Source organism: Leuciscus leuciscus (assembly GCF_965113295.1).
Source record: "Leuciscus leuciscus genome assembly, chromosome: 10".
NCBI classification, from domain to species: domain Eukaryota; kingdom Metazoa; phylum Chordata; class Actinopteri; order Cypriniformes; family Leuciscidae; genus Leuciscus; species Leuciscus leuciscus.
The window spans coordinates 40790394-40934572 of NC_138734.1; the positions used below are offsets into that span (position 1 = coordinate 40790394).

Below are 144179 nucleotides of genomic sequence, written 5' to 3' on the forward strand. Positions count from 1 at the left end.
TCATTAGAGGGGCCAGAGATACCGGCGTGAAGGTTTTGTTACAAAAGAAAAGAGCTGTTAAGATGACTCTGCTCCCCCTCCGACTCCCACCCATTTCAATCCCAGAACTCCTTCCCGGCTTTGTCTTTCTCTCTCCAGATGTACAATCACACTTTCTTAGACGAGTAATCAACCTGACCTGATCTAATGTTTTCCATCAAACCCTGTTCCTTGAAGGCCAACCTGAATGACCCAGTGGTTTAGTCAGATATGACTGTACTACTAGCGGACTATGACTCGACAACGATAGCCGTTAGAGGAGAGCGGCTCATCTGTGCAAATACTGCTGTATTTGTGATGTGATCTGAGACATGTAGCGACAGGTTTGACTTGCCGTCACACTTTCTGGTTCTCACATACTCAAACACACACACACACCCTCTGACTTTACCTCAGTCTTTTAATTATCGTACAAATAGCCATAGAAATACAAAATAGACAAAGTGGTGTAGCCACACAGGGATTTCTGGGAGAAATCACATATAAGACATGACATTTCAATGAACAGAAATTATTCAGAGGACAAAAAGAGCTTTGTTTTCGCTGCTCCCTGAAGAAACGGACACAACTGGATGTCCAACTATTTTCACATTTGCTTATCAATACAAAAAAATTGCTTTTTTAAATTCCATTTAATGACATATTCCACCATATTTGTTACCACGCAAACATAAAGTGTAACATAACAGATCCCTGACATTGATATTCATAAAATAAAATAAAAAAACGTAACAAAGCAGACATTCCCTGTATAGATTTATCATATATCTGGTCTCTAACTCTTTTCTCACATATACACAAACAAACACAAGTGCTCTCTCAGTGGGTTCACCATTCAACAGCGCTGTTCCCTATCCAGTATCATCAGAAACCAAGGCTTTTCATTCCACAAAACACAATTGACAAAAATAAAAATGAACAAAACTTTTCATAGTATTTCTATGTGCTCGGGCAGTAAAACAAATGTCTGCTAACAGACTAAACAGGCTCACAAAATACAACGAAACTTAATTTGTTGTGCAGTAGAAAAAAAAAAAAAAATGTTATACATTTTTGTGGAATAAGTTGCAAAATATACATTTACACAATTCTGACATTCTAAATGAACTAAATGGCAAACAAATGCTCTTTAACAGTGATATGTGACAGTGAACATGTATTGCCACAGACCCAATCAGTCCTGTTGAATATACAGTATCAAAGTAAGGAAACAACCCTGTCAGATAGGTGGGAAAACACAAGCTCAAATTCATCTGTGCAAGTCTTACGCTTACTACACTGATGTAAGACCAGGGGTGTCCAATCCTGCTCCTGGACGGACGATTCCTGAAGAGATCCTGAAGTTTTAAGCAAAGGTCCTGAAGACTTTGATGAGCTGTTTCAGGTGTGTTTAATTAAGCTTGGAGCCGAACTGTGCAGGACAAACGCCCTCCTGAAGCAGGATTGGACATCCATTCTCTTTTTTTTTGTTATCACGCACAGATTTGTATGAACCATGAACCTTTAAGGCTCTGTGATAGAGTGCTACAACAGTGTCCAGGATTGCATTGCAGAATTGAAAATCACATTGACAGATCACCTGCAGGCCTTCCTGTCTGATTGTCTTTTGGGCTCAACAAAAGGCTCAAATGGTTTGTAACCATCTCCGTATACGTTCAAGCGTTCATGTTCTGGGTTCGAAGTGCCTTGTACGACGGTGGCTGGGACTAAGCAGTCTATTGAAAGTCAGGATTTAACAGTAGGCACTTGTACTGATATGAGAAGTCTCGGTCAGTACCAGCTTCCCACCCTAGAGTGACTTGAGGTGAAGGTGGGTAAGGTCTTCTTGGTTTTTTGATAAGATGGACATACTGAGTTGTGGGCAAAAGATGGTGGTTTTGGTCATTATCAGAGTGTCATGTTGCTGTTTTTATACTGCGGTTTCACCCAGAGCCGCAGTACAACCTGTTTCTTCAGAAGAAGGGGGCACATCAACACTCACCCTCATTTCAGCATCCTCCTCTTTCAGCTGCTCTGATAGGTCCACATTAGATTCTGTGAGCACTGTGATTGGAGCTCCTGATTTATCATCCTCCATTTTGATGTTGAGGCCGTTGTAATCGGCAAGCGAGCCCTGGCTGTAGGCTCCTGCACTGGCGTGAGTGAGTCCGTGGACCTTCTTGAGGTGTTTCTCCAGCGTGGCATAGACGGTGAACGGGACAGAGCAAAGCTGACACTGAAAGGGGGCGCGTGTCCCGCGGGCACCGTGTGTTTTCATGTGGCGTGTGAGTTTGCTGCTCTGAGCGCAGGCGTAGCTACAGAGTCCGCAGCGGTACGGCCTTTCCCCCGTGTGGCTGCGCCGGTGAACCGTGAGGTTGCTGCTGTTACGGAAACACTTTCCGCAGAATTCGCACGCCTCTTCTTTTTTCTTCTTGCCCCCTCCGCTGGTGACCTGCCTCCTTTCGTTCTCCCGCTGCCAGTCCGTGACTATCTCCACGGCCTCCACCTCTTGCTCCCATTCGCCTTGAGGACGATCCTCCCGTTCCGGGCGCTTCGGTGTGCAGTTCCCGCTGGCGATCCCGCTCTCTCCGCTTCCACCTGTATCTCCGCTCTCCAGAGAGCCCTCCGAGGGGCTGCCATAGGGAGAAGCCTGTTGAGGTTCACCTTGACCCTCTTCTTCAGCTTCTCTCAGAGGCTGGTAGTACCGCAGCAGATTGCGATCCGCACCCCTGGACTGAGAAGATATCAAGATCAGGCTGGTTCCTCCTGGATGCTTCCCAGCCTCCAAGCTGGCGTTATGACCACCGGAAATATCATTATCTCCCAGTCCAGAAAGCTTTCTGTCCTCGTCCGCACTGGGAGGGCTGGGATCAGATGTTTCCGGTCCAGCTGCAGAACGACGGTGGCTTCTCATGTGTCGGGCAAGTTCGCCGCTCTGAGAGAACGTGAGCTGACACACACCGCAGTGATATGGTCTATCGCAGGCGTGAGTGCGCCGGTGCGCGGACAGGCTGCGCAGAGACTGAAAGCCCTGGCCGCACAGCTGGCAGGAGAAGCCTGTGTGAAGTGGAGGAGAGGACAGGGGAAAAGGTGAAGCGGCTGGAGGAGACGGGGATGGAGACGGCACCACTCCGCCGCTGTTACAGCTCACCTCCGCCAGGCGCTGTAAACACATGGAGAAGTTCATGCTCTGGAGATCGCGCGGTGCAGGGGTGGAGATGTGAGGTTTGTGAGAGCGAGCGGATCTCACGGAGGACGGCTGGAACGCAGAGGCCAGAGCGGCGCCCAGGTGTCGCGGATCCATCGTGGCCGGCGGTTTAGACGTGTGCGCGATCGTGTCGTCCTCCACCTGGTAGATGCTGAGAGAATGTGCGTTCTGAGCGTGCTGGAGGAGAGACCATGCGCTGGAGAACACACACTGACACACCTGGCAGGTGAAAATGGAGGGCTCTTCTGTTTTGGAAAGGAAGAGAGAGAGAGAGAGAGAGAGAGAGAGAGAGAGAGAGAGAGAGAGAGAGAGAATTAATTTATCAGTCAAACAAACACCTAAAATCACTCAAAAACACCCAAACAAATGGCATTTTTTTTAAATAGCAGTACATTCAGGAGAGAAAACCAAACTTGTTTGACTAATAAATGTTCCATATTTATTTATTTATTTATTTATTTATTTATGATTTAACTATGATTTAACAATTTAAAAATAATTGATTACAATCAATTCAATACATTGTTTACTATATATATATATATATATATATATTTTAAAAAAGTATAAAACAATCAATATACAAAATCAGACAGATATACCAATAGTAACAACAGTAATAATAACATATACATAGAATCTTTACATTTAATATGTCAAAAATTCTACAATTATTCCAGGAGAAACATAGATAAAAAAAGTCCATTCATATATTTTCTGAATAAAATTGTCTAAAATCATTTTAAAAAGGGACATTCTATTGAAATGTTTTACACTCATAATTCTTTTTTTTTTTTTTTTTGATAGTGTAGACCTGCTTTGTACTATGTACAGCACTTTGGATCAATCTATATTGTGTTTAAATAAATGTTGTTGATGTTGTTGTTACACAAATCACAAACAAGTTTCTCTTCCTCTTTCAATAAATATGAATAAGTGAGTCTTCAACGTCCAATTCGGCATCTCGTATATATACAACCTGGTCATGTCTATTTTCAAAATAATAACAATTAACTCCTTGATTTAGTGCTGGAATCAATAAATGGTCCATAACATGCATATATATCTCTAGCTATAGCCATGTGACGGCCAACTGATGAGGTCCATTAACTGAATCTTCATTTCTAGGTTGTGCAAATGTCTATACTAAATGTGAAAACAAACAGAGCCTTTCTCGTGCTGTACATATCTGACTAATTATGCTGAGTGAACTGGAAAGATGTCTATCGTGACGCATTGAAAATGAAACGGCAGGAAGGAAAGGCTGCAGGCGAACTTGGTCATTTACAGAAAACAGAACAAAACAGGTAAAACCACACATACTTGTGAAAACGGGGCAGGTACAGTCCATGGCTATGATTTAAAGAATGCTAACATACTGTTCTTATGTCATATCACACATTATTAAAAAAATTATATTACATTAAATGTAACAGTATGCTGAATGCAACAATAAATGTTTCAATCAGCAACAATGCTATCACATGACCTAAATACACTGCATGCCTTGATCTAAGAGATTATGTGGTTTAGTTTATATCAGATTTTGTGTAAAAACATCCTCAATTTTCACCAGTCCTTTAAAAATAACAAAAGCAAGAGAAATCTTGTTGTATACCCGCTGTATACTGTACATTTTGGCAAAAATAGTAACTTATCCAGGTATTCCTGTGCAGGGCAAGAACACCATCATCATATTGAACCCCAAAATCCAAATGCAGAAATTCTGCTTGACGAAAATGAAGCCTATTTTTTGGGATCATTACGTTTTTTGCATTGTGATATTTTCATGCAATTCCTTCCAAGTTGTCATTACAGTAATATAATGGTAAAGTGGAATAATATATCATATCAATTGTATTTATACATCATGGATGCATTTGTTTCTGTAAAAAAAAAAAAAAAAAAAATCTATGGGGTCGTAACAGTAATGAACACTTTGGAGGAAAACATTCCTTTCATTCAAATATCGTCACAATGTATACAAATATATTTGGTAACACTTTATTTTACAGTGTCCTTGTTACATATGTTACATGTACTAACCACAGTAATAACAGCAAGTTGTGCATAATTACATCATGCAACTAACCCTTAACCAAACCCTAACCCTATAGTAAGATCATGTAGTTGCTTAATATGACTCAGTACTTAAATATATAATTACACTGTAACATTGACACCTTCAAATAAAGTGTAACCAAATATTTCCTTCTGATCTTGGAGTGAAATGTGATCGGTTCATGTTTTCGTGCTAATCACCCATCATATCCGCGCACCTTGCTAAAATATTGAACACCGTATTACTGTATCACCTCAAGAGAACACGTTTTCTTCATGTTTTCAGGCAAATTTTCTTTCGGTTAGAAAAACTGTATGTCACAAACCCCTGCAGGTGTCAGAGCAATAATGAGCTGGTAATGTCAGAAAGGCTCTCCTGATTAAATGTGTGTTCACAGGAGAGAACGTCCACGGATGGGCTCCTTCGGCGGCTCTGCTGGTATTTTTAAACGTGGGTTAGCTTTGTCTCTATTTCAGAGAGCCGCTCGCCAATTAAGCTGCAAATTGCTAATTAGCGGAACGGAGCAAACGAAGGTTTTATGCAAATGAGTCCTGACTCAGCCTCCTTGATAAATGGGGCCCGTCTGCAAAGAGGATCCCAAAACTGAGAGGAAAATTCATTTCATTTTTTCCCCCATTCTCTTACAAAGGGTTCAAAGCAGAGCGCTATAAGCCTCTTTTACATCTCCTCAAGTCAAAATCCTTCTGCATTTTATTGGGAGGGGGGGCAAAAGAAGAAGATTATAAAGAGCCTCTCCTATTCTCTTCTCTCGTATACTCTGTGCCTGGAGAAGAACGAGAGTCAGAAAGCAAGAGGCAGATCTCTGAGGTTAAAACTGACGGAGGAAACGCGTTTCATTTAAGAACAAAAAAGAAATAGCTGCACAGGTCATGAAAAACAAGAGAAAAATCATCGGCCCTGTGACTGCACCTTCACACACACACACACACACACACACACACACACACACACACACCCCTTCTGCCTCCAAATCTCTCCCTCGGGTGGAGGGTGCGAGGACGGGTGGAGGGGCTTTTGTCTCAGGGTCTTGGAGTGAAACACAATACCCAGCCTGTCTCTCTCTCTCTCTTCCCTCTCCCTTTCTTTCATTCTTTCCCCTCACTCTTTTTGTAAGGATTCCCATTTGGCCCAGGGTAGCAATTGCATATTAAGCAGAAGCAATAACCGCTAATTAAAAATGCAGATTGGCTGAGAGCGCTAACGAGCAGCAGGCAGAATCTTCTCTCTCTAGGGAACAGAGAGAGAAAGAGAGAGAGAGAGAGAGAGAGAGAATAAAAGGACAGTTGAAATGAAGAGCAAAGAGAGGGCTGGAGGAAATAAAAATAAGACTATTGATACATTGTCTAAACTAATTCAATAATCCATTCCTCTCCCAAAATCTCTCTATGTCACTCTTTTACACCCACATACAAGCACACACACACACACACACACACACACACACACACACACACACACACACACACACACACTCCAGTCTGAATGGTTTGTGGGTTAACTGATTTTTCATTGGATGAGTCAAAATGAAAGCGCAAATACGACGTGCATACAAAACGCCCTCATCCAAGCAGAACAAAAAATGAATCCTTCTGGGGTTCAAGAGTTGAGCTACTTTTAAACTCCGTCACCGATAGTTTTGTAGTTGCATTTAAATGGAACAAATTAAATTCATTTAGTACATTTTTTTAAATAATATATTTATAACGGATACAAATATTTTGTTTCTATGGGCATGTTTACACGACAGCGATGTACTAAAAATGGAAACGTTTAGCGAAAAAACGATTAAAAACGCTGCATTCTGCTGCCAGGCCAGTAGATGGCGATGTCACTTTTTACATAATTGAACATTTGAAAATGTTCTGACCAATGACCGATAAGCTGATATTAAAATTCTATATTATTTTGTTTGAATAAATTAATATTAAAACACTAAAAACTTAAACCAATTGTTTTAAATGCTGAATATATAGCGAATATAGGAATCACAGCATTATAATACAGTATGAAAAATCGATATTATTTAGAGATTTGCTAAAGATTACTTTTGATAGTGTTATTAAATAATTTGTGGTTTTAAAGATTAACTATATGTGTGTGTTATGGAAAAAAAATATTTACAATCAAATATATTATATAGACATTTTTATTTAAAAGTCTAATATCAACAGATAACCAATATGGTACTGATATATTCTGAATCTTTAAAGATCTAACTACATGTAGCACAAGTAAAATGCATATAAATATGACATTGTCAGGCTTCACCTTTCTTCTATGGTTACAAACGTGTCATTTTGTTATTTTTAATGAGATGACCTACATTATATGTTATGCCTATACCTACAAATAAATGGAAAATAGTTCAAATTGTTTGGTTATGGAGTGGCATTTACCACCGCTCAAACATTTGGGCTCAGCAATTTGCAGTAATCTTCAGCAAGGATTCATTAAGTTGATCAAAAGTGACAGTAAAGACTTTTACATCATTTAAAAAAAAAAAAAAAAAAAAAAAAAAAATGCTGTTCAACAACAATTTTGAACATTGATAATAATAATGATAAAAATCTCACCTACCACTAACTTTTGAATGGCAGTGTATATTCCTCCAGTGGACTGTTTGTGTCACGCAGACCTGGCAACCCTGACATGTCAGTTTAAACAAATGATCACTCACTCTCATATATCACATACTAATTTTGAACTGTCTTTCAAGCAAAAGTTTTAGTCTTTATCAGACCCCATCTCTCATCTCATTCTACAATCTCCGATAGTCTCAATAATACACCAGAGGAAGTAACACATTAGCATATTTTGCACCTCTCACCCTGACACCTTTATCAGCAACATACACCTTCACACACATAAAAAAAAAAACGTGAGAGGGAATGAACCCCAGAGAATCTAGAAACTTGGACGGACAGATGCAGAGCACGAAAGGGAAGGAAGCGCAAACATGTGTAAGAGGGAGTGACCCGAAAGCATGTGTTTTGTTGATCACAATCAATCGTGATCATTTGCTTGTCTCTATAAACGGTCTGGAATGATAAACTAATAATGTTTGCTTTGCTCATGTTGTAAGGGGAAAGAATCCTGCCCATATGAGGAAGCGGTTCAGGTCACGGTTCAATAGCATCAAACTGAGAAACAGCAACACCTGCACAGGCCGACGAGTCCCTCTACGGCCCACTACTGCACTGAAAAACACTCAACACACACTATGACACACACACCAACATCCTGTTTAACAGTCGAAAGAGTTCAATGTTTCACCCCAATTCTTTTTTTTTTTTACAATCTTAAAGGTTTACTGGCATCTTTGCTTCCATGAAGAACCTTCAACATCCATGGAAACTTTTCATTGCACAAAAGGTGTTCAGAGAAGAGGCGCACGATTGGGGTAATAAAAGAAAATCTATAAAAATAAAAAAAAATCGAAATTTCTGTGCTTCTTTTGGTCAAAAAAAAATTGTGGCTATAAAATGATTATTATTATTGCAAAAAAAAAATTACATCACTAAATAAGAAATATTACTACAGTAATACTTAAATTTTAAAAAATGATATAATAATACAATTTTACACTACAACTACAAAATTACAATACTAATATTTACAGCTCGACTGTCTTAAATTCTTCAAAACTTTTTAATTTGATGGAAAACTGCATTTGCATCATTTCCGTGATGTTCAGATGCTCATGGGGGAATGAATCACTCTGAAACACGCAGAGCATATGTTTATTTAATTACCTTGCAGCCTTGCGCGGTCATATCGCGATTTTGGTTTTATTTTGATAAACCATGCCGTTCTTTTTCAGATTATTAAAATGTTCTTCACACTAAGAAGAAAGAAAAAAAAGGGAAACCCGAAATGTTTTTTTTTTTCTATGGAATCGCTGCAACAACAAAAAAACCTTTTGGGACGTTTATATTTAAGAGTGTACTTTATTTTGAAGCGTGCAGTGAGCGGATGGGACTGTGGGAATAACAGCCCAGGTCAGCAGCAGCTGGATGACTGACAGTGCAGGAATAATGAGGGCTTTGCGCTCTGGGAGTTGTGCAGTTTGCTGGCCTGACTGTGTGGTGTTTACCTGGCCACTTCACCTGAGAGACAGAGCTAAGGAGATGCTCAGGTGTGCTCAGGTGTCTTCCAGCGTCCCCTAGGGTGTGTGTATAAGTGTACGTTTGCTCGCGTGTGTCGCAGGACTACCTATCCCTTCCACACAATTAGACCCGGCGTCTCTAACTCTCCAACTCACCAAGGCCTCAGCGCCACAGCAACGGCGGCCTAATGAGCCGGACTGGGGACGAGGCTGTTAAATGAGGGGACAGTTTTACACAAAAAAAGACACTAATTAGCAGCTAGAACTCACCGGCTCGGTTGGCCTCCACCCTCACACCTGGCTCTTCCTTCCATCTCCTGCCCGTCACGCGCCGCAGCTCCACAAACCCCGCCTCCACCTGCGTGCGATTGGCCGGAGAGGGAGGGGTGTGGCCCTGAGGCTGGGCTCTGGCTGTGCTACACCCGCCCTGTTTGTGCTGGATGAAGGTGAGGATGTGTGCCAGCGGGAACGCCTGACCACACTGGCCACATGTCAGCAGGTCACGACCTCCATCCTCAGGCGGAGGCATCCGCTCGGGTGACGGCGAGGAGACGACAGGGACGACTGTGGGATCCGGAGCGTCTGTGAGCAGAACAACACAACATTGCTGTAAAAACAGGGCTTGACATTAACACCCGCTAACTTGACAAATGCGGGTGGATTTTGGCAGCGGCGTGTAATTTATATATAATATATACATTTTTCAATTGGAGTTTTTTTTCTTCAAAAAGCATCTGAAATTATAAACTACGTGCAATGTAGCGTTGTCAAAAATAGCGATTTTTTAATACATATCGATACTTAAACATCTTAAACGCTTCCGATACTCATTTTCCGCACAATACACGATTCCAGCTGTGCTTTCTCACTCTCTCATCTCTCCAACAGCAAGTGACACACAAACCCGCCTCCTCTCACTCACTCATTTCAGTCTCTCCGGATGATTATTGCTGGTGTTGCAGGGCTTGAATTTCAGTGTGGGATTGCACATATTGAGCAATCATTTTAGTGCATGCACATAAAGCCGCCTCAGTACTAAACAACAAATAACAGTATAATGGATCCGTGCATCGGGTCTTAAAGTGACAGCAGCCTAATAAACCTGCTGACAAATTATGAGATAATATTAAAGAAATCTATATGGCAGTTTTTCCCCATGGTAACAATGTCAAAATTGTGGCCTGTGAAAATGCTGAGTGGCTAGTTCAATTTAATTCCATAATTTGTACTTTTCACAATACATATTGTTTCAAAGCAGCTTTACAAAAAAAATCATGTTTTAGAGTGATCTGTTATCAGAGGTGAATGTATGCTCATTAAATATGCCCTTGTATCCGAGCTGCACCAATCACATCGGGTTATCTGATATAGGCGGGCCAGAGGCGAGATGACGAATCGCGCTGCGACGTCGAAGTCATTAGTAAACATTGCAAGATGGCTATGGATGAACACCAGTTGTTTGAAACGGCTTTGGCCGATACAATGAACGAGTTAGACTTGGCTTTTTATCTAAAAGAGGAACCGAAGACGCCGCTCGAATCGTTCCTTTGCAAGAAGGATGTTTTTGCTGTTTTGCCGACCGGATACGGCAAGAGTCTTATCTCCCAGTTAGCTCCGCTGGTAGCTAAGCGCATGAGGTTTATTGTTGTGATTGGTCGTAGTGTTATCCAATTGCGTGCAGTGAGATTTTCAAATGCATGCTTGGTGCCGCCCCTCGAGCTGGCCGATTTTCATTAGTCGATGCCAGACCATTAATCTTTCAGATTTAGGTCTGCATTTCCAGGCTAGTGCTTTCGGTCACCATTTGACCTTTTTCCCCTTCAAATGCTGAAACTACTGTATATACACAATATTTTCTAACAGTTTCTGTTACTGTCCAAAGCATGTGAATGTGAGGTACATGATTGGGAGTCTGTTGCTGTAACATTCTCACACTGCTTCGTTTCACGCACGCACCACAATACAGGGTCAACACCACAAAAGTTGTGCAGTTTCATAACCACAGGGTAAAAAAGGTGCTGCCAATCCCACTTCTAAATCACAAGCGGGGTTTAAAACGACGATAACCAGGGGTTAAGCACAGTGCGAGGGGCCCTTGGAAGTCTCGAAATGACCCAACTGAGCGGCTTTGCAACAGCTTCGTTTCTCTTCTAATGTGCTACTTTCAGTTCTCTGCATTTGTCGGTGTACTGCTAAACTGTCAGCATCAGCACGGCTCTGTCTGGTCAGCAGATACTGACCACTTCCTGTGTCTCTGCCACTGAGGGCTGCTGTGACAGGAAGTAGAGCGATGCAGCTCCGACCTGCTTGAGCAATTCGCCCATTAGTGCATGCTGATATATCAGGCTCTTTGCACTGTAGTCGTCCTGCCATGCTCACAAGTCTGCTGACATACACAAGGTGTCTTTCACACCACTCATAACCGCCGGGGCGAACGAGCGATGCAGTCTGTAAATCAAGCCATGTCAAAGATGAGCCAAACAGGAGTTTGCTACCAAAACAAGCTAGTTTACAAACTTTTCAAAGTGTCTAAAGAGAAAGTCACTCTCATATTTTGTCCCTTAGTGCATCTAATGTCATTTTTACACCGCGGTGGCACAGAAGCTGCATGTTGCATGTAGATTGTATTAAAAAAAAAAGTTGCTGACTTAAATTAAGTACAATCAACTTGAATGTTTAAGTCTTTTCAAATTAAATTACATTAAACTGGTTTTAAAAAATGAGTTGAATCTTGTATAACTTATAAAAAAAGTTGAAAATTGCTGTTTTTTCCATTTCTTCGAGTTAAAGAAATGTAAAAACCTTTGTCATAACTTATTGATCATATAATATTTTTTACAGTATACTGTATATAGTGTATAGTGCATATAAATATAGTGCATTTAAACACTGATTATTGCTGTAAAGAGGTTAAATAAATACATTTACACAAGAATTAAAAAATTTTCAAATCAAATTAGCCCCAGTTTCACAGACAAGTCTTAAACTAGTCTCAGACTAAAATCCACGTTTGAGCTGTTTTAACTGAAAGCACTAAGACATCTTAAAATACGTCAGTGCCATTGTTTTGCCTCAAGATATACATCACTAATGTTTTTTTTTTCCTAAGGCATGATTAGAAAAGCTACTTAAATGTCCTAATTGTTTTGAATGTTATGAATTTATGAATATCTGTGCCTAAACTGAAAGCTTCATGTATTGCCTCCTTCATACACTGTGAAAGTGACACAGAAGCTGCATAAACATAGGATAAAATAAACTAATTTACTCAAAAAAATAAAAATTGATGAAATTTACATTTGAAATATGAATTATGAATATAGAAACATTACACTACAAATACTACTCTGCAATGATAAAGGCAACGTTTAAGGCTGCAGTGCTGCTTAATTTCATTATACGGAAGCAAGTCAGCATCAGGGCCGCCTGGGGTGAATCAAATCTCCATATTTTAGTAGGCTACATCTTTTATGGAGGATTTCATTTTTATACACACTGAATTTGCTGCAGACACAGATCCTGCTCAGAGCACATTTCATTTGACTGTAAAGACGGCGAGTTAAGAGGAACTTGCCCTTTGACCTGGGTGCCGCTGCTGTGGTCATGGACTCCAGAGCGCACACCCACACACACACACACACACACACACACACACACACACACACACACACACACACACACACACACACACACACACACACACACACACACACACACACACACACACACACACACACACACACACACACACACACACACACACACACACAGAGAAAGAGAGAGAGCCTGGACTGGATCCAACTGCCCGGGCTAGGCTGTCCATGCCGATGCAGGTACAGACAGTCCTGGGAAGGGGAGGATTTCACCTGTGGTTACTCAAAAATGTCACCTTTCCTGTTTCAACAGCTCTGGTTGTTTGTGCCGACACGCAAAAGGCGCGGCTGCTCTCTCTCACAAATAAGTGACTGGAAGTCCGATTTCTTAAAGTGAATCGGTTCTTTCGAACAGTTCGTTTCACGCGTTTAGCGGTTGTTTTCACGTGGCCCTCGACATCTCGTTGGGGAATATTTTAATTAATCAGTAAAGCCAAATGTAATGCGGTTTATCACGGTTTTTTTCCCTTCTTTTCCCCCCTCATTATTAGGGATGTTTATTACAATTTCATATGTCTTAGTTCAGATCACAAAGAAAAACTATTTAAATCCTAAATATAATGATCACTTTCATTGTAATACTAAAATAAACTTATACCTCAAATTAAATTGATAAATAAATTGTTAGTAAAATCCAATAGAGTAAAACCAAAATTACCCGTGTTGATAAAATGTCATAGCAACATTACAAAAACATATTTTACGTTTACTAAAATATGTCTGACATTCGGCTTTTAAAGTAACTTTGCCTTTTACCCCGTCAGTCAATCAATTGGTTCAACCGATTCATTGAACAGATTCGACTCACAAATCAGACTCCGCTAACACACACACACACACACACACACATCAAACTAGACTCAAGTCTTGTGGTCAGGTGAGGCACGCACAGCTGCCCACAGTTAGAAGATAAAACAAAACAAAACGATGATCCTGTCATGATCAAAACAATATTTCATATCCACTCATAAGTCTTAGTACGCCTACTGTTTATCAATCAATTATTAATATCAATAAACAACAACAACAACAACAGCAGAAATATTGGAAGTGAAGCAAGCGCACTTGTCAGCAGGTACAATTAAGAATACCATCCGAGAATGAGGGTGTGTAAAAATATAAAAACTAATTGTAAATATTAAAAAGTAGCCACTAAGGTATGAGTGACGACACCAAAACATAAAGATATCGTGAAGATGCAATAAGGAAGTGCAATGTTATTGCACCAACTCGGAACTTTAACCTAAATAAAACTATAGCTTATAGACATTTAAGACGGATTGTCCACTGATTCGACACATTTAAATAATGATAAATAAATAAAAACATGAGGGTATGTTATCATTTCAACTCCAATGTCAAGTTCTGGACGCGCACTGAGTGAGACACAAACCACGTGAAAAGTTATTAGGCTAACGTTACATTGATTTCTCGTTATTGGTTATGCTCTCTCCTCCCACATTACCCATATTCGGTTCTCCATGCATATGTTGGGTTTTTTGTCGTTTAAATGTGGATGAAGTTGTCTTGAATCCAGCTTACCTTGCATTGCGCTCAGGTGTTGCGGTCTGCTGCCGAGTTTGCGTCTGGACATCGTGAGAGAAGCTCCTCTAGAACTACACCAAAACTAAACGAACACTTTAAATCTCATAAAACAGCAATGATGTGTGACTGGTGCTGCTGAGCCCCGTCAGTATTCAAGTTCACACACTGTCTCTGTGTGCTGGCCCTACAGGAGGAGGAGGAGGAGGAGGGCATGAGCAACGCCTTCAGCCCGCCCATCATCATCATCATCATCCTCCTCGGTCTTATCATCACTGACCTCATTAAGCAACTCTGCTGTGCTTAGGCAACAACATTAGAGCCACTCAAAATGATTCAAACTCATCCTATTCCTTATCTACCTGTCGTATTGGAGGACTTATGTAAATAGTCGTTTTGATGGCGCGCAGCTGCTGCTCTGACACCAATAAAAATGTGCTGGTTAAGGATGTGGGTGAAGAGGAAGTGGCTTTATCGAGGTCGACTGAGACAGGTGTTTGTTTGGCTGTCCGGCTCGTTTCGAAATCCGAAGTAACTGTCGCTTTACTTTCAGAGGTGTGCTTTTATTTTGTGAATGACGGGGGTAAATACAGGGAGATTGACACTGTTTACATGTGTCTTTGTGTATAAACTGATCAAATTCACATTAAAAACAGCGATTTGCATAGAACCACGAGTAGTTTTAATAGAGACGTGCGCCATCTGGCGGATACAGCACGTAACAGCAAAGAAGAGAACGCGGGGAAACAAACACACACACACAAACCAAAGGTTTTTTAATCATGATTAGCTTTTTATTTCAATGTCAAAAATCTGTGAGCATCGATGATTGTTTCCAATTCAAGAAATAACCACTAGACATTTACATTGCTGAGTGAAAAAGATTATGAGCATTTAGAATCTGCATTTTCTGTAAAAGATTTTTTCCTCACTCTTTAATGAAGGGATTATGTACAAATGATGAGGTAAAATGAGCAGATTCACCGTTTACCCCCCCACAAAACAAGTCTGTCATTTATTCACCCTCACTGACTTTTTTCCACAGAAGACGTTAGGCAGAATGACGTGTTTCACAAAAAGTCAGTCATGCGAGTTTAGAACAATATGAGAGTGAGTAAATGATAGTATTTGCATTTCTGGGGGAACTCCATCCTAAAATAGGGTATGAGACACAGGGAGAGATTAGGTCCATCCCAAACTTATGTCACAAAACTCAACTCAATCAGCAAAGCTTGATTAGAATCATAGCAGCTCAAAGCATTCCTGGGAAACCCTGCTGTGAAATATCAAGACATTGAGGCAAAATGTGTTTCTAGAGCATGGTGGTGTTCATTTTCACATTTTAGAAATTATTTGTATTTGTTTCCATTGCAACCTTCAGAAGATGTACGAAGCTGAAGTGAGTGAAATGAATTTTATTGGTAATTTTCCCCCCAACTTGCATGTAAACTCTTGCCATTTCTGTTCAGGATTCACCCCTAAAATGTCTGGTGTTTTATCAGCCGATTCTTCAGTACCGGTAATGCGGACTCCGCGATCTTGAGCGTGATCTCCTGTGGAGGAAGACAGTAGAAATGGTTGAAATGAGCCTGAACGGCAGTACGTTTAGATCAAATGGACAAGTGTGGCTGGTCCAAACTGGTTTCTGCATACCTTCTAGATGAGCCGTAGTCTCGACCTGTGGGTTGTTCAAGATTTATGATTAGAATCTTCTTCATGAGTTTGTTTGCTCGTATGTTTTATTACCCTACAGAATCCTTTACCATAGGGCACAATTAATTCCACTAAAGTGTCTCGATTCAGTTCTTTCATTAAGTGGATGATAACATCAAGCATCACTGTATGAAGATGGGATGTAAACTCACCGTGTTTAGCGTTGGGAGAGGGCGAGTGACTCTGACGTCCATACTGCCTCTCCCATTCATCCCTTTCTTTTTCCCGCCGCTCCCGCTCCCTACAAGACCAAACAATGACCAAACTGTATCTTCTCCGTTGCAAACCGAGAGGACAGTTCCCACAACATGAACACGTTGCACATGTATATACATGTTGGGACTCACTTCATGCGTATTTTCCGTGCCATTGCGCGAAGAACTCCTTCTCGTTCCTGTGATGGGAGGGGGGGGGGGGGAAAGCATGAGTGTTTAAGTTCAGAACTACCTGGAACTCCCCACCCACACATACCAAATGTACACCCATGCTTTTACCTGCCGCTTGTTCTCTTGTTGCTGGATCTTGGCTTGCGCTGCCTTCTTATCCGCCTTGGCTGATGAAGGTGAAAGCAGAAAGTGAGGCAGGGTCAACAGGCTTTTATTTCAGATGTCTTTCCCATAGCTTAGAAACATGTGGTATACACTAGGGGTTTCACAACTACTGATTTTTGCTAGTCGACTAGTTTTGCATAACAGTCGACGACTAGTCGACTAGTCGTTAAATTATTTATTCATTAAATTGACGCATTAACGCATTGAGCATTGTTAAGGAAGACAGAGGAAGGAGTTCTGGTGAATTATTGGAAATGTATGTTTGAAAATCAGAAATAACATAATAAATAAATTCATCAGTTATTCTTGTGTTAATACAAAAACAGCAGCATTCATTTAAAACATTCTTGTAATTAAAACATTCTTGTTATGAACTGCCACACCACGCGCTTCAGCGAACGTTGCAGATAAACATTGCCACATGGCAGCCTCAGACAATAACATTGTCAACATCACGACATATTTTTTGCATATAGTTTTAACTGTGCATTTTTCATTGCATCTTTAAGCAAATATAATTTAAGCATATAGGCCGATACAAGTTTGATGTAGGTTATACTGAACCACTATATTTTTGTATCACCTGCGACACACACTGGCTGCGTGGCGTGAGCGTCTCAGCTTAACAGGTTGGAGTTTGCACACTGCCTGCGTGAGACACGCGATTCAGGTGCGGCTCGAACCGCTAGAGTGCAGAACAGCGGAGTTTGTATGGACCGAAGTGCATGCCTGAGCTTGTGTTTTCGGTTAAGCTGCGTTGCTTTGACATTGTGGAAAATAGAATAATAGAAACAAATGTATTAGTCTTTTTACCCGTTATTATCAATCTAAATTAATCTCGTTTTTAATTTAAATTAATCTCGTTTTTAATTGAACTTAATTTCGTTTTTCTTTATTTAAATTTCGTTTTTTCTTTATTTAAATTTCGTTTTTCTTTTTTAAATTTCTTTTTTTCTTTATTTAAATTTTGTTTTTTCTTTATTTAAATTTCGTTTTTCTTTTTTTAAATCTACCCTTTAGCCTACTGTGTCAGAAAAATATTAGACAACCTTAAAAGTATCGCTTAAGTTAACAGACCTGTGTGTGTGCGTTTTATATCACCAGTGCAGTGTCCGTTCTCGTAGCCCTGCCCGTGTGAGGTGCGCCATTTCCCACTCCCGCTGTTCTGTAGTTTACTAAATGTTTATTAATTCTGAATGTGTCCCGTTTTGCGTGTCCATCTATATTGCACCAAATGCGACACTGCACTCCATGACCTTGACCGTTTTGGACGCATAGGTACCTCAGCGGCTGACGCCATTTTGTTTTCCGACTAGTCGATTAGGGCCGACAGCGCCGACTAGTGGTTGTGACAGTCGACTAGTCGGCTAGTCGACTAGTTGATGAAACCCCTAGTATACACTACTATTCAAAACATTTGGGTCAGTATTAAGATTTTGAAAACTTTTACTCAGCATGGATGCGTGACAGTGAAGTAACAAAACATTTCCATTTTAAATAAATTCTGCTCTTTTGAACTTTCTTTTCATCAAAGAATCCAGGAAAAATGCATCACGATTTCACAAAAATAAGCAGCACAACTGTTTTTAAGTGTGATAAGAAATGTTTCACGAGCAGCAAATCAGCATGTTAGAATAATTTCTGAAGGATCATGTGACACTGAATGAAGTAATGATGCTGAAAATTCAGCTTTGCATCACATGAATAAATTATACATTTAATCGTCGTAGTAAAATTTCCTAATATCACTGTTTTTTTTGCAGTATTTTTGATCAAATAAATGCAGACTTAAAAACAGAGAGGGTCCAAAGATAAGATCAAACAAAAAAGCTATTACATTAATGCCTCATGTCTAGTCAAATTAATGAACCTTAATTAACACACAGCACATGTGTGTTTCACTATATTAGTAAGGACATTGCATAGACTTGCATTGATTTTATATCAGGTTAATGATATTTTCTAATGTCCTATCCCTAAACCAACCAATCACAGAAACGAGCAAATCACTAGATTTAAATAAAGACGTTTAGGCCGATTTATACGCTTTTCTTTACTAGTGAAAATGTCCTCACTAGTTGGTTGTCATAATATTTCCCTATATACGTGAGGACATTAGGCCCTCAACAGGTATAGCCAAACCTACACACACACACACACACTTCAAATTCTGTATTATTCAGTATAAGATCAGTAAATAGATAAAATGAGAAAGAACGATATTAATCCAGTCACACAGAGCCAAAGCACAACTAAAACAACATTCCTCTTATGCAATACATATACATGCAAAATATATGCAGTTTTGTTGTTGAACTGCTAGAGGGCCAAAAGTTACATAATGTACATTTAAATACCCAATTCCGACTGATAAATAAATGCTATCCGATATCTTACGGATGTATTATTCTTGGCATAAATATAGTATGAGATGTAGGTTCCTGGATGCCTGAATGAGTAACTCACATTGTTTGTTTAGGGCCTTCTGCATTCGGATTTTGAGCTTCTCTTGAGGGGTCATCTTGGGCTGCAATGGACACAAAGACTTTAGAACAAGCAGGATGGGAAAGCTCTTGTTCAGGCAAAGAACAGCGACTGACAACAAGACATCTATTTTACTAGGTTAAGCTTGTGTCACGTCATGCAGAAATACGAGAGAGCTTTAAACTACATACAGATCATTTATAATTCTGCATGTTGAATAGCACCAGGTGGTCCCGTTATGCAGAATCACCTGTGATGTTTGTGTTCTGGATGTATTTTTAGGTATATGGAAAGGTGTGAACAGACAAATGAAGGCAGCCATTTTGAACAGTACAGAAGTGTTGACTCGTCTCCTCTCCAGGTCAGATGAACCAACTTGATGGAACAGTTACAAAATGGCAGCAACTTTAGCCATTGCAGAAGGAGCTTAAAGCTGTTCAACCTTTACATATACAAGGAAAATGTGTATTGACTTATGCAGGTGTGTTTAGGTGTGCGAGCGAGTGAAGTTGCTCTGCCTGTCTTGACAAGCCCAGGGCAGAAGCAACACCTGAGCTGGGAAACTCAGGGCAAACCGGCTAGGAAGCATTATTCCTTTGTAGTTTTCCATTCATTGGTGTCTATCAACAGCCCATCATTCAGGTAATTATACTTGGTTAAATAAATGAGAAGTACATATATCATTTCCTTAAATAGAAGAGAAATCTAGAGCGGTTCCAAAGAAGAGCACACAGAAATATCGTGTTCTTTAGAGATAACGCTGGTCACTCCCGGCCTCTTTCTTACACGCATACCAAAAAAAGTGTCAGGTAAGGTCAGATATGGCTGCCATTCTGCAAACAGAGGGCAGTTGATCACCAAGTGGACAGCCAATCACACACATTTCAAATGAGAACGGCTCTCAGAAGAGCCGAGAGATGGGCAGGAGCCCCAGCCGGATTGTTAACTGCATCAGCCTGTCAGGGGTGAGGGAGGCGGAGTCTTTAGCAACAAATCGAGATATATCAAATTCTTACTGACTTTGGCAGCTCCAGTCTCTTTACCACCCGGAGTTTCAGGCCTACGAGAGAGAGAAGTAAGAACATTTTGTCAGTTGTCACTTTTCAGGCATGTGGATCTGCTTAGGACAATAATAAAGTCTACTGTATCATATTTGAGCTGCAAATTTCTAAAGCCTCTAAATTATTAATATGATCAAAACTGCCGAAAAACCAGTTATACACAATCTACTACATGCCTTCAGGTCTTTTTGCTGTGAAATGGCAACATATTTTTTATAAGGTAATTGTAGGAATAACTTTTATATTGCAAGTAGTATTTCTAAATGAACACTTACTAGACTGAAGCAACTTGGGTTTCAATTCATGTTAAAATATACCAAATATGATACATTAGGCTTTAAAAGAAGTAAATCTCTGAATAATTATTGTAGTTCATTGAATTATATACTTTGCTTAGTTTTATGCAACAGCTTTGATCATAAAACTAAGCAGTTAAATATCATACTTAGACATATTATTGGGCGATATAGAGTGACAACTGATAATTACATGCATTTTGTGTTAGTCTGCTATACTGTTAAAAAGATTGACATGATTTATATTGCAAGCTATCAGAATATTTTTTTCTGGCCAAATATATAACAACTGCTCAGTTTAATTAATGTTTTTTTTAGGGCTGGGGGAATTAACGCGTTAATCTTTGCGATTAATTTGAAATGTTTAACGTGTTAAAAAAAAATAACGCAATTGACGCAGCACTTTTTTTTTTGCCTCGTTTGAATGATTTCCTGTTGCGTCTGCTATTAAAAAGGCCGAAATATGCCGTCCCGCCCCTCCATGTTCGGCGGTCAGGTTTCATTCTCGGGCAGCTTTCATGAGCGGGTCTTTTCCGCTCGGTATGTGCGTCGCGCTCTGTGCTCCGCGCGCGCGCGTGAGTGAGTGTGTGTGTGTCGGTCGGTCGGCGCGCTCTGTGCTCCGCGCGCGCGCGCGTGTGTGCGTGTGTGTGTGTGTCGGCTCGCTCTGTCGTTAATGGCCCAGCAGCGGCGAGCTCTCCGTTCCGTGTGTGTGTGTGTGTGTGTGTGTGTGTGTGTGTGTCGCCGGCTCTGTCGTTAACGGCCCAAAGGCTTCAATCATGTACTAAGCACTGGAAAAGTAAAGTCCACTCAAGTAACGTGAAATTTCTCTGTAGACTTCTGTTTGCTGAGCTGGTATAGTCATGCTGGGCAACAATGGTAAAATGACCTGCTCTGATCACATGCTCTGGTAATAATAGCTTTGTAGGACTATATTTTGTTTTAATAATTAATAAAATAATAATAATAATAATAATAATCTGTTAAATTGATTATGTTGATTGATTATTGAAAAAGAATAATATATTGATATATTGATGTTTAATATTTTAATATAGGGCTATTTTCTGTTCCCTTTTTTTCCTGTGTTGTTTAATTAGGTGATTCTAAGTTTAAATATTGATGATTACAAGCTTGGGGGAAGCGCAATTAATTGCAATTAATTACAGAAATTGTGCAATTAATTAGTTAATTTTTTTTAATCGATTCCCAGCCCTAGTTTTTTTTTTTTTTGACGAGACAGACATGTAGCAATTTGCACAATTCATATGGTTCATATTTCTCAGGGTAGAACATATGGAAATCACATCTCTGAGGTTCAAGTCGGTAAAGCGTATCTACGGTTCTTTTGCAACTTACTTTCTCAGCTTGTCTGCAGAAGCAGGCGTAGCAGAATGTGAGGAGGGGGAGGGGCTGTGGCTGATCGCAGGCGAGTGTGAGGGGCTTTGACTGACGCTTCCACCCCTCCTGTACGCAGAGCTGCGACTCCGACGCTGGTAACGGTCACCCGAACGTGAACGCGAGCGAGACCTGAGGGAGGGAGTGTTTCATCCGATCAAATTCACCAAAGACAAATTATACATTTTTACAATCAAAGAATCTACAAAGTCTTGAATTCAAGGAAGTTCCTTGCCTGGTTCGTCTACGGCCCGTGTAGCGCCTCCCCCTATCCCGGTCTCGGTCTCTTTCTCGGTTTCTGTCTCTACCTCGATCCGTGGATCGAGACCTCGTCCTGTCATATCGTCTCCTCGAGCCAACTCCTCCGCTGCGCTGCCGTGAACGAGAGTCGGACCGCCGTCGAGAGCGAGATCGAGACCTGGAGTAACGGCTGTCCCGGTCCCTGCCCCCGCGAGAACGACGACTCCGACGGGAACGTGAGGATGAGCGCGAGGACCGGTGCGAAGAGGAGCGGGAGGAAGAGGATGAGTGACTGGAGGAAGAGCGTCTTCGGCTGAAAGATATACACAAAGCGCTATGTTATTATGAGAAACCTATAAAACCGATTAAATCACAAGACAAGACAAAGAGCTTCTAGTTCTCAGGATTAAATGATTCCAAGCTGTTTTTAACCCTGAATATGCCACAAAATATCATCAACAGACTAAAAAGCCAACTCCGATATATCAGTTGGCTCTCTCTCTCTCAACCATATCACCAATCATTTTAAAGCTCAACCTGTGGCAATTGTCTTCGCACAGTGGACTACATGCTATCACAGCTGAACAGACTTATAAATAAATGGAGAAAAAGCCACTAAGGAGCCAGAGAGTAGAAAGGGGAAGTTACCGACCGGGAGCCCCTGCTATGACCTGCAGTGTTGGAGGAGGTTTGGCTTGACGCCGCTGCAGGCGGAGGTTGTGCAGCTGTGGCTCCCTCATCCTCACTGCCCCCGAAGCTGGTGATGAAGGTGATCTTATCATTGCCTGGGGTTCGGGAACGAGAGCGTGACTCGGAACTTGAGTCTGACTCTGGCCTGGGACATGAAGGAGAGAAAAGAGAGAGTAGCAAGACACATTAATATATGATGTACATTACTGTTCAAAGGTTTGGGCTCATTACATTCTAATATGATTTGGTGCAATCGGGCTGTTTAATATTTTTGTGGAAACAGGGATAAAACATTTTCAGGATGAATAGAAAGTTTAAAAGAACGACATTTATTTTTACGTAGAAATCTTTTGTGATTTTATAAACTTCATCATTGTCACTTCTGGTCAAATTGTGAATAAAAGAAGGAATTTCTTTGAAAGGTAGTATATCAGTAATGCACAATATATCTGTCCCATAGCAATTATTGACAGAGTTTTTTTTTAAATGTATCATTATTGGTCATATTGTATTGTGCACTGTCATTTACCCTATTTTGACCTTGATTAACTTTGCCAACCTTTAACCCTCAAAATTAATCTTTAAAAACACTAATAACACTGTTACATGTAATCAAAATATCAATTTATCATAATGTACATTATAACACCTATATTCACTTGCATTTAAAATTGATTTTAAGTTTTTTTTACACAAAACACTACATACTTTATAATAATGGCCATTTATTGGTTATCAGCTACACCATGAAAATGAGTTTATCAGTATAGATATTTTAATATAGATGCAACCTGAATTGTAATGGTTTTTGTGCTAATTTTTGACATAATTTGAACATCATTCAAAACTAATGTGCAAAATATCAATCCATCAAAAAACACTTACCGTTTGTAGGGGTCGTATGTAGGACTGTCTCTTCTGGCATAGCTGTTTATGAAATTCACATAAATTTTAGTTAATACATTTTCAATCAAAACATCAGCAATGTGTAGGTGGTGCAACATAACTTTTTTTTGTCTTTTTAGGAACAATTTCAGAGTCAAATAAGTGTGTATATATATATATATATATATATATTAGGGCTGGGGGAATTAACGCGTTAATCTTTGCGATTCATTTGAGATGTTCAACGCGTTAAAAAAAAAAATTACGCAATTAACGCAGCACTTTTTATTTTTTGCCTCGTTTTAATGATTTCCTGTTGTGGTTGCTATTGAAAAGCCAGAAAATATGCCGTCCCGCCCCTCCGTGTTCGGCAATCAGGCTTCATTCTCGCGCAGCTTTCATGAGCGTGTCTTTTCCGCTCCATGTGTGCGCCGCCGCACTCTCTGTTCTCTGTGTGTGTGTGTGTGTGTGTGTGTGTGTCGGCGCGCTGCGCTCTCTGCTCAATGTTCTGCTCTGTCGTTAACGGCCCAAACGCTCCAATCATCTACCGATCACGCACTGGAAAAGCAAAGTCCGCTCAGATAACGTGAAATTTCTCTGTAGACTTCTGTTTGCTGAGCTGGTATAGTCATGATGGACAACAATGGTAAAATGACCTGCTCTGATCACATGCTCTGGTAATAATAGCTTTGTAGGACTATATTTTATTTTGATAATTAGTAAAAAAAAAAAAATTAAAAAAATCTGTTAAATTGATTATGTTGATTGATTGATTATTGAAAAAGAATTATACATTGATATATTGATGTTTAATATTATTTTAATATAGGGCTATTTTCTGTTCCTTTTTTTCCCTGTGTTGTTTCATTTAATTAGGTGATTCTAAGTTTAAATATTGATGATTACACGCTTGGGGGAAATGCAATTAATTGCAATTAATTAGTTAATTTGTTTTAATCGATTCCCAGCCCTAATATTAATATATTAATATATATATATATATATATATATATATATATATATATATATATATAAATGTTTAAAAGGTTAGTTAATTGGGTGGTGGTTGTGGAACCAGAAAAAGAGACTGAATACAAGTAACAATACAAGACACTACTAAGAAGTCTGGGATTATTATTTATGAGTAAAAACATTAAAACTTTGTCACCTATCTAAAAACTTGTAGGTCATATTTGTGGTGCTGTTACCTTGGTGGGCTGATCTGCCGGCCTTTCATATACTTCTCTCTAAACTCTCTTCGCTGTCTGCGAGACCGCCGGCCCTGATGGATGCAAAGCAACAATACAGTTTTACCAATACGAATCTCAAACGCAAACAACTTAATGGGAGAGAAGAACAGTTGAAAAGCTTCTGCCCATACAGAGTACATGGCCTTCTCTGCCTCCAGTGCTTTAGCATGCTTAATGGCCTCCACTTCCTCCTTGTCCTTCCTCAACATCCTGCCACAAAGACACATCAAATTTTAACTACAGTTCACGTTTTTTTTTTTATAGAAGACTTACAAGAAAAATACAGTGTGTTCATTACGGGTGCTTTCACGATTGTTTCGATTGCCTGGTCCGACCTCGAGTTCGATTGCTCCCCCTCCCCCCACTGGACAGTGTTCACATTATATTATTTGGGTCCGAACTGCGGTACACCTGCATCATTTGGTCCAGACCAAAAAACCCCCAAAACATTCAGTCCTGGTCAGCTTAGTGTTCACATTGGCATTTTAACATCGGACCAAAAGGCATAGGGATAAGTACACAACCTGATAGTTTTTTTGGCTTTAATTACGCATATTTCGTGACGGAACTTGCCAAACATCCAAAATGATGCTGTGTTCTGGGCTAAATGCACTCGTTGTATGTGTGTAGTTACGTATGATGGTATTTTGACCAGCTGAGAACTCGTGAAGAGCTTATAAAATGTGTTAAGGAGTAAAAACAGCGTCAGGAATCCCTCCGTCACACACACAAACGAAGATCTGCTGCGAGGAGACGTGGTTCTGATGCCTGTACTGAACTGTGATGGGCAACATCGCCACTGTCACGAGGAAAAACAGGTATGCTTGAGCATTGTCCTTCTTAGGGTCGCATCTTGTGACATCATGTCCCGTTTTTGATTAGCATACATGTCTTTGGTCCGTGTTGCGTTCATATTTCTTTAAAACAGCACTAGAGTTCGTTTGGAAGAGGACCAAGACTCTTCGTTTGGAAGAGGACCAGCATTCACACTTCAAATGTAGTCAAATGCAGTTAAAAAAAAATTCAAATGAGGCGCACTAACAGAGCAATCGCACCAGGGTTCGTTTTAATCAAACCAAACATGCAGAGTGTGACCACACCCTAAAGAAGCAGCGGTTTACCCCACGTCATCAACAGTGGTTCACCTCCGCGATTTAGTATAATTGAGTTCATAACAGCAGCGAACCGTACCCCAGACCACCCTGCTTATGCGGACTTGGGTACAGTTTGTGGGTACCCGTTCATCACCCAGATAAACTGAACTCTTCAGCCTCAATCGGCCCCAGGTGCGCACCACAAATGCAAGCGTGAAAGCACCCTAAGAGTCAATCAATATAACAATCAATTTGCTTTATAATGGTTTAGCTGAAGAATGCGTGAACGAACCACACAAAGTCCCCCTCTGCCATGCCGTAAGTGGTGCCCATCTTGTTAATCTCCGTCACCTGCTCTGGGGTCAGTTCATCTACATCCACCTCAACATCTACAACATGAGAAAGCATTCACACACATTGGTTACCTTCTATATCCTATTTAGGTAAATCACATATCTAGAGTGTTAGTATATTATAAAGTAAAGCATTGTCCCAACAGGAAGTGTTTATTGTATATGAAGGACACACCAATGTCAGGGATGACTTCGTCTTCCTCAGAATCGCTGTTTTCTGAGTCCTCCTCGTTCCCCTTCTCTGCCTCTTCATCTGGTTCAGTCACTGTGCTGTCCTCGTATGTATAGCCGATCTGAGCTTTCTTCTCAGAAAGTCTAACAGAGAAAAACATAAGATGTGATCCTTCTAACTGAATGTATTTTCAGGCATACATTTGGTAACTACTGATTCATAAGATCATACTTTTTCTTTTCATCCTCATTTGGTTTCTGTAGGCCACCGTAGAGTTCGTCCACATAGATCTGGTACAAACACTGCTCCTCAGAGACTACAAAATGACAAGAACATTTTTGTGGGTTCTTCCAAGTTTATCAATGGCATCTAGTCACATTACAAGGGTCAAAATGTGATTGAAGCATGCTGAAATTAAAGGGGACTCACTGGTCGCGAAGTCATTCTGCACCAGACCTCTATAGCGTTCATAATTGCACTTCCTCTCTTCTGATTCCTGCTCTGGGGTGCTGTGAAAGAAACAATGAGCTCCATCAACAATGACACAAAGTAGCAACCAGTTCTGCATAATTTTATCAAAACATTGTTAACTATCTGGTGGTCTACAGTCATTTTAGACCAGAAATGTTACATTTTCAACAAAAAAAATTATTAAAAAAAGTGAACTCTTGTGGTCTTAAAGTCACACTGTGATCTTCATGGTCCAAAATGACAACAATAGGAAAATGAATGGGAAATATAAAAATTAAGGGCAATTTTTTGTGTGTCTAAAAAACAAAAAGGAGTACTTGACAATGTCTAAATATTATGTCCAAATGCAAAAAAAAAAAAATAGTTATGTCTGTAAATAATCTTATAAGCAACAATAATGACTTATGATTAAAATAATGAATAGTCATATAATTATTTTAAATAGAAATAAATAGTGCATAATTTAGAGGTGAATACTGTCTAGTACCATGAAATCCCCTGAAAATCCTAAATATTAAGGAATAAATAATACTGAAACATCATCTTTGGTCTGTTTTGACTGCTGAGGATCACAAGTGTGACCCCTAAACGAGAAGTACTAGAGTTAAATTGAAAAATCATTAATAATACACTGTGCCCATGTATTTGTCTACTCTATTTTGTATGCTATATATTGTATAGTTCTTTGAATACTCAAGGTAATTTATTTTATTTTCCAACATGAGATGCATTAAGATCAGACTACTCAGATCAGGTTGAGGAGATTCCCCCTTCTATGTAAAGCGCTTTGAGTGCCGAGAAAAGCGCTATATAAATGTAATGAATTATTATTATTATTATTATTACTACTCACGTAGTGTTCAGGAGAGGTGGCGTATAGGTGGGGATGTAGTCCAGGTGTGCCCTGACATCAAATCTATCAATCATGTTGTTGGTATCTCCTTGCCAAGGCATCCTGTTAGAACATAAGATGAAGTTGTGACAGTTATCCAAGAAAACCCCTTAAAATGGGCTGATTTTATGTTGGTGTGAGAACTATGAACATTTATGCAGATTGATCTGTATGCTGGTGACATACATGTTGATGGGACTCTCAGCTGCCAGGGCCACCGCTGAATCCAGGTGGATTTTGTACGCTCGACCATGAACCTGCAGGAACTGGGCTGGATCCTTTTTCTACACAGAACAAGAGAAATGCGTTTCTTCATTCAAAAGCCTCTGTCCAGTACCAGGATTAAGCTGTGCTCAGAAAACAAAGCATGAAAGTCATGTCAAGGTCACAGAATTTTGACTTACGATTTTCTCATAGTACTCTCTGCGTCTCTCCCCACGCCGCTTGTAGTCCACCATCATCCCCCGCAGTTTCCGCTCATGTTTGCGGGCCTCCTGCCACATGACGGCTCCGCTTGGGGTTGGGCCGCGTCGGGGCAGGGCTGCTATTAGGGGACACAGACAATTCAAGTCAACCAACCAACCCAATAGTTGCCACATACAGTGCCATTCTGAATCCTTACACTTCGAGAGAAGAGTATATTTCACCATGGGAAAACATGGTGAATTTACACCGCCAAGGTGGCACAGAAGCTTTTCTGAAGTGGCAATTAGGTGTCTTTACACAGACTGTTTAATGCTGCTCAGAGGTGGCATAAATGCATTTACACATCAATTTTAACTGCATATTGTTTAACAAGGGGCTTAGGTGGGTCAGAGCAGGCATAATTCAGTCTGGCTTTTATGCTGCATTGCATCTTCACACAGAATTTTGAGTAGGCGCAGAGCAGCCTTAACTCAGCTGTGTAAAGATGCATCACGCTTAAATTATTAAGGCATCTTTACACAGCCGAGTTAAGGCTGCTCAGTTCTGTGTAAAGACACACTGCAGGATAAAAGCCAGACTAAATATATCCCTGCTCTAAACCATCTCAGCACCAAACAATATGCAGATAAAAATTGTGTGTAAATGCATTAATGCCACCTCTGAGCAACATTAAACAATCTGTGTGAAGACACCTAATTGCCACTTCAGAAGCGCGTCTTTGCCACCTTGTCAATTTGGTATTATATTGTATGGATTTCACCAATGCACGTTATGAACTGCAGTAACTGTATAAGGAAAATACGCCACTTGTGTGTCATCAGTGTCAATCAACAATACAACTGTCACAAAAATATTAAGGAAACTAGTCATTAACCGTCATTGCTGAACACCGAAAAAGTGCCTAACCACTTAAAGGCAAGGGTGTTAGGTTACAGATTAACAAACCTGATCAATAAAGTTTGACACGGCCATCTTTTGAGTAAAAATTGTAGCGTTCGCTACCCTAATAACATCAGAACTATATAACAATGTTTGAAACACTTGGTCTTCACATTAAAATTGCATAATAACACATTTTTAACTAACGTTACTCGGTAACCAAATGAAGTGTTGATAGCCAAGTGGCTGAAGCCTCACAGGCTAACAACACATACATGCCAATTCTGTAAGTGATTCATACTGTATTTATGAACACACAGCAAGGACTGTCGATTGTTTAGCTCGCGTAAGTTAACTCCCGTGCAAAGTTAAGATTCAATTCACGTGCGATTATGTATAATGTTGCAAAAAGCTGGAGGACGCAAGATACCCGCTAACGCTAACGTGCTAGCTGCTATATTTCACATCTAGCATTAGCTAACAGCCGACGATGAAGCTGTGTGATAGTCACCAAATGTCACCTTTTGCGCTTCATATGATAAAATGAATTACCTGTTTATGTTTACAAGTATGTATAATCTGAATTTTCGTCACAGAAAAACACATACGTCGGTCGCCACCAACTGAAACAGGCCGCTAGTTTACATACATGCGCGTGCACACACGCCTCCCAGCGCATGCGCAGCTCAGATCAATGAGCTGAGAAAACAACTAGAGGCGCTAGTACACTTCGTTGTATTTGAGAATCTAGATTCTCTAAAAGGCGGTACACTCTGGCTCATACAGAACATGTTTGAATATCCCTCAATTGGGCCTTGGGGTCTATATGACCCCAAGCGACTTTTCTTTAATAAAAAAAAATGGTTCCCTTCATCTCAGTGGAATTAAATTTTGTCACTTTTTCTACATTACCTATCTATACACACAGAAAAAAACTGGGCTTGATTCGGTCGTTCTAAAGGTATGTAAATTTTTTTTTTACAAATCTGTCCCTTGGGGTCAATATGACCCCACATTGAAATGAATGGGAAAATCGAAGAAAAAATGTTTTTTATTTTTCATTTGTCAAAAAAAATCTATAAATCCAGAATAAATCTGAAAATTTCAATACCACAATGAAGTCCTGGTACTAGAGCACAAATGAAATGTGGAACAAACATGACCACTTGCACACACACATGTTCGCGCACACAAACACACACACAGGTCTGACTCCAAAAGAAAGCATTTTTATAGAAATTGACAAATAAAATCAATAATTCCAGCATAAATCTGAAAATTCTCACACATAAATGAAGGCCTGGTACTAGAGCACTAATGTAATGTGGAATGAACATTATCACAGACACATATGCGCCCACACAGACACAGACAAAAATACACACATAGACAGAGAAAGGGTGTGACTGCAATAGAGAGCATTTTTACTGAAATTGTGAAATAAAATCAATAATTTCTGCATAAATCTAAAAAATTTCACACATAATTGAAGGTATGGTATGACAGCACAAATGCAACGTGGAAAGAACATGACTACACACAGATCAAATACACACAGAGAGACAAACACAAACAAACAATAAAGATATTATTGCAAATTTATATAGCATTATTGCAATAACAAGACACTTCAAAAGACCTCAAACAACAACAAAAAACATTTCTAAACTTTGACAAAATACTGATTTAATGTATTTTAAAATGTTTAAATATGTAATTCATAAAAAAGCTATTATAAGAACATTAAGTCACATCCAGAAAAATGAATGGATCTCTATGGGGCCTCTGCTGGAAGTATATGGTAATTACACTTTGTGGCTAAAACTATATTAGCTACAAAAAAACATCTAACCAGCAGATGGCAGAATTATGCATCTAACACCTAGATCAATATCCAGAAACAACTCATTGTTAAATTTGATCATCATTAATGTGTTTTTTTCATAAAAAAATTATATTTCATATGTATGCTAAGGGTGTAGTTGAGGAATTTTGCAGTAAATAGGTAAAAAAGTACTTCATATCCCCCAAAACACAGCATTAATGAATAGATGAGAAGTAAACAAAAAAAAACATATATTATTTGTATAATTAAAAATGTATATTTTTTGTACAATTTCTCTATCAATTGTTGGGGTCATATAGACCCCAAAGACCAGATTTGTAAAAGGAAACGAAGACCTTATGAGGGATATCAGTGTAATTTTATATACTCTAAAGACGTTTTAGGCTGTTTAGAGATATTTGAAAAGTCAAATAACATATAAGGATGTCATAATTTGTTCTAGGATGCATGCATTTACTAGAAATCATTTATAGGCCCATTTATTGAGTTTAGTAAGCAAATTGGACAGTGATCTGTCTACTGTTGGTTATCATAGACTTTTGGTTGTATTAATTTTGTTTTTGTTAGTGTTTAGAGTTCAGCCTATTAGAGTCGTCAGAAGAAGATATTTGGACTATAGCTAAGCTACGTCATAAAATATGGCACAATGGCTGGAAAGTTACAGCAAAATGTATTAAAGATGCACTCAAGAACTATATATGTTGTGCTGCCTGATATGAGATTTGTCTTGGACTTCACATAAACACTAAAAGTTTCACTTGCCACTGCTTTCCATTACTGAACAGTTAATTATGCAAGGGATAGACTCCAATAACAGATATACAGCTGGTTGTGTGATCTCAACATGTCGGTTACCTGCTCCATGTAAAATAAAACAGTTTTATTAGGCTACTGATATGACAGAGGCCATTTATCTCATGTGAGATGAAAACCTTTTTAATAACTTGTAAGGTTAATGACTGAATGCAACTTTAACCTTAAACTAATATTGTTGTCCTCTGCTCTGCTGCTAATTCTATAGGAATTTATGAATACAAATACTTGCATTGATTTTTTATAATGTATACAATAGCTTATTATATATATTTTATATACTCAACACTAACAGTCATCACCTGGCGTCGTCGACCATCTACATTCTAAATCGTACTTTGAACATGTTTCCACCAAAAAATTTCCAAATACTTTGTTGAACAGTACAGCTAAAATAAATACAACATTATACAAATAATGCAAACATTATTATTGGGTAGAAGTTCATTTTATTGTTCATATAAATGTCTTTCTAAATGAACATTATTGTGAATGAGAGTTTGCAGTCTAAACTGAATGTAGTTAGATTGTGAGAATGTATTGAATGAGTCTTCACATTCAAAGGGCCCTAACAGGAGAGCCAAGGAGCCACCATTGTCCAAGAGCTTTGTTAAGGCCTTGTATATAGACTATGGAGGAAGCATATTCAAGAATAAATAAACATTTGTTCGGGACATTCATTAATCTGAACAATGAGAATAAATGCTGTGAAGTTTTGAGGTTTACAGGTACATATATTAATATTCGATCAATCAGAGAGACTCGTTACGGAGGAGGAGAAAGTGCTATTGGTAACTTTGCAACTACATGTCAACTTATTCTACTAACCCAAATCCTAACCCTAACCTGTCTACAACAGTCTACTAATACTCTAGAGTTAGTAGATATGTAGTTGCAAAATAGTTACATAATAAGCTTATAGTAGAATGTCTAAAGTGGACCATTAAATTAAAGTGTGACCTCTTTCTCTGTTTTGCATCTCAGTGAAAGGCAAATTATACTTTCTGATTAGTGCTGGATAACAATCCACTTTACATTGATTTATTTTATTAATCAATATATATAAAAATATCATAACATGAATTCTCCACTGAATAAACTTTAACTGTTAGAGGACAAAAATAAACCTCAAACAATTTATGAAACATAAACATTAGACACAGTGGTACTTAATATTATACCACACAAAAAGTGTGACCTTTCAAAAAAGGACACATCCAAAGTGCAAACTGACTGAATTGGGTGGAAGTTGTGTAAAATGACTCTCCAGTCAAGTTCAAATTACAGACACTTCCAGCTTATGTCACTCAAAAAGATTTGTAGAAGTGCATCCAAATCAATCAATCTCTCTCTCTCACACTCTCTCTCACACTCTCTCTCTCACACACTCTCTCTCTCACACACTCTCTCTCTCACACACTCTCTCTCTCTCACACACACTCTCTCTCTCTCACACACACTCTCTCTCTCTCACACACTCTCTCTCTCTCACACTCTCTCTCTCTCTCTCTCATACATTTTACTCATTTATACATTTGTATATCACTGCTACATGATATGAAGAGACATTTTTAAAACATGATGGTTCAGTATACTGCTCTCTCTCTCTCTCTCTCGTATACTGCTGGTCACGGTGTTGTAATGGCCAGGATGAATGGCGGTGCAGGTAAGAGTCCATTAGAGCTGTAGATGGGGCAGCCTTTAAATGGACAGGGCCAGTCTGTCCAGAGATAACGCACCGCAGTGATTGAAGCAGCTGTACACGGTGGTTTAGATACAAAGACATAATTTAAGACATGTTTTATAATGGGAACATGCAACCAATTGTTGTCTGATTCACACTTTTTATCCTCAGAGCAGCAGATCTACGGTAGAAAAGAAAACATACACAGTCAAGGTAAGTTCAACAGTAGCATTCTCATCTTAAAGGAAGGGTAGGCAAATTTGGAGAGGCTAGCAATAGCAATAGCGCGAGCAGGTGCAAGGAGGTATGCAAATACTTAGCTTGACTGGCAGGTAGGACAGCCTATAATTGCATTCGGACCGAATACAGTGATTGGATGCAATCTTTTTCCACAGAAGACTTTTAATATTATAATTGTTTTAATATTTAGACCTCTTCTATTATTGATTGCTATCAGGATGTGAAGAGAGTTTCCACCAGTATAACAAATAGTGTTTATAAAAAACATTGCCTACCCTACCTTTAAAACCAGCCCTTGTTTGAATCTTTTTTTTTTTAAATCACAGTTTTCTAATTGAACATGTACTTGAATGTTTTTGAAGGTTATCTTACCTCAAAAAAATCCTTATCAAGACTGGCTTTAACATCCTGATTAAACACGATGCTAATGAAAGACTGGTTGAGCATGGCCTGAGTAGGGAAAGGTCCTTGGAAAGACACGTTCTTCTCCCCATAGGCCACAGCTCTTGCTCCTAGCACAAGTCTGTACGCCACGTCCTGTTTATCCTCTGGGTGGATACTATTGAACCCAAAAAAAACAGGCAAATCAGCATGTTAGAGTCCAGCACTTCCATTAAACTATTGGAATAACACTTTAACTACCAGTTTCTGCTCCTCCTCACCTTCCCCAGGGGGACTTTATATCAGGTACATCGATAGCAACAGCCATAAAGGTGTTCTTCATGCGCTCATTAGGGGCAAAGCCATAGTCTGCTGTCTGATGCCAGCGTATTTCTCTGAACCCATCAAGCGTATCGTTTTTGCGAAATGTGCTTAGCTAGAAAGGAAATGGAAGTTCAATTTAATTTCATGTTATTAGTATTGATGACATATAGCTCTTAAGATATTTTCCTTCCATTACTGACTATTTAAGAAAGTGGTGCTCACTGCAGAGCCCAATGCCACCCAGATCCCACTCTCTTGATGTAATGGCTGGAGTTAAGTATGTTGGTTCTCAACTCCAGTCCTCAGGACCCGCTGCTCTGCACATTTTGTATGTCTCTCTTATCTGACACACTCAAATCAGTTCATGGAGTCTCTCCTGACGAGCTGATGATCTGGTTCAGGTGTGTTAAATAAGGGAGACATACAAAATGTGCAGAGCAGTGGGTCCCGAGGACTGGAGTTGAGAACCAGTGTGTTGTTGGACTTTCTAGCTCCACCCATTACATCCAGCGAGGGGGAGCTGGATGTCAAGCTCCTCCAATTGGCTCTGCAGTGGGCAGCCTCTCTATTTAAGAGTACCTGTACGAATCCAAATGGGAAGTCTAGTGCAGTTTGGCCATCTGAGCCTTCATGGAAAGCCATCCTCCAGTCGTCGATCATGGCAGGGAAAGAGCAGTTGTATTCATCCCTGTTGTAGTCTGCATTAGCCTCACCTGAGACAAAGAGCAAAGGTAAAAATAGCAAGTCTTTGCACATGTTTTAAAGGGCTATAATTCTTCACCTGAGAAGTACTACCTTGGTACCATATGGCTCCTGTTATGGTCATGTTGAGTAATGGATGGATCATGGCATTCCACAGCACTGAACTCCTCCATTTAGCAGAGATGTTCCCCGAGAAGTACCTTTGCACAGGCGGAGGGCTATAAGGAACACTGTAGTGAATTCAGGTACAGAAGTTGAGAATGTTAAATGAGAAGCAATTCAAGTCTGTATTTTACAAACTATTCATTCAACCACATTTGCTTATGTAGGTCAATAACGTATTATACAAGAGTGTTCATGATAAAGAAAAGAACAATCTTTTAAAAATGCAAGTTTTGTTAAAATATTTTTTTCTATGAAAGGAAGTCTTTGAAGAATCGAAAGTTCTATTTAAAATAGAAATCTTTTGTAACATTATAAACATTATTATCAACATTATAAATCTTCACTCTCACTTTTGATCAATTTAGTGCATCTTTGTGGAAAAAAAGTCCTACTTATACCAAACATTTGAAACCTTTCCTTTCAGAATTTCATCCTCACCCCTCCAACTTAAAAACTGGGTGTTTTAGTATTATACCTGGTCATTGAGCTCTTCAATCCACACTTGTGAAGCGACCTTGGTGTTGACCAGGCTTCCACAGGTGTGCCTCCCCAACACGTCTCTACTAGTCCGATGGGATATTTCAGTGTCTCATAGAGATAGCGACCAAAGAGCCAGCAAACTGCAGAGAAATGGCTGAATTCCTTTCCACCAAGTAATTCTTGAATGAGGAACACAAAAAGACAAACATACATTTCTCTTCAGGGAAACGTACAGTGTTATGCATACCTTTTGCTAACAATTTATCATCTAGAAAACAAAAAACAGGTTGGACATCATTCTTAAGATAAAACAGGAATGCAACAAATATCCCATTTTAGCTGATTTGTAAGAGCGTATTCGATATATTCCGTACCTGCTGTTGGTCGGGACCAAGGAACTTCCACTCCTGCGAGATCAATTAGTTCCTTCTCGCTCTGCTCCAACGCAGCCTGGAAGATCCTCACGTCAGGGAACTTAGACGCCATGGCCAGCTCCTCTGTTGCGTTGATCAACTTTTGAAGAACAAGAGACATTTTGGGGGTTAACTGAAAGATCTGAAAGATGTTAACTTTAAGAGTTAAGAGACATTTACTCACTTGACCAACAGTGAATGCCATGTTACTTTGTCCACTACATAACCAGATGTCTCCAAAGAGCACATCTGTAAGAGTGACTGAGCTGTTAGTTGTACTCAGAGATGCAGTCAATATGTAGGGACCACCGGCCTCCACAGGATTGAGAGTTGTGCGCCAAATACCTGTGAGACATTGAAGCCAGAATGCACTGTCATTGTTCTGAATTCTTCCAGCCAAATTATTCATTAAATGATCTCCTTTTGTGTTTCGCAGAAGAAAGTCAGTCATACAGGTTTGAAATGACAAGACTCATATGACACTTACCATTGATAACAGGAACAGAGTGTGCAGACACTTTGTGTGATCCAGACAATGACACCGCAACCTTGGCTCCTGTCTGTCCAAATCCCCACACAACTGCTTTGGCTGGGGCTTTCTGCAGAACCATGTGATTCCCATAATAAGAAGAGAATCGTAACACTTCCGCTGGGAATACAAAAATAAATGAACATAAGCTTTTAAATAATGGTAAGATAAGATTGCATTGCAGTGATGGGGAAGACCAACTATGAATCGGTTCTTCGAACAGTTACAGTAATTTAAAAGATTTTAGGTGTTTCTGGCTGCATCCTATAGTAAGGCTGCCATGTCATGAAACACTATCGAAGGCCGTATCAGTTTGAAGGATCCTTGGAAGGTGGTCTTTATTTTGCATCCTTATTTCGGCATATTTTGGAAAATGCATCAAGTGTATTATTCACATCTCCCAATTACCCACAATCCTTTACATATATAAAAAATAATGAAAAAGAATTGGCAGAAAATGAGTCTGCACTGAGCTTGTCCAATTTCATTATGAAATGCAAGGAAAAAAATTCAAAGATGAAGGCATGTTGTAAATAAGTCACATAATTCTAAACTGCCCATGACGTGATTGGTTGTCATTTGCTGTATTGCATTAATTGCATTTATTTTTTTAGATAAAATTGTTCCAGAATGAAGTTTTTAATAGTATTCTTATGCCATGACCGCGAGGCAGAAACCTTTATAACGTAGCCATGCAGGCTTATGTGCCCTTCAAGTGGAGTTGGAAATATCGTAATTATGAGTTCTGAGCACATGAATGACAGAGCGAACTTGTATTTACAAATGGGAAACTCGAAATTCTAGATGATACACGGGTTTCTGAGTTGGAAAGGGCATGTCAACTTGAGACATTGCTGAAACACTGATCTATAGTGTAAAGCATAGGCTATATATATTTAATCTATATCTAGAGATCAGTGAGCAGAAAACAAATCTGTAGTGAATTATAATTAGTCAATGATGATGCAAGTTATTTAAATTTACAAGCTGCATTTCAATCATTTTTAGATGTAGTTATTTGGGTTTATTTATTTTTTTACAAAATAGGCTAATTCTTGTGTTTTGTATACCTCCGTGTTATGAGTATTAACTAGACTTTATCATTCTATCTAGCATTTAATGCTGAGGAAGACTAAACTAAGCCATGCAGGGCAAAAAATAAATAAAAATAAAAACGTCATGACGCTAATACGTCATGACGTGAGCCTCCACCACCCCCGCCCGCGTGACATATCACATGCATGCTGTAAACAAACACGTCCTAAAAAAAAACCCGTCTAAGCCAAGCACACACTGATGTTTATTACGCGCTTTTGCTAAAACTTACACAATCAGGAAATTTTATTTTTAGTAGGCTATTTCTGCTCTCTGGTTTTTAAAGTAAGTTACGTTGCAAAGTCCCTCAGTCAAATTATTGGAACACTCCGTTTATACGCATTTACACTAAATGTTTAAAATGAGCTCAAGCTTAGTTTTAGGGGAACAGCTCGTTCCGACCGATTCCTGAACAAAACGTCCGGGTTAGTGGTCATTCATTCATTCATTCATGCATTCATTCACTGAAAAGATCCAGACTCTTTCACAGACAACACCGATACTGCATTGCCACATACTTGCACTTTCAGCTGGTCTGGATTTCACATAATGTAAAATTGCACAGGTTTACGCTTAACTAATTTCTGTTTGCGTTCGAGTTAAAAAAAACCATTTGTACAGCGTCTGACAGAATATGCACATATGCATGTCAAAACCTACTTGAAAAGGGCATTGCAAGACACTCTGAAAAATTCAATCAATCATATGTAATTAGCTGTATATTGTGACTTACCTGCCGAGAAAACACTGGAAAATGCGCTCAAAACTAATGAGAAGATCAGCGGAATCAACATCTTCACAAGTGATCCAAAACAAGGAAGTGCATGTGAACACCGCAGTGCAGTCTACGCAGATCTGAGCGTTCAAACCATGGTGCCAAACCAGTATCTTAACGTTCCTCAACGGGTTTGCCGGATATTGTCACAAATGTGCACACCCAAATAGGCTATTTGGATTTTCTAAGTGACCATTGTCCCCTTTATATAGCCTAACTTAAATGACATGCAGTTTTTATTGTTAAAGAAAAACAAAATAATTGCTATTGATTTGTTGTGATGTGAATATTTACAAATCGTATGCATGTATTGCATGTCTGATATCTCATGTTATTGCAATCATGTCTGATATCTCATGTTATTGCAATGATATCTCATATCTGATTGCACTGTAAACAATTACACTGTGTCTGTGGTGTACCTTTGGTGTGGTGTTCACATTCACAAGCTGAATTATAGTAATATAGAAGGTCATTCACAAACACCATCACGGTAACACACATGACACTTGAATAAAGCAATAAACATTCATTAAACAACAGAAGATGTAACATAAAATCCAAATGTGCATAACTGATTACAAAAACTAATAAACATGATTATTAAAAAAATACCTTCAAATGTGAAGTGTTACGTATGGAATTCTGTCAGTGTTTTTGACTAAATAGCTAATACATTGATTTGTTTTTTGTTTTTTTTACCTCTAAAAACTGTACAATTAACAGTATTTTAAATGTCAAGTTAGATTTGTTACAATTTAAATTTAAACAAAACTATATAAAAAAAAATCTTTTTACAATATTTTACAGTTAAAATTCCACAAATTTTCCTTTTCAGCATTGCAATGTGCATGTCGACACTAAATAGCACCAATCACGCTGTCAATAGATGCAGACACCAATGACCCACTTCATCATCTTTGCTTACATTTCAGTAAACATGGCATCCCATCAGTCTAATTGCATCCTGGCAGAGGCTAATTGACCGCCTAACTTTGCAACATCATTACAGCTGATGGGATGGTATTCAAGATAAAAGCTTTACATACGACTAATCGAGAGAGAGAGTGTGTGTGTGTGTGTTAGAGAGAGAGACAGACAGAGAGAGAGAGAGAGAGAGAGAGAGTGAGTGTGTGTGTGTGTGTGTGTGTGTGTGTGTGTGTGTGTGTAACAGAGAGAGAGAGAGAGATTTGGATGCACTTCTACAAATCTTTTTGAGTGACATAAGCTGGAAATGTCTGTAATTTGAACTTGACTGGAGAGTCATTTTACACAACTTCCACACAATTCAGTCAGTTTGCACTTTGGATGAAGTGCAAGAAATATGTTGATCAATCAGCTAGTTAAAACCCAGCGGGAAGGGATGAAGAAACAGGGCTTTTAAATGGTCAGTGAATCATTACTGGTTAATTAGGTCATTAGGGGAAGTTGAAGCACATAGCAAAGGCAGTTGTTTTTATAATAAACGAAAATGCTGTGCTTAGGACTTCAGTTAATGGAGATGTTTTACACACTAGCTTTAGCTTGGGAGAGGAACAAAAGCACCATCAGTCCTCCTTTTTTTTTAAAAAACAACATGTTTTTAATATATTCTCTACTATTTGTTTTATAATTACATCTCACATTTCAAATATTTATCTTAAAAATTGGGTTAGAAAATTGTAACCCTAACCCTAACTCTTTTACTGTGTAAGTTTCTCTCTAATGGAAAGTGAACAAGTTGATTGTGGGAGAAAGAATGATTTGAGAAGAAAATTTAAATGCAAAGTGAGCAATCGTAATGGCCATTAGCGTTTAATTGAGTCCTCCGGCATTATAAATCAAGACACGACAGAGAGGGAGCATGAGGCCTGAATTTTAACACCAGCATGCTGATCTATTAGATGGCTTTAATTAGATGCACTTGAACGGTGCGCTTGGGAAAGGGCCAGTTTCTTGAACATCAGCTCCATCTATCTTGAGACTGAAGACATATACATTAGTTTGACAAATAGTCATAACTGACCAGCATCATATATTTTCAGACCAATTTCAAGCATAAATCTGCTTTTGTCATCATGATAGTATAGTTAATAAAACTGCTGGTCCAGAGACAGTCAGTATTTGTCTGATGCAAAAAATGAATGCATTTAAAAAATAAATGCATATTCTTTTCTGCTTCAAGTCTTTTAAATATTAGAAAATAAATGATTTATTTGGTGTAATACCTTACTATAACACCCAGCTGTGCTCTGCATATTTTAATGTTTGATATCAAGAACATTCTTCAGAAAACTGGAAGTGGATCAAGGATGAAAGTGCAAATCATTTGACTTAATATAGACATAATGCTCTACAGTGCCTATACAAATGGAGTTAATTTCATGTTTGCTAACCTTTTATCTTCTTCTGCTTACAATGAATGCAAAGGAGGAATTATAAAACTGCAGATTAAAAATTGATTCTATAAAAACAGAATCTGCGAACAAAAGATATTCTGTAATAAAAACGTTATCAAACTCTTTAGACTCCAGCACGAAATTGGACTGACAATGACACCGTGTTCGTTCACAGCAAAAATCTCATTAATTGGGTGGAATTTAATTATATGCATCGCTTAGTCACTGTTATCTCCACTGCAGATGTTAACCTGAGATTCACTGCATGTCTTCTATGAGGACAAGCATTGCTAATTAAAGACATTTTGAGCGCAGCCTTTGCATCTGCTGTGATGCATTTCATATTTAGCTAGTAGGAAGAAAACAGCCCAGAGATGTGCTCCTAAAAGTAACATCAAATTTTGCTTCATGACCGAATGTGACTTTTAGCCTGAAACAAATCACAGGTTTTTGTTTTCATGTTAAAGTTGTCATGAGAAATCAAATATGCCTTGATCTTTTGACATATAAGAGGTCTTTGTACCATTAAAACATCCTGCAATTTTCATAGCTTAAAACATCCTCCTCATTACAAACAAATAATTTCTTTAATATTTATTTATTTATACAGGTAAGTACTGAGAACGAGTTCAGCAACGACCTGTGTAGGTCACACAGAAAAAAGAGAAATACAGCCAGGAATGCAATATACAGTAAAACAAGCTAAATAAATTAAAAGCAATTAAAAGGAAAGAAATCACAGGAAACAAACACAATCAGTAATAAAATGATCCTTAAGCATGACGTCTAAAATGCCGTAAAGGCACCAGATCATCCAGTTTAAAGGGTTAGTTCACCCAAAAATGAAAATTCTGTCAGTAATTACTCTCCCTCATGTTGTTCCAACCCCGTAAGACCTTCGTTCATCTTCGGAACACAAATTAAGATATTTTTGATTAAATCTGAGAGCTGGATCACTCCTCCATAGGCTTCTAAGACATTATAACTTGCTGGCCCAGAAAATGCATTAAAGACATCGTTAATATAGTCCAAGTGACTACAATCACTATAATCACTGACGCTGTCTACACTGATACAGTAGACAGATGTGTGTTCAGTTTCTGACTTACTCCTGTTGACAACAGGACAAATGATAGAGTGAAAGAATGTCATGTCATTCATGGACCCTTTAAATCTTGTCAACATGACCTATCAGGTCACTCAGTAATAATAATAATACAATATTTTACAGCCTCGGCTGCCTTTTATTATTAATCTAAATCCCCAATGTCTGCCTGTCACAATTTAGATGGACAGATTCTCTTGGATGGCAATGTTCCCAGCTTCTGTTAAATGATTCAGTGCTTTCAAACATAAAATATAGGGCTGGCATTAATAAAATAAAGCATTGTTTAAACAGCAAAGATAGACTACTTTAAAACTGCCGGAGCACATGTTTGTGAGTTATGGAGTGATGAAAATCAGGCTGGATGTGGTACAAAGACGGACGTATGTTGATGGCTGATCTACTAGCTGCAGTTACACTCCTGGTCAGCAGGGGGAGCTCAAATGACACTGAAACGTGTGTATGTATGAGAGACACATTGTCCTACACAGTAGCTACCAGTGCCTTCAAACAGAGATGTAGTAGCCACTCTACAGCAATACATTCAATTATCCACTTCCCTTTACTTCTCTACTCACCTGATACTCTTTCATTCTGGACAGAAGAGAGAAGGTTAGATTTTGTTGCTGTAATTTTGCCGGTACCCAACAAGACTTAATTGAGTGCAAGCCTTAATGAGGAGAGGAGAGACTGCTGGCTTAAATGAGGCCAAATGTGTGCCTGTACTTGAAGGAGAACTCGTTTAACTCGCCCTTCTTGGTTTAAAGGAGTATGAGTCTAAATTTGCTTTAAAAATTTGAGAGAATTGCTAAGCTGTTTCATCATGCCGACAGGTATTTGGAGAGCTGAAGGCTTTGTAGGTATAATTAACATGATTTAGGAGAGAAGAACATTTTAAAAACACGTTGGGGAGAGCACTGAGAGAACAATTGAATTGCCTAGCGGTTGCTCCGTCATAGGTGAAGAGATTTAACAGAGTTCTTATGTTTTATGTCATTTTATTGTCACATAAAATGTCATAAAATTATTATTATTATTTTTAAATGTACCAATTTTTGTAGCCATTTTCTAGAGATCAGCTTGAATTTGATATTGTTGATATGTATAACTTGGCTCTCTGGAATACTTGATTTCAGTGTACTGAGCAGTCATCAATAGACCTTATTCAGAGTAGCGCCATGACAGAAAGCTAGGCTGTGAGGGCTACACTTACCGTGTTTTTAACGGTGTTCGCTGTAAAATAAAGCTCCTATATCATGTTGTTTGGAGTTTTTGTGCCAACTGAAATGTCCTGGAAAGGTATTTTTGCAGTGTTTCGTCAGCAGATCAATCTGTCTATGTCTATCCTTCACAGCCTCGCTTTCATTCCTGTTAAAAGTTAAAGAAGGCGCTGCTGTGAATAAGGTCTATAGACCTTATAGCTCCGCCCCTTTTCAGCGCGTTCGTCTTCCGGTTTGTATTTCCACAGCATGAAGGTAAGATCTTACGAATTTATGAATGAACCGGCTCGTTTTAAAATCATTTGTTATGATATCCGCTTCAAACATTACAATGCTCATGATGACTTTTGTTGTCTACAATTAATATATCCACTTCACCAGCTAATTACTCTTCGACAGCGATGCCATAGAAATAAAAAAATGGAATTCCCCAAAAATGGAAGTTCAAACACAAAATTCTAAAGATGGCTCCTTGTTTCTGGTGTGCTTGGTTCTCTGGCGCATAAAATCTGCATAGCAACACTGTATCTGACTGATCGTGTAAATGAAACTGATGTCATGAAAAATCAAAGGGTCCACAAATGGGTCGAGGCCTTATTCAAAATCGCACCCTATACCATCATTCACTATTTATATATTTAGTCCACTGAATAAGAGGATGAAAATGAGTGAGCGAATTCGGACACCGAGTGCAGACCTGCCAACCTTGAAGAAATGTTATTTTTTTTATTTGAAAAACATCAATTATCTGCAAAAACTTCAAAAAATACCATAAAATGTGAGTAATTGGGGAGTGTATTTCACCCAGTGTTTAGAGAAATGTCACTTAAATTTGAGTATTTAGGTACTTTGAGTTCATGAAACTGCAGCTTAATAGTTTAAACATCTACAAATATTTGCTAAAGTGCAAAACCGTCAAAAACACCATAAAATGCAAGTAACTGGAGAGGGTTACTTAAAATGTTCAGTGTAACTTCACTTGAATTTCTGAATTTGCACAAGAGGTACTTTGAGCTCATGAAACATTAAACATCTAAAACATTTACAAATATTTGAAAGACTGCAAAAGTCACACACACACATGGGAAAACGGGAAGTACTTCAGGGTTACTTCACTCAGTGTTTAGTGTAATTTCATCTGAATTTTAGTATTCTCACAGGAGGTTCTTTGAGCTCATGATGTTCTCTTAAATGGTAAAGAAATGTTGATTGAGAGCAGATGTCCTTAAAATCACAGTTGTCTCAAGAAAATGTGGCATTCTCCTTAATGCCAGTCTTTGGATGTGTTTTTAAAGCCCCAATTCTATTAAAAATACAAACACATTCTGGTTGTAAACAGAGAAAGGAAGTTGCATTAACTGACCAATGGCAAGTTCTGTAAAAGGATGTCTTGGTGATGTGGTGAAAACACTGCATGAACTTCTTATGCGGAAAACCTGCAAAATAAATAAATGACAAAGCCTCCTTGCATCAAATAGCTGATGACGAGTGACAGAACAGAAGTTATTTTGCATAACACTGCCAAATTTGATTCATTTATGTCTTTAAATCACATGCATCAAGATTCATGAGTTTTAAATTCATGAGGATGTCTAGTGGCGGATCCTGGCCGTAACACTCAGGGGTGCGTTTCCCCAAAAGCATCGTTAGCCAACTTTGGTCCGCAAGTTCCGTCGTCATCAACATAGTTCAACGAGTCGGTGTTTCCCGAAAACATAGTTCTAACGAACATTCGCAAACAGCATCACAAAGTTGTGTGGTTTGAACGACAGCTCTAGACCTGTGGTTAAGAGCATAGTTTCTTGTTTGCCTGACTTGTGGACTTAGTAAATCCTTGTCTTGAGCAAAATAAGCAAGCTGACATTCAGTGCAATCTGTATCTTTTATTTAGAATAAATACAAATGTCATTTACGTCTTTTAGTTTGTCAAGAGATTTAAAGCACCGTTTTTGAAGAGTGCGCATGTGCGAACGTGCTCTACTATGCAAGAACGATCCTATGATTGAACCTGGAAATAGCTTACTTCTGCATTGATAATAAGGTGGATACATTAGTGCATTACAGCAAAAAAATTTGGTCCTCGTTCCTGATGTACATGCACTGACATACCGTTGCAAGTTTGATTTAGGCCTGTTAAAATAAAAGGTATTAAAGGGACAACTACTTAAAATCAAAACTTGCCTCTAGATCTGGTTACACGTCATCAGTTAATTATGTATTTATCCACTGACCTACAGAATATTACAATATGGTTGGCAAAGATGGACGATAAGGTTATGAAATGAAATATTTCACAAGTTCAGGTGAGCAATTGAATGAGTTTGTAAGATTTATTGCTGCCCTTTTTACAACAAAGTGACACCCATGAAATTCATCCACTGACATAAAGTTGCTAACAATAAAGGCCTGTGTCAGTATTTGGAAACTGTTGGCCTGATGTTCAAAAAGAGTGTGTCTTTGCCCGAGATTTAATCTCACAGGCAGGCAATAAACCAGTGAGCAATTTCTGAGAGAGACGAGCTCTGTAACATGACAGTGGAAAATCCCAGCAGAAATGTCCGACCCACTGCGTGCTCTTCATCATACCAGGGCCTGACAGCTCTATCATGTAGGCAAATAAAATGACACAAACAGCAATAAGGCCATCATAAATCCCAGCAGCACGAATATGCTGAATGATCCCAATCTAATGGCCAGTATTCAGCTCAAATTGCAGTGTTTCAGTGTGTAGTGTCATGCAAACAGTCAGGGCGCTTCTAATGATGCATTGCAAATGCAAAACAGTGAGTGGTAAAATTGATTGCATGCTCCATGGGACGGCATGGGGATAATAGCCATGTGAAAGGTATTCATTTGAACCACTTTTTGGTAGCACATACTGTATGCCAAATGCATTCTCGGTTTCCCTTTTAAGAGGAAAATCTCTAGTAATATTTATGATTCATGTGGAGGGAAAGCATTGTTAAAGGTATACTCCACCCAAAAATGAAAAAATTCTCATCGTTTCATGACTTTCACTCTTTAGATGAACACAAACCAAGATTTTTTGAAAAATAATCCATCTCTGGAAGTCCATACAAAGCAAGTGTACAGGACCTCCGAAGTTGGCACTTTAAAGTGAATACGATAGTAATCCACACCACCCCAAGTTGATGGATCAATGTGTTCGGAAGCAAAACTTCTAACAATTGAAACTGTAAACCATTGCTTCTGGCCAACCGTGAAATGCGGGTTTATGATGGGATTGATTACATGTTTGCGACGGTAGGAAACCGTGTTTTTGAGACTGTCTTTGGTTCACTGCAGTTTTAAGGAGAAAATACTCAGCAATGGTGTTGACTGATGAATTTGCACATGGTTTGTCCTAAAGCATATTAAAAACACCACATAGACACATAAACAACATTAAAAACTTGATTTTCACCACAGGGGGTCTTTAAAATATTCATTTATTTTTTACACACACCTATCGTTTGCTTCAGATGACATTGATTCATCAACTGGGGTCGTATGAATTACCGGTTGTGATTTTTGAAGTGTCAACTTTAAGGTTCTGTAAACTTGCATTATGTGCGTTGTTTGAAACATGGGTTTGTTTTCTTCTGAAGAAATAAAGCCATATACATCTGGGACAGCATGAGGGTGAGCAAATTAATTTTTTAAAAAATATATTTATATTTATATTCATCCCTTTAAGGCAAATCATGGCCTTGGCTACAGTGAAAAATGCTGCAGATTGCCTTGCCAATATACACTTCAACTGTGAAATCCGTTCCCAAGTCAGATGTCTTGGAATTATCTGAGGGCAAGAAGTGGAACAGGGCTGTCTCAGTCCTCGCCTGTGGACCGTCATGGTCCAGCCATCTGCACAAACCCTCCAGCTCCTATCAGCCATGCCCACTGGCCTCCTGAAAGCTTTTCCTTCTTTAGTTAGAGGGGGATATCAGGGGTGGGGATGAATATGGCCGATGACAACTATGTCAGGGAAGTAGAATATGAAACCCTGCAGAGAAAAGATTAATATTCATGAGTGAGCATATGGCTGTCCTTGGAAATAGCACAAAAAGTTCAAAGTTCTGCCACCATTCAACACAGAGTTTGCTCAAGCATGATACTCGGTGAAACAAACGGACCAGTCCTCTGTATTTGCATTTCATTATTACACGATTCATATTGAAATTCACAGAATGTCGGCTTTGAGAAGGCCGTTTAGGATCTTTCAGCAACTGCACCAATTCAGAATAAACAAGCTGATTATACATTCACAGCCAATCTGCATTTGCATTTCAAAACTGACAGTATCTGAAATTCGCATATGGTAAAGTTTCGCTTTCATAAAGATATATATATATATATATATCTTGATGTTTTAATCTTGTACCAAACATCTTTAAAATTCTCAATGTGCTTCAGTTGCAGAGTGCACTTCCGAACAGATTAATGTCTAATTAATTTGACTGTACTTGCCCTCTTTAATTAGAAAGCAGAAATGGTGCTCATACACAAGCATGATGTTTCGTAAGGATATCTGTGCATGGTTCTTCTAGGCAGTTTATAGTGTTTCTAATTTGGCAGGGAGGAAAGTATAAAGCAATTGTCGAAACAAAAGCTGTCTCAACTGTAATATGACACTTCTCGGATTTCTTTCAGGCCGTTGTGGAGCTGCCGCCCTATCAGCATCCAAACCAATTTCATAGCTGACATACACAATAGTCACACATATTTTCAACATGGTTCTGCTGAGAAATGTGCCTGGAGAAAGAAAGGATGAGGAGAGAAAAAAAATAAAAAAATAAAACTCTGACAAGCTCATCTACTCTGGGTAGGAGATCTGGGGTTTATTTTTCCAGTCACATACAATGGCTCAAATCCAGCAGGCCTGTTATCTATTCAAGTCTATTTGTGAATAAGGAATAATGCCATTTGAAATTTGCATCCTTACTCAACCTGATTTGACATCACTGGACAGTAAGATTGTAGAAATAGGGGGTTAGAATTGATTTGTATGTGCTTGTAAAGGCAAGCATTGCTATTACCATTTTAAAACCCTTTAAGTATTAAACTTCATTGTGAATAGAGGGGCTTACATCAATAGATGGACTCCAGCAATATCTAGACCAGAATATGGTCATGGAGTCTTAGAGATGGGCTTTTTTGACATGAGACCTAAGCAACCGCCCACAACCCTGGCAACTGCATAGCAACAGGTTACAACCACTCAGAACACCTTTGCAACCGCATAGTAATACCCTGACAACCACCTAGAATACCTTTGCCTCATAGAGGCGAGTTCTGCATGGGCAAACACCACATTTTCTTTAGAGAACGTCAAATTGTAATTGATATGAAAAATGTCCTTGTAAGTGAATTATGCTATTTATATTAAGCTTTTGGCTTTCATTAGATTAAAGCACTTCTAAAGCTTCATTTTCACTGCCAGAAACATGCAGCGATAAAGCGACATGATCCCATTTATTTCAATGGAGGGCTGGTGATTTCCGGCGACACGAGTGACAGTGACGGGATGTAGGCGTGTCCAGTGAGATATGCTTAACTTTATGCAAATGCAGAGCGACTGTTTGGGAGCGACAACCAATAGGAGCGCACTTGATCCGTCTATACATCCTATAGTGGAGACTGTTGACGGCAAGATGAAATTATTTCAGTGGTCAGCAACTTTCCTATAATTTATAATGTATCTCTGTGTACAATCCTGGGCAAAACCCCCAAATATTTTGTGGTCTATTAATGGTCTTAACCATTTTAATCACAAATCACTGGTCAGGAAATTATCAAGAATTGCACAAATAAAGTAACTTTATTTGGAAGAGCCTTACCTAACTTACAGACAGATTTTTACAGGAAGAAGAGCCAGTGTTGTTCCACTCAGTGTTAATGGCTTCAAACTGTTCATGAGTAGTTGAAAAATGTCTCCCAGTTTGTTTGAGTTTATTGTGAGACCAAATATTCTATATATAGACTTTGACCAGGCCAAAACATGAGCCTGATGGACTTGTTCAAGCCACTTCTTGGTTGTTTTTGCAGTGTGGGCAGGAGGATTGTCCTGTTGAAAAATAATTTGTGGATAAGAAAATTAAAAGCTTAGTGTTTAGCCATTTTGAGCTTGGCCCATTTTTTTTGTTCTGACACTGGGGAAGATTCGTGGGTGCTAATTTGCATTATTTTACAGTTTTTTATAGACGTATAGACAATGACATACAAATGACTTACAATGATCACCCTTAAAAGCAGGGTTAGTAGACAAATGCCCTAAATATGATTTTCATTTACAATAACTAGTACTAAAATTCAGCATTACTAACTTTTGCATGCCATTAGTCGTGCAGACATTCAAGCTGCAAGGATCTCCTATTTCTTAGCTAAATTTGAGTCAGACATGAAGACCACTTTGATGGACCACTTCCATCAAAGATACCTGACAATTAGCATACAGTTTGGATTGGCGGTATGGTTCTGTTCTGGACAAAAACTACATGAACATCCATGCAACCTAGCATGGATAAGAGCAGGGAGTGCTGTGATATAACCCCTGTAAACCCCTGCCTTGAGTTTTCCCCATAAACAGCTTTGTGGGGTTCACATCAAATCCAAGAGCATTTCAGCATCACCAACCTGGACCGCTGTGAATCCATTAGCATGTGAGATGCAGTTGCTCTGCTAGAATCTAAAATCAAACTACTGCACAATGCTCTCACTCTTTCTCTCTTATTTAATGTATGGAAAATCACGCACAGCTGACCAGCACTTCAATAAATTACTGACACTCCCAGAATGCATGTGGTGGTGGTGTTACCAGGTCATTTCAATACAATGAGCTGTTGTACACAGCAGAGGCTTGTTGTCCAAACACTTTTGGTGCTCATTATAGTTAATCACTTTTATTGTTCGGGGGCCAGAGAGTGTCTCAGACCTCGGTAGATAACATTCCTCTGTTGTTAACTCACGGGGAAGATCTGAAGCTGGAAATATTTGTGATGAAAACACATAATCCCTAGTGGGCAATCTTCATATCTAAACACTATGCAGTATGCCCTGCATGAAAATAACATTAGCTGGAAAGCATCATTATGCTCTGACAGCTCGAACCGTTAGAAAGAGTAAATATTATGAGGATTTATAGATAAATTGATTCTTATGTTTGCATTTACATGTGGCAAATATTTTTATAAGCATTTAAAGAGACAGTTCCCTTAAAGTCCTGTCATCATTTATTCACCTTCCTGTTGTTGCAAACTTATATCACTTTCTTTATTCCGTAGAACACAAAAGACGATATTTTAAAGAATGTTGCAATTGCTTTCTTCAATAAAGTGAAGTTAACAAACTCTGTTAACAGAGTTAACAAAATCTTATTTTGTGTTCCACAGAACAAAGAAAGTCCTACAGGTTTGGAACGACCTTAGAGTGAGTAAATGATGAGGAAAAAATTATATTTATATCCCTTTAAAGCAGGGATTCCCAAAGGGTTTGGTCAGCCAAAACTATTATAAAATATTTACATGTACTTTTAAAATGTATAAATTTGATAATGTTTCAATAATTTAACAACACATTCGTAGGCGGTAAGGCTCCAGGGTAAGGCTAAGGAGATGCTCTTCCTCTTTAAAAACATAGATTTCCTCTAAATAGTTCACAAACCACTGTTAATTTCAACAGAAAAGCAACTATATTTGGGATGTGGCAGAAAGCGTGCAAAGATCACTCCCTTTATAATCACTAAAAAGCTGTCACTCATCTTATTTCAGTTCCGATATAATCACTGAACCTGACAGCACGATGAATCTCTTATTTGCATATTGTTTGTTATAATGAGAGGATTTGCAAGCGTGCAGAACTCAAAAACTCAGTTTTTGTTCAGTGCTAACTTAAACACCTCTGATTGGCCACTGCGTTCAAGAAATCAACAGATATGTTTGTGATTGGCTACATTGCTCAACGCTGCAAAAACATGTTGTAAATAGAAACCTTTGACGTTCTCCAGAGCGCAAACACAGATATGCACTGGATTGCTTAACAAATATGTTTTGTTTTTGTCAATAACCTCCACCAAAAGTTTCACATAATTGCAGAATAGACCTGCACAACAATCAGGAAGAGTTTTGCACTAATTTCAGCAATATTCTAGGGATATTTGGTGTGAATTGCTCTCTTGAGCTAAAGGCAAAGCATCAGGAGTGTCACTGGGTCTCTCCAGATGATCCTGTTTCGCTCCTGTGCTTTGGGTTTGTGTCCTGTTGCATCACCCAACTTCTGCTGAGCTTCAGTTGGCCGACAGATGGTCTTACATTCGCTCTGGAACATCGTCTCTCTGGGTCGGCATGAAAGCCAATTGGATTTGTCAGTTTGATGGTGATGTCAAACTGTTCTCAAAGCACGAATGTGTGACATTGCGCTGCTGGGGAAAAATTATTAATCATCACAAATATGTTCCAGTACATTTCAAGTGGTTGAGCAGACTGTGTTTGTGAATTGTATAACCAATTTATGTAGAAATCCAGGTAAATCAGCAATGATGAGTTTCCCTGCAAATATATCCATATATCCACCAGATGTGAAGTCGTTTGTAAGGTAAATACATCTGTTTCTTAAAATCACTGTAAATGTGCTTGTCAGTATCCTCACTTTATATTTGCTGTGAACAGTATCTACACTGACCTTTTCAAAGTCCATAAAATCATGCAAACAATTTCTCAACACACACATGTGGATGTGAATAACAATTTGCTTCCCACAGACGCTCTCCTCCGCAGCTGTCTGGACCCTACAAATTAAAAGCTCGAGACGGTTTAAGGTCTTCATTAATGAGCAATGATTGCACACTCGGCTGCTCTGAAATATTTCCTCAATTTTCTAATTTCATATATTTTTTCCAAAAGGTTACCGTTGACATGTTGACAGTTTAACTGATGTGGCTGTCGTTCGCTTCTGAATTAATATGACCTTTTACTGCATACACAGCAAAACACTGCATTTCTCTTATGAATCAAATGAAAATGTTGTCTGAGGTAATCTACTCGATGTGTCCTTACTGAGCAAAAATGGTCATAAATGCACTATATAGCACTAAACACAGCTTTGCTGAATTTTTTAACCAGAAATACATGCTTCTTACTAAAATCACAAAAGACAAACTAAAGGAAATGTATTATGGATCAGTGGTTCTTAACCTTTTGCCAGGTGATACATGGGATATCAAATGCGATAATATTCAAAATACAGAAATTTAGTTAGGGTTATGATACAAAAGTAAAAAATAATAATAATATTAAACACAATGGTGTTTCACTCCTGGGTGATTTTGTTGTTGAATAGATTGGTTCAATTAATTCAGTGACTAATTCATAAAGACAGTCACTTGTTTCGTTCCTGAATGATTCAGCGTTTTGAATTAATTCATTAAATTAGTGATTCAATGACTCACCCGTACAGACTCTATGGGCCCTATCTTGCACCCAGCGCAATTGACTTTGTACACCGACACATGTATCATTCCTATTTTGCACCCGCGCACAGTGGACTTTTCCCTCCACAGACGCACGTCGGTAAACTTGTGAATGAACTAGCGCTCCCGGGGGCGGTTCAGCGAAAAGAGGAGGCGTGTTCTGGCGCAAACGTTCCCTGATGCTATTTTGCAGTTTCAGAAAACAATTCCGCCACTGACCAGGAAAAACCTAGTCTAAAGTCAGTGGCGCGTTCAGATGCTATTTTAAGGGCGCATGCTTGGCCATAATGTAGCGTGTGCACAACGCACATACAGTTTGCTTCTCTCATCCACACAGAAGCAGCAGTTTTCATTTTTGCAAACCATACATAATTACAAGGAAAAATATTAACACATGAGGGAAATCATTGTGGTGTCCATGAAGATGTGAAAAAATAGGCATAAATCTAGCTTACACATTTACCCAAATTATTATACGCCTGTTTAACCGAAGCTAATTTGGGTGGGTTTCTCCCGTCTCCATACAATGTCACTTCTGTGTGTTTTACGGCCCTGACGAGAACGTCGGTCTCCTCGGCTGTGAACCGCTCCTGGCAAATCCGTCGTTATAATAGCAATCCGCCATGGAACAAGCGCGCCTGCTCTTAAAGGGAATGTGAGATGACGCTCTGATTGGTTTATTTCACGTTACGCCCAAACCACACTTATGAATAATGAAGCTACTTCAGACCAACCCATTTTAGATTTGCGTCGGGCGCAAGAGTAATTTATCCTGCCGGTATAATAGCAACAGCGCCCAAGACCCGCCCACAAAGTTACTTGCATTTCGCGTTTGATACTTGCCTTTCAGATCGTTAAAATAGGGCCCTATAGGTTTGAGTTTGAGTTGATTTTTTTTCACAATACCACTTCAAGCATTACAATAATACAGACAGGTGTGTTTGTCTTGAACCGATCGCTCGGTGTATGACATCAAAGTACAGCGAGTTAAAGATCATACGGCTCCGTATGCTTTCGAATCGTTCTCACGGGTCTTTGATGTCATACACCGATCGGTCTGAGCAGCGCCGCTTCAAGACGAACACACCTAAACTGTTCCTGAATGAATCAGCGTTTTGAACGAATCAGTTGAATTAATTATTTAATACCTAAGTCACTCATCTAGTCACCTATTGGCTTAACCAATATATATGTAACCTGTCCAATCAGATTTGAGGACTGGAACTAGCCTAACTCTATAATAATAAACAATATTATACCGGCTATAGATTGTTTTCCTTCAGGAACCAGATTTTATATTTGACATCAAGTGTAACAATATACAAAATTAGTTATGATACCAAAGTTTAAAAAAAAAACATTGAAAAGTATTATTAATATTAAAAACTATTGTTATTAGTTGTATTTTCAATATATTGCATATAAATAATTGCAATGAAACAAATCCACTGATCTTTTCTTATAGTTGTGTGAAGCATTGAAATGTTTTTTTTTATTCCTGTCATAGCAAAAACTCATCACTAGCGTATAGTAATTAGTGCAAGCAATATTAATTGTAGTGTTTGCATTAAGGATGTTATTTGATTTTTTTGGGAAAACCAAAACACATCTTTAGAATCTACTGTTAACTTTCTTATTCTTGTGGCAAAACTTGTTTTATTTTCTTATTTTTTATATATAAAACTTATTTTCACAAACAATGGTTTCTTTAAAAAATACCTACTTTTATAGAGTCTGTATGCAAAGTAGTTTGCACTATTATAATCTTTCTTTCATTAAAAGAAAAAAAAGTAATTAGTGCAAGCAGCACAATGAAGCATTGAGTGCATGGGCGTTTAATTGGTAATCTGCTTGCAAATAAACAATAATCAACCATCTTGAATATTACTCCATAACAGAATCCACTAAAATCCAATTCAATCAATATTTAATAACTTTCAAAAGCACTTGGCATGTAGAGAGGAGCTCTCTTCGCTCATGCACGGTCGGCCTGCGGGGCAGTGGGGCAGATGTGCGATGACAGAGAGAGTGATGTGTGCCATCTGCATTGTCCCGCTATAACATCTGCATCTCCTTTTTCTGTTTATGAGTGTCTCACAGATGGACATCCATTATGCAAGCGGATGAAAGGAAGGGGACAGCGAGGCACGCACAGTGGCAGACGGTACATCTGCATGCTGCAGTGCAGGGGAACTGTGGATGTCAAAACTATTTTAAGTTCCCATCAACAAAACAATGAAGACGACACAGTTGTCCAATATCGCTCATTTCATTCAAAATAAAGTCAGTCATAGTCATATTTAGAAAGTATGGAAGCGTGTTTCCACCACGGAATAAAACAATTTAAAAGATAATTGCGACTTTTTCTTCACAATTGCAAGTTATAAAGTCAGAATTGCGTAATATAAACTCGAAACCATAATGGAAGTTGGCGAGTGCGCATATTCAATCCCACAATACACCGCAATATCGAATGTATAGCCAATGTATGCTCAACGGCTAGAGAATACCCATAATGCACTGCGAGAGTCGCATGATGAATGAATTCCTGCGTCTCGCCAAAACAAGGCGCCCGCAGATTAATCATCCATCCATCCATTTTCCAAACCGCTGGTCCAACGTGGATACAGCATAATATCATACAGGTATAAATTCCTGTTTAATTGATTATTAAATTGTTTTATTAGGGTTTATAAAAGCTAGTTTCCGACAGAGTTCAAGATAAATCTTTTCATCTTACTACCGGAGCTGCCAGTCTGCAAAAGTTTCAAATGATTATTAAACAGCAAACTATGCAAAAGCGGTAGCCTGGGAAAACCCAGACAAACTTTCGGCAAATTTAGATTTGCTCTGCAAGTAGTCTGGCAAAGAGCTCATTCAAGCCGATTTCTAATCCGTCCAAATTGAGGCACCAATCAGAAACGTTGAGGCGGGCTTTACACGATGACGATCGCTCTGGGGTGCGTTTCCCGAAAGCATCGCTGGCCAACTATGGTCGCAAGTTCATCGCAATGTCCATTGAACTCTATTGGCAACGAGGGAACTTGCGACCATATTTGGCTAACGATGCTTTCGGGAAACGCACCCCTGATTGGTTTTAGGCCTATCCAATTGCGCCCAGAGGCATTAGAGCGACGTCCGTTGGTGAAGCGCACCAACTTTTAAATGCATTATTATATTCAAATTGCAAACACATGAGGACAGTCTCCATGAAAGACCCACTGGCAGATGAACGTGCTACTACATTTCTCTCCGAAACGGTAGGAAATTAAATTAGATTTAATCGAGGATTTTAACTGTGACAAGATGATTGACAGGACAGTTTAAGTGACAGATCCGTCCGATAAAGATGACGAAGTAGTATGTCCCAAAGCTTGCCTACTTTTTTGCTACACATTCAAAAGTAAATACCTTTTCTTCACAAAAAGAGTACATACTTTTATGGCGTAGTGTAACTTAGGCGAATTGGGACGCAGCATATGGCTTTACACGATGACGATCGCTCTGATTGGTTTTAGGTCTATCCAATTGTGCTCCGTGGTCCGTTGGTGACGCCCCTTTGGAAATGAGTTATTAATGAAGCTTTGCCAGACCATAACTCAGTTACTACTGAGAATGGTCTGGTTTTAACAAGGCAACAAAAGCGACTCATTCGATGTCTGAATTCACTCACTAGTTTTCATTCACTCCTTTAAGAGGACTATATTTTTGGACTAATGTAGGGAATAGTGAATGAGGGTATAGGGGGCGATTTCAAACACAGCCCATGTTTACGCAGATCTCCTTCTTCGCTTGCCCCTTACCATACAAAACAGGGACTTATAATTAAATACCTGTTCGGCTTTTTATTTCCACTTTTGAATTTTTTTTAAAACATTTTTCTTTAAAATAAATGCTTGTCTGAGCTGATATGCGATTGGAAAAAGGAGAAGAATTAGTCGGATTCACACTTGGGTTGATCGTGTCAAAAGCATACACAAGTGCTCCTGCCAACAAGACGAGAGCTATTTGTTTATCTCATGGATGTATCACTCGCTGGCAATTATGGTAAAATTGTAACATATTGTCATAATGTGCTTTACGAACCCACAAAATGTTTCAGATGAAAGACACACACAACAGGTACAGTCAGTTGACATATAAATCTCTCTCTACACAGGCCAAAAATGAGTCAGGGATGCACATTTGTTGACTTTGATCTGAGATACGTCAGGAAGACATCAAACAGGTTTCTGAGCTCGTGCTGTGGCGGTGTGGAGATGTGAACAGCATGACTAAACCCCTCAGAAACTTCTCTCATCTTCACAGGGATATGATCACAGTCAGACTGAGCGATGCTGTTTATCAAAAGCTCAATTACAATCAATACCTTAGAGTTTATAGAAATTAGTCTTTTAACTGGATTTCCTGAAAAAGGATCTGAAGATGGGTTTTCAAATCAGCGGCAAGGGTTTAATAGAGAGTTTTATATATATATAAAAAAACATCTGCATTTACTTTCAGTAAATGGATGAATGAATAAATAAAATGCCTGGTATGTTGACTTAATGCTTAAAGTCCCCCTGTGGTGAAAATCAAGCTTTTAATGTTGTTTATATGTCTATGTGGTGTTTTTAATATGCTTTAAGACAAACCATGTGTAAATTCATAAGTCGACACCATTGCTGAGTATTTTCCCCTTAAAACTGCAGTGAATCAAAGACAGTCTCAAAAACACGCTTTGAAATCGCTGGGGTTTCTGACGTCTCAAACTACCTTGTAACCAATCAGATCAACGTGCCGGCGGACTAGCAGAAGAGTCTCGAAAGATGCCATGTTATCCCAGTATATTTTGTTGATATGAAAAATCGGGTAGATTTAGCATTATAGTATGATACATATTACGATGAACTAGCCTTTCTCCACTGACCTTCTGAGTAGTTCAAAGCGTTTCTGATGATTGTTAGAAGGCAGACTGAGATGGAGAACGAGAACATAGTTTGTGTAACATTAGCAACACGCTATTAGATGTTTTAGAACAAAAGGCTAATCATATTAATTATTGTTATGTGTCCGACATTGTAAAGAGCGATACCATTGTGCAGCGTTTACCTCAGTAAGTTGGCTGAGTGAATCTCTGAGCTGGTGTGAGTGAGTGGAGGCGGGGCTAATTTGCATATTCATGGCTTCGTGTATACTAAATGAAGCAAGGGTGTAGAGTTACATTCAAGCTATTTTAAGGCATAAATAAATAAATTCACAAGAAAAAACGTACTCGGTTACTAACGTAACCTCTGTTCTCTCTAGAGAGGGAACGAGTATTGCGTAAGCTAGCTTACGCTGCGGGAAAGTCTCCTTTCTCGAGATACTGAAGCCAAAAATTATCCTTAATTTTTTAAACCTTGTCAACGCAGTGCGGCAGCCTGCAGACCTAGGGCAGGCGAATCGCGTGCCCATTGGCTGCTCTGCGGCAACTGCAGCAGCCTATGGCTGAGCCTTGCGCGTGACGTCACGTCCAATGAGCGCGCTTGGCGCGCTTAATGCGTCACAGCCCGTCATTAGGGGTGTGGCTTAGCGTATATAAGCAAGGAACAGAGGCTGCTTCGCTGGTTTCTGTCGCATGAAGCGAAATGAGCTCGTGGCGAGAGCACGGCGGGTTACGCAATACTCGTTCCCTCTCTAGAGAGAACAGAGGTTACGTTAGTAACCGAGTACGTTCTCTTACGAGAGGTTCTCTCGTATTGCGTAAGCTAGCTTACGCTGCGGGAACACCCTTGTCAACGCCGTGCGCGCGCCCAGCATCCTGAATGAATCCCATGGGGGGTCCAGGGAACGCGAAGCGGAGCTGGGCGGCCAAGATACCACAGTACACAAGCACATAATATGGGGCAGGGAGCGGCACAGCCGGTCCAACTAACACTTCCCACATAGTGTAGCTCAACCAGTAGAGCTAAATCCGCAACATAGCCCGCGCACAGACAGTGGGCTGGCTTACGCGAGACTTAGACTGATAACACTTTGGCCTGCAAAGCGGGAACTTCCAGGTTGTAAAACCTAACAAATGTGGAGGGGGAGGCCCAGCCTGCCGCCGCACAAATGTCATGAATGGGAATCCCACTGGACCACGCCCACGATGAGGCCATGCCTCTGGTGGAGTGTGCCCGAATGCCCAAAGGGCACTGCAGGGTTTTAGATGCGTAAGCAGCTGCGATAGCATCAACTATCCATCTGGACAGGGTGTGTTTCGAGGCGGCGAGACCCTTGGTGCGCCCACCAAACGAAACAAAGAGCTGCTCTGAACGCCTGAAGGCGGCGGAGTGTGAAATATAGCTTTTCAGCGCTCTAACTGGGCAGAGGAGATTACTATCTGCCTCGCAGCCAGCATTCGGCAGGGCTGAAAGGGAAATGACCTGCGCTCTGAAGGGAGTGCCCAAAATTTTGGGGACGTACCCATGCCTCGGTCTGAGAATAACTTTAGAGTTATTGGGTCCGAACTCGAGGCACGCAGCGTTAGTGGATAACGCGTGAAGGTCTCCCACACGTTTTACTGAAGACAGAGCTATCAGAAAAACGGTTTTGAGCGTGAGGTATTTCATATCCACAGTTTCTAAGGGTTCAAAGGGATGTGCTTTCAGTGCGTCTAAGACCAGTGAAAGATCCCACATAGGAACCGAAGGGGGTCGCGGGGGGTTCATCCTCCTCGCTCCTCTAAGGAAGCGGATGACAAACTCGTTCCTTCCTAATGCGCGGCCCGGCTCTGAGACAGAGAGCGCTGAAATGGCCGCGACATAGACTTTGAGCGTGGAGGGGGACCTGCCCGCGTCCAGTAGCTCTTGAAGGAAGCACAATACGTGCGAGACCCCACATGTCTGTGGAATGAGCCCTCTGGTAGTGCACCATTTGTTAAACACCGACCATTTAGACGTGTAGAGCCGCCTCGTGGAGGGGGCTCTAGATTGTATGATCGTGTTCATCACCCCTTCTGGTAGATCAGCATGTAATTGTTGAGGCTCCACGCATGCAGAGACCAGTGCTCTGGGTGGGGATGCCAAATCGAGCCGCGGGCTTGAGAGAGAAGGTCTCTCCGCACCGGAATCGGCCAGGGGGCTGAGTCTGCCAATTGTATGAGTTCCGGGAACCAAGCTTGGTTCTCCCAGAACGGGGCTATGAGGAGCACTGTGTGGCGCGCTTTCCTGACTCTCTCGATGACCTGAGGCAGCAGAGAGACCGGTGGAAACGCATATAGCGGGCCGCTGGGCCATGTCTGGGCCAGCGCGTCCTCGCTCTTTGAAAAGAACACTGGGCAGTGTGCGTTGTCTTTTGACGCAAAGAGGTCGACTTTCGCTCTGCCAAAGCGGCGCCACAGCGACTGGACTGTTTGGGGGTGTAGAGACCACTCCCCAGGGGGAACGTTGTCCCTGGACAGTCTGTCGGGGCCCTCGTTCAGATGGCCAGGCACATGCGATGCTCTCAGAGAGCGCAGAGAGTGCTGAGCCCATACGAGGAGGCGTTCCGTCAGGGCGCAGAGTTGCTTTGATCTGACACCGCCCTGGCGGTTCACATAGGCCACTACTGAAGTGTTGTCTGTGCGGACTAGAACATGGTGACCATGGAGGAATGGGAGGAAGTGCATGAGCGCTTTCTCGACCGCGAGCATCTCTAGACAGTTTATGTGTAGGAGATTCTCCTGGTCTGACCAGTGGCCATAGACCGGTCTGCCTTCGAAGAGCGCTCCCCAACCTAGGTTGGACGCGTCTGTTGAGACAACTTTCCGGTGTGAAACCACTCCCATAGTCACTCCAGTGTGATACCATTCGGCTGCTAGCCAGGGCTGCAGGGCTGAGACACAGACCTGAGTCACTCTGATTAGCGAGCCGCCGGTCGCCCAGGCTCGATGGGATACGCGCGCTCTCAGCCAGCGTTGAAGCGGGCGCATGCGCAGTAAACCCAGCTGAAGCACTGCTGCAGCTGAGGCCATATGCCCCAGAATGCGCTGAAATGCTTTCAGGGGAACCCGGTTGCCTTCTTTGAAGGATGCAGCGAGGCGCTGGATGCGGCGCGCGCGCTGCTCCGACAATCTGGCCGTCATCGCCACCGAGTCTAGTTCTATTCCGAGAAAGGAAATCGACTGCCGGGGCGAGAGCGAACTCTTGGTCCAGTTGACCGCTAGACCCAGACCCTCCAGGTGGTCGAGTAGCGCTGTTCTGTGAGACACAAGTTCTGTCTCTGACTGCGCTAGAACGAGCCAATCGTCCAGATAGTTCAGAATTCGCATTCCCTGACTCCTCAGGGGAGCGAGAGCCGTGTCCATGCATTTCGTAAATGTACGGGGTGCTAAAGACAGGCCGAACGGCAGGACTGTGTATTGATAAGCTCGACCGTCGAAGGCGAATCTCAAGAATGGCCTGTGACGGGGAGTTATCTGGATCTGGAAATACGCGTCTTTCAGATCGAGAGAGATAAACCAGTCTCCTGGGCGAATTTGCGCAAGGATCTGTCTGGTTGTAATCATCCTGAACGGCCGTCTCATGAGAGCCTTGTTCAGATGTCTCAGATCTAAAATAGGTCTTAATGCTCCGTCCTTCTTGGGAACGAGGAAGTAACGGCTGTAAAAGCCTGACTCGCTCAAGGAAGGATGAACTTGTTCTATGGCCCCTTTTCGCAGCAGCTTTGCTATTTCTGCTTGAAGCAGATGCCCTGTTTCCAAACTCACTTTCGTTTCCGTCTGCGCTAGAAAGCGCGGAGGGCGACGAGCAAATTGGAGCGAATAGCCGTGTCTTATGGTGTTGAGCACCCATTCTGACGCGCCCTGAATAGCTTCCCATGCTTTTGCATGCATAGCTAGGGGTCGAATGGTCTCTGGGTTCAGATCGCCGCGTTGCGCGGGATGGGGAACCTGTACCAGAGAGGATGGGGCGGCGCGCGCGCCGCCGATGCTCGGACACGAGGGCAGAAGAACAGGGTTGGCCGACTGTGCAGATTTTAGAAGCTCGATCTCGGACGATGGAGCGTGAACTGCTGCCAAATAACCCAGGCGCGAGAGCGGCGTGGGGATAATGGTGTCTGAAAGTGGGTGCGCGTGCTCGTGAGCTGGCGCGGGATTTGCACTTATGACACGGCCAGTGTTTGGGAGCTTTATGAGGTTTGCAACCTGTCTGGCAGAGCGGGTAGTGGGCAGGTGTGAGCACAATGCTGTGGGCACATTTTCTACACTTGATGCTCGAGCGGAATGTTTCCGCTTTAAGAGATAGCGCTCTGGACGCGTTGCCATGGGAACCTGGTCTGTGTGAGGCAGTGAGCACACGGGAGTGGGCACTTTTTCTACACTTAATATCCCTGCGGCTTGAGCCGTAGCAACTTGAGGTAACTGAGTGACAGAGCGAGCAGCGAGTAGGTGTGAGCACGGAAGTGTGGGCACATTTACTACATTTAGTACTCGAGCGGTGTGAGGCCGCTTTATGAGAGAGCGCTCTGAGCGCGTTACCATGGGGATTGTACATGTGTGAAGCAGTGAGCACATGGGTGTGGGCACATTTTCTACACTTAAAGCACTTATACTCTTTTTGAGATTTATCTGAGTCGCCGTGAAAACGGCGTTTGTGTGCAGGCGAGCGAGTGTTATTACTGGCTCGTTGGCTGCGGTGTGTGCTGCTGCAGTAGCCTGAACATAGGGGACTGACAGAGCTGTGCGTTTTGATGGCTGTCCGGCCGTAGCGGGACTCAACCATCTTTTCCTCCTTGCGGATGCTAGGAGGACTTCGCGGGCTCGGGCTTCAACGCGATCTTGGGCCGCGGGCCCCGTGGGGGCGGCGGTCTGTGACGGCTGGTCGAGCGCGACCTGGGGCGACTGCCCTGGCGTCGCTGCGAAGCGCTGGGAGGCCTGGAAGAGCGCTGATTAGAGCTGCGCACAGGAGGCTGAGTTTGAGGGCGGCCTGTGGCTGGGCTCGAACGGCGGGGCAGGAAGAGGTTCATCGCCTGTGACGCCTTCTGTACTTCAGAGAACCGATCCACAATTCCGCTGACCGCAGGGCCAAAGAGGCCGGTGGGCGAGAGTGGTGCGTTCAGAAATACAGCGCGCTCTGAGTCACTCATGTCAGCGAGCGTCAACCAGAGGTGTCTGTCGATGACGGTGAGCGCGGCCATGGATCTGCCGATGGCTTGAGCAGCGGTCTTGGTAGCGCGTAGCGCAAGATCCGTAGCGCTGCGCAGATCGGTTAAGGCAGACTGATCCGAGCCCTTCTCGTCCAGTTCACGGAGGAGGTCGGCTTGAAGGATCTGAAGAACGGCCATTGAGTGCAGGGCGGAAGCAGCCTGGCCGGAGGCGGCGAAAGCGCGGCCGGCGAGAGCTGAGGTGGTCCTGCAGGCTTTAGACGGCAGGGCAGACTTTGAGCGCCATCTAGCAGACGGCGGGCAAAGGTGCGTTGCCACAGCTTCCTCAACGGCGGGGATACCGTTATAGCCGTTCTCGGCGGCTCCGTCCACCTGGGAGAGAGCCGAGGAGACTGGCGAGCGGAGTCTGGTGGAGAACGGAGCGTTCCAGGATTTAGAGAGCTCGGTGTGGAGCTCAGGCAGGAAGGGTGCTGACCTAGAGGCAGGCGCAGGGCGGCGGCTAGGTAGAAAGCACCCGTCAAGGCGATTGGGCTCCGGCTCCTTAGGTGGGGACCAATCCAGTCCCATTCTCTCGACCGCTTGAGTGAGGAGGCGGAGAAGCTCCGCGTCAACACTAGCGCGGGATCTGGTAGACTCCAAAGTCGAGGGGGCGGAGCGGTGAGAGCCCGACCACTCCTCGCTGTCAGACGCGAGCAGAGAGCAGCTGTCAGCGGCATCATCTGCATCATCCCCCAGGACGACGGCAGTGCGGGCAGAGGCCGGCCGCTGCGCGTCGGTGAAGGGTGGGGGGGAAGGAGAGAGCGAGGCTCGCGGGAGAGGTTCCGGCGAGCACTCAGCTGTAGCGTCCAGTTCCGGCGGCCTTTGGGAGCGACGTTTCTTCTTACGTGGCCCGGAAGAAGTGGCCGGAGAAGGTGGAGGTTCTTCAAACTTAGCGAGTCGAGCCCGTAGGGTCGACATCGGTAACTCCTCACACTGATCGCAGCCGCCCTCGGAGAGAGCACGGGCTGCGTGGTCGAAGCCCAGGCAGAGAGTGCACACCACGTGGCGGTCTCCGTCGCTGAGCGCGGCTCTGCACGAGCCACAGGATGAGCGAGGCATTTGCAACAACGCCTCGCGCTCTTTTAGATGCAAGTGTGTCGCGGCGGACACACAAACACACAACACAGAGCAAGAAAAGGATATATATGCCGGATGGCGCAGCAGGCAGGGAAGGCTGAAGGCGGCGAGCGGCCGGCGTCCTCAGGCTGAAATCCTCGGCGTGCTGGTCGCTTGATTCGACGGCGGCTTCCTCGGAGATCAGCGATGCGAAGAGCTTCGCTGAAGAGACAGAAATCAGCGAAGCAGCCTCTGTTCCTTGCTTATATACGCTAAGCCACACCCCTAATGACGGGCTGTGACGCATTAAGCGCGCCAAGCGCGCTCATTGGACGTGACGTCACGCGCAAGGCTCAGCCATAGGCTGCTGCAGTTGCCGCAGAGCAGCCAATGGGCACGCGATTCGCCTGCCCTAGGTCTGCAGGCTGCCGCACTGCGTTGACAAGGTTTAAAAAATTAAGGATAATTTTTGGCTTCAGTATCTCGAGAAAGGAGACTTTCCCGCAGCGTAAGCTAGCTTACGCAATACGAGAGAACCTCTCGTAAGAGAACGTTTAAATGTGTCATTTTGGTGATCAAAGATGAGTTTTAAGAATAAAATGTATTGACTACAGGGGGACTTTAATAAAAATGTTTAGGAAAGTTTGTGAAATTACTTGTTATGAATTCTTTAAACCTTTTTACATCTCTAATATATTGTTTATCTTGGTTTTTTATACTGTATGTGTAAGACTAGAATCTGCTTAGAATCACTATTTAGTATATTATTGTAGACTGTCTGTAATAAACATCTCCAACATTGTTACAGATTACTTTATTTTCTTCTTGCAGCGAAAAACATCTTTAGCAATAATTGACAAAGTGCTTGAAATTAAACTCAAGACCCTTTTCTCCATCTCCATTATTGCTAGGTGAGTGGTAATGAAAATCATATTAAAAGGTGATTTTGAATGGGATGTAATACGACGTGACAGGTTAATTGGTGGTAATGAGATCTTAATTATTTTTTATAAGAAGTCAAGGGTGCATTGGTGGAGAAAGAATTTCACAATTGTGTTCACAAATGATCTGGTTTAATATAGTAACCCATCTTATCTATGTCATGGCATAATGCAAGCATATGGCCAGCGTGGGAACGATCGATCTAAAACTATTGGACTTCATATTAATCACAGAACACGAAACCTCGGCTTTCATAGCAAAAGCACAACACATGGGCCTGTTACTTTCCGCTTCACTTTACCAAAGACACTATTTCTCCTATGAAACAAAAAGGAATGCAAGCTATGTTTATTATAGAGACCATATCATGCGTGAGATACTCAGGGCATATGAAGATAATAGTCTGTATATTTGACTCATGATTGAGGAGCAAGTGCACATTCAATCTAAAGCTAAAGAGTGGGTCATTTGGGTTTCACAAGAAACGGGCCATTCCCAATCTATTGAAAAATTTATATCACTTTTGTGGTCTGTTAAATTACACCCACTACTAAGTGACCATGCCGTTATTTCACCACCGTTTCGGCTAATCGATGCTCCTTTCAACAATAATGTGATACAAGCTGGCTCAAGGGCAACAGTAAAAACATATTACACTGATTAGGTTCAACCAGAGACGTCAGGCGCTGTTCATAGATTCATTATTTATACTAATCGAAAACCTTCAGAGCAGAGACACTGATGGTGCAGTAAGTGGAGTATTTGGTGTCTGAAGTCTGAGTTCACAGTGCTGGAGAAGGCCTGCTTTCTGTCAGTGAGAAAGACATGGTCAAGGTTTGGCTGGTAGACGCTGTGACCACACCATCTGGCTGCAAAAAACACCTTTGGCGGCCTTTCAAAAGTGTATTGTGATTTATGAATTATAATGATTTTTGCAAGGAAAGGCTTCTCTTAAAGCCATTATTAAAAATGCATTATAAAAGTATTTTTAATGCATTATTATGCCTTGTAATTGCTTTAGGGATGGGTGATATGACCAAAATCTTATATCACGATAAGAGTCATTTTATTTCACGATAGCGATATACACGGCGCCCAGCCTAAAAAAAAAATTGCTGCTTGGATTTAAAGGGATACTCCACCGAAAAATGAAAATTCTGTCATCATATACTCACCCTCATGTTGTTTCAAACCTGTATGAATTTCTTTCTTTTGCTGAACAGAAAGGAAGATATCTAGAAGAATGTGAGTAACCAGACAGTTTTAGATACCATTGACTTCCATAGTAGGAAAAAATATATACTTAAGTCAATGGTATCTAAAACTGTCTGGTTACTGACATTCTTCTAGATATCTTCCTTTCTGTTCAGCAGAAGAAAGAAATTCATACAGGTTTGAAACAACATGAGGGTGAGTATATGATGACAGAATTTTCATTTTTCGGTGGAGTATCCCTTTAAATAGGCAAATCCTTAAGAGTCATCAATATTGCAGTGATTATTATGTTTCTAATAGGGCTGTCAATCTTCCTCTATAATACTATTCGAATTCCATTCCTTAATTTATTTAATATTCGAATAATATTCGAATATTAAATGTTCAAATTCATCCTATTATTAATATTTACGACATTACAAAGTCTTATGGATCGCCAATGCCAATGCGTGATGTTGATCGGTCTCATATCTTCACAGATAAACCGTGTCAGTTTGTCTGTTATCGCCTTTTGGCGGACAGCTGGTAAAGCCCTGTGATGAGGAGAGAGGAGAGAGGCAGAAAAGAAGTGATTCTTGCCTGTTTTAGCGGCGGTTCCTCGGACAGATCGCCTAGCTTGTCAGGGTGTAACGTTGTCAGGTGTTCCCTCAGGTTGCTAGTTGAGGAGTGATATTTCATTTGGATTTTGCATATTCTGCAGATTGCCACTTCTTTATTTGTAATTTTTCCATTTAGGGTTTGAAATCCAAACACCTTCCACACATCGTTTCTCAAATTGTCAGGAGTGGTGATCTCCGTTTCCGTGGAGACATTGCTCTCCGCGATTTTTGACAGTATTGTTATAATGATACAGCGTGGATAACGATAACGTGCACAATTGTGTTACGATTCAAAAACTTTATTGTTCATCAGACGAAACAAAAGAGTTTCATTTTCACATGCGTGTAAGCCAAGGCGGCGAGAAAGGCAAGATTGCATAACATTTTTTAAAAATATACATAAAAAAAGCAATATTCGAATAGGAACTTCAGCATTCGAAAAGTAGTTCAATTGCCTATTGATTTTTTTAATATTCGAATTATATTCGAATTTCGGAATTCGTTCCAACATCCCTAGTTTCTGGTACGTTATATGTTTGGCAACAGTTCTTCTAACCCTATATGTGGAAACGTCACAACATTTATTTCCATCAAAAGGTGCATACATTTTTGCTCAAGATCTTGTATTGACAATGCAAGAGTCCAGCACTCTGTAAAGTCTCCTCCAGCACATCCCAAAGACTTTCAGTGAATTTAAGCTCTGGACTCATTCATGTGTGAAAATTATTCTTCATGCTCCTCACTTTCATTCTTTCACAGTTTGAGCCTGATGAATCTTGACATTGTCATCCTGGAATATGGCCATGATGTGTCTTCCTACATGGTTGCTTCAGAAATGAAAAGCTACACACTCCATCAATTAGGGGTTAGAAGAACTGTTGCCAAACATATAACATGATAGAAACATAATAATCGCTGCAATAATGATCCAATCATACCTTTGCATTTAATGTGCATTGATAACATTGCAAGCATTTGCCAATTTAAATCCAAACAGCAACTTTTTTTTCTTTCGGGCAGGCAGTGTATATCACGATATAGTTATAAATTTCATCATTCTTGTCACCAATTTCAATCACAATAAAATATTTACCACAAAAAATAATACTAGCCAAAGTAAAAACATAAAAACCTCTAGTAAACAGTGATAAAATAAGAACAAAGAAACTAATCACAAGCAATAGGACAACAAACTACAATCGAACAAATACAAAATGTAACCATGATTCCAGCTAAACCACTGCCACTGAGATGAATGTGAATGCTAACGTATAGTTTTCTCTTGGTATGTTTGACCTCTTTGGTTTCTGCACTGTCAGGTGTTCAACAAGACACCTCCACATTCGCCACACACCCTCCAGCGAGTCCCACACACAACCTTCTCCATTTCCTCTTTCTCTGAAACACAATCCCTCTGCAGTGTCTGCCTCAGCTCAGGCCAATGTCACCCCGAACCTGCATGCTCAGTGCTCCAGCACACACAGCTCGGCACAATGACACAGCACTTTCTATTCTGGGCTGTTACCATGAGCTCCTCGTCTGTCTCCCACACAGAGGGCACGGGACACACACTCACACAAACACACAATTCATTTCCTGATTGTAAATAGAAGCGACAACTTTGCTCCAAGCTCGTACAAATGTACGAACCTGGGCACGACATGAACTCAGTTCCATCTGTGATGTCCTTGAGGAAACTATTAGTACTAACACACATTAACAACCTATTAAAAAAAACAAAACAAACAATGAATTTCTAGTCAAGTGTTTGTTTGCTCACATAACATAACCTTCAGTGTCCCTGCCTGTGGCTAGATTCCTGTGGTGTGTGCTGGACATCTGAAATGAAGGGGCATAGTCTTCTATTTGCTTTTTTTTTTTTTTATATATCTAGTGTACAACAAAGTTCAATTTGATATTTTAATCTTTATTTGTGTTTTATACTACGGGGCTGTTGAATGCTTGCATCTTATTGGTTGACGAATATTTTAAAGTGAGCAATTATTTTCAGGGAAATGCACAGCTAAAGAAGTTATGCTGGGTAAACACCAAAAGATTTTTTACATCTTATAAGATTTTCAAAATTGACCACAAACATGAGGACACAAAATCCTAGATTTAACCGTTTTGCTCCTATAGTGTGTGGTGTGTAGGGTTGCCAACTTCAGAAAAGAAAAATGCGGGACAATCGTGGTTCTTTACAGGAAAATAAGGGACACTCAAAATATTTGTAGGCTACTGTATCACACAGTGTACGTCATTTCAGGTTTGTGTGTGTTTAACATTTTCTCAGATATAAACACATTTGTTTTGCTTAACCTATTTATGTACAATTTAATACTAAAACGAATTTTAAGGTCACATAAAAAACACTCAAACCATAGTTCAAAACAATAGCATTTATCTGGAATAGAAAGCTTTTGTAACATTATACACTACATTTTAAAGAAATTAAAGAAAGTAATAGCATACTTTTCCCTCAGGAAGATTTCATGTTTTCTCGCATGGCTGGATGTTGGACTCATGAACAATAATCACGTTGTTTGAATTCACCAACACCGATTTGTCGAAATCAAAACCCGGCCGGACAGTGAAAGGGATTTGCCGCAAGTCCGGAATCTCCGGATCGAACCGGGAGCGACCAGACAGCAGCGGATTCTGTTCGCAAATCAAACAATAATTTGTCCCAAAAGAATAATTAAATCTCAATTTAGAGTTTGTTCTTCGTATGGGCTGATGCGCGTGAGTGTGGGCTGTGATTGGATGATGCGGTCTCGTGATCATTCTCAAGTGTCCTGTTGCTGTTGTATCAGTCATGGTTACATCAGTGAAGCAGTCTATTTAATCGGGACAAGGGAGGTCCCGTACGGGACAAATAAATTAGACCCAAAATACGGGACGTCCTGGCTAATTCGGGACAGTTGGCAACCCTAGTAGTGTGCCATGATGTGTCAAAGACAGCACACCACACACGAACAGATTTTCAACCAGAGTCTCGACTGTGAACACAGGAAATCTCGCAAAATCTCGCGAGACCTCAGAATAAGCATGGCGGACGATATGCAGGAAGACATTGCGATGATAGTGTTTGGAAAGGTTTTACACAACATTTGTGCTGTTGCCACAAATCAACAAGCTGATCCTCCATCTCTGCTGTCCACATCAACTTCACTTTGTGCTGCGCCACGACTGCGTTTGTTATGCTTCCGTCTTCCATCATCTCGCTTTCTGATTGGATATTGTTTTGTTTCACGTGATAATCTCCAGAGCGTGCCCACGTTTGTCCTCGGGGTTCCCCCCACACATCAGGATTTCTGATCGTAAACATTAAACATGTTGAATATTTACGATTCGTGATCGGGGCGGCTCCGACGTTCTTCCGATCAGGTTCGGACACTCTTAACACACCTCACACCTAGGGAAAATCTGATAAGGTTATCTGTAGAACCATCAAGCTAATCGGGACATAGCTAGGATTGTCGGAAGGGGGGGGAATCGGCCCAAAATCAGCCCGATTATCTTTTGGTGTGTACCCAGCATTAGTAGCCAGGCAGGTCTTCATGCATTACAGTTCCACTTCGCCAAATGACTTCAGTTATTTCAAAGTTCCTTACAGCCTACAACAGCAAAATAACCAAAACCAAAACGACACTGACCAAGCAAATGAATATAGTAAACAATAGGATAAACCAACAAATTATTTCCATATTTTTTGACACAAAATTATGTTTTATTATGTATGAACAGCACTCTCTTTCTCCCGCTCTCTCTCCCACTCAAACACACACACACACACATACAGCACGGACACACACTCGCACAGAAACCTGTTGTCAGCGCTGCTCTGACGATTTTATTGGTAAAATAGTTTAGCAACTTAAACGCTACATGATGTTTCTCACTAGCGCTGTTCTTGAAGCAGATAAACTTACAGTTTTGCTATTAGCAGAGACACTATTCTTGCGTTACGCAAAGTTTCTCGGGGGAACGCAAAATATTTGCGAGAGAACGCAAAAGCATTGACAAATAATTTAAATTAAACTCCAAGTCATATTTTTTTCTTCCTTCACCATGTGCCTTTAGGGCAGGGTTTCTCAAACTCGGTCCTGGAGGGCCACTGTCCTGCACAGTTTAGCTCCAACCCTGATCAAACACACCTGAGCAAGCTAATCAATGTCTTCAGGATCATAGATATCCATATAAGGCTAGATGTCTTAAGGCGGAGTCTCGAACGGCATCACCGGCGGCCATCTTGTCACAGGGAAGCTTTCTGGCGAGCTCTGTGGTATCTGAAGTAAGGTGAGTGATCAGCACGAACACAAATCCTCTTATCTCGCTGAAATCTTGACGGATTTACAAACGGTTTGGTTTCTTACAAACGTTATTAACGTGGCTAATAATTCTGGATGCTTGAACATGTTTAAATATATAATATTATATTTATTGATAAGTATGCAGTGTTATAACTACATCTCTGACGTTTAAAACAAACCAAACCGTTTGAAAATCGGTAGAAAATTTAGCAAGTTGTGGTTATTTAAAAAGTACATACACCATTAACACAATGTTACGAGTGAGCGAGCTCCCTGTGGCAAGATGGCCGCCGTGTGCGGACGTCGACCTCCATTGGCCAGCAGCGCGGACGAGACATCTAGCCTTTATTATATGATATCTATGTTCAGGATCACTAGAAACTCACAGCTAGGTGTGTTTGATCAGGGTTGGAGCTAAACTGTGCAGGACAGTGGCCCTCTAGGACCGAGTTTGAGAAACCCTGCTTTAGGGGCTTCATATATTCCTGCTTAGGGACAATAGACTAGACACTTCTTTTAAAGCCAGACTACGCAGATCACCGCTCATCTATGTATGTATCATTTCCCAACAGAGGAAATTTGAGTCAGAGCTGTGATCTGTGGAATTAGAAGACCACTGACTCATCCGGTAACAGGGGAAATGCGGCTTATTGCCAATCTCTGGAACTATTCAGAGTGCCGTTATTAGGCTGAGACAGTATTGAAATTAGAGAACGTGTGTCTATGTGTGTATGACAGAGCAAGCAAGATAAGAAAACTTTCAAAAATATGTAGGCATTATTGTATAATATCCATTTTCATGCAAATAACTCCCTGCTATTCAACTATATCAGCACAGATTTCAAATATATTTTAGCACAGCGGGTGCAATTATCTGAGATGAATGGTGAACAAAAAAAAGAAAAAGTTCCAGCTAGAATTCATTAAGCAAACGTCAATCATTTAGCTGACACAACCGAGCTGTTGACTTGTGACATATTTTGTCACCACATGACAACGTGGAATAAATGGCAATGATGTGTGCTGCTAATCTCATTGTTCTGTATTATTATTCAGTTTTTTTGTGATCATAACAGGCAGTCTCATCACTCTAATATCATCACTGAATTTCTCTCTCAGTGGGAGGTTGTATATCAAGCACGAGCATTACCAAGACTTTGCAAATATTCAGGATTAATCTATCATGTTTTTCTGCTTTCAGTTGTTAACTGAGGTTAATCTGTGTTATTTTAAGATTGAAATATTAGATTTTTCTCATCTCAGTGTGGGCTGAATATGGGGGCAGGGTTCTGGATTTTGCAGTAAAGTTACACTATGTAACTTTTTTGTTTGTTTGAAATTAACAAAATTGAAATAATGAGTTCATATAACGAGTACCCTGATTCACTATGTTAAAGCCTATTGTAAGTGTTTATATTTTAGACCCGTCGGGATGATTTTCACGGGGAAATGCATACATACATCATTCGTAAAAGAGTGTGTGTATGTGTGTGTGTGTGTGTGTGTGTGTGTGTGTGTGTGTGTTTGTGTGTGTGTGTGGTGTGGGAGGTCAGAGGTTAGTTGTCACAGCGAGTGAGAAAGGTGGACACAGAGCAGCTAAATCTCCAATCTAAGGAGAATCACCCGTTTTAAACAAACTCTGAACAGAGGAGAGTCTGCTGGAGAAAAGAGAACGACAGAGCTCATAATAAAACAAGAATCAACATTAGCTTGGGTTGTCAGTATTTAACAATTTTAGCCAATTTTCTGGGTATAAGATTAACTGGAATAAATCTTCATTGATGCATTTAAATAATTCATCCTCTAATTCTGTTTTACCATCTTTTATACCGATAGTAACTAGCTTTAGATATTTGGGTGTGGACATATATCCATCTCTGCACACAATAGCTCTGAAAAATGTCCAGGGTATATATAATCGTGTAGAGATGGACCTGACTCGTTGGTCATCGCTTCCACTATCTTTACAAGCTCGAATTTCTATCATCAAAATGGATATTTTGCCTCGCATTCATTTTTTTTCTGCTATGATACCTTTGTCACCACCCTTAGATTTCTGGTCTAAAATGCAAAAATAAATTTCTAAGTTCATATGGAACGGCAAGGCCCCCCGTATAAAGTATTTAACACTGCAGCGTTGCAAGGATGCCGGGGGACTTGCATTACCTGACTTTAGGCTTTATCATTGGGCTTTTACATTACGCCCTCTTACAGTATGGTTGAATCCTGGCTCTGTTGTGTCTTGGCAACCGATTGAATTTAATCTGGCTTTACCTTATAGACTACAGGATTTGATTTATTGCAACATTCCGTTAAAGAGCGCAAAGCAGCATTTTGGCCCAATAATAGCTTATCTTCTTTCTATCTGGCGGGCGCTTTCAAAATTCACCCGCGATGACCATAAATGGCATTCTTATTCTCCATTATTTCGTAATCATAATCTTCTATCCGGCAATAAACCTTTTGTTTTCTCAGACTGGAGTGATAGAGGGATTAATGTTTTGGCTGATATTTGGGGGGACAATGGTTTACGCATGTTTAATGATCTACATGCAGAATATAATTGACCAGGTACTTCATTTTTCTTTTATCTGCGCTTGAGATCTGCCAAGTGTGCATATGGGGTTCCTTGGCTTTCTTGTATTCCCTGTCTTACTCTGCATAAGTTACTTACTTCATATGGAAACACAAGGGGGATGGTTTCATCATTGTACTTGTTGTTTCTGGAGGCTTCTTATAAAAGGTTACCTGTGGTGGACATTTGGCACAGGGATATTTATGGTACTGATTCAGAGGACAGTATTGACATATGTTGGGACTCAATATGGGCTAACCTCAAACATGTCTCTAAAAATCCTAATCATCAAGTGATTCATTTCAAGATGATTCATAGGATGTATCTCACTCCCAGGAAACGTCACTTAATGAAACTTTCCACCTCTCCTAAATGTGACTTGTGCTCTACTGGGTGCATAGGGACATATGCACATGTTTTGGGATTGCCCTGAAGTCAATGAGTTTTGGAGACAGGTTACCATTACGCTGAAGGACATTTTGGAGTTGGAGATATCATGCTGTCCGAGACTCTTGCTTCTAAATGATGACTCCTCTTATACTCTCTCCCTAACTCAGAAAAAGATGTTTTTTGTGGTCTTACTGCTGCTAAGAAAATGCTTGCCTTGCGCTGGAAACCTCCACACTCTCTAGCGTGGACTCACTGGATGCATTCTTTCTTGGACATTGCGAACATGGAGCTCTCAGTGGCAAGATTACATGGAGCTTCTCAGAGGACTATTTCAGCATGGTTAGATGCCATTTCCAAAATTAAGGAGCATCTTTAAGACTTTTATCTCATGTTCTAATTTTTATTTATTGTATTTGGATCTGCACTGTTCTTAAACTATGTATAGAGACAGAGCGCAACGCGTCATAATCTGAAGACCACGCCCACCAAGGGGGAAAACAAACGAACTGTCTCCATTGACTTTGCATTGCAAGAGGCTGCCTCCTTGTCATTTCTTGCTTCTAACAAAAGACAGAATAATGCCTAAAAGCTGCTGTGTGACAAGGTGTACAGCAAACAAGCTAAGAAACCCAGAAATAAGTTTTCATAAGCTGTCGACCCCAAAAAACGAGCGTTTGAGGACATAAAAGTGGATACTGGCTGGAACGAATGGGTCAATTGTGGGATCCTGACACTCAGTATGCACTAAAAATACACTACGAGTGCAGTAAGTTAAACATTTGGTCACTGGTGAGTCAAATATCCAAATGTCAGTTTTATATATTATATTTCTGTAAGATAAACTATCCTGTGTTGCCGATTACGGTCTCCTCCAGCGGGCGTACGTTAGTTCTCATAGTAATGAGACACGTGACGCTCTGTCTCAACTGCCTGTATCCACTTTTATGTCCTAAAAACACTCGTATTTTGGGGTCGAGAGCTAATAAAAACTTATTTCTGGGTTTTTTAGCTTGTTTGCTGTACACCTTGTCACACAGCAGCTTTTAGGGATTTGTCTGTCTTTTGTTAGAAGCAAGAAATGACAAGGAGGCAGCCTCTCGCAATGCAAAGTCAATGGAGACGGTTTGATTGTTTTCCCCCTGGGTGTGGGCGTGGCCTAAATACGCTCTGTCTCTATACTCTGAATGTATCTTTGGGAGATGGGGGTGGGGGGATATGGTCGCCCTGGGAATGTGGGAGGGGAAAAAAAGAAAAAAGAAGTGTTCAGAATGATGTTCATTTTTACTTTTTGTTTCTGTACAATAATATTCTGTAACGCAATAAAAATTTGATCACAAAAAAACATTAGCTTGGGTTTACGGGGATGGCGAGAACTGAGGGATTTCAGATGTTGTAAAAGCTAAACAAAGATGGCATTTTTATTACTCAACAGGTGAATAAGGTGTTTTATTGAACTGTTAAATTGCCATATGTAGCTCTCTAACAGAGTTCACTGTAAAGCATATCTATTGTGAAAGGTTGTTTCATGATGGTTGTTGTAGCGCTGTACTGGAGTTTATTTTCAAGGTCTATTAATGGGTAAAGCTACAGTAACGTCTTCAGCTAGTCAGCTTGAGATCCTTTCCATCTAAACTGTTTATATCTCTTAAGCTTAAAGGGTTAGTTCACCCAAAAATGAAAATTCTGTCAGTAATTACTCACCCTCATGTTGTTCCAATCATGTAAGACTTTCGTTCATCTTCGGATCACAAATTAAGATATTTTTGATTAAATCTGAGAGCTATCTCACTCCTCCATAGGCTTCCAGAGGGACCGAAACTCGCCGGCCCAGAAAGTGAGAGAAGAAAATGTTGAAATAGTCCAAGTGACTACAGTGGCTCTACATTAAGTTTATCATGCGACGACAATACTTTTTGTGCGAAAAAACAACAAAAATAACGACTTTATTCAACTATTAGTGTTCTTCAATGTGGGCCTCTGACGAGAGTTCACGGGAGCGCCACGACGCATGCGCGAGAACTGAGATTACGGCGTTCTTCTTCTACTACTACTTGTTACTGGCTGCTCACTCCTTAGGAGTATTATCGCCATCTACTGTACAAGATGACGTCCCGACATTGCCGGGAGCGCAAAACGGTCTGTTTACAAGCAGCTGACGCGCGCTGTATGTAAAACTGTATTCGTAAATATGTCCGCAGATTTCGATGTAGATGAAGATTAGATTTTTTTTTTAACCAACCATACTTATTTGAACCAGAATACACAGACATTGAACTACAAGAGATGGAAGATGCTGCAACACAACCGCAGTCTGCTTCTGAAAGACAGAGAGCATTGGACAGCTGATGGTGTAAATGTAATCAGTGCCAAGCGATGCCTACTGAGGCCATCCTTAAAAATATTTTGGTTTGCCGTAACAGCCAAAAAAAAAAAAAAAAAAAAGGGCTTAACATGACTACAGACCACCTGTCTGTAGTCATGTTGCTAAAGGGGTCATATTCTGCTTTTCACTTGTTCAACTTTCGTTAGTCTGTAATGTTGCTGTTTGAGAATAAAAAAGTCTGCAAGGTTACAAAGCTCAAAGTCCACTCCAAAGAGAGATATTTTATTCAACAGAATCCACTTTCAAAGAACGACTCGTTTGGACAACAACGTGTTTTTTTCCCGGGCTTTTTGAAGTCATAATGTTTCTCATTTAAATAATCTCCGCCTACATAATATGCAAAAAAGGGACGAGGCGCGGTGTTGAAGAGGCGCTGTTTTGTCCAGCCCGTTTCCAAAACTCATTTGTTTACTTTGACCTTCCTAAAGCTGACAATAGTGGTTAAAATTGATTTTAAACACTGTTCCTGATCATTATAATCCCAGATTGTATCTGTGTGCGGCACATTTTACAGAGAACAGCTTCCAGAACCGCAATGCAGGCTACACACAAAAGCTTCTCCTGAAAGACGGAGCGGTTCCCACTTTGTCGGGACAATCTGTTGTTTGTGGATCACAACTTGTATGTCTTATTATTTGTAGTTGTGTTTTCTATTAACGGTTCCAAATATGTAGTTACTACAATGTAAACAAAGGGCAGAGCTTTGCCTCCGTTAGCCTGCTAGCCAGCATTTGTGTTGATGTAGTGTTTACTGTAGCTTTTGTAAGACTGTTTACTGCCCCTTAAGAAAATTAACCTTGGTTTTGTGATTGGTTACTGTTTGTATTACCATAGTTTTCCGTCAAATACCATGACTAAATGGTGTATAATATATCTAAAATGTATAAGAAAATGACAAATACAAACATACCACTCTTGAAACGTCCTGTGAAATCCATGCTTGCAAAGTCTGTGCAACATCATCTTGTTTGTTAACTTTCTTAAGTCTGAATCAAGCTTGAATTGGTTTGAAATTGACGCAATCCTTAATATTTACATCTAAGCAGATGAAACCCGCAGTTATGGTAAGGGGTGTGACATTTCCAGAACACACACTAAGCGGTGTCAATCACAACACACTGGGCCAGCTAACCAATCACAGCACATTTCATATTTTAGAAGGAGGGGCTGCATTGAAATGATGCGTTTGTGCCAGACTGGGGGAGAAGTGCTTAACTAATATGTGAAAAATAATGTGAATAATGTGAAAATAATTCTAATTCACCCCAAAAACTAAATCAAGACTTCGTAAAAGGGCAAAATAGGACCCTTTTAATGAGCATTTTGGCCAGACCACCTGGTTTAGAGGATTTCGGGGTCTGTGTGTGTGTTTAGTTAGTGTGTATAGAATACATCAGCATGGTGTACATGGCCATCTATTCTTTTTTACCAACATTGTTTCCCCCGAGACATATTTCACCTTTTCCGGGCCAAATCTGTCACCTAAGACACAACAAAGAAGCCCTCCCATTCAAGCTATTTCAAAAGGTGAAGCTACATTTATCCCATAACCTCCCAGCCCAGCCTGACTGAGAGCCGATAAACCTCTAATGGCCGCTGGGGTGAATGCAATCACACGGGAGCACCTGCCGCCTCCTCAACATTACCAATCATCTGCTCTTTGTTTACCGGGGCGGATTAGGCTCGAGAACTGTTGGATACGTGAAGCCCAATCAGGTGTTCACTTCTTCAGACAGGGAGAGACGCATTTCATAATTATTTAGGCTTCGGCAAGGTGGCATAGCAATGCTGGGTAATGAGTGCTATACATAGAAGACAACAATGGGAGTGAATGACAAGAGTATGTCAACAGGAGGATTTACACTAATGGATGCGACCCCTGTATCAGGAGGCCGAATTTCAAGTTTCAATATTGAATATTTACATTTTAATGAATTTTGATGCTTTTATCCAAAACCGCTTGCATTAAATTCAAGCTATACATTTTATCAGCCCATGCTTTTCAACTCAGGCTTATTGGAAAAATTTTCCTGTGAAAAAAATATCTGAAAAATGGTATTATGTTGCTTTTTGCTCGTTTCATGATGCTTTCAATATGAAATATTCAGTGAGTGGCGCAAAAGTGTGTTGAGTTTTATCTGAAACAGAGGAATGTGAATCCGGCAACAGTTTTTGTTTCTTTGTGCGTTGGCCCACTGTTCTTTTGCCATCTCTAATATGTCATGCAGAACACGAGGAAAGATAGTCAGAATCACCTGCTGCAGATACACATGACAGAACTGATCAATACAAGCCAAAACAGGACTGGTGTGTGAGCTCCGCACGCTGCCTTTGACAAATGAGCTGAGCTCTGGCAAGCACATGCTGAGCTCAAATACTCAATCTTCCCACTTTTCGATGCCGATTACAAACGAAAGTGACATTCTTTGAAATGAAGAGAGACAAAAGATGAATGGAATTCTCCTTTTAGGGCCTGGTCTTTTTTTTTTTGTCACCGAAAAGAGATTAAATAAACAAGAACCCAGATTATGCTGGACCGAGGCGGTTCTCCTCCACAGGGTGATGCTCCTTTATCTGTATGATGCAGACGTGTTTAATGCATTCAGATGCTGGAGGCAATGCATGTAATGGATTAGTCTGAACAAATGAAAATGACGAGCACCTCTACTGGCATTGTTTAAATATGTTTCTGCCTCAGATGCACATGTTTGTCTGAAGGTGGGGCTTAAAGGTTAAGCCTAATTTCCCCATCCGCTGTATAGTGGTGACATGACAATCCGTCACACAGAGTGAAACATTATCATCCCTGTTATTCAGTACAGACTGACAGCCTGTCTCTAAGCTGTCTGATTGATACGATGCACTAAAATACCTTAACGAGACACACCTTGCATGTAAACACTCAGATCTGTAAGACACTAGTGACCGAGAGATCTCAAGAGATGGTTTTCTTTTGCCATTTGTCTTTTCTTTATCCGTCACCATCATCCGACTGTTACCCAGGTGCTTTTGAAACATCTAATGTTGTCCCTCAATGGGCAGCTGTGAGATTGAGTTTCGTTATTGAGTCTAGATTTAAGCGCTGGTCAGAATTCATTCATCAACTCACTGGTCAAGAGTGAATACAAGCATGAGTGCTAATTACTGAGGTTCATTATAACTCTCTGTTTAGAGAGGCATTGTAGGAGTGAACAGCTGCTTGTTAAGAGGTTTAATGGTAGATGGTATTATTTTCATGACACTTGATATTGGCAATATGAAATCTTACTAGAAGGTTATGTAACACATATTGTCTGTTTATTAGATGAACTGTAACTTTAATTCATTGTCACATGTTTATAAGGATTATGTAGGCCACGTGTGTGTTTTCGTAAATTTAGAATAAAATTGAGATCAAAAGTTATTAATGAATCATTATTTGTTTGTAAAAATACGCAGATTTCACGCACAAATACGTTTTCTTTTTTGCTTTTTGGATGTATTTTCTTGTTTTTGCTTTGTTAAATAAATGATCAGCAATGCAATTAGATCCTCCTCATCATTGCCGGTCCTGCCGTAACAGGGAGATTGAAATTAATTACACTATTGTTCAAAAGTTTAGGATGTTTGAATATATTGTAAAATGTCATTTATTCCTGTGATCAAAGCTGCATTTTCAGCATCATTACTCCAGTCTTCAGAGTCACATGATCCTTCAGAAATCATTCTAATATGATGATTTGATGCTCAAGAAACATTTCTGATTATTATCAATGTCGAAAACAGTTGTGCTGCTTCATATTTTTGTGGAAACCTTGATACTTTTCCCCCCAGGATCCTTTAATTGTTACGTGTATGGTCTGTCTCCTATGCGTCGTCCTGTGACCCAGTTTCCCCCAGTCTGTCTAATTAGTCATCTCATTCACCTGTGTCCTGTTAATCATCTAATTAAGTTCCTTTTGTTTGCTCTGTGTATTTAGACCCTGTGTTCTCATTAATGTTTGATGTGTGAGTTTCCTGTTCCTACTTCCGAGTTAATTCATTAAATACCATTATAATTGTTCTCCTTCGTCTTTGAGTACCGGTAATTATTTTAGTTAATGCTAGTTCACTTGCTGGATAAAGGTGTATCCCTGCATTATATAATGGTGTAAAGAGGACCAGTGTATTTGCAGGTTACGATATGATTCAGTTGTGTAGTAGGGTGATGCAAATCCCCCTGAGAAAGATCAAGACAGATACTATTTTAATACACTACATTTATACATTTTAAAGCACTACATTTATAGCGCATTGAAGCCAGAGATTTATGCCACTGATCTTTAAGTACTTAATATGTCCCATCATCATTGCAGACATACATAATGGAGGGAAATGCCAGGAAGCTTGTTTGCCACAGTAAATCAGTGAGAAGTTCAGTGAGTGTCATGGTCGTGTTTGAAAAACTGAGAATAAAGTACGGGGTCTGGCAGATTTGGAAAGCAGATTATCCTTTCTTAATATAAAGAATAAAGTGACTTTGACTTGCACTTGTTCCAAAAACAGACATTTTGAGAGCTGTAAGCTTTAAAAGTATTACCATGTTTGATGTGAATGAGCTTACTGTCTTGCTACTTGCAATTGTCACACTGAATATTTATTCCAATGATTTGTCCTTTAAACATGTAGCGTTGCACTGGTTTCATTGCACTGTTACAAATAAAGCTAGAGAAAAGTATAGTTTTAAAAATAGCAGTTCATCTCTTTTCTTTTCATGTGCGAAACACTGTGTGTACAGTTGAAGGACTCTTGATCATTCGAGAGCTTTTCAAACCTTGCTTCACTTGTTTCTACTATAACAAAGCAGTTTCAACTTTATGGCCAACCATGCAGGAGGGAAACATGCGGACATATTCCCTCCACTTTTAAATGTTTTAAAGTTCATTTCAAGCCAAATCTCCTTAATATAATATACATTCTGTTGAGAGTTTAATTTTAAGAGTGCAAAGAACTTTTTGATGGTTAATGTAAAACGACCAAGCAAAAGCCAAGCTGGTGCATCCCTAATTCACAAGTGATAAGTGGGAATCATAGCAATTATACCAATCACTGCCTTTCAGCAAATCAGGTAGGACAAATGGGCACACATAAATTAAAATTCACCAGTTAAGCTGCAAGTTTTATAGTGCCAAAGCTGTCCCAAAAAAGAGCAGATCTTGTAGAACCAATCTCCCTGAACTTATATAGAAAATCCATATGTCTGGATTGTAATTATCAATAGTCCAAATACAAAGAAGTAACACTTTGATAAGGAAGTGACTTTCAGATGATGAATTTTGTTGTAAAAGTACACAGACATTTTGTCAAGAGAAGGCAATAGGCTCAATTATGTACGGCGAACACAGATATCTTTACAATGATCAATTCTGGCAGGCTCATCTAATTATAAAAGATGGCGACAGAATGAGCTATACAACGTAACTGGAAATGAATGCTTAGCTCAGATCTCCAAGGTAAGCCTGAATGTCCTTATGCTCAGCAAGCTTTTATTTGCTTTAAAAAGGGCCAGGGCTTATTCAGAAACAGGGATTACTAGAAATCTGAAGGTTTAGATGCAGGTATGCCGTTTTGTTTCAAGACAGGTTACGTTTTACTAAGTTGCGGGATATTGTGCACTTAAGAATAATGGTGTACGTCATTAATAAACTATGCAGGACAAATGAGTCGTACTACATTAACACGTCAGCTACTAACATTAACTAATATAGAAACAAGATTAACTAATCAGCAAGTAGAGCCAATTTAGCACCGAGATTCCTTATTATAGGCTAACTATCAACTAACTGTATGAGAAATGATAAAAAATTACCAATGAATCACTAATCATAACATTAACGTGTCTGAGATGTAATCAATTGTCTTTCAATTGTCTTTCAATACCTCAAGGTACATATATGTACCTTGAGGTCCAATAATAAGCCCTATGGGGTATGTTAGTGTAGATTGTACCTTGGGGGACAGAAATGGACTCCTACTGTACCCCTATTTCTGACAGTGTATGGTTACAAGCCAATGAACCACTTTTAATGCTATTTATCACCATTTTTGTTTAGATTGTTGTTTATTGAGCTGTGTATCTATTGTCCCGATATAATTCTGTCCCGATATAATTCTGTCCCAACAGATGTGTTTTTTCACTGTCACAGATATATGGCAGAGGTCAAGGATGTTAGGTGTCAGAAGGTTAGCTGAAAGCGTGAAAGTGACATTTTCACTCCTGGTGCGACTTTTCCTCCTTGGCTCCCAAATATTCCCAAACTAATTAATGGAGAGCTGTCTGCAATGAGCCCTCCCTACTATCGGCTGTGACACAGCTGCAGGTTAATCAAGGCCTTTCAAACTCATTATGGGAATTGTCTAGAGGAAAATGTGATTAAACTTGCTTCACATCTCCTATCTGCAAATGCAAGACAAACAAAGTCTACAGTGTAAGAACATTGTCCAGGTGGAATGGAAACTTATACAGTAGGTGATGGAAACTTGTGAATCCAGTCAGGACAATGAATGAAATCAAAAATGAATAAAGGATTAAATCAATTAGTCAAATGTGTTTGGAGAATGAGAAGGTTATATATGTTTGCATTACCATGACTTTGCATTTATCAATCAATTGAATCTGCAGGTCACATGACTTCCAGTGATCACTGGAAGTCATGTGACCTGCAGATTCAATTGATTGATAAATTGCACTGTGTGTAGATTGCCGTTTGAATAATAAATAAAGAATTATATTAATCAGAGTCTTTCATCTTTTTAAAAACTATCAATTTCAAATGTATATCTAAATCTGAATATGCACAGTATGGTGCTATGTAATAAATGTAAATGAGTTTCTAAGCGCATTACACAGGAATAAATGTCACTGATTAAATGCATGATATTTTACGGTCATATCCAGGAGGCATATTTTTCACGGAACAAAATTAACTCATAATGAGTACCGTAGGCATGCAAATGAAAGAAAATCTTACCGAATGCCTTGACTAGGATGAATGCGTGCCGCTGTATCTCAGAATCTAATCAAAAACACATCTAGGGACAACACAAAATATGCAGTTCTATTTTGTAATTATTAGTTAAGTTGGGCTTGATGAATCACTGCTTTCCTAAGTGAGATTGAGTGCGATGAATTTGTGCTTGATGATTAGAGAGTCACAATTTATTAGTGCTTCCTTATAAAAATAATGATGTGTTTATCTGCACTACTTGGCACCTTTAACGTGTATTCAGGGCAAATTATTCTTTCATAATTGACAAGATTTTTTGGGGGATTGTTGTGTTCAGAGTTATGATCTTTTCAACATGTATTGAGAAGCTGAAAGCTGATTTTTTTTTTTTTTTTTCTTCATTGGATATGTAAAAGAAATGTTCATATTGATGAAATTGGAAATATTGATTGGTTGGCCTAGTACCTCATGCAGCAACGCTTGATTTCCACCGCGGCCAGTCCTCAGATCACACAAGCTTTGTTTTTGGACCAATCGATCTTTTTTTTAGCCCTCCCTGTTTCCTTTGCAATTACCATCCGAATCCCGCTACAAATCTCTGAACAGGGAGCAATGAATTAAGTGCTCATTTGGAACAATCTAATGTGCTGACTAGCCAGATAAACTCATTACTTGCCAAGCACAGTTTTTCAGTGGATCAGAAAGTCTCTGACTCTGGCCAAGAAGAGAGGAGGGCAGAATACTTAATTCCTCAACAATGGCACTATATGAGAAGCTATACAAAAACAGAGGCTTTACATAATTATATTACTGAATACCTAATAGTATTAATACTTTATCTTCTATTCTATATCTATTATCTAAATAGATATATTTTAAACTGGGAAGGGTCATAGCACTTGTATGTTGTTGTGCTATTGTTAGTTTCACTGCTTCTATTGTTCTCATTTGTAAGTCACTTTGGATAAAAGCGTCTGCTGAATGAATACATGTAAATGTATTACTATCAAACACATTTAGAAATAATGGTACCATCACTTGGACATTTTTTTTTTTTTCTCCCCAGTGACAGCTTTGTTACCTTTTGTGAGAGTGAATGGCATCATCCATCTCTGCATTTCCCATTGTGTTGCATGGATTCAGATCTTGTGTCTTTCTGTTACAGTAAACCTGTTCAGTTGCATAGCCTAACAAACATTCATAGACTTCGGTAAAAGATATTTCTAGTTTAATCAGAAACTAAAATTGATCTGACATGGAAATGGTTGTTTGACTTTAGAAAACTCTGAATATAGTTCATACGTCATATGGGCAGGTTTATGATTCTCTTTTTCAGATCTTGGCAACTGTGGCTACTAACAAAAATAATAAAACAAAAACGTTTTGTGTTCTATGGAATAAATAACCTAACATGACAACGACATGAGGATGAGTAAATGTGAACTATTCCTAGGCAAACTGCCTCATTATGGATTTTTGATTTTTGCACTGTTTGTGCATATTATGTGCATATTATATGCAATGGAGATCTTAAAGGTACAAAATGTAAGATTTTTAAAATAAAATATAAAAAAAACTCTTTCACAGTGTGATATATTTCATGCAGTTGTGTACTTATATTATCCCAAAAGTTCCCAAGGATTTGTAAATCCTGAGAAATTCCAGTTATCGGTCATTGTCGCCTATCAATGATGTAATATCAGCTAGAGCTGTAATCGGGCCTTAAAAGTTCGGCCCGAAAAGGCCCGAGCCCGACAGAGTTTGGCCCGAGCCCGACAAGTACATTTTGATTGACAGCTTTTTAAAAGCCCGAACCCGTTTACAGCCCGACTGTCCAAAAGGCCGTCTATCAGCAGTGATAAGAGTGTCGGAGAACAGCGCGGACACGCGCTTCACACCGCGAGCCGGCACACGCACCACTCGGCGGAAAAGGGAGAGAAAGGAAAAAAGAGACTGCGCCGCACGCACACAGCTTTGTCTTTCGTAAAATAAAGGAGTAATTTATACATTTTTTAACATCATTTATTCATGACTAACGGAGGCTAGAGGCCACTTGGAAGTTGGAACAAAGAAATAAAATAAGTCCTCCAGAGACCAGCCTCCATTTCACCTCCTCAAGATCCATTTTCACGCTAATCTAAACACATCACCTGACCGCTCATTTACCACGCAACCCGAAGCGCGAGCCCGAGCCCGTGTAAAATAATAGAAATTAAGACCGAACCCGACCAAACCCGTCGGGTCCCGTCGGGTCCCGTCGGGTTCGGGCAAAGATCTTCAGCTCTAATATCAGCACCTCGGTTTCCGCTTGTAGAAACCATAGGTACAAAACATAGTTTCCTCATTAGCGGCCGTTTCAATGGGCCGCTATACGTAAGCCGATTATTGGGAATCTATGTATGCATATCTATGATACAATATCTCGCACACCGCTGTTGTGTCGTTCAGTCATCATGGTTCACGATTATAGATTGGCGAGTACAGAAAATCCAAAAAAACATAAACATAGATCAACTTAGGCAAGCAGGCTTTGGGAAAAACGGAGAAATAAAACAAGGATCGATATTGGCGTGGCGTTTTCGAGATGGAGAGAGCTTCCCGACAAACTTGGACTTGATCTGTCGACAGAGACTCTCGCATGTGTTTTAATAGATAGGTTAGCAAATATATTATATTTATTGTACACTACAGTTATATTGCACTTTGTTTGCACTTCAGAAACGCTGAAGTCTGGTGACCAAGTCTATGGCAGTGAAATTAAGTATGTATTGCACAAAAATATTTAGCCATTACTTGCAAATACAGTGGGTTTGCATACTTTCAGTACTATTGTTTTAAACGTGTAAAACTGCCCAGCATTAACCCACCAAATCATTTGACAAATAGTCACATTTTAGTAACAGGCTAATATAGCATTACATTTCACGTCCAGCTAATTCATTACGATGACATAACATAGTGTGATCAAACGTACAGGTAATGCAAAAACTAATCTATTAGCTAATATTTAATTTATATGATTCGTGAATTCTTTACCTCTGGATGGTGAAAACGACATCTCCCATAATTCCACTCTCCTTCATAGCGTCATCAAACTTCGTCTTTGTTGTTGTTTTGAAAATGTGACCTCAGGCGATGAAAAATTACATATTGCAGCTTTAATGCCAATTTGAAGGTAAAAGTTCAAGCCAATCACAAAAGATACATAAATAGAAGTAATTTATGTTATATGTTGCAATATGAAAAAATAAAAGTAATGCAGAATTCCCTCTCTCAGTCTTTTCTACACGCCTCTTACACAAAGCATAGTGTGAAATGTCTCCTTCACAAATGATATGACATTTCCCTGCAGAATTTACATGAAACGGATCACCAGCACGACATGAGCAACATGAGCTGATCTATAAGTCGTGTTTGTGCTCCATACTGAGAGATTGTTGTGTGAGAGTGACACTGCTGTTCTCTTGTTGACACAGAGACACAGTGTGGCAGAGTGACTTACTGCCTCAGGCTCTTCTCAAATCAAAATGTTTTGCAGAAACAGGCAGTGAGGCGACGGCGTATCAGCTGAGGATTTGCATGCCGTTCAAAACCATGATCAAGTTCCTCTCAATAACTCATCCTCTCTCATGTGGATTCTTCTTAAGACTTGGCCTTGGCCTAATAATTTGGCCTAATAATTGTAGGTAAATGTCAACAGTATGCAAAGGATTTCCTTAGAGATGGCTGAGGCAATAGGCATGGACTCACCCAATCAAAAGTTGGCAATTTTCCAAATAGACGTATTAAATAATTTAATAAACAATATAGTAAATGTCTTATCACACTATAACTTTATTTATTACGTTAAAAGAATGAGTAAATGTGAGTTTCCATGGTCAATTGCTGGCGATATCCTAGTTTAAAGGTATTAAAAGCTTTCCAACATATGCAACAATCAACTTTCACAATATCTGATCTTGTAATATTGGTTTAATATTCGGCACAGTAACACAGGAGAGACTGGGGCTCGTCGTCACATGGACACATATATCATAATCCTCCTAAATTACAATTTATGCATGTTACATTTTATATTTTTTTGCTGTTTCCTGCATTTATAGAAGTTTATTTATAGAAGTCCATTTTGACGACATATACCGAGATATAGTGAGATTGCGAAAAAGGTCAGTGTGTGTTAAATTAACTGTATATTTCATACTGCATATTTTTCTTGGCCATTCACTACAGAAATGATAAATAGCTTTTTTGTAGCCAGGATTTGAAGCTGTGTATGTAGAGAAATTGATTTAAAAAAAATAAACCTCCCTAAGAAATATCCACTGCAAATAATGTGACAGCAAGCCTTTTGCTGTCCTCTATGTAGACAATTAAACAATGATTTCATTTCTTTGTTCTCAGTTGTGGGGCAATTTGGTGTATTAAATTAGGTTATTCTGATTAATTGCATCAGTGACTGGACAGCAAGAGATACAAACTAGACAGTGAATAAAAGGATGGCAAAGGGTGGGAATGAATGGTAATTCACTCTGTTGACAGTTCGTTTTTTATCATTATTATCATCATAAGATTAAGTAAGTATGTGTTGACAGATAGTCACTGGGTGCTTGCAGGAGAAGAGGTGGACTCATGATCAACATTAAGTGTCTACTCTAGATGATTAAAAATATTTAACTACTTAGGCAAGTCACTTGGCAATTTGCATGAGTGAACATGGCTTTATCAAAGCTGGTGTTCACGAATCCTGAGCATTTTTCACCAGGTAGGATCATCTTAATGTTTGCACTTAATCATGTGAATGTTGATGGGTTCTCTCTCTCTCTCTCTCTCTCTCTCTCTCTCTTATGTTTGGCAAATAGCCAGCATTCCTCCCTTTTAAATCAACCTCTGTCGATGAGGGTAAATAGCTGGCCAACAGCCTTGTGAATGTGGAAATTGAAGAGAGTCGTGTTTTGAATGAACATGTCCGTCCCAATTACAAATAAATGCATGCAGGGTCTTATTACTTTTGTTTTATGTTTTCCTGAGAGAAATGAGGATATTGAGATTAAAGCCTTGAAATTTAAACTGCTTATTCCTCAGCATGACAGGTTTATCTTTTGTGACGCCGTGAAATGGGTTGAAAATTAAACTTCAGAATATGTGAGAGGAATATTTTTTATTATGCTGTCTGATGGTAGATTATTTATAATACGATTCAAATAAAATTCCAGCCTTGCTTGAAAACCGGATTTAGTTTAGCAGGTTTTAGCTGGTCATCCAAGCTGGTCAACCAACTGACTAGTGCCAAAACCCTCTCTAAAATGATCAAAACAGATGGTTTTTGGGTCACATTTTAGTTTATGGTCCAATTCTCACTATTAACTAACTATTAACTACGACTTTTGCCTCAATACACTCCTAATTAGTGCTTATTAGTAAGGTAGTTGTTAAGTTTAGGTATTTGATAGGATTAAAGGATGTAGAATATGCATGCAGAATAAGGCATTAATATGTGCTTTATATGTACTAATAAACACCCAATATCCCAGTACATGCTAATAAGCGACTAGTTAACAGTGAGAATTGGATCCTAAACTAAAGTGTGTTTCTAAAATGTTGAAATTTTAACTCATATTTTTTTGTTTCAATCAATTATTTCTCAGCATATTCTTCATTATACAGTTTAGAGCTTGAAATTTGTGGTGCTGAGAGACAGACTGATTTTGTTATCTAAATATGCCAAGACCATTGTAAATCGCTATCTCCTCAACAGCGTGTGGGCTTAATCAGTTTATAAACCCTAAGAAGGTTTCATGGCGAACTCATCTGGGACGGGATACAAAACTGCCATAATGATCAGAATAAGAAGCACAGGCAAATAACACAAACACTTCAGATAAAATCTGATTACCCAAATTTACAGAGTAAACAGCGATATCCCAGTGCAACCAAAGGACACTAAAAGGTTGAAAGACATTTATTGCGAAGGGCAAATATGCAGCTTTTAATAAAAGACTAAGTATTAGAATAAATTGGTTAGTGTTCAAAAACTCACGTAACTGGATTAAAAGGGTTAGTTTACCCAAAACTTCTGTCATCATTTACTCATCCACATGCCTTTCCAAACCTGCTACTTTCAAGAACATTGCAGCCCAATGACTTTTACTGTATGTAAATTAACACTTTTTCAAAATATCTTCTTTTTTCTTTCACAGAAGAAAGAAAGTCATACAGGTTTGGAGTGACATGAGGAAGAGCAAATGATGACATAATTTACATTTATAGGTGAACTATCCCTTTAAGGACGCATTTAACAAATGGCCATTCATTGCCAATGAGAAAAGGTTAATTCAAAAAAAGAATCTGTTGAACGAACTTAATTAAATTAAGCAAAGCTTTTCCACGAAATTGAATTACATTTTTCCAACAAAATCGAATTAGTTTGAAATGATTTGTTGAAATCTTGTTGTATGAATTTATATTAATTTAGTCATTCCTGCTAGATAAAGTTGTCAGGTTAACTACATTTAGTTTTTGTCCTGCCTTAAATCACCAACATTATAATTTTAGCTAATTTGACTCTCGGTCACTTCTAATGATAGACACTACTAGTGTTCAATTGAATTAAAACCATTTTTTACATAGTAATATAATATTATCTATTACTTGTGCAGGTCTGCGAGTGAAGTTTACACATAGTGTATACTGAGTGCCTACAGCCTGAACACAAGGTTTAATGCACATATAGGGCCCTATCTTGCACCCAGCGCAAGTGACTTTGTACACCGACGCATGTATCATTCCTATTTTGCACCCGCGCAAAGCGGACTTTTCCCTCCACAGAAGCACGTCGGTTAACTAAGAAATACACTTGCGCTCCCGGGGGCGGTTCAGCGCAAAGAGGAGGCGTGTTCCGGCGCAAACGTTCCTTCTTGCTATTTTGCAGGTTTAGAAAACAATTGCGCCACTAACCAGGAAAAAATTGTTTAAAGTCAGTGGCGCGTTGCGCATGTTATTCATAGGCTATTTTAAGGGCGCATGCTTGGCCATAATCAATGTAGCGTGTGCACAACGCGCACTTTGATTCTCTCATCTACACAGAAGCAGCAGTTTTCATTTTTGCAAATCATACATTATTACGATAGATAGATAGATAGATAGATAGATAGATAGATAGATAAACAATTTATTATAAAAGCATACATCTAGCTTACACATTTACCCAAATTAACCGAAGTTAATTTGGGTGGGTTTCTCCATTTCAATGTAACTTCTCTCTTTTACGGCCGTGACGAGAGCGTTGCTCTCCTTGGCTGTGAACCGCTGCTGGCGCGCGCCTGGCAAATCCGCCGTTACAATAGCAATCCGCTATGGAAAAAGCGCATCTGCTCTTAAAGGGAATGTGAGATGACGCTCTGATTGGTTTATTTCACGTTACGCCCAAACCACACCTATGAATAATGAAGCTACTTCAGACCAACCCATTTTAGATTTGCGCCTGGCGCAAGAGTCATTTATCCCGCCGGGAAAATAGCAACAGCGCCGAGACCCGCCCACAAAGTTACTTGCGCTTTGCGCTTTGACACTTGCGTTTCAGATCGTTAAAATAGGGCCCATAGTGTAATACTGAGCCCACAGCCTAAACACAGTCGCCACTCTTCTGCATAATGGTAACCTCAAAATTCAAAAACATTACAGAAAGTCCTCTAAGTTTCTAACATAACTGAACATTAAACACTAACATTAACTAACAACATCTTTCCATTTACTGAAAACACATAAAATAACACTCTTTCCCTAAATTTACCCTCCTAATGCAGTCCCTTGCAAAGCATGCTGGGAACTACAGATCCACTGCCCAGTTAGATGTCAACAACAATGATTCATGTAGTTTTCACACAAATGAATTAGGTTGATTGAACACAATTAAATTAAGTTGTGAGAATATTAAACAATCGTGTTACTTTTGCTTATTTTAATTAATTATTTTAACAAGAGGCCATTTTTTGAGTGACATCCGGTTAAGACGAACGAAACATATTCATGTTGACACCAATTTTTTTTTTAATTACATTGATTACATTTAATGAAATTAAGCTGGAATCATTTCTATGAAGGGTTGTGTCGTATATGCTCATTTTAATTAATGAAATTGAACAAAGAGCTAAAATAATTTTTTTGAGTGTGTTCTCTGTTCAAAAACAGAATGCATCAATTGAAATTATAATTGGCAGTCATTGAATTATAATGACAAAACGATGTAGGACGGATAACGTATACAAGTGTGAGAATGAATATGGACAGCTGCCACTCACAGCACTTAAAGGAATAGTTCATTAAAAATGAAAAAGTTGTTTCAAACCTGCATGAATTGTTTTCTTCTGCTGAACACAAAAAAATAATTTTTCAAAATATCGGTAACTAAACATTTGATGGACCCCATTGACTTCCATATAGTAAAAAAAAAATACTATGGAAGTCTATGTTTGGTTACCGACATTCTTCAAAATATCGTCTTTTGTGTTCAGCAGAAGAGAGAAATTCTTGTTTTGAAACAAGTTGAGAGTGAGTAAATGATGACAGAATTTTCATTTTTAAGTGAACTATTGCTTTAACATCAGCTTCACTATCACAGGATGTCTACGGTAGGGCTCAAAATCCTATTTTTACGCCTCAGAGAAATCTCCAGTGATTTGCTTTGGTGTGTTGACCAGAATCCCTACATGTGAAAGCTAACTCTTGTTACAAAGATCACAGAGGTTCGACTCAGGTTTTCACTTTAAATTGACAAATTGCTGTAAAATACTCCTCAAGAGCAGTGAAAGAGCATTTCACCGAACGAGCAGCTTTCATGGATAAATGAACCTCAATGAACGTTTCCTCTGGCATTCTCACATCTAATTATTCAAAGGGCCCTTCAGTAGATGTATCAGTACAGTGAGTCAAATGGGGCTTTAAATGACTTCATTATTTTGAGAAAACTGTCAGTGTGCAGGCCATATATGTAAACAGCCGAACAGTCCTCAGGGTTATCGTGGAAGATTTATTGATAGCTCTCTCTTATCCAATCATTCAATAGTGTCTGTGTCTTGAAGCATTCAGTGACCTACGCTTAGAAGATTTATACATTTCTTATGCTTGTGAACTACAATAACTACGCTTTTGAAAGATACTTTGGTAAGAATCTGTCTGAAAATAAACAAAGAAGAAAACAGAAGTTAATTACACAATTAATTGTGTCTAAAAATAAATGTGGATGTGACAATGAGTGAAAAATAAATATATTGGTAACATTAATTTGTCATTTGTTAACATTAGTTAATGCATTAGTTAAAGCTAGGATAGGCATTGTTTTTCATAAACACTTTTTGTTATACTGGTTGAAACTCTCTTCACATCCTGAAGGCCTTGAAATGTACAGTGTTATTCAATGTGTTGACGTAATTTCCACTGAAACAGGAATACAGGGCGGGGCATATCGAATGACTCCTCCCCTTTTTTAAAATAGCCAATAGTGTTGTCACGATACTAGAATTTCTAACTTCGATACGATACCTTGAAAAATATCGATATTCGATACCATTTTCGATACCACGGAGAAAAAAACTGCCACAATATTAAGTTTTTTTTTTATTATTTAAAGCTAAATATAACAAGTCTAGAACATGACAATGAGGGATATTTTACATGAACAAAAATGTCCTGAAGTAGTGCACTTGTTCAAAAGCATTAATGCTGGTTAATACATTAACGTTATTTGATGAACAGATTTAAACACAAACGTGTGTGCATTATACGTGAAAACAATACTATTAGTGCTTTTAACAATACAGATTGTGTCAAAGCACTTAACAGTATCAAATTGGAGGATATAGTGTCAGTAATGTATAATAATAAGATAAAACATTACATTTTCAGTTAAAGGCATTTCATTATTGAATTCAAAGATGTCATTCAATAGCTCAGTTTAGTTTAATTAGTATCTGTGTAATCAAATTGATGAAAAGATATGAAGGCAAATTGCAGAATTAAATACAAATTTTTGAATAAAGTTAAATGAGCAAAAGTTAATTTACATTTGACCACAGTTAAAATATTTAACGTTACTTGTCTAAGATTTCTCAGTCAGATTATATTAAATTTAAGAATTACGGTGAAAAAACGAGACAACACACACTCATATCAACAACAATACTAGGTCATCTTGGTTAATGTTTCAGAAATGTTAAAATGAGAAGAGTTACCAACCTCTCGAAATTATTTATATAGATCCCGGTGTCGGTCTTTCAGGTACTTAGCTATATTAGGCCCCGATCACACTAACGCGTTTTTCAGGTTCGAAAACGCGAGGCACACAGCACTCATCACACAGAACGAGCAGTGCGCTGCGTTTGTTATGTTGCTCGGCAACCACTGAAACAGCTGTCCTGTCAGTCAAGTAAACGTCAAATCAGCCTTTTATTAACTTTATTTACTTTCTGTTAACATTGTGGTAGTTACGGTTCGTGAAGTCGTTAAGCTCCTGGTAACCCGCGAGAGCACCACAAGTTTATCCTCCATCATCGCACTCTCCGGGCGTTCAAGCAACTAGCTTTCATCATTAAAACGGAAGGCCCGCGAGGCGCAGCAGCGCATAAACAGCGCGCAGAACGCTCGCTGGAAACCAATTGAAAATAGGCGCCTCTCACTGCAAAAAACGCGTCAAGTGTGATCGGCCCCATTCACTTCACTTTTGCTATTTAACCAGAGCGAATGAGACGAGTGCGCGTGTGGTGTTTATCAACACGCCTTTAGAGAGAAGTGAAAGTGACAGCTCGGCTAGTATCGATACTTCAGGAAATTAGTATTGGTACCGTTCAGATATTTCAGTATCGATATTTATCGAAATATCGATATTTTTGACAACACTAATAGCCAATAGCGTTTCATTAATATCACAGCTCGGCCAGAGCCGTTGAGCTTGGTAAAGCTCGTTTGAGGTTGAGCTCGTTTCCTCCTAATCTCTAAACGTTTCTCCTCCTAATCTCCTCCACATCGCTTTAAAATACAGCAATCTGTGCAGATCTCAAATGGGTCCGATACGTTGTGTGGTCTACGCCGACTCGATCACATGATCCGCTCTGTGCTGTCGTGTCTCTGGACCGGAGCAGACTGTGTGACGCTGAGGTGGTTTGCGTGACACTAACGTGAAACCAGACTTCATTCGCCCCAATGGAAAGCATATTTACACTGTCTGAATCGTTCCCTATCCCCATATGTGCCAGTCACTATGTTGAAAATAGTAAATGTGTAAACAAGTGACCGTTTTTAGCCCCAGCTTCAGTGTCTATAGGGGGCGGGACACTTTAGATTCTAGAGAGCATTTGATTGGACAGAAAATCTGATGAGAAGCTGAAGCTGTCAAAATTGTTAATCCATACTGGCGGAAGTGAGAGACTGTAAGTTTTGAATGCTTATATCTTCTAAATGTGAATTTTGTCATTGTTTTGGAGCACACTAGCTTATAGATAACAGTAACACCATGTCCTTACTACTGTACACGCGACGCGTGATAAAAGGCATCTTTTCCATGTTAATCAGAGTGTTTGTCCTAACCAGCCGCGACGGTGACACGCGACGATCCTATTTTAGAAACGGTTTCTATTTTTCTGCGACGTCGCGCTGGAACAACAAACACAAAGTGTGGCAGTGATAATCTCAGGCACTGTTTATGTGCTTTACTTAATGTTAAAAGCATGCAATGTGACTTTGAATATCATTTAGTGCACCAGCTTTGTAGCTGTAAAAGCAACAATGGATAATTCACCTCAGATCTTGAAATTAAACAAATGGAAACAAGAATGTTCAAACTGTGAACAAACAAGTGTATTCTTTGACAAAGATTGTTTTAGTAACTCAGTAGCCTATGTATTTTTAATAATGTTTAAATAGTGTAATATTTGTGAATTTGATTAGCCCATTATCCATTTTCTTGCAAGTGCAAATCTCTGGTGCTGTGCACTTGCCGCAAGACTCCGCCCACACGCTGTTCTGATTGGCTGAGGGTTTTTTAGTGTGGACAGACAAATTATTTGTCGCTGGAATCTTATCGCATCGCGTTTGGTTAAGACACGGTGTAAGGCTAACATGTTCATCCTAAAAGACAAAAAAACTCATCTTATCGAGTTTTGTTATCGAGATCTTATCGATTTGTAAAGGCAGTATAGATGTATCCTTTATTTGCCTTTGATATCCCACAATCCTCTGCTTTCCATTCTGTGACAGTTGAGCTAAAAAATAAAGATGACATCTGCGGTTGGTGCTCAGTTTGTGTGTAAATGTATGTATATGTTTTCCACTTCTTAGGCAGGTGGAGCTGGGGAGGTGGAGGGTTTCAGAGGAACTCTGATAGCGATGCAGGACCAGCTTACAGCAAACAATTAACCAGATTTTAAATGTTGAGCAAGAAATCTCATTGGCTGCAGGATCACCAGAGGCCAATCAGCTTGTGCCATGCGGTGATGATGTGATTGCTTGCAGATTGCATGTAAAGGACCAATCAGCATGCGCCATCTAGAGTTGCATGACTGAACTAGATATATAGTTCATTGTTAGTTCATGTTAATGTAGCTATGAATGAAATGAATGAAATGAAATGAAAACTTATTGTAAAGTCTTACCAATTTATTAAAATAATATCATTTTTGGTTACTCTTTATTTTGATGGTCCCCTTTTATACATTCTGTTGACTATAAGTGACTTTGCACCTACATGTCAACTAACTCTCATTAGAGTATTAGTAGTGTATTAGTAGACTGTTAGGGGTAGGACAAGTAGAATAAGCTGACATGTACTTGCAAAGTTACTTATATTCAGTGTAATGTATGTTGCGGGAGCATTACAAAAAATTGTTAGCAGATATTAAGCAGACAGTCTACTAATACTTTACTGAGAGTTAGTTGACATGTAGATGTAACGGTAGTCAACAGAATGTTTAAGGGGACCATAAAACTAAAGTGTTATTTTTTAATTCCTGACTCAAGAAATCCACATAATTTATATGGATTAACTGGGCTAAAAATGCAAACACAAAATCACTGGGATAAACCCTCGATCTATGTATTGATGTCAATTACTCAAGCAAGCACTTAGCGTAGCAAACCAGGCTAAATTTACTCATCAGTCTTGGAGAGAGATTAGACTGCAGTATTGAGAGATGATCAATGTCTAATGCTATAAATGATCTAGTTGGACACCCCGAGGTTGTTTGGTTTGTTGGAGCATTGATATAAGGTCTTAGATAGCCACTTCATCCACTCAGAAAATGTGCTATATAAGAGGAGGGTTTTTTTATTTTTTCATTTTGTGGGAGCCTGGTTAAATCTGATAAAATATATTTCTCCGGATGCAGCAGACCGGAGGCTAAACTTACACAAAGAAACACTCTGCTATCCACGATCAAACAATTTCAGCTGTTCTCCAGCATCAGTGCAGGTCAGAGATGTGTATGTTCTGCAAGCTTCTGCTAGCCAACAGAGAATAGAATTATATTTTCCTACTTACAGCTAATGGGGTCAAACAAGGTTGTAGCTGATACTGAAGACTGATGTAATCACTTTTTTTTAAAGTAGCTTAATGAATTAAGTCATGTATTACTTTTCATTTATCTTATAGCCATGTATTTATTCATTACTTCTTCTCACCCAACATGCTTACCATATCTTAAATCATGTAGGGTTTGCATTTAACAGCATGATGTGGAAATTACATTTTAAAGGTATGGGACCTTGCATGAAAGTTTCACTTTATGAGGTTTTTTAACCTTAATATGAGTTTCCCTAGCCTGCCTATGGTCCCCCAGTGGCTAGACGTTTTGATGGGTGTAAACCAAGCCCTGGGTATTTTTGAGAAAATGAAAGCTCAGACGGGCGAATCTAGAAATCTTCCCCTTATGTCATCATAAGGGGAAAGGTTACCTCCCCTTTCTCTTCTTTGCCCGCCCATGAGAAAATGAGCTGCGCGAGCGCGATATTGTTTTTTCCTCGAGAGACATCATGGCTTGCAAATGAGCGAAGCATGGCAGTTGCTCAGTGTTTGGATGTACAAATGAACACAAAAGTATTTTTTTAGTTCGAGCCTCTGAAGAACCAGTGGGTTATGTGAATTTCTGATGTGTAATTGTTCACGTTCAGAGAGATAATCTTTCTCTCAAAGTCGTTCAATACTGTTTATGCATCAGTAAATCAAGCCAGTGACTAAACGATCAACTTCACGTTGTTTCTCTTAGTAGGATGAAAATAATCGTACTTAAACTGTGATTAATATATATACAGAAAGCGATCAAAGAACAATCCCTTTCCAATCGCCCAAGCTGTCAATCACACAGCGCGAGTTTATCTGGACACTTGCCAAAACTCGTTATGAAATCAATGACGCTGTTACACTGCACAACGAAGCTCTTACTGTACTTACCTTATGTTTGCATTGGTGAAATCATTAGTGAGAGTGCAGAAACTGCATTGCAATGATAAGATCTTCATTCACGCGATCAACAGGCTGTCATCTGCTCAATGCTCATCACTGCAACCTTTTATGTGATGGGAATAGATCTAAATACTTAAAAAACTTCTCACGATTCGTTAATCCCGATAGCTGTAATAGTAAAAACGTATAATAGCTGTAATAGTAAACGTTTTTGAGAGAGTTCCACATGTAATGCTAGATATTTAATATGCAAGCATGTCAGCCAATCACAGCAGTGGGTGTTTACACTGAAGTCTCACAGCAGACACGCCCCTTCAAACAGAGCGTTCAAATCAGAGGCTAAAATCAGGCTAGGAAATATGCCTTTTATTTCTAAATTATAACAACTTTTGATCTAAAAAACACACTAACATTATAAGGGCACCCCAGGAAACATTCTAAAATAATCCATGCAATGGGACCTTTAAATATTTTTAAATAAACTACTTTGTCTTGCTAGGGCTAATGTCATATAGCTAGCATTTAACAAATCCCAAATGCATGCAATTAAATATTTCACATCTTTTGCATACTTACAAAATTACAGCTTGACTGAAAAAAAATAAATAAAAATAAAAAGTAATGTTCACCTTGATATTTCATCTCACGCTCTGCACTGGCACTCTGTAATTGAGTCCACTAACTTCTGATACACAACTTATTTGATTTATTAATTTAAAAATCTACATTTTTAAATGGTATATGTGCATTTCACTCTTTTGTTTAGATTATCTCAGTTTAAAGCCAAATAATTCACACTGTGTGATGGATAAATCTGGATCTAGAAAATCAGTGTAACAAAACAAAAAAATCGAAACATAAATGGAATGTAAAAAGTAGAAAAAGAAATGATAAAGGACTGATGAAAAAGTTTCCAAGAATGTGATCTTCATATAACGAAAGAAACATTGACATTTTTAATAAAAATCAAACCCCTGTGCCTGTAGTTGAAGAAACACCCAGTAATGACTTTTTACTTATTACTTTTGAAAATAACATTCCCCCAATACTGGGAAAAAACCTCCCTTTCAATCACTATGACTACAATGTTTGCTTTTTGATATTGTCTTTTCAATAAGGGAGGCGTGCTCATGTGATTGTCTCAGTTCCCAGATGTTCTTCTTTCCTTTTAAGAGAGCAGTGGAAACTGCAGTCAATTAAATAGCATTAAATAAATACTTTGCACTAAAGAGCATGTAATCATTACATCTATTAGTGGGAGTATTCAAATAAACATGATCAGTGCTGTGTGACGTTCCCCGTATGTACAAAAGACCCCATTGCAATTGTACTGCAAAAACGATACAAATGCTACTAGCAATCATGCAAATACATCAAGTGTGAAATTTCAATCAGGTTTTGAATGTGATTGCCTACATGATATGCAACGGGCAATAGCATCCATTTGACACCTTGTTACTCAACTGTACCATTTGACTTCACATTTATTTGTTCTCCTAGTTTATAAAAGCTCACTGACATTCAGAGCAAGATGCAAAATATTCGCAGTCTTCTAAAGACCTGGAAAGATGCCACAAAGACTCTGATGTGCTTCGCTGTATAGCACTTGTCCAGTAAATTCTAATAAAAAGCGTCCTTTTTTTGCAGATCAAGAGTTTTCTTCATTGCCTGACCTTTCTTAATAGTTAGAGACCGGGGGCAGATCGCACCAAAAGAAGCTAGGGGTGTTTTTTATTCAAGGAGCGAAGGAAAGCAGTGCTCTCTCCAAAAAATATGAAAGAGAGAGAGAGAGAGAGAGAGAGAAAAAAACCTTGAAATATTTCATGAAACACTGTCTTAATCCTTCCAACTGCATTAATAATGTCTTATTGTATCACTGTCTATCTAGTATCAGCAACCAATTAACAACCATTATGCCTTCAGAGCGGATTCATTACTGGTCCTGCTGTGTAAAGCTAATAATTTACCAATGAAGCAGAAGAATTCCCATGCCTGCCATTTGTTTAGCCTTTTGCTAGCATTTTACCATGAAGTTCACATCTATTATGCATTGCAGGTGCATGCATTATACATAGGCTAATAGGGCATTAAAAACTATAATAAGATCAGCACCTGCAGAGTTACGTCAGATATAAATCTATTTAATACACGGATGAACTAGGGGCTCGCTGTTTTTTTGTGTAATTGAATCTATTTGACAGATAAAATATAATGAAAAAGTCAAAGGTCATACTGTGTACTCGATTTTGGCTGATTTTCTTGATATTCCCATTTATTTGCAACATGAAACAGCGGGAGTCTTAAATAAATTGGCTACGATTTTTTCGATTGGATTTAAGAGGGTTCTTCTGAAAGTCAGGAAATTACTAATTGAGCTCAACAGAGCAGCTGTTATAGAAATAAACTGATGTAATTTGGTAAAAGCATGGATAAATAAATCATGAACATGATGTCCTTTGGGTGAACATGATTTCACCAAGTACAACATGTTCCTGGATCAACATTTCAATCACATCTGAGGGACAAGTTGTTATCATTTCCCTCTGATTTTAAGGATAACTTGTGCGTATGGTTTGGTTTAGGGGTAGGGATAGGGTTAATATAAAATTTTCAGACAGGAATGCTGTTCCAGGATCAACAAATGATGTCTTACTTGGCAAAATCATGGTGGCCATGTTCCCTGATTTCAATAGTTTGATCCATTTTAATCAGTGGTTTTGTCAAAGAAGCTGTACAAAGCTCCAGCTGTAAAATGAAAAGATTGCCATCATTCTGAGGGTTAATGTCAATAGCAGTCTCATTATGCATACCACAAAGATAAATCGTGACCAGTAATAATCCACTATTGGCTTTGGTTCAGAAACGGCAGAGCAGATTACATCTAATTTATGGTATTAGAGTCATTAATGCAAATCAGAGATAGATGCACTTATGCATTCTGATCTTGTTGACAGTGGGTGTAGTGTATCACATTAACGTTACTGTCACCGAGACTTACATTATGCAATCTTTACTGCTACAGAAAATAATAATATTTTTATTGGCCATTTCTGCAGAAGACAAATACTATTTACTACTATTAATATTTTTGAGGCTCTTATTGTGTATATTATTATTAGTGCTGTCAAATTGATTAATCACGATTAATTGCATTTAACATAAAAGTTTGTGTTTATATAATGCATGTGTGTGTGCATGTGTGTGTATATATTATTATATATTATATTATATTATTATACATATACACACACACACACACACACACAGACATAATACCGGTTAAAAGTTTGGAAACATTACTATTGTAACGATAACCAGCTGGAGTGCCCTTGAAAGCCTCCAGAGGGCACTCCACACCAGACTATCATGTTTCACTCACAAACTACATTTCCCATAACTCACTGCCCGGACTCATCATCACTTATCACTGATCACATTCACCTGTACCTCATTCACTGATTGCATTCACCTGTCTCATCCTGTTAGTCTGTCTATTTATACCATGTTCATTCATTCACTCACTGCAAAGTCTTGTTTGTGTCAAACTGCATTTCTGAGCGTTTTCCCTGTTTTCATGTCTCTTGGTTTTTTGGATTTCTTGCCTGTTCCCTGGATTACTCTTTTGCCTCTGACCCCTGCCTGTTTTGTTTGTTTGTTTGTTTGTTTGTTTGTTTGTTTGTTTGTTTGTTTGTTTATTTGTTTGTTTGGACTGCCTACCTGTGTTTTGACCCATTGCCTGTACTTTGGATTACGCCTTTGGATTGTGCCTTAAATAAAAGCTGCATTTGGATCTGAACCTTCGAGTCTCGGAGCAGTACGTGACAGAAGACTTCGCCACTTCAGATCCAGCAGCCGAGAAAGAACCGAGACCCACCATGGACCCACTAATCAGTCTCTTCCGCCTCAGCCAAGGTAACCGATCCATTGAGGAATATGTTGACGAATTTTGTGAGCTCTGCCATGGGGTAGACTTGGACGATGCAGTCTTAAAGGATAGTTTCCGATATGGGCTTGAGGACATGTTAAATTATCTCATGCCTGACAACACCCCTCAATGGACTTTAGGTCAATATATTGAATTCGCCCTGAGGATAAGCGGCTCATCCTCTTCTGTGGGCCCTGTGGATGAGGGTTCCCATGAACTTACCACACCCGTTGAACCAGAATTCTGCTATACCTCCCCGTACTCTCGTTATGTCTTAGCAGAATTTCCAGAGCCCTGTCGCTTCTCAGCAGATCTTCCAGAGCCCCGTCACTTCTCAGCAGATCTTCCAGAGCCCCGTCACTTCTCAGCAGATCTTCCAGAGCCCCGTCACTTCTCAGCAGATTTTCCAGAGCCCCGTTACGTCTCAGCAGATCGTCCAGAGCCCCGTCACGTCTCAGCAGACCGCCCAGAGCCTCGTTACGTCTTAGCAGAATTCCCCGAGCCCTCTACTGTTGAGGGGGCGTTTCCAGAGACTGTTCCCGTCACGCCAGCCATCAAGCTAGTCACCGGATCGGTCTATTATCGTCCAGGACTGGTATCCAGTGTGGCCGATACCCCGCTGAGGTCAGTACGTGTTGCCATAAGGGCCATCGTGCAGGAGTCTCGTCCCGCTGAGACTATCCTGCATAAATCATGTTTCACCGAGACCTTCCTGCCTGAGCATCTTCCTGCCGAGCCTGCACTTCACGCCAGTCCAGCCGAGCCTGCACTTTACGCCAGTCCAGTCGAGCCTGCCCTTCACGCCAGTCCAGAGCTGTGTTCACCGCTGGTCCTGCCCAGCACAAAGCCTTCACCGCTGGTCCTGCCCAGCACAAAGCCTTCACCGCTGGTCCTGCCCAGCACAAAGCCTTCACCGCTGGTCCTGCCCAGCACAAAGCCTTCACCGCTGGTCCTGCCCAGCACAAAGCCTTCACCGCTGGTCCTGCCCAGCACAAAGCCTTCACCGCTGGTCCTGCCCAGCACAAAGCCTTCACCGCTGGTCCTGCCCAGCACAAAGCCTTCACCGCTGGTCCTGCCCAGCACAAAGCCTTCACCGCTGGTCCTGCCCAGCACAAAGCCTTCACCGCTGGTCCTGCCCAGCACAAAGCCTTCACCGCTGGTCCTGCCCAGCACAAAGCCTTCACCGCTGGTCCTGCCCAGCACAAAGCCTTCACCGCTGGTCCTGCCCAGCACAAAGCCTTCACCGCTGGTCCTGCCGCCCAGCTCAGAGCCCTCCTTGCCGCTGGTCCTGCCGCCCAGCTCAGAGCCCTCTTCGCCGCTGGTCCTGCCCAGCTCAGAGCCCTCTTCGCCGCTGGTCCTGCCCAGCTCAGAGCCCTCTTCGCCGCTGGTCCTGCCCAGCTCAGAGCCCTCTTCGCTGCTGGTCCTGTCCAGTTCAAAGTCCTCTTCGCCGCTGGTCCTGCCCAGCTCAAAGCCCTCGCCGTCACTGGTCCCGTCAAGCTCAGAGCGCGCTGATCCTGATCCAGAGACTGAGCTTCACGTCACTTCTGCCGACCCAGAGACTGAGCTTCACGTCACGTCAGCCGACCCAGAGACTGAGCTTCACATCACGTCCGCCCATCAAGAGTCTCGTCCCGCCGAGACTGAATCTGTTCCTGAGCCTGAATCTGATCCTGATACTGAGCATGAATCTGTTCCTCTTCCTCTTTCTGCGCCTGTGTCTTCGGACAAGATGGCCGACTCCACGCCTGTGTCTTCGGACAAGATGGCCGACTCCACGCCTGTGTCTTCGGACAAGATGGCCGACTCCACGCCTGTGTCTTCGGACAAGATGGCCGACTCCACGCCTGTGTCTTCGGACAAGATGGCCGAAACCACGCCTGTGTCTCAGGACAAGATGGCCACCGCCGAGCCAGTGTCTCAGGACAAGATGGCCACCGCTGAGCCAGTGTCTCAGGACAAGATGGTCTCCGCCGAGCCAGTGTCTCAGGACAAGATGGTCGCCGCCGAGCCAGTGTCTCAGGACAAGATAGTAGCCGCTACCACGGTGTCTGTCCCTGAGCCGGTGTCTGTTCCTGTGCCATGGCCGCCTGAAGGGTCGTCTCCTCCCTGGCCGCCTGAAGGGTCGTCTCCTCCCTGGCCGCCTGAAGGGTCGCCTGCACAGCCTGCTCCGCCCTGGTCGCCTGCACAGCCTGCTCCGCCCTGGTCGCCTGCACAGCCTGCTCCGCCCTGGTCGCCTGCTCTGCCTGCTCCATTCTGGCCTCCCGTATTACCGCAGTCTCAAGGTCCTCTTCCGCTCCACGGACCTGGCCCTCCATCCCGCCCCCGGATCCGCCTCCGGGCCACCTCCCACCTGGACAGTTTTGGAGCGTCTGGAAGCCGCTCTTTGGGGAGGGGCTATGTAACGATAACCAGCTGGAGTGCCCTTGAAAGCCTCCAGAGGGCACTCCACACCAGACTATCATGTTTCACTCTCAAACTACATTTCCCATAACTCACTGCCCGGACTCATCATCACTTATCACTGATCACATTCACCTGTACCTCATTCACTGATTGCATTCACCTGTCTCATCCTGTTAGTCTGTCTATTTATACCATGTTCATTCATTCACTCACCGCAAAGTCTTGTTTGTGTCAAACTGCATTTCTGAGCGTTTTCCCTGTTTTCATGTCTCTTGGTTTTTTGGATTTCTTGCCTGTTCCCTGGATTACTCTTTTGCCTCTGACCCCTGCCTGTTTTGTTTGTTTGTTTGTTTATTTGTTTGTTTATTTGTTTGTTTGGACTGCCTACCTGTGTTTTGACCCATTGCCTGTACTTTGGATTACGCCTTTGGATTGTGCCTTAAATAAAAGCTGCATTTAGATCTGAACCTTCGAGTCTCGGAGCAGTACGTGACAACTATTAAGTATGCTTTTGAAAGAAGTCTCTTTTTGCATTTATTTGATAAAAAATACAGGAAAAAAACAGTAATACTGTGAAATATTATTACAATTTTAAATAATCATGTGACACAGTTTTCAGTAATGATGCTGAAAATTCAGCTTTGATCAGAGGAATAAATTATATTTTAAAGTATATTAAAATATAAAACTATTATTTTAAATTGTAAAATATTTCACAATATTAACAGTTTTTCTGTATTTTTAATCAAATAAATGCAGACTTGATGAGCAAAAGACACTCCAAACTTCTGACTGGTAATATATATGCTCAACAGTCCACACACACACACACACACACACACACACACACACACACACACACACACACACACACACACACACACACACACACACACACACACACACACACACACACACACACACACACACACACACACACACACACACACACACACACTATATAAAGACTTATATTTTTATGTTAGATGCGATTAATCGATTTGACAGCCCTAGTTAATATTATAAACGTACTATTCATCATTAACAACAACTAAAATGTAAAACAATATAAAGAATTGAAGTTTGGAAAAGCTCACATCAAAGAATGTTTTCATATGTGCAGTTGAGCATTTTCCTCAGGGTCAAACCCCTTGAATCCCTGAGCAACATCTTTACTGAAGGTATGAGGTGTAAACCTCTCTCCTCGCTGCTCGTATTGAAGTCAAAGTGAGCGTTTTAGTCATAAATTTGATTCTGTGCATTTATCCCTCTGTGAATAATTGCATGGCACATAAATCAGACATTTTCAGAGAAGAGTTTGTTTTATGACCTGTGGAGGTGAGGGGAATGTTGATGAGCCACCGTGACCCACTGAAGGACAAAGATGGCAGTGGCAGGTGGCAGGTGCTTCTCGTTGTTGATGACTCAAATAAAGTTATTCAGGCTTTACAAATCCGTTTCAGTCACTCCTCCTTTGTAGAGTTACAGCTGCCGAGCTCGGGATGCTTCATAGTATAAATCAATAGAAAGCTGCCTCGATCAATAAGCTATTTAGGATTAAGTTCTGTCAGTGTCCTCTCTCTGGAGCTGGACTGGCACAGGTTACATAAAAAAAAAAGCTTCCTCTCACAAATATGTGATAGCAAATGTATTAGTGAGAGAAGGTTCTGTGCTTTTTGGCTTGCTTTTTGACATCTTTCCATCCAAAGTTGCAAATTTAACTTATGCATAAAACATTTGCAAATAAAGCAGTGTTTCCATCCGTGAGTCGAAGAGAACAAAATCCTCACCTAGAACACAATATCTCTAAGAAAAATGGAAGCTGATGCAGTAGGAGAAGCCACTGTATATACTATAGGCCTATGAATACTTCTCAGAGCGCGCAGATGAAACGACAGATTTTGTCCTTGCACACCGAGTCCGAAATCTTCGTGTGCGTTTTTTCGTATTCGTCATTCGGTGGCTCTAAACACCTCTCAGAATGGTTGCTACGGATGCAAAAAATGCAGAAAATCGAACCCGATCCGAATTTTTCTTCCGAAAGTTTCGGAGGCAGTGTGTAAACGTGCAAACATTTCATACGAGAATTTCACTCAGTGTGCAACCATCAGGGACCATCAGGTCTGTCAGGACAACCAAAACAGCATTTCAGATGCTGTGCAACAGGATCCAGTTATCCAGTTATGCCGTCCAATCACATGTCACATGAGACACAAAGGGCCCTCTCTTGCACCCAGCGCAATTGACTTTGTACACCGACGCATGTATCATTCCTATTTTGCACCCGCGCACAGCGGACTTTTCCCTCCACAGAAGCACGTCGGTTAAAGGACAAGTTCGGTATTTTACACTTAAAGCCCTGTTTACAGATCGTATCTGATGAAATAGAACGGTTAAGATTAAAATTTGGACACATGCTGCTGTCCCGAGAATTTTAGGTTTATTTCGCTTCACCCCCCCACCCCCACAATGGTTGTCTATGTGCACTGGAAGATTCCGTCCTAAAAACACATTAAACTTTCGTTTACAAAGACGTGAAACTCACCGAGTGGTCAGGGGTGTTCACTGATATGTTCCCTCAAAAATCGCTGCAAAAGATGCATTCCAACAGGTTTTATCGTAGTTTTTGTCCAACTCCATTGACTTAATAGGACGTGCTGTGAGACCGCAGCACCTTTACGGTATTACTCCGCCGCTTCTTCTTCTGCGTATTCAATGAAATGCCCGTGGTTTGCTTGCAATTGGCAAAGGTGCATTATCGCCACCAACTGGGCTGGAGTGTCTATTATTCAAGCTCTCAACGGAAGAATCACGGGTGTGACGCGTTTGGCAAAATAGGTCCACAAAAGCGAAATAAACCTCAAATTCTCGGGACAGCAGCATGTGTCCAAATTTTAATCTTAACCGTTCTATTTCATCAGATACGATCTGTAAACAGGGCTTTAAGTGTAAAATACCGAACTTGTCCTTTAACTAAGAAATACACTTTACGGGGGCAGTTCAGCGCAAAGAGGAGGCGTGTTCCGGTGCAAACGTTCCCTCATGCTATTTTGCACGTTTAGAAAACAATTCCGCCACTAACCGAAAAAATCTAGTTTAAAGTCAGTGGCGCGTTGCGCATGTTATTCATATGCTATTTTAAGGGCGCATGCTTGGCCATAATCAATGTAGCGTGTGCACAACGCGCATACACTTTGATTCTCTACTCTACACAGAAGCAGCAGTTTTCATTTTTGCAAATCATACATTATTACGATAGATAGATAGATAGATAGATAGATAGATAGATGGTTTATTATAAAAGCATACATCTAGCTTACACATTTACCCAAATTATCATACGCCTGTTTAACCGAAATTAATTTGGGTGTGTTTCTCCCGTCCCCAATGTCACTTCTCTGTGTTTTACGGCCCTGAAGAGAACGTCGGTCTCCTCGGCTGTGAACCGCTGCTGGCGCGCGTCTGGCAAATCCGCTGTTATAATAGGAATCCGCTATAGAATAAGCGCGTCTGCTCTTAAAGGGAATGTGAGATGACGCTCTGATTGGCTTATTTCACGTTACGCCCAAACCACACCTATGAATAATGAAGCTACTTCAGACCAACCCATTTTAGATTTGCGTCGGGCGCAAGAGTCATTTATCCCGCCGGTATAATAGCAACAGCGCTCGAGATCCGCCCACAAAGTTACTTGTGTTTCGCGCTTGATACTTGCGTTTCAGATCGTTAAAATAGGGCCCAAAAAGTCATGTCTTTTTTGATGCGCATTGAGGAATTTATTCGGTAAATGTGTTTCCATCGTAGTTTATGCGCATGTTTTCTTATCGGGTAAAATTTGTATCCAACTCAGTTGAGCGCATACTGTACGTTTTTAGGCGCATTTTTTTGAATTTATGAGATATCCCATAATGCACACTAAAACAGATGGACTGAAAAAAGCTACTTTCTCAGATGGATGATGTCTTGGCATATGGGTTTAAGTCTTCAGATATCAATTTATAAATAACGATTTCTAAAACTCTGTCAATTTTTCAGTTAAACCCTGATGGGTAAAACAGGCCTAAGGCAGTGTGATTTTAGCCAATTTAGTTCAAAATAGACCCGCCTGACCACCTTTAGCACCTGTGTTATCTTTTAAAGGAACAGAGCTTGATAGACATACATATTTCCCAATTCGATTCTATTGAATATATTCAATCTTAATATCAATCTCAGTTTTGCATATTCTTAACTATTGAAAAAAGAAATGTGTGTTTCAGATTGGTAATTAATCTCTTAGAACTATTCATTAAAAGAACCATAAGTCATGTGTGTCTGGAATCGCTGCGCTACACCGGTCACACTGTGTGTTTCGACTGCTAAGCTATGCCAACAAAAACACAGCACTTGGCTAGGATCCAACCCATTTTAGTTTGAGCTGAATTATAAAGCTTTTCAGTCAGCATGTTTGTATTGCTACCTGAAAAACAATGCTAAAGTGTTATGATAAACACTCTTTAGAATATACTGGCAACCGAGATCCCTCATTAGCGTCCAATTCATGAGACAAAACGCTGTACGCAACACTGTTGTCTCTAGAGTTCACTGGTGCAAAAACATAACTGTCACTTCTGAACGTATTTTTTAATGTTTTCTTCTGGCATTAAACACCCCTTGTGTTTGTTATGCAATTGGTGAAAGCTAAAAGTCTGTGCATTTCACACTAATTCTCAGTGGAACCTGTGCTGTGATAGTCATAAGCATGTGTGAGACTTAATTTAAAAATATTACATTATATAATTTTTATTTATTTCCTGTCTCACCCCCTTCCGCCCACTTTTTTTAAACTATTTTTCCCTGTTACATGGACTGAGAAATTAACGTTTATTTCCACTGGATGACGCAAAATGTGTTTCAGCTCCAGGGCTTTCCTTAAAAAACGAGATAGGCCAATACTTCAGCATTTGTGTGTCCTCACCCACGGACAGTCTGATCGACAGAGGGTTATTAACAGAACATCGTAAGAGTCGATTTATCACTGAAAATTGTACCATACCATAATATGTCTAGTCTTTAAACACCATTATGATCAAAATGTTCTGATAAAAAACAAAACAAGTCGATACCGTTATGACTAAAAGTTTGCTAAGAGGTATTTCCTACAAAAGCAAAGCGGTATTTGACTCTGGTAAGTGTATACATAGAAGACTGGTGGGAGTGGCCTTGGACGGCAACATGCCCAGTGCATTATGGGAATTGAAATTTTCCATCCTATTTGGAAAAAGGAAAAACAAAAGCCTTTTTCTCTAGTCAGGTAGCACCAATTTACTTTTTTTTCCACCTTTCTACTGTATAGGCAGCCAAGTTTTATTGAAAGCTCAATGTGCCAGCAGTGAAGTGCCCCTTTAATGCTTTAATTAATTAAATTATTTTTTTGTTTTATTCATCTCTTCATCGCTTTTGTTTTGTTGTTCTTTATCAGTGAATTGAAGTGCACTGCTAAAGAGGTCATGGAAAAATACAACAAATTCAGTTCAATATAGCACTTGCTTTGCCACTTAGTTGAGACCACACAATAGAAATTGCATTGGATCTCGATTGAATTTCACTTCTGATGTAATAGGCCCAGACACGAATCATGAAGTTACCCTCTTAGCACCACATTCATGCAAAGGTTGACCCCATTCATTAGATAAAGGTTGCCATAATAATTGGGCTATAATTAGAACTCGCAGGCATTCTTTAACGGTGAAAGATCTCTCAATGATGTTGTCTATTAAAATAGCTGTAATGCTGGCTTTGGCCTATAATAAAGAGGCTTATTTCATCCACAGTACATTAATTGCAAAGCAATGCATCTCTGCAAAAATGTGCCTTCAGTTTTATTTTTCTCCTTTTTTCCAAGGCAACCGAGACAAATTACAGAGACCTATTAGGTGACTTCAAGAGATAGAATCAGCACAATCAATTTCCTCCTGCGCTTACCCAGTTACACACACACACACACACACACACACACACACACACACACACACACACACACACACACACACACACACACACACACACACACACACACACACACACACAGTCTCTGGGCCCTAAACAATCTGAAACGCAAGTATCAAACGCGTAACGCAAGCAACTTTGTGGGCGGATCTCGGGCGCTGTTGCTATTATACCGGCGGGATAAATGACTCTTGCGCTCGACGCAAATCTAAAATGGGTTGGTCTGAAGTAGCTTCATTACTCATAGGTGTGGTTTGGGCGTAACGTGCCATAAACCAATCAGAGCGTCATCTCACATTCCCTTTAAGTCAAGTCAAGTCAAGTCAAGTTTATTTTTATAGCGCTTTTCACAATACAGATTGTATCAAAGCACCTTCACAGTATTAAATTTAAATAATACAACAAAGTTTGTTTCAAGAGGAATTTATTGATTGATAAAATTAAATTAAATATCCCCAAAATATCCCCAACTGAGCAAGCCAAAGGCAACAGGGCTTGCTCTCCTTTAAGAGCAGGCGCGCTTGTTCCATGGCGGATTGCTATTATAACGACGGATTTGTCCGGAGCGGTTCACAGCCGAGGAGACCGACGTTCTCGTCAGGGCCGTAAAACACAGAGAAGTGACATTGTATGGGGACGGGAGAAACACACCCAAATTAGCTTCGGTTAAACAGGCATATAATAATTTGGGTAAATGTGTAAGCTAGATTTATGCCTATTTTTTCACATCTTCATGGACACCACAATGATTTCCCTCGTGTGGAATATTTTTCCTTGTAATTATGTATGGTTTGCAAAAATGTCAAATGCTACGTCTGTGTAGATGAGAGAAGCAAAGTGTATGGCGTTGTGCACATGCTACATTATGGCCAAGCATGCGCCCTTAAAATAGCATCTGAACGCGCCACTGACTTTAGACTAGGTTTTTCCTGGTCTGTGGCGGAATTGTTTTCTGAAACTGCAAAATAGCACCAGGGAACGTTTGCGCCGGAACACGCCTCCTCTTTTCGCTGAACCGCCCCCGGGAGCGCAAGTTCATTCCCAAGTTTACTGGCGTGCGTCTGTGGAGGGAAAAGTCCGCTGTGCGCGGGTGCAAAATAGGAATGATACATGCGTCGGTGTACAAAGTCAATTGCGCTGGGTGCAAGATAGGGCCCTCTGTCTCTCTCACTGCAAAAAATACTCTTTCAATATGCAAGCAATTTTCAAACTACATACACTTCATTTCAAACATATTCAGCATTATTATAACTGTGAAAGTGTTTGTTTTCCACTCATCAACAGGTTAAGCAGTGCTAAACAGAGGTGATTAGAGGAGAATATATAACACAAACTAACACAGCATAAATGTCTTATCAAGAATACTGTGTTCAATTATATTATATAAATGATATTTCTCTGTAAATGTACCTCCCCCTCTCAAATGCCTTATTTTCAAAGCATTTCTTTTGAATACCGGTATCTATATAAAGCAAGCCTCTTCTCTTACCAGTGTTTGAGACTGTCAGCAAACTGAGTGTCTTGATGACTCATGGAGCTCAAAACTACTGTATCTTCATATTCAGCGTATATATATATATATATATTTTCATCTTTTATTCAGCGATCTGTAGAGGACACTCGCCCTCCACATGTCGTTCTCCAGAAACAAACCGGGGTCATTTCCAGCACTCACCGCCACATGCTGGGCTCTCTGGAGGTTCAGCACATTTGTTTTTGAGGTCAGGTCGGGAGGATATAAGAGAGACGCAGGCTTTTATGTGCAGATTTTCCCTGACTTCAGCTTTTATTACACAGGCTGATACACAGACTCTCTTTCATTGTTTCAGTGCGCTTCATGAGCATTTCAAATAATGCTATCAAAGGAGTAGAGGCTGAGACAATCATTATATAAACAGAATGATGCCAATAAAATCATATTTAAAGTAAATGCATATGAAAATAAAAACAGACAGGTTTTTGCTCTCTCTCCCATATGCACATTCACACTTCCCAGTCACTAGAGGTTGTACTATAGATGGTGGTCTCCATAGCAACCAACCCCAATTTTATGACAAGCATGAAGGGCATAATAACGACTTGCAATTTTTTTTTTGTAAAGGCTGTCACAATTTGCTTTTTCTTTTTGCAGTTGTGTTAGTGTGCACACAGGTGTGTGGGTTTATACATGTAGCATTGAAGAGAAATTTTGTTGAATTTTATATTAGACAAAACAACAATCAAGGATCGCAAATCTCATTCCGCAGGTAAAGCAATTATGTGGCCTAAGTGAGAAACAGAAGCCATGGAAACCTTAATTACCTTGAATATTCTTGTTTAATTAACTGATAATACATAAACATCAAAATCACTCTCTTTATTAAATCAACAGTAAATGAAATATGTTATTGGCATATCTTCTCATGTTTAACTGGGCCACTGTTATCAGATAATCATCTTGAATCTGAAATCTCCTCCTATGAAGTGCAGGCAATTAAACTGAGCAAATATGTCTAGATGAAGTGACAGATTAACACAATACATGTGCAACAAATACAGACAGCTACTTGTCTTCCATTTCATCTTTTGGCAGGAGGAAATGTTTTCTATGGAAACTAATTTTTTTTTTTTTAAATGCTCCATTTTGCAACATTACATTTACGTGTTCATCTTTCTTTAGTGTGTAATGTTGCTTTTTCAGAATAAAAAAGCTCTGCAAAGCTCCAAAGCACAAAGTCACTCCAGTTATTCTCTATATCAGACTGTTCCTGAACTCCCAGAAACGCCTCCATTGTAGTCTTGAGTTTTGTTCCGGGAACGAAGACGTCACAATATTCCTCATTTAAATAATTCCCACCCAAGGCATAAGCAAAAGAAGGTGCGAGGCCTGGTTCAGTTGTGTTAGTAGTGTGTTTTCGAGATGCTGTTTATCCAGCCCTGTACAAGCTGTGCTTGTGAAGGTGTTTCGTGTCAATCAGCTCGTGGACCTCATCTAACTCAGGCTCAAACTAATGGCATAGCTACAGTAGTGTTTACAGTGTTTACAGCGCCTCAGGAAGCCTCCGGAGCCGATATTCCCCAGCAAAGCCACTTGAAGGCAAGCCTGCAAGGCTAGCAAAAAAAAAAAAAAACGTAACGCCGGCTAACGCTGGCAAGAGAACCAGAGGCCTTTTTTTATTTGTATGGATGTCAATGGAGGGAAATCCTTCTGTGGGAAAATGGCTTATCATTTAATGAATCGACAGCCCATTGGCTAATCTTCAACATGTTTGCTCTTAAACATTCGTTTTGGATTGATCTATTTTAAGAGTTTAGACCAAATAAAATGCTGTTTTATAAGAGAAGTCACGGACAATTGGGCGACAGGTATGATTCAGTTTACAGCACTACTCATTCATTTCTACGGTATCCGCAAACAGTGATTGACTGTCGCACAACTCAATAGCTATGTTTCCATCCACACGTTTTTATCCGAATTAGGTGATATCGAATGAAAAATGCCTTATGGAAACAGTAAAATTCGATTGAATTTCATGAATATCGACTCAAATGAAATACGTTCGGTCTCATCGGATTTTATCTTGATCGATATACGGCTTATGCCATTAACACGCTGATGGAAACGTTATTTGCCGAATAAATAATGAATTGCGATTAAGTTTTAGGTAATTTTATGTTTGCAACCCGCCATAAAACATAGAAGAAGAAGTTTTAGCGTGATAGCGTCATTGTTTTCTAATTATAGCTTGATAGCGTCGTTGTTCAGCTGGCACGTAAGCACTATTACAACTTGTGCAATATTGATCATTTGTTGGTAGATGGCGCGATCCATTTTGTCTAGCAAAACTTTGTTCGCAAATGTTTGCTTGAATGTTGTGCGATTCAGTGCGAAAATGAATGGAAACACCTTAAAATGTCTCAAATCAATTCGATATACCAATTTGAACGCAAAACAGCATGTGACGTCATTACGCACAGGTTTTTATTCGCTTTAAAGCCATTGGATGGAAACACACTTTCACCAGCTTTATTCGCATGAGTTTTTTTACCGAACTTCAGATAATTCGATTGACAAGTGGATGGAAACTTAGCTACTGATGTCGACGCTCTAATGTGATTGGTTATCAAGTCATTCGCTGTTACGCTTTCTCCAATGGTAGAGTCACGGACCCTCGTATCTCCCAATAATAAGAGCATCTCTGCTCGCCGGTTAATGGGCGTTACAATTCCGACACGCTTTAAACGCCCAATCACAACAGACTGTATATTTATGATTTAATATCACTCAATCAACATGACTGCATAAGGTTACACCAGCAAATGTAATTTGAATAGGTCTGATTAGCAAAAAATAACCAATTTTTTAGGTAATTGCCTGTCACCGCTTTGAACCGTATTGAGTAGAAAGGCAAACATAATCATCAATCAAAACGGGTCACACTTAAAATATCATATTTCATGGAAACCGACATCCCGCACAGTCCTTTTGGTTTGTTTCAGCAATAATAATTTGCACAGAGCAAATCAGAAAGCTATTCCAGTCCAAAGTATTCAGCATTTGTGTGGGTCACTGATGTAAAGTAGAATCTGCGTACAGTTCCAGTCTATATTAATCTATATTAAACAGCTTTCCTGTAGCTCAGTGGTAAAAGCATTGCGTTAACAACGCAAGGTTGTGGGTTCGATCCCAGGGGATTGCACATACCTATGTATAAATGTATAGGATAATGCAATGTAAGTTGCTTTGGATAAAAGCGTCTGCCAAATGCATAAATGTAAATGTAATCTATCCAGGCGGAAGGAAATGTGAATTCACAACATTCAGAACGAGAGCAAGACAGGTCCAGAACGACAGCCTATTCACTGAAGCTGTCAAACTAGCTCTGCTGTAGTACAACAGCATACGAATGTTCAGTTCTCGGCTGTGTCTTGTGGGAATGCAGTACTTAACTCTGTTGTTATTCAGGCATACATAAAGCCTTTAAAAGCTCCACTTCCATTGGCTGGTGAGGCCTGCATCTCAAATTCTATTAGAGTTACTGTGAGAAAAGGGGTGTTTCAACCACCACGAGTCATATATTCTATTCCTCCCATGGCTCTGTGTCCTACATAAGCATATTGCTATTACAGTTCAGCTATATTACAATATTTCCATAATGCCCCCCCCCCCCCCCCTCATCTGGCACTGCTGGTGCATTTGTTACATTGCAATTCATGAGACTGGTGTTTTCAATTGCCTGTGACAGAGCAGTGTTAGAATTAAACTGTAGTCAATTCAAGTGCATTTTAGAGAAGATCTGTGTGTGTTATTTTTGCCTGAACTTAAGAGAGCAATTAAAATGGTTCTGCGAGTGAGCTGTGGTTAATGTGTTTCTATTTGTGGATTCCAATATGCCATTTATATGAGCAAATATTTCTGCTTACCATCAAATAAAAGGCTCGGTGACAACATGCACTCTCAAATGCACATTCAATAAATGTGTACATGGACTTTATTGAAAAACAATGGCTTCCAAGCTGTGAATTTCTATAACTTTGGTGGCCATTATACTGTAAATCAAATTTTATGGCTGTCAAAGGAATGCAGCAATAACCCAGAATTGATCTCACTGAGCCACAGTCTATTAATCTGCTCTCAAGTCACTGTCACTCAAGCTGTCTTACTCTTAAAGGGATAGTTCACCCAAAATGAAAATAATTATATTTATGTGTATGTATAAAGGAATTAAGAACGAGGAGGATTGTTGGATATATAAAAAATTAAGTTGGAGGGTCCAAGGAGGATTGTTGGATATATAAAAAATTAAGTTGGAGGGTCATTTGAAGCCTTATACTATATAACAAAGCTATTTGACAAATATAAATATTTATAGCTATATAACAAATAAATTAGGTAACACTGGTTACACTTTATTTTAAGGTGTCGTTACAGTATAATTATATATTGAAGAACTGAGTAATATTAATTAACTACATGTAATTACTATAGGGTTGGGATTTGGTTGAGGGTTAGTTGCATGTAATTATGCATAATTTACTGTTATTACTATTGTAAGTACATGTAACAATGTAACACTGTAAAATAAAGTGTTACTGTAACACTTTTGTGACGTTTCAATGTAATTACACAAATAAGTCATATTAACTAACTACATGTACTTACTATAGTGTTAAGGTTTGGTTTAGGTTTAGTTGATTGTAATTATGCATAATTTACTATTATTACTATGGTAAAGTACATGTAACCGGTGTGGCTGTCACCTTAAAATAATAAAATGTTACCATAAAAATGTTTAACACAAAGATAGATGAGTAACTAACAGAACTCCTAGATGAATACCATTAATTGATAGATAGATAAATAAATAAAGGGCATAAGATACATTTATCATTAAAGGGATACTTCAGGATTTAGCATTAAGCTTTGTATTAGTAGAAAACCTGTAGTATTTTCGAATTACCGTGCTTTCTACCCTCATATCCCCCTGAGACGAGAGATTTATGTATTTTTTGTCTGGAAAAAATCCTCCGATGACGCAAAAATCGTCATTTTGCGTCATCGGAGGATTTTTTGGCCAGAGGCTAAAGACTACAGCCAGTAGGAGGAGCTGTCCCGCATGTTCTCAACCCGCCCATAGAGGGTGGGATCTCACTCACAGAATGTACACAGTATCAGCCGTCTTTCTTTGGAAGCTAAGCTAGCAGGCTCTTGCTCTGTGGAGAAAGCTGAGTAGTAGGAGAAAGCTGAGTAGTAGGGGTTACCATACTCTTTTTCCCGGACATGTCCGGCCGTCGAGATCGTTCAAAATGTCCGGGATTCGGCTTTTGCTTTCTGCAGTCGCCATTCATTGTTTACATGCACACCTTTTGTTTCAGAAAATTCCCGCTCCTCCGTGAGAGATAGCCTATGAGACCGGTGCGTCTCAGTAATGACGCCACCGGCCTTGCGCCGTTCTCCCACGGCCCTCAGCCTCGTCCTGCTCGCCACAGTAAACATAATGAATGGCGACTGTAGAACGCAAAAGCCGAATCCCGGACATTTTGGGCGATCTCGAAATACCGGGCAAACTCGTCACGGAGACTCACTGGTAGCCTAGCCTTGTTGTTTTCAACTGCGCTCTCTTACCGGGAGACGTGACTTGGGAGTGGCCTCCTAGGGCAGTGAAGCAAGTGCATTCTGGGAGTTGTTGTCTTTCATCCACATAAGCCAAAAATACATTTTCTGGCTTTTCTCAGTCTAGAAAGCTCCAAATTCAAAAATAATTTCTACATAAATGTCCTATTTTAAATACACATTCATCTTTCCAGAGGTGAAGTATCCCTTTAAGTATTGCTATGGCAGAGTTGCACTATCTATGAAAAACGTAATCTCTTTAATAAGGTGAAAAACCTTATTAAGCATCCAACAAAAACATGAAAGATCATTTATTAACTGGCATCAGCTATGCAACATCCAGTTCAAAGATTAGAATATATATATATTTATATACTGACAATATACTGTACACCAATGCCAAGGTCTCTGGAAAGAGGTTCAGTTAAGACATTTACATTCCTTGTGGTTGAATGCGCAGTCCGGCTGTGTTGACGTCTTCCACTGGCTGTTCTGGGAAACAACGCAGTGGGAATGGATCTGGAATCAGTTTCAACAGACTCGTACAGAAAGTGCTGTGGACGGCTGATCTGCCCGAGCACCAAAAGAGTCCTAGCAATCTGGATCCGGCAGATGAATCCCTGCGGTGGATGCAGAATAACCTTAACAATCTGGACCACAAAGATACCTTTAAGTGAAGGTTTGCTCGCTGGAGCTTAACCTGGTTTCACTTGTGTCCGTATTGTCTTCTGCCTCTCAGGGCCAGAGACTCAGAACTTGGTCAGTCTGCTTTTGTCTCTCTGAAATGGAGACTCAGGATGTGTTGTATTGGTTGTCGTCTCACCGGAAGAAGGTTCAGAATGTAGCATATTTGTTATTAGATCTTTCCTCAGTGTCAGCTGAAAGACAATTATCCCTTTCCAGTGAGGAGGAGATTGCAATTTGGTGATTTTCTATTCCGGTGCTGTGATTGGCTGTTGACATCTTTCCCCTACAGAACCGCTATCAATGCACTGAACACACAACATGGTGGAAAAAGACTGAACTATCAAGCATGCATTCATTTGATTGTTAACAGCTGCATTTGTGTAAACAGTTGCTGTCGTTAGGAACACTCTAGTATGACGTGGATGATGTGTAGCATTAACGTTTCAAATAAAGTTATGAATGGATTTGGATGGGTATTTGTGTCTCTTTGTTTTAGCCACTACTTCTGGGGTCTACTATCACTACTATCCAGGGGTCCTAAGGATTTTTTTATAGCAGTACGTGGACCAATGAGAAATCCTCTCTTTAAAAAGTAAATAAGGATCGGGGTTGTCTAGCTGATTAAATGAATAAAAAGATCATTAAAGTTGATGGCTATCACATCTCATTTGAACATCCAAGGGCATTCTTTAAAATATAAAAAATTTGTGTCCCACACTATTGGAGCAATATGAAGGTGAGTAAGGGGCTGTTTACATGACACCATTTTCAACTAAAATCAGAAAACTTTGTATGCTTTGTAAACTTTTGAAAACGGGTTTCAAAGTGCACATTATTGAAAACGACAGCATTATTGTATCTGTGTAAACTACAAAAAACGGTGACCTCATGTGCATGTATATTATGTGTTCAGTCTATGGGCGCGTAGTGTTTCTTTATAAAGTTACATCGCCATCTACTGGCCTGGCAGCAGAATACAGTGTTTTTAATCATCCTTGCAGATCCGTGTGAACGGGGATTGTTTTGAAAACATTGTCGTCTGTACGCAACAAACGCAAAGGAAAAAACCTTTCCATTTTTAGTACATCGTCGTCATTTACACATACCCTAAATGATGACGGGATTTACATTTTTAGGTGAACTATTCAGTGAGAACATTTGTGCCTATACTGTATGGCTGAAACATCCTTTTCATAGCATTTTTCTCAACACTCCACAAATATATTGCAGTCTGTAACTCTAATCTCAGAGGATGTGAGAAGACTTTCAATATTTCATCGAGCGAGTAACCGTGGAGTCTAAAAAGTGAATTTCAAGACACATAGGTCACTTACTGTGGAGTCTCATATCACAGAGGAAACTAACAGAGGCATACGTTGAGGCTTGCGATCGAGGGAATACAATAGCAGACAGATGCTTTATCTGCAAATTTGACACTAAATCAATATTTCCTGCTTAGAAAATAACAGTTGAGCCACATAGTCAGACACTGGAGAGATGGGTGGATATGTAAAACCAGTCAGTCCGATGGTAGCGGCAGGTCAAGCAGGAATACTAGCAAATCTCCCCCTGAAAACAGCCCTTAAGTCTACCTGACATTAAATCCTTGGCTATTAGGCTGGTTGGGTTCTGTGCTGGCTCTACTCTACTAAAATGTCACGCTTTGGAAAGGCTTTAAGTTCATTCTCTCAGTCTGAGTGCTCATTTAAGGACTTTACTTTTCATTAAAGCCTCAGCAAGGCTGAACCACACCACCTCTGACCAAACATGGCTCATCTTCGGAAAGAGTGCTGAAAGGTTCTAGAAAGAGTCTGATGTTGTGATCGCACACACTCCCTCGTGATGGTCTTCTCTGCAAGGGTTTGTGATGGAGAGCGGTGCAATAGTGTAATAATGGAGTGTATATTACCCTCGAGCGTAACATGGTTTAAGCCACAGAGCTAAGAGCTTTTCTCTGTTTCTTTTGAGTGAGGGTCTCCATCTCCCTCACGGACAGCCAGATCTATCTCCCAGCCTGGCATTCTGCTCTGAAGCCATGGAGCCATTTTCTCTCCGGCACTATTGCTGATTGATGGGATTGTTTGGAGTCACATTTGTATACCTTGGCTGAGATCTACGATGTGAACAAACTACTTTACAGTGGGACATACTTCACCTCTGACATGATAGAGAGAACTCAGATGACATTAAGTTACTCAATTAGTCATTAGGGCCCGAGCACAGATGGTGTGAGGGCCCTGTTGGAATTGCTGTGTTTCTTCATCTTCTTCTTCTTCTCCAAAGTGAATCGCATTTTTGAGGGCCTAAACATGCTGGAAAACTCACAAATCTTTGCTTAGGCTTCTTTGCACACAACTGGCGAAAATTTACACCTGATATGGGTTACAGAATTAGGTGTGGCAAAATGACTCGATAGCGCCAGCTATAAAAGTTCAACAAAGTGCACCTCCCGCTACGTTTCACGTAAGTGTACGAAATTCAGTACATACATGTAATGTTCCAATACCTACAAAAAAGTCTCCTGGAGCGAAGTCTTAAGTACAACAGGAAGTCAGCCATTTTGAATTTCCCTTTGCGATTTTTGTACAGTTTTGCCATTTTCAGGCGTCGTACTTTAACAAACTCCTCCAACAGTTTAATTCAGATCATCTTCAAATTTGGTGAGTGTAATTATAAGGCCTTTGCGATGCTAAATTGCCAAGATCTTGAGATTTCGACGAAGGGCGTGTCCCTGGCGGCCTGACAAATTCCGATGTTTCACCATGAAAAAGGAAGTTGCTGTAATTCAGGCAAACAACGTCCAAACCGCCCCAAACTTCACACGTTTGATAAGAGTTCTGTCGTGAACATGTGTTCATGCCCATATTCAGTTATAGTCATAGCGCCACCTGCTGGCAACAGGAAGTGAAATGGCTAACTGTTATGGACTCCTAGCAACATATTAAATAGTGTCAGCAAGTGCTAAGTTGGCTAGCAACATGCTAGAAACATGTTAAAACATGCTAGCAACACTTCACTAAGTGCTAAAGCATGTTATTAATGCAATGTAACAGGGATGGTTGGGGAAAGACCTGGCGACTTACCCTGGAAAAATCATCGGTTACACTTAATTTCGATGGTCCACTTCTACTAACTATAATAACTTTGCAACTACATGTCAACTAAGTCTCATTAGAGTATTAGGATAGGTTAGGGTTAAGTGTTAGGATTCAGGTTAGTAGAATAATTGACATTTCGCAAAGTTACTTAGGCCCTGTTTACACCTGGTAGATGCGTTTTGGTCAGTCAGATCACAAGTAGACGTGGGAGACACATTCCTGTTCACACCTGGCATCTCTTTTGTCCACTTTAATCCACTTCTGTCCTGATTTGTTCGAGGTGAGAGTCTATGGGCATGTAAATGTATGTGTTTTTTCAGATTTTTTTATCTAATGGACAAAATAAGCTCACGCAATTTACATATGAACATGCGACGGAAAAACACACAGAGCTTTAGTTTCTGCTCTGATAGCCTCGAACCACGCTGAATGTGGTGAGTGTGTGTTAGAAATCAGGAATGATGAGATACGATATGATGCTTGATACATTTTTCGTCTTCCAACCAAACTTGTGTCTTCAGCCGACAAAGTTTAAATCCCGTCTGGCTAGAGCTCTTCCCATAATGTTCATGCATTAGATCAGTAGGCGGAGAGTAGGCGTCTTTTTTGGCTGTTTGATCACATTCGATCACATGAGTGTTTACACTACAAAAGCAATGCGTTTTTGACTACCTCTGGAAGTGATCGACAGTGGACAAGCTCAAAACGTTTTAGACCCTGTTTACACCTGTATAGCGTCGTCCATTTGTGATCCAATCGACCAAAACACATCTTAAATCCAGGTGTTAACAGGGCCTTATAGTCAGTAGAATGTCTTTTGGAAAATAAAGTGTTAGCGAATTTACAAACAGCTCCAGAAAAGGCATTATTAAGGGACTGTGCTCAATATAATTAATATTTTTCTAGCATTCAGGTAAAACTGAACCAGTCAGATTTCTCTGCACTTAAGACCTCAATCATTTTTGCCCAAATGTCATTGCTGAACATACAACAGCATGCAGGGATGTGGGGCAGTAAATAGTGAAATTTACATAATGGGGTCATAAAAGGCTCTTTCCACGTTTATCTGTCTTCCTCAATAATTCATTCGGCACTCTAGAGACAGGCCTATTTTGCATACAGTTTTGGTTTATGGATTGCTTTTGATAGACACCGACTGCATCAAACACTCATATTGCCATCACACAGATAATAATTTTCATTTCTTTTCATTTCACACAGATTTCATTACTATGTATCTGTTTTTTTTTTCTAGCTTCATTTATTTTGCATTCATTCAGAGCTTGGTCTCTTTAATTAATAAGCCTGTTTCATCTTTATGCTTGTGTTAAAATCTGCTATAATGTGCCAAACTTATAGATCTGATAGGGATGCGTCCTAGATACTCTAGAAATGGTTCGCTATTTCTAAATAATAAAACAAATTCACTTGTGATTTAAAAAATCTGTTAAAGCGAGCAAATTTATTTTTGGTCAAATTCTTGATACCAAAATGTTCAATTAACTTGTGATGAGAACACAGTTTAGCTAAACAAATGCTGTTTAGGTAAATGCTAAAAATCAAACTTCTGAAAGAGGTTTTTGATAAAAACAACTTCATAATCACTGCAAGTATTGATTTGATGCAGCTTTTATACACCTTAAATCTATACCTCCCTCCACTACTCAAAGCGTTGCCCATTCTCCTTTTCTTCTGAGCTATTTGCATTGTTTCATTATAGACGCCTGCACAGATAAATGTCAATATTCTTTCTCATGAAAACTGCTGGCTCTGAAAAGGGAGTCATTTAACAAGGGTAGTTATGAAAGCCATTGAATGAAAGTGTAAGACAATTTCTTTGCAACTCATGTTTTTCTCCGATTCTTGGCTCTGAATCAATTTGTCCATAAATCTGATCTCATGGCCCGCGTGGCAGAAGAATTTACATCACAATATCAGTGTTGCCACGGGCATTACATTTACTAACAACTTAAGTTTTAAGTACTATATGCTTTGCAAAATAATATTACTACATTGTTTATATAGTCTTACTTTGAATAAATAAATCATTTTTAGGATGAGTCTGAAACAATGTAGAATATGTTCCTTTAGAATAAATATGTTTTACTTCAAATATTCAAATGTGTTTTTGATGTCTGATTCTAATTTGCATATCTAACAATGTAAACAACAACAATGAATATTGTGCTTATGCATGAGAACATAATCAGATGTTCAAAAAGGCAGATAAAACAGGTCACATAACAATTTAGTGGCCTGAGCAAGCAGCATCGAGTATAGCATCAACATTTAAATGGGTCATATGATGTTATTTTAAAAGTTCATTATTTTGTTTATTGGGTGTAATAGAATAGGTTAAAATGCTTTAATAATGTTCAAAAAACGCATACTGTACATTATTGCAGCTCCTCTATTCCCAGTCTGTCTGAAACGCGCAGATTTCTACAAAGCCTTTCTTTCCGAGAAGCTCTGAGTGCTCTGATTGGTCAGCTGACCCAGTGCGTTGTGATTGGCCAATCACCTCAAGCATGTCGGAATATTTAACGCCCCTTATATTACCATAATCGCAAAGCTTCAGCTTCCAAGGCTTCTAAAGCATTTGTAAACACACAGTTAATAATGACGTTGGTTTTACAGTATCAGTCGATTCCTGAAAATGCGGATGATCAAGCAAATTGATCGGAACAAACTCAGCAAGCAGAGAGTTTCACAGTGGTAAGCAGCCTTTGTAAATCATCTGTGTGAACTCTCTGAGGTTCAGGAAGATGTCCTCTGTAAAATGTGCTGTACACAAGCACACTTTGGGGTTGTTCTGCTCAGGAACAGCTTTATAAATAATTCCTAACACTGAAAACACAGTGTCTCCACAACATGACAATTCACTGAAGCCTCTTCTTGTCTCTTTAAGTATGCGTTTGGGTGGGCATTATGCTAATATTTCACATTGTGGAAGTAATATCTGGATTTCAATCGAGGCGTTTTAGGCAGGTCGGGATCAGTGCCCTCTGAATAAATCTGTTTGTGTGGGAGATTATGAGCTTTGTAACGTTTTAACAGATATTACACACTAAACGAAAAAGAAAACATTAAAAAGTATCATATGACCCCTTTAAGTTATGATGTGCAGCTGGTAATTGAATTAAAAACATACATAAAACATAAAAACATACATTTTCTCACATATAAAAATCTAAAGTATCATATGACCCCTTTAAGTTATGATGTGCAGCTGGTAATTGAATTAAAAACATACATAAAACATAAAAACATACATTTTCTCACATATAAAAATCTATTGTGAGTTTAAAATAATACAGCTCGCATGTTCTCTTTTCTTCTCTTCAAATCTGATGACGCTGATGAAGATGTGCGGAGGTGTTGTGACCTCGTGTCATGCTGTCTTTCTGAAATTAACTAAGGCCTGTGTATCTGTGTTACCCATGGGTAACATCCGAGCAGACAAACAACTTTTTAGCAAAAGAAAATGATATGAAATCGAATCTACTGTGCTGTAATGCACTTCCAGACTCACTATTAATCTCGTCAGCCACAAAATTGTATTATACCACCAATTTGCCCTCTTGCTATGCCCTCTGGGAGCCATATTCAGCATTAACAGCGGCTTAAACAGAGACCTGGCACTGAAGCAGGTCTGGGAAACACATGTATTGCCAAATGCACATGCCAAGACTGTATTACACTGAAGAATGTGGACTACCTGATCCTGCACATATACAGTATGTTCTCTTCACTGAATGCTTGCCAATCTTCAGTCTCAAGCCTCGTATCGTTCAGCAATGAATAATCAAAAAATTGTATTTATAAGTTTCACTTGCTCAAAAAATGATTCGGTATTCCTCAAAATAAATAAAAACAATGAAACGCAAACTCAGAAAATCATGCAAACATGCAATAATTAAATTATAACTACACTATATACTTTATGTATTAAATCTCACTTATTAACCTGTCTTTGATGCTGACCTTCGATGATCCAATTCAACCAAACTAATATGCAAAAACTATTTTAGATAAACATCACATAAATGTTTCTTTTTTATTCCTGAGGTAAGAGTTTTTTTTTCCCTTAAAGCAACACTAAGGAACATTTTTTTCCTTAAAATAATGTTTCCAAAATCATATCAGTGGTTCATCAAGTCATAACCGGGTGAAAGGCACTTCTGGATTCACTTTGCAGCCCTATATCTGCTATAACCACACTATGAAAGTTTGCCAAACCGGGTCGTGTTTCTGTAGTTCGAATGAGACATGAGAAAACGCCTCGGTTACGACTGTAACCTCGGTTCCCTGAAGAGGGAACGAGCGTTGCGTCGAAAACTGACGCTATGGGAACGCTTTGCGTGATGACGTCTTGAAGCACATGTAAAATCAGTCCAATGGTGTGGCGGAACGTCAGAGGCGGGTGACGTCACGTACCAGGAAGCTATAAAAGCCGGCCCGAAACAGAAAACGAAAGCTTCGTAAAGTCTGAAGTCGCGCTGACAGGCATGAAGGAGATATGGCAAGGCGACGCAACGCTCGTTCCCTCTTCAGGGAACCGAGGTTACAGTCGTAACCGAGGCGTTCCCTTTCAAGGGAACTCCCGTTGCGTCGAAAACTGACGCTATGGGAACGTCTATACCAACGCCTCCATAGCTACAAATGTCTGTCCTGTGTGTAATCATGTGAGCAGCACTAAGAAGACAAAACATGAGACCCTGGAGTAGAGTCTAAATCCAGAGAGTAGAACCTGACGAAGGTGTGCGGTGAGGACCAGCCTGCCGCATCACAGACGTCCTGTAACGATACTCCTGATATAAGGGCCTTAGAGGCCGCCATACTCCTAGTAGAGAGCGACCGGACAGCCAAAGGAGAAGGCTGTCCAGCCGCCTCATAAGCCAGTGAGATAGTCTCAACCACCCACTTGCTCATCCTTTGCTTAGACACTGGACCTCCCTTGTTAGGGGAGCAAAAGTCACTTTTACGCCACAGGGCAGCTCTGTGGACATACGCGTCTAACGCCCGAACAGGGCAAAGCAAATTATTCGCCTCCTGGTCCGATTTCGAAAGGGAGGAGGACCTCCAAGTGCCACGAAGGAAACGAGATACCAAGGGGTCTTTCCCCACAGACATTCCACCCAAAGGACTGTGGTAAGCACCTATGGCCGCCACATAGACCTTTAAAGTGGACGGGGTCAGACCTGCAGTGAACCGTTCCTGCAGGAACTCCAGCACTGTACCAATTGGGCAGTGGACTGGGTCCAACCGACGGTCACTACACCAAGAAGTGAATACTCTCCACTTCAGGGCATAAAGTTTCCTCGTGGAGGGAGCTCTGGACTGTAGAACGGTCTCAACAACCTCGGTTGAGAGACCTGACTCTATGAGCTGGGCCCCCTCAGAGGCCAAGCCCACAGGTTCCACAGTTCTGGCCGAGGGTGAAATATCGAGCCCTCTGCCTGGGACAGAAGGTCCCTCCTGACGGGTAACTCCAGAGGATGCCCGTCGAGGAGGGACACAATATCGGGAAACCATACTCTGCCCGGCCAGCGCGGGGCTATAAGAAGTAGATGGACCCGGTCCCTGCGAACTCTTTCCAGAACTCCCGGGAGCAGAGCAACTGGGGGAAAGGCGTACAGACGTAGCCTCGGCCACGTCTGTACCATAGCATCCAGTCCCAGAGGAGCTGGATGCGTGAGGGAGAACCAAAGTGGACAGTGAGACGTCTCTCGAGACGCAAACAGATCCACTTATAATTTCCATATCAGCTCCACCACCTCGGGGGTGGAGCCACCATTCCCCGGGCCTCGGCCCCTGTCTCGACAGAGTGTCTGCTCCTATATTCTGGACCCCGGGGATGTAGGCTGCCTTGGGTGACAGCAACTTCCCCTGGGACCACAAGAGGATATGGCATGCCAGCGCAAACCCCCTTGATATAGGCGACTACCGACGTGTTGTCCGTATGTACTACACATGGTGTCCCCTGAGACCTGTGATAAAGCTCCTCAGAGCCCGGAAGACAGCTAACATCTCTAGGCTATAGAATGCCAGGAACGATGATGGTCTTCCCACAGACCTTGAGATGAGCGACCCTCAGGATCGCTCCCCAACCCGTGAGGGAAGCATCCGTCGTTAGCAGTTTGCGACGACAAGGAGCTCCCAGCACTGGGCCCTGGGACAGGAACCAAGGTTTCTTCCACATAACCAAGGCACGTAGGCATCACCGCGTGACCTTGATTGTGCGAAATGGGTTGCCCCTCGGGGAAAAACCCTCTGGTCCTGAGCCACCACTGCAGGGGCCTCATGTGCAGCAGTCCAAAAGGTATCCCGTTGGAAGCTGCTGCCATGAGACCCAACAGTCTCTGGAACTGTTTGACAGTGAGTAGCTGGCCTAGCTTTACACTTCTCACAGCTGCCAGGATGGAATCGAAGCGTGGCGATGACAGGCGCGCCTGCATCGACACTGAATCCCAAACCACGCCTAAAAAAGTGGTCCTCTAAAATGGAGAAAGCACACTCTTCTTGGCGTTCAGCCGTAACCCCAACTCTTTCATATGGGCGAGAACAACATCTCGATGTTGAACCGCCATCTAATGCGACTGAGCTAAAATCAACCAATCGTCGATGTAGTTCGTGATGCGAATACCCCGGAGGCGCAGAGGCGCCAGAGCTGCATCCACGCATTTGGTGAAAGTGCGGGGTGATAAAGCCAGGCCGAATGGAAGAACTCGATATTGGTATGCTTTGCCCCCGAAAGCAAACCTCAGGAACTTCCAATGACACGGACGGATGGAAATATGCGTCCTTGAGGTCTATCGTGACAAACCAGTCCTCGGACCTGATCTGTGGCACGATTTGTCTCAAGGTTAACATTTTGAACTTGAGCTGCATGTACTCGTACAGAACTCGAAGATCTAAAATGGGACGCAATCCCCCGTCCTTTTTTGGAACTATGAAGTACCGGTTGTAAAACCCGGTTTCCCTGTTGGAGGGGGGTACATATTCTATGGCCCCTTTCTCTAACAGAGTGTTTACTTCCTGTTCCATAACCAGAACCTGCTCGGGGCCCACCACTGTGGGCAGGACCCCCATAAACCGCGGTGGGCGTTAATAGAATTGTATCTAATACCCTTTTTCCACGGTCTGCAGGACCCAACGAGAAACATTTGACAGTAGCATCCACGCTGTCAAAGATTCTACTAGAGGTACCAGTCTCTCGAGACTGGTTTCTGGATTTTGTTGCTGTTGAGTAGTCGGTTCGTCGCCCTGTAACGGCGCACCGGCAGGGAACGACCAAACAGACTGCTCCAGCACCCTCCTCAGAGGGGGCGGGCATCCCGAGGCCACTACGTTTCCGGGTGGACCTTGAGATATGTGCTCGCCGGAGACCGCTGCGCCCTGTAACACCGGAGGCGGCAGGGTTGGCAGAACGGTCCCCTGAGGGCACCGAAGAGAGACGGCACCGTATTTTTCTCCTGCTGTTGAGTAGTCGGTTCGTCGCCCTGTAACGGCGCACCGGCAGGGAACGACCAAACAGACTGCTCTAGCACCCTCCTCAGAGGGGGCGGGCATCCCGAGGCCACTACGTTTCCGGGTGGACCTTGAGATATGTGCTCGCCGGAGACCGCTGCACCCTGTAACACCAGAGGTGGCAGGGTTGGCAGAACGGTCCCCTGAGGGCACCGAAGAGAGACGGGCACCGTAAAAAGAGGTGTTAACCGCTCTGCTTCGGGGGGACTACCCTCATTTGTCCTGAGCCCTCAGACATCAGGACTTTTTCCCAGCAGCCTTCTTGGCGGTAATAACGGTCCGCAGATCCGTTTTACCCCTCGAAGACTGCTGGGTTTGAGAGCGCCCTCCGTGTCCCCGAGATTTTTGTGGGGGAGCACGAGAGGACACACTCTGTTTTTGAGTGGCACGATGTTCAGCGCTCTTTTTAGAGGAGTGAGGTTGCTCCCGCTCAGCAGCCTCAATGAAAGAACGGCGGGGGAGAAGTTTTTGTAATGCAGCTGCCTGTTTAGCAGCTTCCTGAGATTTAGCTACCGCACTGTTTACTGCATCACCAAATAAACCAACAGTGGAAACCGGAGCATCTAAGAGAACGTGCTTTTCTTTCTCTTTTATATCGCTCAAATTGAGCCACAGATGCCTCTCAGTGGCCACCAGGGCTGCCATAGACCGCCCGATTGATTTAGCGGTCTCCTTGGTGGCCCTGAGAGACAGATCTGTGGCTCTGCGTAGTTCAGCCACTGTGTCAGGACCAATTCCCCCGCCCTCCTCTAAATCCCCCAATAATTCTGCCTGATAGGCTTGCATAATAGACATCGTATGCAGACACGCTGCAGCTTGACCAGCGGCTGCATACGATTTATGAACCAGAGATGATGTGAATTTTACTGGCTTAGAGGGAAGTGAAGGAGCTTTCAGGGAAGATGCCGTTGCTGGAGAGAGATAGCTCGCAAGCGTCTCCTCCACCTTCGGCATCTCCCCATAACCATATTCTTTATATTTGTGAATGGAAGAATAGTGGGATGTTTGTGGTGCATACACTCTGTATGAAACCGGTTTTCCCCACGATTTCGACACCTCGGTGTGGAGATCGGGGAAAAACGGAAGGCTTCTTCGCTGAGGCTGTGTACGAGATGGCAGGAAGCGTTCGTCGAGCTTACTTTTCGAACGAACGTCCTGCCTATCCTCTGGCCACTCAATAGATAATCTGTGAACTGCTCTCGTGACAACATCGAGCAATTCCTCAAAAGCGTGAGACTGAGGTGGCGAATCCTCAGACTCAGCTTCAATACTAACAACGTCCAACTCCTCAGAGCTGGACAATTGCAGTATTGGTGCCTCCATCGGGGGGGAAGAAACCGCAGCGCGTGCTTCCACACCCTGATGAGAGGCACTGGATCTATCAGAAGGATGTTGAGATAAGGCAGAGCCCGTCTCAACATCCACTGATAGATCCATTTGCGAACCCCAGGTCTGTGATTGCCGCCGTACCTCGGCAGCGGCGGGACCCGAGCCCTGGGGAACGCGATCGGGATTGAACCGAGCCAAGCGGGATCGGAGCGTGCGCAATGGAAGCGCGTCGCAATGCACACAGTCACCACCCTCGAGTGCTGACTGGGCATGCTCCTCACCCAAACAAACAACACAAAGAGTGTGAGTATCACCTCCCGTTAAATAACGCGGGCAGGGATGGACACACACTCTAAACTGCTGCTTGCTCGCCATACTGAATATATATATATAATATAGACAGACAACACCAAATAACAAGGACAGATTCAACACAGAGCGCAACTGAAGACTCAGAAAGCTTTCGTTTTCTGTTTCGGGCCGGCTTTTATAGCTTCCTGGTACGTGACGTCACCCGCCTCTGACGTTCCGCCACACCATTGGACTGATTTTACATGTGCTTCAAGACGTCATCACGCAAAGCGTTCCCATAGCGTCAGTTTTCGACGCAACGGGAGTTCCCTTGAAAGGGAACTACAAATTTGACTTGCTTTACAGCAAGCGTTACAATAGTCATTATTTAGTTTTTCTTCGTTTCTGATGTCGCAATACATCATACTTTCATGAAATCATGCAACATACTCTTACCTTGTCTGTGGACATAGGTTCCTTGGTGTTGCTTTAAGACTACAACATGCATAAGCAATGCTTTTATCACTTGTTTCTGCATCTTCTTCTTCACATGTCTTTTGATTAGCAGATTCTGCTCTCTTTCAGAAGATGTGTAACAGCGCCCCCTACCAAGTTAAAATACGGAAATCTGGAAAATTCCGTCAATGTCGTGGAAAGAGTTACTGGTGTGCTTACCATCTGTTGATCACAACGGTCACATATGTGAAGCTAAAGCACTTTTTGTAAGTTGTTCTGATCCTATTTCACGAGCTTCGGTCCCTGTGTTTTATTTCAGCCCTCCTAAATATCTGTGATCTACTCTGCCCTTTTAACATACTCGATTATGTCATCTCTCTCCGTTTTCCAATGCCAATACTCCAATGAATCCAAAACCATTAATTAAAAAAAATGAAATAGTCCCCCTAACAAGACTAGAGTGTCGGCTCAGTGCCTTGAAATGTGTAAATGTAAAAATGTAATTTAATATTGCCATGACAATACTGATGGCAGACATTTTGGGTCATGAAATGTGATTAGTTTTAGTGAATCTTTTTTTAACCACTATGTACTTTTAGGCTTCGGCATATTACAACATGACCTTTTCATGAGCGTCATCATGATAATATCAAAGGTAATGGCAAACATGAAGGCGTCTGGCCTTTGATGGTGGGCTGTGTGAATGCATGAACAGTGACCAGATAATTATGATTAAAATCAGTGGCGTGGACTGGTGGATAACGTGAACTCTGTGACCCAAGTTCAAATCCATCCTGGTGTATTTTAATGTTAACATACACCTATTTTAATGTTAACATACACCAAGTAAAAGTTGGGGATCAGTAAATTAAATTAATACATTTATTCAGCAAAGATATCAAAAGTGTTTGTAAAGACATTCATAATGTAACAAAAGATTTATATTTCAAATAAATGCTGTTCTTTTGAAATTTCTATTCAATAAAATCCTGAAAAAATTGAATAAAATCAGCAGCAAATCAGCATATTAGAATATTATATATTATATATATATTATATCAGCATATTCTATCTAAAGGATCATGTTAAACTGAAGACTGGAGTAATGATGCTGAAAATTCAGCTTTGATCACAGGAATAAATTACATTTTAAAATAATATTTCACAATATAATGGTTTTTTTTACTGTTTTTTTTTTTTATAAATGCTGTTTGGTTAAGCATAAGAGACTTTAAAAAAATTATTTTAAAAATCATATTTATCAGTTTCTATATGTATATAAAATAAAGAATAGCAATTATAGAAACAAATCTGATGATTGCACACATACAATGAGTCGAAATCGAAGCAAAAGCTTCTGCTACTTTTTCATGATATAATGTCAGTTTCAAATAGACTATGTACATTTTAAACATTTATTTATACTACATATACATTTTGTATCATGGCAATTTCTCATGTACTAACTAGTCTGTTTTGAGACTTAAAAGCACGCAGCGTTCATTCGCCTTGCTCACCGCTCTCCCCAGATGTTCAACCATATGTGCAACATCACTAAAGTACGAGTAAAACCTTTGGATTTCACAGTATTAAACCTGTGTCATCCCCAATCTACAGCTCTTCCACTCTGCTGCAGGAGATTACAGCTAATGGCCAAACTACCATCTGTCTGCTAAGAGCTGAAAAATAACAGATTCAAGAGAGATTAAACAGAGATTTCTAAATGCGAGCATGTATATCAGCAGTATATCAGGTAGGACGGTTGTTCAATGAAATATACAGCGGTAAGATTTTAAAAATGTTTCTTATGCTCACATAGGATGGCATTTATTGCATCAAAAAATAAAAACAGTAATATTGTGATAAAATTTTTTTGGGGGATTCTTTGATTAATAAAACATTCAAAAGAACAGCATTTATTTTTAAAATAAATCTTTAGTAACATTATAAACGTCTTTACTGTTTTGATCAATTTAACGAATCCTTACTGAATAAATGTACTAATTTCTTTCAAAAATAAAATAAAATAAAACGTACTGACTTTAAACTTTTGAATACAGTAGTAATGTATTTACACTGTTCAACAAGCCTAAAGTTGCTGTATTCAACTTCAAGGTTTAAAAAGTTATCATGTTTAATTCCTTAAGGTATAAGGTACAAGGTGGGGTGTTTTGTTGTGCATAAATTAACTTCACATACAAATATTCTGTTTTGAGTTTTAAGAGGATGAAAGGATGACCAAATCATTCAATGTTTCCATTATGCAAACACAAAAAAGAGATAAGCTTCCATTACTGACTTACTCTTACAATGCAAAATCATATTCTTCATATACGGATCAGAGACAGGAATTCATACATATGGATTCAATCTGCACTTTTTAGTTACAAAATCAAGAGAATTAAGGTTATTGCTGACGTCATGGTTAAACAATATAATGTTTCCTCTGTCTCCTCTTATAAAGTCCACTGCAGTACACGAGAATGTAATCGTAATGTAATCATAATCTTAATTCCTTCGGCAAAAAATATACCAGTGAGTGTTGATTAAATATTAGTTGTGAGGCACCATCTGCCTTTCCTTCAGATTAAACAAAGCATGTTCATATAAAACCGGCCTTGAAAACTCTCTAATGCAAAATGTAAAGGCCAGTGAAATCGTCATCATTCAGCGCAGTCACGTTCACGTAGTGTAACAGCGCAACGCTTCTGGGTTGTACGTCAAAACCAACGCATTCTCATCCTAGGGCGTCATATACTGACGCTTTTGACATTTCGTCTACATCGAACGCACATGGCACCCTTTAGCGTCAATATGAGACGCACAGAGCTTTGTTCGGTTATGGGTAGGTTTAGGTCTGGGGTAGGGTTAGGGTTAGACCGCTAGGAGGCGCCTTCTGGCCCATATCTATCTGCGTCTCATATTGACGCTAAAGGGTGCCATGTGCGTTTGATGTAGACGAAATGTCAAAAGCGTCAGTATATGACGACTTGGGATGAGATCGGGCTGGTCAGAACGTAGGCTCACTATTGGCCGACGCTGGTCGTGTGTGTGATGCGTGTTATGCTGGCCAATGAGCCTACGTTCTGACGTACAAATCAGAAGCGCTGCGCTGTTACACTACGTTGTAAAATCACGCTCAATCTGCCCAAAGTCCGGCATCCGACCAGCGCAGAAGGTCTCTTCGTGTTACTAAATGTAATACTTTGAATATGTATTTTCTCGTTATTTCATCTGACTCCATAAATGAAAAGGTTTTAATGATATCTGTGCATCATTAAATGTGAGTGAATGTTTGACTATTCTTTTTTACTTTTTAATGAAAATAATGTCAAAGTCGGTTAGAATAATCAAATGTAACAATTTATTATGTCAGTTAAATGTATCATGCCAATTTCATAATCAATTCAAAGATAATCTATACAAAACATCAAATGCTCTGGAATAAAGAGAAGAGATGCGAACCCAACATTATACACGAAGCTGAGAGTCTTACTCTCAGTTTTACTTATTTGGAAATGAGACATTTGTACCAGTCGCACTGAGACATTTCAAATGATACTAAATATGTATAATACTCGATGATAATTATTCACATTAAACGATATATTTTCTTGGGTGAATTCAGGTGATCTGAGTATGAGAGATAGAGGGTGAGGGATGAGGGAATGAAATGTAGATTAGGATGACTCGGAGGTGAGACTTTTGTCTCAAATGGTGAGTTCAAATGGTAATTTCCAGCAAGGTCCTGTCTTCAACCAGACTGTCCGGCATTTTCTAATTTCTCAATTCTTACAATGTTAACTCACGTCAGAGGCCCACACAGAAGAAAATGAATAGTTGAATAAAGTTATTATTTTTGTTTGTTTTTTTGCACACAAAAAGTATTCTCGTCGCTTGATAAACTTAAGGTTGAGCCACTGTAGACCCTTGGACTATTTTAACGATGTCTTTACTAACTTTCTGGGATGGCAGATATCGATTACCTTGAAGCCCATGGAGGAGTGATCCAGCTCTCAGATTTCATCAAAAATATCTTAATTTGTGTTCTGAAGATGAACCAAAGTCTTACAGGGTTGGAACAACATGAGGGTGAGTAATTACTGACAGAATTTTCATTTTTGGGTGAACTACCCCTTTAATATGTTTTTATAAGACATTTCTTTTCATAGTCTAGTCATGACATTTGTGTGTTTTTGTTTCAATGAAGATGGCTGAAAACATAAAGATTTACAGAACTCAACCATTTGGTTTTGATTACATGTACCGACCAATGTGTGTTGATAAATGTGTAAATACAGTTTTGAGTGACAGAGTCTCTTGACATGATGTTACATTTCCAAATTCCTTGTCAATGTAATGTCTTCTTCAAATATATAAAATGAGATGATCTGTATCATGACATCAATTATTTTGTCAATCATTTTTATTATTAAAATTTTCTGCATCATTTATAACAGACAAACAAAAACACTTTATAATGAATTTGTCTTGGATGGTCTATGTAAAATAAGTCATTTGATAGAGAGCTGCTGTGAGAAACCTTTGAGCTTAACTTCCTAGCTTGTCTATGAAGGCATGTAGACTGATTTTTATGTGAAGGATTCGGGTCGTTTTTGCCAGGAAAAAGCATGTGACGTTTACGCTCCCGAGAGCCTCTCTTCCGTTCAGTGACACGTGAAATTAATTCTTAATGTTCAGGATAATGCTAAAAGAGCCATTCTGTGCAGTAATGTCAGTGTATGGTATGCAAAGAAAAGGAATTAATTCAAACTATAGTCTCGCATAGCCAGATCTATATAGTCTATAGTCTCAAATATACTTTATAATCAAACTATCATAACAGTGTAATTTTAATGACCTGATCTGTCATCATGATGCCGGTGAATTGCAGAGCTGGTGTAAACAAATCCACATCGCTATGATCAGATGCTTTCTTAACTTCTGTTTTCTCAACGCTGTTATTTTTTGTTGTGTGTTTATTTTGTTATTGAGAGGAAAGCGTGCAGCACATATTTACATATTCATCAAAACGTCGAGTGGATGGCGTCGGGATGTTCGTTAACAGTATATAGCCCCGTTCACACTACAAGCGACAAAGCGACACGATACTATTCATTTCAATGGGGAGCGGGCGATTTCCGGCGACACGCGCAACAGCGACCGTTGGCGACCAGATGGGGCGTGTCTGGCGACGCGACAAAGTTGAGATCTGTTTAACTTTATGCAAATAAAGAGCGACTTTCGGGAGCGACAACCAATACGAAGTCAGTGGGGCGCGCGTGATCCGTCACTCTTCAGTGCCGAGTCCGACCGAGGCAAGAAGAATGAGAAGCTCATTTTAGTAGTCAGAAACTGTCCTATAATGTATGATATGTCTCCGTGTACATACGGTGGTACTTGCCGTACTGACTCCGAGTCTGAATGCTTTCGTGAACCCAGATAGACCGGAATTTGCCCGTTTGCTGCAGTTAAATAGCCGCGATGGCAAAGAGCACTCGCTGTTTCTCGTTCATCTTTAATATTATGCATTTTATGTACCCATTTATATTTACACTTTTCCTTCCAAAATGTTTGTTTGTAGCGGCAAGAAAACTGATTGTTCTACAACATGGAGTAACATCCGTGAATGTCACTCACAAACATTACTAGGCAACCAGTAGTGGGAATGCCTACTAGCGACCATACCGCCAACCACTGGCGACATGCAGCGACAAAGTCGCTTGTAGTGTGAACGCAGCTTATATTTCCAACTTCTTTTTACTCCTAAGAGAAGAATGAAAAATAAATTTGCCATGAGTAAATCGAGGTATTGAATCACGCTCAGTCTCTTGTGCGTTACGTGTGCACGAGTTCGAGCAGTAAGTTGCTGTCTACAGTTCACTCAATGGCCACCGGTATCACTAATAACAAAAGTTTCTGAATTCTACATCCAGCCCTTTTAAAGATTGGCTCACAGATGAACTTCAGTGAAGTGCATGAAGAAAGGATGTATATGAGCTTTGGATTTTAAATCCTGGCCTTTCTTCTCTACTTTAAGCCCCTGAAACTGTGCCATCTCTGCTTAATCAGGAAGAATTGGCCCAGAATGGTCCCATTGTTTCTGTGTTCTCCTGATGAATCTGAAGGGAAAGCAGGAAATTGAACTGCACATTTCTGTTGTGCAAGCAAATCTATCAAAATAAGCTTTATTTGGGTGCATATAAAACCAAAGGCTGTATTGAAGGTATTTGCTGCTGGACATTTAGGCCTCAACATTCTTCTTCAAGTCTATAAATAATAATTCAGCTCAACAGATTGTATGTGGCATATACTGTAGGTGAGAGCTAGGCTAGTAATCACACAGGCTCTATCTCAGTAACTAAGCTGATATCGCCAATATTTGTGTTAGTTTAGTCCTTGATAATAAAATTACAACATCATAATATTTATGCTATAGCTGTTGGGTAAATAAGTGAACAAAACGTACTCGGTTACTAACGTAACCTCCGTTCTCTCTAGAGAGGAAACGAGTACTGCGTAAATCTTACGCTAGGGGAAAATCTCTTTTCCGCGAGATACTGAAGCCAAAAAATTATCCTTAATTTTGAAATAATGTAAAACGCGTTGCGGCAGCATGCAGACATAGGCGAGACAGCTTGCGCGCCTATTGGCTGCCCTGCGGCAACTGCAGCAGCCTATCGATAAGGCCCTATCGTGACGTCAGTACCAATGGGGGCGCTTCGCGCCCAATACGTCACGTCCCGCCGAAACGGGCGTGGCCTGGGGCTATAAATATAGCATCGAAAGGCTAGCTTACCGGTTTTTCATCGCCGGAGCGAACTGGAGCGTGCGCAGGCACGGCAAGATACGCAGTACTCGTTTCCTCTCTAGAGAGAACGGAGGTTACGTTAGTAACCGAGTACGTTCTCTTACGAGAGGTACTCTCGTACTGCGTAAATCTTACGCTAGGGGAAACAGTGTAAAACGCCGTGCATGCTAAGATCCAGCACCAAAGTCCCAAGGGCAAGTGCCCGGGCTCATGTAGTACATGATCATAAGTGACTCACAGAGAGCCCAGGAAGAGTGGCTAGAATAGCATCATTCCTATAATGTAGCATCCTATAAGAAACAGTTATAGTGATGGTATTTTATTCAGTCAGGGCGACCCCGGCCTGGACTGATGAATATAGTGGGTCTTACACACTGCCCATAGAGCTGCGCGATCGAGCGTTGCTCAAGCCATTTCGGTATTCTGGGCCGGACGCACTCGGGGCAGACAGTACCGATTTTTAGACTGAAAGCAGCTTAGCTTGCAGAGCGGGAACCTCTAGGTTATAAAACCTTATAAATGTAGACGGGGAGGCCCAGCCTGCCGCCATACAGATATCTTGCAAGGCAATCCCACTAGACCAAGCCCACGACGAGGCCACGCCTCTCGTGGAGTGCGCTCTGACACCTAATGGGCACTGCAAGCCCTTAGAGGTGTAAGCCAGCGCTATAGCATCGACTATCCATCTGGATAGACTCTGTTTCGACACGGCGAGTCCCTTAGAACGTCCGTAGAGTGAAACAAAGAGCTGCTCCGTCTGTCTGAAAACAGACGTGCGGGACACATAAGCCCTTAACGCCCTGACCGGGCAAAGGAAGCTGGTGTCCTTCTCCTCGTTAGAGACCGGCAGGGCAGACAGGGAAATCACCTGGGCCCTGAACGGTGTGTTGAGGGATTTAGGGACGTACCCGTGCCTCGGTTTGAGTATGACTTTCGAGTCATTTGGCCCAAACTCCATACACGTCGCGCTCACTGAGAGCGCTTGTTAGTCCCCTATGCGCTTCACTGAAGCGAGAGCCAGAAGAAACACCGTTTTGAAAGACAAGTGTTTGATATCTATTGATTGGATTGGCTCAAATGGGGCACCCTTCATGGCCTCCAAGACCGTAGAAAGGTCCCATATGGGAACTGAGGGAGGTCTGGGAGGATTTAACCTCTTAGCTCCTCTAAGGAACCGAATGACCAGATCGTTCCTTCCTAGTGACTGACCAAGCGTTGGTTTAGAAAACGCTGCTATAGCCGCCACATAGACTTTGAGCGTGGATGGGGCTCTGCCTTCATCCAGTAGCTCTTGTAGGAAGGAGAGAACCTCCGTCACTCCACAGTCCAGGGGTGAAAAGCCGCGTGCTGTGCACCAGCTGGAGAACACTGACCATTTTGAGGAATAGAGCCGTCTCGTAGAGGGAGCTCTAGCCTGCATGATCGTGTTTAACACTCCCTCTGGGAGGTCAGAGGGTACCCGTTGATGGCCCACGCATGTAGGGACCAAAGCTCCGGGCGAGGATGCCAGATCGAGCCCCTGGCTTGAGAGAGGAGGTCCCTCCTCACTGGTATTGGCCATGGGGCAGCGCTCGTCAGCTGCATAAGAACTGGGAACCAAGCCTGGTTCTTCCAGAACGGAGCCACTAGTAGCACTGAGCATCTGCTTTCCCTGATCCGCTCTAATACCTGAGGTAGGAGCTCGATGGGGGGAAAAGCATAGAGCGGGCAGCGGGGCCAGACGTGGGCCAGCGCATCCTTGCTCTTGGAGAAAAATTCCGGGCAGTGAGCGTTTTCTTGAGACGCAAACAGGTCTATCTTTGCCCTGCCGAATGTCTGCCACAGCAGTTGGACTGTCTGCGGATGCAGTGACCATTCTCCTGCTGGAACATTGTTCCTGGACAGTCTGTCTGGTCCCACATTCAGGTGGCCAGGCACATGCGCTGCTCTGAGCGAGCGCAAATTGTGCTGAGCCCATACCAGGAGGCGTTTCGCTAACCTGTACAGGTTTCGGGATGTGATGCCTCCCTGGCGATTTATGTAGGCTACCACTGACATGTTGTCCGAGCGGACCAAGACGTGGTGTCCTGCTATTTGGGGACGAAAGCGCCTCAGCGCGTTGTCGACTGCCATCATTTCCAGGCAGTTTATGTGCAGAAGCTTTTCCCGTTCTGACCACTGGCCGAAAAACGGTCTGCCCTCGAGCAGTGCTCCCCATCCCGAGGTGGAGGCGTCCGTGGACACCACCTTCACACTCGAGGAAGTCCCCAGGCTTACACCTGACTGGTACCAGTCGGTCGCTCTCCAGGGTATCAGTGCTGAGACGCATTTTTGATCGACCTTGAGGCGAAAGAGACCTGAAGTCCACGCTCGACGCGGTACTCGCGCTTGTAGCCAGAACTGCAGTGGGCGCATGCGAAGCAGACCCAGCTGGAGAACTGTAGATGCTGCTGCCATGAGACCGAGCATCCTTTGAAACTTCTTTAGCGGGACTATAGTGCCGCGGCGGAAGGTTTCTGTCATGCGCTGAATAGTCAATCTGCGCTGTAGCGATATTTGAGCTGTCATTGACAGCGAGTCCAGTTCTGTGCCCAGAAAAGATATTCTCTGACTGGGAGACAGTGAACTTTTTGCCCAGTTGACTTTGAGACCCAGATTCTCGAGATGTTCGAGTAAAATGGTTCTGTGTTCTATGAGCTCTGTATGTGACTGAGCTAGAACCAGCCAATCGTCCAAGTAGTTCAAAACTCGCATTCCCCGAAGTTTCAGGGGAGCGAGGGCTGCGTCCATGCACATCGTGAATGTACGGGGTGCTAGGGACAGGCCAAACGGTAGGACTGTGTATTGATAAGCCTGGCCCTCGAAGGCGAATCTCAAAAATCGCCTGTGACGTGACGCTATTTGTATTTGGAAATACGCGTCTTTCAGATCTATTGACACAAACCAGTCCCCGTGGCGAATTTGCGCGAGGATTTTCTTGGTTGTGAGCATTCTGAACCGGCGTTTTGAAAGCGCTTCGTTCAGTTGTCTTAGATCTAGAATGGGTCTGAGACCCCCGTCTTTTTTCGGAACCAGAAAATATCTGCTGTATAGCCCCCCTTCGCTCTGAGCTTGAGATAAAGGCTCTATTGCCCCTTTGCTCAACAGTTTCGCAATTTCGGTACGAAGTACATTTGCTACTTCCTTTTCTACCGTGGTTTCGATTCGCGCCGCACAACGGCGGGGACGTCGAGCGAACTGTAGCGAATAGCCTCTTTTTATAATGTTCAGCACCCATTCTGATACACCGGGAAGCTTTGCCCACGCATTTGCATGCATAGCTAAGGGTTGAATGAGATCGGAGCTCTGGCCGTGACATAGTGGCGGCCGGGGAGCTTCGGTATGCTGTATTATAGACACCGCATTTGCAGCGCTCGAGGCGGGGAGTGTGTTGATCACAGCGGGCGGTTCGCCCGCGCTCGGCTCTCTTACGGCAGGTAGCTGAGAGACGGCGAGCGTGGGGGAAACCGAGGGATTCGTCATGTCTGTGAGTGAATGTGGGCGCAGGACAGCGGGCACATTTGCACTGAACACACCATCGGCCTGAGTCGGCTGTATGTGTGTTGGTTTCGTTTTTACAGACGGACGATCCGAAGAGGCCAGTAGCAGAAACGGGGGCGTCGAGGAACACAGAGCGCTCCGAGTCCGGCATTTCTGAAAGCGTCAGCCAGAGGTGTCTCTCAGCAACGGTGAGAGAGGCCATGTTCCGCCCTATGGCCTGTGCAGCGGATTTTGTAGCGCGGAGAGCGAGGTCCGTAGCGCTCCTTAAATCCGCCACGTTGACTGCTTCCGTGCCTTCCTCGTCCAGCTTTCGGAGAAGGTTAGCTTGGAAGATTTGGAGAGTGGCCATAGTGTGTAGCGCTGATGCAGCCTGCCCAGCGGCGGTGTAAGCGCGACTGTGCAGGGTAGAAGTAGCGCGGCAGGCTTTTGATGGTAGCGCCGTCTTAGTCCGCCGTCCAGCAGAGGGCGGGCAAAGATGGGCTGCTACTGCCTCCTCCACCAGAGGAAGAGCGAGGTATCCTCTGTCTTTGGCACCGTCCACCACGGAGAATGCCGCTGAAGCAGAGGAGCGCAGCCTGGCTGAGAAAGGGGCGCTCCAAGACTTTGCCAGTTCTTCGTGAAGCTCAGGAAGAAACGGGGCGGGTCTTGAGGGCGTAGAAACGCGGTTCCCTTGCAGGAAACAACCGTCCAGACGGTTGCGTGTAGGCTCGGCGGGCGCGGACCACTCGAGGCCGAGGCTCTCTGTGGCCTGTGTGAGCAGACGCATCAGCTCAGCTTCAATACTGGCCCGTTTTCCTGACGACTCGCGGGCAGAAGAAGGGGGGAGGTCCACAGAGCTCGCCCAATCTTCGCTGCCTGAAGCCAGGATAGAGCAGTTGTCCTCCTCGAAAACTGCCGCTTCTTCTTCGTCATCTCCGGCGGAAGCGGCGGCCAACGGCGGCCACTGTCCGGGAGTGAGAGACTCAAGTGAAGCAGACGGCGAAGCTGGCGGGCGAACCGGCGAGCTTTTCGCGGTGGGAGGAGGCTCAGGGATCCGCTGAGCACGGCGCTTCTTACGGCGCGGCGTCACAGCGGGAAATGCAGGCTCGTGGAAGGTTGCCATGCGAGTCCTCAGAGTCGCCATCGGCATAAGCTCGCAGTGAGGGCATCCGCCGTCGGCGAGCGCTAGAGCTGCATGTCCTTCACCCAGGCAGGAAACGCAGATGACATGGCGGTCCCCGTCGCTGAGTGGGGCTCGGCACGAGCCACAGGATGGACGAGACATCTTAAAAAAGACGCTCTGCTCTTTTTAGTGAAGGAGTGTGAGTCGCGGCGGCGAACACACACTAGCAATGAAAAGGATATGACGCCGGATAGCGTAGCAGGAACGGCGGTTGAAGGCGGCGCGGCCAGCGACTCCAGGTACCGTACTCGTCCCGCTGAAAGGCTTTTTCCACGGCGCGGCTTCTTCTCTCTGGATCCAGCGATGCGTGAGCTCCGCTGAAGAGATGAAAAATCGGTAAGCTAGCCTTTCGATGCTATATTTATAGCCCCAGGCCACGCCCGTTTCGGCGGGACGTGACGTATTGGGCGCGAAGCGCCCCCATTGGTACTGACGTCACGATAGGGCCTTATCGATAGGCTGCTGCAGTTGCCGCAGGGCAGCCAATAGGCGCGCAAGCTGTCTCGCCTATGTCTGCATGCTGCCGCAACGCGTTTTACATTATTTCAAAATTAAGGATAATTTTTTGGCTTCAGTATCTCGCGGAAAAGAGATTTTCCCCTAGCGTAAGATTTACGCAGTACGAGAGTACCTCTCGTAAGAGAACTAGACTGGCATTATATTATAGCATTACTGCATTCAATATATAATGAAGGTACATTTTCCTCAAAAGACTGAACTATGTTCTTAGGAAAAGGGAGAAGTTTAATGTATTGGGATTTTTGGGATGTCCCGATCAAGTGTTGTGCCGTTCCGATCAGATACATTGAATATTGAGTATCTCTCTCTCTCTCTCTCTCTCTCTCTCTCTCTCTCTCTCTCTCTCTCTCTATATATACATATATATATATATATATATATATATATATATATATATATATATGTATGTATGTATGTATGTATGTATAGGCACTGTATAAAGACATTAGTAGATGTAAACATCTGTTACAATGGTAGACATGGGTACAGTGGTAGGTCACAATTATGAATTTGGGACTACTGATATAAACTATAAACTTGTATTTTATATGTATAATAAGGTGAATACTTGCAACAACAATAACAAAAAAATTAAGATTAGAAAGCATGAAGCTTGCGAATGTCAGAATGCCACTCTGTCAGTCAAGTCTGAAGCAAGGCGCAACACATTATGGCAATGTCGTCTCACAGAGTCTGAAGTTTCAATATTTGCTGTTTCAATACTTCTTTTGTGTTCGATAATTGTTTTTCTGTGGGAAGGCAAAACATTTTTGTGTAGTCAAGACTTAAGTTACGTGCAGAAACTGACTTTCCAAAATAAATCGACCCTGAAAGATATTCACTGCAGAAAAATATGTGACAAAGCGTACGTCGTTTTTTAAGGTTTTTTTCTGGAATACTGAAAAAAAAAGTGGTCAGAAATATATTCAGTTATAATAATAACCTCATGACAGCCAATGTCAAAACCAACCACATGACAGTTTAATGTAATGTTAACCCATAAAGCTTAAAGATTAATCTGCTATGTCATGTTTATGACATACAGTATTTATGACAGGTTATGATGTATTGGTTTATGTCAAGTTGTCAAACCAAAGACATATCTCAAACAACGTCATATTTGCATAAAAAATTTCATAATTGAGCGAATGCCACTATGGGCCCTATTTTAACGATCTGAAACGCAAGTATCAAGCGCGAAACGCAAGTAACTTTGTGGGCGGATCTAAAATGGGTTGGTCTGAAGTAGCTTCATTACTCATAGGTGTGGTTTGGGCGTAAA

At 40.8% G+C, this 144179-nt stretch overlaps 4 protein-coding genes and 1 long non-coding RNA gene across 8 annotated transcripts; all 5 read right to left on the bottom strand.

Annotated features, from left to right (window-relative positions):
* Nucleotides 1-421: 421 nt before the first annotated feature.
* Nucleotides 422-14977, bottom strand: znf296 (zinc finger protein 296). Its single transcript, XM_082182523.1, has 3 exons — nucleotides 14610-14977; nucleotides 9685-9996; nucleotides 422-3471 (listed from the first exon to the last, which is right to left on the bottom strand). Exons 1-3 carry the CDS (start codon nucleotides 14659-14661, stop codon nucleotides 1949-1951), a joined length of 1887 nt encoding a protein of 628 aa, XP_082038649.1. The 5' UTR covers nucleotides 14662-14977; the 3' UTR covers nucleotides 422-1948.
* A 404-nt stretch (nucleotides 14978-15381) lies between these two features.
* On the bottom strand, nucleotides 15382-30151 carry clasrp (CLK4-associating serine/arginine rich protein). Of its 3 annotated transcripts, XM_082182519.1 has the most exons (21): nucleotides 30014-30151; nucleotides 28561-28700; nucleotides 28343-28440; nucleotides 28118-28219; nucleotides 27223-27302; nucleotides 27025-27109; nucleotides 26797-26936; nucleotides 26561-26657; nucleotides 25306-25384; nucleotides 25133-25206; nucleotides 23925-23966; nucleotides 23002-23184; nucleotides 22345-22662; nucleotides 22071-22241; nucleotides 20378-20417; nucleotides 19340-19400; nucleotides 16817-16875; nucleotides 16670-16716; nucleotides 16475-16563; nucleotides 16263-16287; nucleotides 15382-16162 (listed from the first exon to the last, which is right to left on the bottom strand). In XM_082182519.1, the coding sequence occupies exons 2-21, from the start codon at nucleotides 28657-28659 to the stop codon at nucleotides 16120-16122; spliced, it is 1932 nt and encodes a 643-aa protein (XP_082038645.1). In that variant the 5' UTR covers nucleotides 28660-28700; nucleotides 30014-30151; the 3' UTR covers nucleotides 15382-16119. The 3 variants fall into 3 exon arrangements, 2 of the variants coding, with proteins under 2 accessions (XP_082038645.1, XP_082038646.1); XR_014209348.1 differs by lacking the exons at nucleotides 15382-16162; nucleotides 16263-16287 and having other exon boundaries at nucleotides 20374-20417; XM_082182520.1 differs by lacking the exons at nucleotides 15382-16162; nucleotides 16263-16287; nucleotides 16475-16563 and having other exon boundaries at nucleotides 16570-16716; nucleotides 20374-20417.
* Nucleotides 30152-32546: 2395 nt separating this feature from the next.
* Nucleotides 32547-33725, bottom strand: LOC309508275. Its single transcript, XR_014209440.1, has 2 exons — nucleotides 33579-33725; nucleotides 32547-33417 (listed from the first exon to the last, which is right to left on the bottom strand). It is a non-coding gene; the product is annotated as an uncharacterized lncRNA (long non-coding RNA).
* A 23-nt stretch (nucleotides 33726-33748) lies between these two features.
* On the bottom strand, nucleotides 33749-39027 carry siae (sialic acid acetylesterase; the record flags this gene model as incomplete). The annotated part of the gene is made up of 10 exons (XM_082182724.1): nucleotides 38867-39027; nucleotides 36997-37158; nucleotides 36694-36854; nucleotides 36471-36609; nucleotides 36092-36275; nucleotides 35545-35681; nucleotides 35329-35462; nucleotides 34707-34861; nucleotides 34417-34603; nucleotides 33749-33985 (listed from the first exon to the last, which is right to left on the bottom strand). Exons 1-10 carry the CDS (start codon nucleotides 38925-38927, stop codon nucleotides 33749-33751), a joined length of 1557 nt encoding a protein of 518 aa, XP_082038850.1. The 5' UTR covers nucleotides 38928-39027.
* Nucleotides 39028-59919: 20892 nt separating this feature from the next.
* On the bottom strand, nucleotides 59920-64137 carry LOC309507507 (uncharacterized protein). Of its 2 annotated transcripts, none has more exons than XM_082181699.1 (2): nucleotides 63459-64137; nucleotides 59920-63410 (listed from the first exon to the last, which is right to left on the bottom strand). In XM_082181699.1, the coding sequence occupies exon 2, from the start codon at nucleotides 62571-62573 to the stop codon at nucleotides 60027-60029; it is 2547 nt and encodes an 848-aa protein (XP_082037825.1). In that variant the 5' UTR covers nucleotides 62574-63410; nucleotides 63459-64137; the 3' UTR covers nucleotides 59920-60026. The 2 variants fall into 2 exon arrangements, with proteins under 2 accessions (XP_082037825.1, XP_082037826.1); XM_082181700.1 differs by having other exon boundaries at nucleotides 62395-63410.
* Nucleotides 64138-144179: the final 80042 nt, after the last annotated feature.

Excerpts from the sequence above, each read along its gene's own strand:
- clasrp (XM_082182519.1), bottom strand. The coding sequence starts at position 28,659 with ATGTGGCAGGAGGCCCGCAAACATGAGCGGAAACTGCGGGGGATGATG. Across the intron at positions 23,185-23,924 it reads ACATACGACCCCTACAAACG|GCCAGAGTCAGACTCAAGTT; the intron begins GTAAGTGTTTTT and ends TTCATGTCCCAG. Across the intron at positions 20,418-22,070 it reads TCTGCAGACAAGCTGAGAAA|GCCTGAAACTCCGGGTGGTA; the intron begins GTAAGTTGCAAA and ends TCTCTCTCGTAG.
- znf296 (XM_082182523.1), bottom strand. The coding sequence starts at position 14,661 with ATGTCCAGACGCAAACTCGGCAGCAGACCGCAACACCTGAGCGCAATG. Across the intron at positions 9,997-14,609 it reads ACACCTGAGCGCAATGCAAG|ACGCTCCGGATCCCACAGTC; the intron begins GTAAGCTGGATT and ends TTCTGCTCACAG. Across the intron at positions 3,472-9,684 it reads GGTGGAGGCCAACCGAGCCG|AAGAGCCCTCCATTTTCACC; the intron begins GTGAGTTCTAGC and ends TTTCCAAAACAG.
- LOC309507507 (XM_082181699.1), bottom strand. The coding sequence starts at position 62,573 with ATGTGCTCACTGCTTCACACATGTACAATCCCCATGGTAACGCGCTCA.